This window comes from Pristiophorus japonicus, chromosome 2 (genome assembly GCF_044704955.1).
Source record: "Pristiophorus japonicus isolate sPriJap1 chromosome 2, sPriJap1.hap1, whole genome shotgun sequence".
NCBI lineage: Eukaryota > Metazoa > Chordata > Chondrichthyes > Pristiophoridae > Pristiophorus > Pristiophorus japonicus.
This window is the reverse complement of record NC_091978.1, coordinates 74,911,723-75,018,379: the sequence shown is the minus strand read 5'-3', so window position 1 is coordinate 75,018,379 and position 106,657 is coordinate 74,911,723. Positions and strand designations below refer to the sequence as shown.

Below are 106,657 nucleotides of genomic sequence, written 5' to 3'. Positions count from 1 at the left end.
GTCCAAATCATGCAATTTGTTGTACACATAGTATTATCACAGGGTTTAGTTTAAAGATGTGGACTGATGTATACGAATCTGAAGGAATGTGTTGGGGGCCTACAGTCCTTTATTGAATGTATTATATATTGGGATAATGTTTAAAAATGGGAAGAATTATAAAGTTTTTCTTTACATTGATCTTATTTGAAATGTTATATCTATAGTTGTGGGATGTGTTAAAGTAGAAGTAAAAGTCATAGAATTGTAAAGAATTCTTGGAGTGAAATAAAACTGTCCAAACTAAGGTTAGCAGTTAATATTCAAAATAATGCTTTAATAAGAACATAAGAACATAAGAATTAGGAACAGTAGTAGGCCATCTAGCCCCTCGAGCCTGCTCCGCCATTCAACAAGATCATGGCTGATCTGGCCGTGGACTCAGCTCCACTTACCCGCCTGGTCCCCATAACCCTTAATTCCCTTATTGGTTAAAGATCTATCTATCTGTGATTTGAATACATTCAATGAGCTAGCCTCAACTGCTCCCTTGGGCAGAGAATTCCACAGATTCACAACCCTCTGGGAGAAGAAATTCCTTCTCAACTCGGTTTTAAATTGGCTCCCCGTATTTTGAGGCTGTGCCCCCTAGTTCTAGTCTCCTCGACCAGTGGAAACAACCTCTCTGCCTCTATCTTGTCTATCCCTTTCATTATTTTAAATGTTTCTATAAGATCACCCCTCATCCTTCTGAACTCCAACGAGTAAAGACCCAGTCTACTCAATCTATCATCATAAGGTAACCCCCTCATCTCCGGAATCAGCCTAGTGAATCATCTCTGTACCCCCTCCAAAGTTAGTATATCCTTCCTTAAGTAAGGTGACCAAAACTGCACGCAGTACTCCAGGTGTGGCCTCACCAATACCCTGTACAGTTGCAGCAGGACCTCCCTGCTTTTGTACTCCATCCCTCTCGCAATGAAGGCCAACATTCCATTCGCCTTCCTGATTACCTGCTGCACCTGCAAACTAACTTTTTGGGATTCTCTAAAAGAGTTTCTTGCACAAGGACCCCCAGGTCCCTCTGCACTGCAGCATGTTGTAATTTCTCCCCATTCAAATAATATTCCCTTTTACTGTTTTTTTTTCCAAGGTGGATGACCTCACATTTTCCGACATTGTATTCCATCTGCCAAACCTTAGTCCATTCGCTTAACCTATCTAAATCTCTTTGCAGCCTCTCTGCGTCCTCTACACAACCCGCTTTCCCACTAATCTTTGTGTCATCTGCAAATTTTGTTACACTACACTCTGTCCCCTCTTCCAGGTCATCTATGTATAATGTAAACAGCTGTGGTCCCAGCACCGATCCCTGTGGCACACCACTAACCACCAATTTCCAATCCGAAAAGGACCCATTTATCCCGACTCTCTGCTTTCTGTTTGCCAGCCAATTCTCGATCCATGCTAATACATTTCCTCTGACTCCGCGTACCTTTATCTTCTGCAGTAACCTTTTGTGTGGCACCTTATCGAATGCCTTTTGGAAATCTAAATACACCACATCCATCGGTACACCTCTGTCCACCATGCTTGTTATATCCTCAAAGAATTCCAGTAAATTAGTTAAACATGATTTCCCCTTCATGAATCCATGTTGCGTAAGCTTGATTGCACTATTCCTGTCTAGATGTCCTGCTATTTCTTCCTTAATGATAGCTTCAAGCATTTTCCCCACTACAGATGTTAAACTAACCGGCCTATAGTTACCTGCCTTTTGTCTGCCCCCTTTTTTAAACAGAGGCGTTACATTAGCTGCCATGATCTTATTGAATGGCGGAGCAGGCTCGAGGGGCTAGATGGCCTACTCCTGTTCTTAATTCTTATGTTCTTATGTTCTTACGTTCTTATTTCCAATCCGCTGGTACCTCCCCAGAGTCCAGAGCATTTTGGTAGATTATAACGAATGCATCTGCTATAACTTCCGCCATCTCTTTTAATACCCTGGGATGCATTTCATCAGGACCAGGGGACTTGTCTACCTTGAATCCCATTAGCCTGTCCAGCACTACCCCCCTAGTGATAGTGATTATCTCAAGGTCCTCACTTCCCACATTCCCGTGACCGGCAATTTTTGGCATGGTTTTTATGTCTTCCGCTGTGAAGACCGAAGCAAAATGATTGTTTAAGGTCTCAGCCATTTCCACATTTCCCATTATTAAATCCCCCTTCTCATCTTCTAAGGGACCAACATTTACTTTAGTCACTCTTTTCCATTTTATATATCGGTAAAAGCTTTTACTATCTGTTTTTATGTTTTGCGCAAGTTTACTTTCGTAATCTATCTTTCCTTTCTTTATTGCTTTCTTAGTCATTCTTTGCTGTCATTTAAAATTTTCCCAATCTTCTAGTTTCCCACTAACCTTGGCCACCTTATACGCATTGATTTTTAATTTGATACTCTCCTTTATTTCCTTGGTTACCCACGGCTGGTTATCCCTTCTCTTACCGCCCTTCTTTTTCACTGGAATATATTTTTGTCGAGCACTATGAAAGAGTTCCTTAAAAGACCTCCACTGTTCCTCAATTGTGCCACCATTTAGTCTGTGTTCCCAGTCTACTTTAGCCAACTCTGCCCTCATCCTACTGTAGTCCCCTTTGTTTAAGCATAGTATGCTTGTTTGAGACACTACTTCCTCACCCTCAATCTGTATTACAAATTCAACCATACTGTGATCACTCATTCCGAGAGGATCTTTTACTAGGAGATCGTTTATTATTCCTGTCTCATTACACAGGACCAGATCTAAGATAGCTTGCTCCCTTGTAGGTTCTGTAGCATACTGTTCTAAGAAACAATCCCGTATGCATTCTATGAATTCCTCCTCAAGGCTACCCCGTGCGATTTGATTTGACCAAATGATATGTAGGTTTAACATATCCCATGATTACTGCCGTTCCTTTTTCACATGCCTCCATTATTCCCTTGATTATTGTCCGCCCCACCGTGAAGTTATTATTTGGGGGCCTATAAACTACGCCCACCAGTGACTTTTTCCCCTTACTATCTCTAATCTCCACCCACAATGATTCAACATTTTGTTCATTAGAGCCAATATCGTCTCTCACAACTGCCCTGATATCATCCTTTATTAACAGAGCTACCCCACCTCCTTTCCCTTCTTGTCTATCTTTCCGAATTGTCAGATACCCCTGTATGTTTAATTCCCAGTCTTGACCACCCTGCAACCACGTTTCTGTAATGGCCACCAAATCATACCCATTTATTTCGAATGCTGCGTGCGTTTAGGTAGAGTATTTTAATACTAGTTTTTAAACCATGATTTTTAGTTTTGACCCCTCCTGCAGCCCATTTATATTCATACATATTGTCCCTTCCTATCACCTTGTGGTTTACCTTTACCCCAGTGCTACTCTGCTCTGTTGCCCCCTGCCTTTTGCATTCTTTCTTGGGGTCCTGTTCATCTGAGCTCTCACCCACTCTAACTAGCTCAGAGCCCTCTCCTAGGTTCTGAATACTCCTCGCATTGAGGCACCGAACTTTCAGGCTTGCCTTTTTATTACACTTTGACCCTTTAGAATTTTGCTGTACAGTGGCCCTTTTTGTTTTTTTGCCTTGGGTTTCTCTGCTCTCCACTTTTACTCATCTCCTTTCTGTCTTTTGCTTCTGTCTCCATTTTGTTTCCCTCTGTCTCCCTGTATTGGTTCCCATCCCCCTGCCATATTAGTTTAACTCCTCCCCAACAGCACTAGCAAATGATAAACTGCCCCGTGTACACACACAGATAGAATTTATATTAAATTAATATTATATTAAAAAAGCCTTGTGAAGAAAAATTAAACTCAATGTTTTCCACTTTTTAAAAAAGGAGGGAGAGAGAAAACAGGGAATTATAGACCGGTCAGCCTGACATCGGTAGTGGGTAAAATGATGGAATCAATTATTAAGGATGTCATAGCAGTGCATTTGGAAAGAGGTGACATGATAGGTCCAAGTCAGCATGGATTTGTGAAAGGGAAATCATGCTTGACAAATCTTCTGGAATTTTTTGAGGATGTTTCCAGTAGAGTGGATAAGGGAGAACCAGTTGATGTGGTATATTTGGACTTTCAGAAGGCGTTCGACAAGGTCCCACACAAGAGATTGATGTGCAAAGTTAGAGCACATGGGATTGGGGGTAGTGTACTGACATGGATTGAGAACTGGTTGTCAGACAGGAAGCAAAGAGTAGGAGTAAATGGGTACTTTTCAGAATGGCAGGCAGTGACTAGTGGGGTACCGCAAGGTTCTGTGCTGGGGCCCCAGCTGTTTACACTGTACATTAATGATTTAGATGAGGGGATTAAATGTAGTATCTCCAAATTTGCGGATGACACTAAGTTGGGTGGCAGTGTGAGCTGCGAGGAGGATGCTGTGAGGCTGCAGAGCGACTTGGATAGGTTAGGTGAGTGGGCAAATGCATGGCAGATGAAGTATAATGTGGATAAATGTGAGGTTATCCACTTTGGTGGTAAAAACAGAGAGACAGACTATTATCTGAATGGTGACAGATTAGGAAAAGGGGAGGTGCAAAGAGACCTGGGTGTCATGGTACATCAGTCATTGAAGGTTGGCATGCAGGTGCAGCAGGCGGTTAAGAAAGCAAATGGCATGTTGGCCTTCATAGCAAGGGGATTTGAGTACAGGGGCAGGGAGGTGTTGCTACAGTTGTACAGGGCATTGGTGAGGCCACACCTGGAGTATTGTGTACAGTTTTGGTCTCCTAACCTGAGGAAGGACATTCTTGCTATTGAGGGAGTGCAGCGAAGGTTCACCAGACTGATTCCCGGGATGGCGGGACTGACCTATCAAGAAAGACTGGATCAACTGGGCTTGTATTCACTGGAGTTCAGAAGAATGAGAGGGGACCTCATAGAAACATATAAAATTCTGACGGGGTTAGACAGGTTAGATGCAGTAAGAATGTTCCCAATGTTGGGGAAGTCCAGAACCAGGGGTCACAGTCTAAGGATAAGGGGTAAGCCATTTAGGACCGAGATGCGGAGGAACTTCTTCACCCAGAGAGTGGTGAACCTGTGGAATTCTCTACCACAGAAAGTTGTTGAGGCCAATTCACTAAATATATTCAAAAAGGAGTTAGATGAGGTCCTTACTGCTAGGGGGATCAAGGGGTATGGCGAGAAAGCAGGAATGGGGTACTGAAGTTGAATGTTCAGCCATGAACTCATTGAATGGCGGTGCAGGCTAGAAGGGCCGAATGGCCTACTCCTGCACCTATTTTCTATGTTTCTATGTTTCTATGAAATATATCCTTTAATTTGATTAATTTAAACAAAGTTTTCTAATTATTTTTCTGATGATTATGAAACGTGTGTGTGGGGGGGAGGCGGGGGGTGGGGGGTATGAAGAAAGGGGATGGATGTAGTGGCTGGGCACAATAGAAAAGGAGGTGTCTTCGATTATTGAACATTCACATAACACTGACAGTTAATGTGAAGCAATTATCATCAAAGTTAACCAAATACTAGGATATGTCGTATGAAGGCAAGTGACTATGTTTCAATAATAAATTATTTTAATGTGTCTAGATCTCTGGTAAGATTACATTTGGAATGCTGTGTGCAGTTTTGAGCAAGACATTTTGCCATGGTTACACAGCTCCTTTAATTCACTTTCTCTTGTGAGGGTGAAACACTGAATTAAGCAAACTAATCTCTGATCGAGGTCAGTCAGTGCTAAGTAGTCAAGGGCATAGTTGGATATATGTTGGCAATATTTACTGCATTACAACAGTGAATACATATCAACAGTACTTCATTGTCTGTAGAGCGCTTTGAGATGTCCTGGTGTTGTGAAAAGTGCAATATAAATGCAAGTCTTTCTTTTTCTTTATAGGCGCTTCAGGACCAGGAGGTTTTAGCACCCTAGATTAGGGAGGAGAACATCAACCAGTTCCGGATTGCTATTTAGTGATCCTCCAAGTGAAACCCTGTGTGTAGATGTCAAATGAAGTTAGTTCAGGCTCAGAAGCTATACTTTCTGTGTGCAATAGTCTACCAACACTAAGCATCTGGACTCACGTGAATAATGGGCATTTGGGTGTGGAATTGGAGGGCAAGCACCACTTATGGAAACGCGTCCTGGCAAGGAACAGGAGTAGCCCATTCAGCCCCTCGAGCCTGTTCTGCCATTCAATGAGATCATGGCTGATCTGTACCTTAACTCCACCCACCTGTCTTGGTTCCATATCCGTTTATACCCTTTTTTGGCAAAAATCTATCAATCTAAGATTTTAAATTATGAATTGAGCTAGCATCTACTGCTTTTTGTGGTAAAGAGTTCCACACTTCTACCACCCTTTGTGTGAAGTAGTATTTATAACTTCTGAATGGCTTGGCTATGATTATAAGGTTATGTCACTTTGTCCTAGTCTCCCTCACCAGCTATCAATTCTACCCTATCAATTCCCTTCAAAAACCTAAAAAGCTCAATCAAATCACCCCTTAACCTGCTATATTTAAGGGAATACAAGCCTAGTTTATGTAATCTCTCCTCATAATCTAACCCTTCTAACCCTTGGAGTTCCAGGCCAATATATCCTTTCTAAGGTGCACTGCCCAGAACTCTACACAGTACTCCAGATGTTGTCTAACCATGGCTTTCTATATCTAAAACTATACAAAGGGGAGACTTGATTGAGGTGTATAAAATTATGAGGGGCCTAGATTGAGTGGATAGGAAGGACCTGTTTCCCCTAGCAGAGAGGTCAATAACCAGCGGACATAGATTTAAAGTAATGGTTAGAAGGATTAGAGGGGGTTCTGGAACTCACTGCCTGAAAAGGTGGTAAGAGGCAGAAACCTGCATCGCATTTAAAAAGTACTTGGATATGCACTTGAAGTGCCGTAACCTACAGGGCTACGTACCAAGAGCTGGAAAGTGGGATTAGGCTGGATAGCTCTTTTTTGGCAGGCACAGATATAATGGGTCGATTGGCCTCCTTTTGGGCCCACGTTTGCCCAGGATTTGCTCAGTTTTTTTTGGAGCAACTAGATTTTTTAGGAGTATCTTAAAAATTGCAATTCTGCACATTTAATTTGCTCTAGTGTAAGTTGGTTAGGTTTTTTTTTTAGATTTGTTTTTTTTTTCAAAAGGGGGCGTTACCAGCCACTTACGCCTGTTTTGGTCATTTAAGCAAGTTTAGACAGCTAAAAGTTACTCCAAACTAACTTAGGCCAGCGTATGTGGCCACTTGTGGCCGCACAGACAAACCTTGCAATGAGTTACGAAATCAGCGCAGGTAACCAGAGATGGCGGGTGTGAGGACCTTGCAAAGCACTAAACACCTTCACAACATTAAAGAAGCATAAGTACATTTAAAGCACCAAGCACTAAACAAAGCAGTACATTTAAAGCACCAAGCACTAAACAAAGTACAAAAATAAGCATTCAATAACAAATAAAAAATATAATGAAGCTGAGAGGACCTGCACCTAGCATCAAGACTTACAAAGCACTAAACAAAGCACAAAAAGTAATAAGCAATTAATTAACAAATAAAAAATAGAAGGAACCCTGCACCTAAAGCACCAAGACCAAAGTAATAAGCAATCGATCAATCAATAACAAATAAAAACAAAGTGACCATGTCCAAACTACTCCTACACAGTCCCATTCAGTACCTTCAATAGCATTCTTTTGCTGGCTCCTACTTTATTCTAACCAATGGCAGATAAATACTCAGCAGTGCACTTACTCCATCCATTGTGTGGCCTTGTGAACATTGCCAGCACGATTTATCTCAATGCTTCCCATTTGTTTCAGATATTGGACACCTAACCTAACCCAATCTACTTCTTCTAAACTGAAACATCAGCATACTAACCAGCTGCAGGGTTTCACTGACAACCTGCTGGGGTTCTGGTTGTCTCAGACCTCCTTTTGCTGGTGTGGCTGGATAAGGCAGCGGGCCGCCGATGAGGGAGCCCATTCAGCCAGGGCTAGGGGCGGCATGCTTCGGGCCCCTCCCACACAGCCTCCAGAGCACACGCAGAGATTGTAGGGGCAAAGCGAGCTGGCACGGCGCCTATCCTGGGCCGACGTCCGGCACGTGACCAATGCCATCGAGTCGCTAAAAACAGCGCTGGGCCCTGATTCCCCGTGTCGAGAAGGCACAAGCACGTGGGGCAATCCTGTCCGAACGGAATTCCTCATCAGCACCATGCCCCGAAACCTCCCTCGGGAGCTGGCGCCTCATAACTTGAGCCTCCTCGGGGAAATCCCCTCCGTGCCTTTCAGTTCTGCGCGGAGGGGATTCCAATATGGGCTGCTCTTGTACACTCTCCACATTGCCATCTTCGTCTGCCGTCTGGACACGCCATGGCGCACCATCTTGCCGTCCGGAGGAGACGGGGTTCCCCAATGGAGTGTGCTCTACGCGGGAGTCCTCCCTCTATTTATTGGGGACTTGGCCTGGAGGGTGTTGCACAGAGCAGTCCTGTGCAGTAAGTTTTTAAATCAGTTCACGGGCTCCCAGGATGTCTGCAATTTCTGAGGTCTGGAAGAGTAAGTGTTCCATGTTTTTATTGAATGTGCGAGGTTGCAGCCCCTCTTCCAATATTTGAAGGGTCTGCTCCTCAAATTCTGGTTGCACTTCAGTCCCACGCTCCTGATCTTTGGGCACCCTGTGTGGAGGGGAGCGGGTAGGTCAGAAGGGTTCCTCGTAGGACTGCTCCTGGGCATGGCCAAGGGAGCCATCAGCTGGTCCAGGCAGAAGGCGGTCGAGGGGGTCGTTCAGCCCGACTGCCTGCCTCTCTTCCGCGGTTACATCTGAGCCAGGGTGTCCCTGGAGATGGAGCACGCAGTATCCACCGGTACGCTCGCGGCCTTCCGCGAGAGGTGGACGCTGGAGGGACTGGAGTGCATCATCACCCCCGGCAAACCAAATTTTAATTTGAACCACGTCAAAAGTTTAATTTGTTTAAGTTTGTCGGTTTTAGTGCCCCCCCCCCTGCTCTTTTTAGCCAGGGGGCAGTTGTATAATTTGTATTTTGATACCTTCAGGAAAAAAAAAACAGGGGGTGTCATGTATTCAACTATCATTGTAACCCATGTATAAGCTCCATCCACCTTCATCACTTGAAGTCTTGGTAATAAAGGTAACTGGTCACAGAGTGACCCTCTCTCAAGTATGGGCCTCGTGTGCATTTATACTGTATAGTAAGGACATATCAGGGGGCACCGGAAACAGCTTTGGAGTGTGACCCCCCCACCTTTAATCAGGGGGCACGTGATTGTTTTCTACAAAAATAGTTGTGGGGGCGAGGAGCTACTGCACATGCGCGCATACTCTAGCGTGCATGTGCAGTGCGCCGGGACCTGGCTCCATCCCCCACTGCTTGTGCTGCGCCATGCCAAGGCCTGTGACCTTCCAAGGTGCGGGGAGAATACCGAGGTAAGTTTTCGGTGCCGTTTTTCGTCTGCAAAGTCGGCGCACTTGGGACCTTTGTCCTGTAAATTTCTATGATTCTATGATAAAAAATCCTCCCCTTTACATTCTAGCCCTCTAATTATAAAGGCTAATATTCCATTAGCTTTTTTTTTTACCCGACTACTACATTTTAGTGATCTGGGCAGATGGAAGAGTGGAAGAAAGGAGGAGTTAGGTCAGGAATATTAACTAATATTTAAGGGTTTAATTATGGTTGGCCTGGCCAGTTGGTGAAAAAGCAATCCTGAAAAGTGGATTTAAACAGTTTTTATGCCAAACACGGAGATTAGTTCCTTTGCATTGTTTTATAGGCAATTGTTGCCGTTATTTGCAATAAAAAAAATCTTAAAGTAAGCAAAAGGCAATATACAATGCGCAGTTCACAAGGTGCTCAGCTCTGCAGAAACTGAGCCCCGGAGAATCTGCAGGGGAGGAGCCGCGGGTAGGGGAAGTGACTGACTGACTGACACTCCGGGATCGGCATGGACCCGCAGGTCAGCACCGAGCAGCTCTTCGATCCCAGCGGTAACATTTACTCATTTTACCGGAAAAACAGTAATGTTGCAGAGAGAAGACATTCCTGTTTGATCTATTTATTTGGGGGTTGCTTTGTTTGTGTTAAATCCTGTTTAATCTACTTACTTCGGGTTGGAACTTTGTTTTCTGCTGACTGGGGCCATGTTTTGCTGTAGGACTCAATCGAACAGCACCTGCCGTTAGTTAGACTTGCACTTACACCTTTAGGTTGTTCCAATTTTTTTGCATGCTGAAAGCAGCGAGGGGAACCGAGTATCTCCTTAACCAATCAGATTGGAGGGTTGAGAAATAAATAGAGGAGGGACTGGAGAAGGAAATGTAAATTAGAGTGGGTGAATGCACTGCCAAATCAGGTACAGAAAGAAATAAAGACGGGGAAAGAAAGATTGGATTAAGAAAAAAAGTAAAATGAGACAGAAAGGAAAAGTAAATTAAAACATAATTTAAAAAATCTCCAACAGCAATTAAAACCTGATGGAATGAGACTCCACATTTGTAGCAGTTAATTTTCAATGCCAGAGAGTTTGTTTGGCAGTTATTAACATGCCGTTAAAAGGATTATCATCATCGGCAGTCCCTCGAAATCGAGAGAGACTTTCATTCCACTCTAAAAGTCAGTTCTCAGGTGACTGTACAGTCCAATACAGGAATTACAGTCTGTCACAGGTGGGACAGCCCGTCGTTGAAGGAAAGGGTGGGTGAGGAGTCTGGTTTTCCGCACGCTCCTTCCGCTGCCTGCGCTTGTTTTCTGAATGCCCTCGGCAACGAGACTCGAGGTGCTCAGCGCCCTCCTGGATGCTCTTCCTTCACTTAGGGCGGTCTTTGGCCAGGGACTCCCAGGTGTCAATGGGGATGATGCACTTTATCAAGGAGGCTTTGAGGGTGTCCTTGAAAAGTTTCCTCTGCCCACCTGGGATTCGCTTGCCGTGTAGGAGTTCTGAGTAGAGCACTTGCTTTGGGAGACTTGTGTCGGGCATGCGGACATTGTGGCCCGCCCAACGGAGCTGGTCGAGTGTGGTCAGCACTTCGATGCTGGGGATGTTGGCCTGATCGAGAACACTGACATTGGTGCGTCTATCCTCCCAGGGGAGTTGCAGGATCTTGTGGAGACATCGTTGGTGGTATTTCTCCAGCGATTTGAGGTGTCTGCAGTATATGGTCCACGAGTATATGGTCCACGTGTTAAAAGGATACTTAATCTGAAATGGACAAGCCTTAACTTTCTATGGCGAGTTCAGTCGTATCTACCATGAAAGTAAAGCAACTTCACCCTTGTTCAATGCATTTCAGTGGTGAAGCAGACAGGGCGACGCTATCTTTTGAGTATCAGACTGCAATTTTTCGATTTTCACATTTAATCATGCGTCTGCCCTCACTTGTAGCATTTGCGCATATGTAATGATGAGTGCCATTAGCCATTATTTTGACAGCAAATTATGGATATTGTATATTTTGTAACATTTTTGTTGTTAGTGTTGAATCCTGGAAGATAGTAAGGTCACAAGATGTTTTACTCGTCTACGATCTCTCTAATTCACTCTTTGAAAGTAGTCTGGCAATGTTTCTATTTAAGTAGAAGTACATATTTAGTTGTAATTTCTGAAGATAATACTTAATACTTTTTATTTTAAGCGTTAAGACTGATGTGTGGTAGTTGGTATGTGTGACCTTGCCTTAGGTCACTGATACTAAATTGCAGAACTATTGATCTAATGTATTTATTGATTGTTTATACCTTACAGATCTACAGAAATGGTAATTACTGCACATAAAAACTTTGAAAATTAGGTGCATTAAGTTATCAGTTAACCAAATTAGCTGACCCCATCATCATCATAGGCAGCCCCTCGAAATTGAGGAAGCCTTGCTTCCACTCTAAAAGCGAGTTCTCAGGTGGCTGTACAGTCCAATGCGGGAATTACAATCTCTAACAGGTGAGGCAGACAGTGGTTGAAGGAAAGAATGGGTGGGGAGCCTGGTTTGCCACACGCTCCTTCTGCCATCTGCGCTTGCTTTCTGCATGCCCTCGGCGACGAGACTCGAGGTGCTCAGTGCCCTCCCGGATGCTCTTCCTCCACTTTGGGTGGTCTTGGGCCAGGGATTCCCAGGTGCCGGTGGGGATGTTGTACTTTACCAAGGAGGCTTTTTGGGTGTCCTTGAAACGTTTCCTCTGCCCACCTGGGGCTCGCTTGCTGTGTAGGAGTTCTAAATAGAGCACTTTCTTAGGGAGTCTCGTATCGGTTATGCGGACGATGTGGCCCGCCCAACGTAGCTGGTCAAGTGTGGTCAGTGCTTCAATGCTGGGGCTGTTGGCCTAAGCGAGGACACTGATGTTGGTGTGTCCATCCTCCCAGTGAATTTGCAAGATCTTGCGGCGGCAGCGCTGGTGGTACTACTTCAGCGCTTTGAGGTGTCAGCTGTATATAGTCCACATCTCTGAGCCATACAGGAGGGTGGGTATCACTACTATCCTGTAGACCATAAGCTTGTTGCCAGATTTGAGGTCCTGCTCTTCAACCACTCTCTTCCGCTGGCACAATGGAGGCGGTGTTGGACCTCATCATCGATGTCTGCTCTTGCTGATAGTAGACTCCCGAGGTATGGAAAATAGTCCACCTTGTCCAAGGCCGAGCCGTGGATTTTGATGACCGGGAGGCAATGCTGTGTGGCGAGGTCAGGTTGGTGGAGGACCTTCGTCTTACGGATGTTTAGTGAAAAGCCCATGCTTTCGTACACCTCGGTGTTGACAATGTTTTGGAGTTTGGCCTCTGAGTGTAAGCAGACGCAAACGTCGTCCGCATATTGTAGTTCGATGATCGAGGATGGGACGACCTTGGGTCGAGCCTGGGGGCAACGTAGGTTGAACAGGTTCCCATTGGTTCTATAGTTTAGTTCCACTCCAGCGGGGAGCTTGTTTATAGGGAGATGGAGCATTGCAGCATGGAAGATCGAGAAGAGCGTTGGTGCGATGATGCAGCCCTGCTTGACCCGGTCCGGACGTGGATTGGATCTGTGGTGGATCCGTTGGTCAAGATCACGCTTGCATATCATCGTGGAGCAGGCGGAGGATGATGACAAACTTTTGGGGGCAACCGAAAAGGAGGAGGGCGCTTCATAGTCCCTCACGGTTGACTGTGTCAAAGGCCTTTGTGAGGTCTGTCGAAATCTCGACCTCCGAAAAGAATGACTTCGACACTTACAGCTCCGGTAGAAGTTTCTTTAATTTACTTGCTCGCAAGGGGTAGGTCACACTCAGTCAAGGGCGAAGTGAACACCTCCAAAATGGTTCAGTTTAACAAGATATTTATACAGTAAAACCAAAGTTCTGGCCTCTCCCTGTGTATTGCTCTGTCTCACAGTCAGTGAATACAGATAAAGAGTTAATTACTATATCCTGGTCCTGACATGGTATCCAGATATTTCCTTTTGTTAGGGTTATCAGAAAGCCAAACGGCTATTACTCCATGAGTCATAGGTAATGGGCTATCACCTGTCTTGTATTGTGTCAGGATTGTTCCAATTTCCTCATCATCACGCCCGGCAACCAAATTTTAATTTGATTTTACGTTTTAAAGTTTAATTTGTTTTAATTGCCGGTGCTTTTAGTGTCCCCCTTCCCTTTTATAGGGGGCACTGGGGAAAATTGTGATTTTAGTGCCCAAAAAAAACCCCAAAAAAAAAGAGAAAAAAAAAAAACCAAAAAAAAAAAGGGGGAAAAAAGGGCCTTGTAAATGTCTGGAGTGTCACCCAGGTTGGGTGGCACCGTGTAATGTTTTATGTTTTCACAGGTAGACTCTAAAAGAGTTTGTTCCAATTTCCTGGTCAGTTTATCTGTTTGCATCAAATGGATGAGGTCTCGGAAAGAGATAATGGCTAGAAGATAAGGGTGGGGTGACATGGAACTCTTGTAGTGTAGACAATAGGAGAGCACCATGGGGGGGTTACTTGTCTCAGCATGACTTGTCTCCTAGCTGTCTGATGGCCATCAGCCATCTCAAACCAGGTTTATGCAAGCTGACTGCTAAAATGCAGAAAGTTCTGGAAGGGCCAGGACTCCATTTTAATCAAAAGGCACACAAATACCGTATGGTATCAGCTTAGATAAAAATACATTTCCACATTCCCCCATTTTGTCCTTCACAAGGACAACTCAATCCATTCTGATCTTGTACAGTCTCTCCATTTCCATTTCCACACAAGAGCCCTCAACAGTTATTGCTACCATAACTCTAGCCGTGGTCTCGGTAGGTAACATAGTTTCTCCCACCCTGGCACAGCAACACTTAATGACGACAAATAATAGATACAGGGCGAAGACTATCAGCAGGAATATGATCAAACCCTGTACCACAGATTTCCCCAGGGCTCCCAACCATCCTGATGTTTTCAGCTAGACTGCCGATATCTTCTGATTTATCTGGGATATACGTACAGCATTCTTCACCTATTAATGCACATGTTCCTCCCTCCTTGGCTAGGAGATAATCTAAGGCCATACGATTTTGGAGAGCCACTGTTCGAATAGCTACCATTTCGTCATTTATCCCTTCAAAGGCTTGGGAAGTTGCGTTGGCTACTGATTCCACTAAGTTAGCCAGTTCCCGTAATTGCCATTCGGTCGATGCTATTCCATAGGGTGGCACCATTACCTTGAATATTCCGTTTAGCCACGTCAAATCCCGTTTAAATCTATGACTTCCATAGGCCTCCCTTAGAGTCCTTACTGATCTGATAAGAGGTACCACATATCCTAAGTAACAGGACCCTGTCCAGTTGGCTGGTAACCATGGGTAGGCTTTATGGCCACAAATACAGTAGGTGCAATTATAGGACGTCAGCTCCTGGTCCTTTTACACTATCCCTCCTTGAGTGGTCTCACCTTCCCACCCTTCACCTGGGGCTTTGTTATGGACTGTTGTCCAGCCAATGGTTGCTATCTTTCTCTCAGTGGGATTAGTTGTGGCTTGCCATTTAATCATTTGGGAACACTTGCTGCGTCCCATTTCTGGTCCTTTAGTCTCATTACTCACTAGGCATATTATACCTTCAGGATTTCCTATTCTGGGAGTAATGCTTAGGAAGGGAGGCTGATGGTTATTATCATAATTGGGCTGGTACCATCCCTGGAAGGCTGTATGTTTATACCCTGCCGACCTCCATTCTGTTTGCTCCTTCGTTTCTGGCCCCTTAGTTAGGTTTGTCCTGTTTTGCACTGTCAACCATTCTACCACCATTTCTGATTCGTTAAAGGGGACAGATCTCAGGGGAATACCCCCCCTGGAGTGGACAGGTACATGGGAACATATCCAACAACTCGACAAGTTTCTTTCTTGAGCATACCTACGACTCAGTGCCATAAATACGTTTACGTGCAATTCCCTTCGGTGGCGGGTCTGTACCCCTGGTGTAATCAATAATGTGAAGTAAAACCCTGTCAAGCCCAGCACCATCAGTCCCCATAGTCCATACAGTTCCTTATTCAGTCTTCCTTTTTCTGTTCCTCTGATTCCTTCTTCCCTTCCTCCTGGTCGGGTGCCCGTTTGCAATGGGATGCGTGGATCCATGTTGGTCTTTCCTTTACCTTGATTGCAGTATTGGTCGCCAGCAAGACCTGGTATGGTCCTTCGAATCTTGGCTGTAGACTGCTTTTTCTTTTAAAAATCTTGATGTAAACGAATTCCCCTGGCTCCAGGTTATGACACTTCCCTTCCGCTGGCTTGACTTGGGCTTCCTTTACCTGTGAATGAAAGCTGGAAATACATTTGGTTAGTGCAATACAATAATTCAACATATTTTCCTCCATTTTGTGGATGTCCATCTGTTTTGCAGTAAATGGTGCTGTAAAAGGTAGTCGTTGGGAACATCCCATAACTATCTCATGCGGTGACAGGCCTGTTGTTCTGTTGGTTGCAGATCGCATTACCATCAAGGCTAAGGGCAGCAGTTCTGTCCATTTCAGTCCAGTGTCATTGCATAGTTTTGCCAGCTTATTTTTAAGCATTCCATTATATCTTTCAACAAGTCCAGCTGATTGTGGATGATAACTGCAATGAAAACGTTGATTAATCTGTAAAGCTTTACACATTTCTCTTATAACAGTTCCCGTGAAATGTGACCTGTTATCACTAGAAAGCTTAGCAGGGATTCCGAAGCGCGGTACAATTTCTTTTAACAAACATTTAGCAACAGTAGTGGCATCGGCCTTTTTACATGGAAAGGCTTCAATCCATCGAGAGAACACATCTACAATAACTAATACATACTTGAATCCCATACACATAGGTAATTCAATAAAATCCATCTGTAAATGTACAAAAGGCCCGACTGGATTTGGGTGGGAGGCAGATTCTACTTTTTCCGTCTTACCCGGATTCATTGTCTGACAGGTAACACAATTTTCACAGATTTGTTTTGCAATTGCCGAAATACCTGGTGCATACCAAGTTGCCAAAATATAATCTGCCAATCCCCCTTTGCCAGCATGTGTGAATGTATGAACACATCGGGCAATCCATGGAAGTAAGGATTTGGGGGCCACCACGCGGCCGTCATGGTGAACCCATATTCCTTCTGGATTTTTATAACATTGATCCTTCGTCCAGGTCATCATCTCCTCCGTACTGGCCTGTGTCTGAAAGGCCAGCACGTCATTAATAGTGGGTGGTGGGTCTGAGCAATTATTTTTCCTTAGTGGGAACAATGACACCTGCATCCCCCCTTTAGACAGAGCTGCTGACTTAGCTGCATTATCAGCTCTGGCATTCCCAAGTGCCACTTCATTCGACTGGCCTGTATGTGCTTGGCATTTGATAATGGCAAGTTTCAAAGGGCATTGAATGGCTCGCAGGAGATTTTCCACTTGTTCTGCATTTTTTGATAGGGGTTCCTGAAGAAGTCAGGTACCCGCGAATCTTCCAAATTTGTCCATAGTCATGTGATACCCCAAATGCATACCTGGAGTCAGTGTAGATATTAACTGTGTGTCCTTCAGCCAGAATACAGGCTCGAGTTAACGCAAACAATTCGGCGTGTTGGGCTGAAAAGGAGTCTGGAAGAGAGGCTGTTTCGACAACATTAAACTGGGTTACAATTGCCTAAGCCGCTCTAGGTTGGCCCCTATCATTTCGTAAGGCTGATCCGTCAACATAGTACACTAGATCAGGGTTACACATTGGTACATCTGTTAGATTGATACGTGGTTTAGTCACTAATTCGGTTACCATTTCACATGAATGGGGTTCGCCGTCTTCTTCCGTGGGGAGTAGAGTGGCTGGATTTAAGGTAGTGCATCTTTTGATGATAAGGTTCGGATTTGATAACAGTTCGACCTCGTATTTAGTGGTTCTTGCGGAGGTTAGGTGTTGGGTGGCACATTTAGTAAGTAAAATCTCGACAGAGTGTGGGATATACAAAATGGTCTGATGATTTAGAGTTATTGTCTGAGCCTGTTGCATAGCATAATAAGCTGCTGCCAACAAAGGAAGACATCCTGGTAGTCCGCGTGCCACTGGGTCTAGGTGGGTACTGAAATATGCTACCGGTCGCTGCCTGTCCCCATGTAACTGAGTCAAAACAGATTGTGCAAAACCCGACTTGTGATGCACAAATAAGTTGAATACCTTAGTGTAATCTGGTAATCCCAAGGCTGGTGCTGAAGTGAGGGACTGCTTAAGACTCTGGAAAGCATTCCGGGATACTTCATTCCACATCCTTTAAGCCTTGTGAGAATATAGTAGATTCATTCACAGCTCATAGGTCTTGGACACACCTCCATTTGTGTGGGCTTCTGAACTGGACGAATCTGTGTGTTACACGGACTTCTCATTTATGCTTATAGTGATTCACAGATCACAGAATGTAAAGTACTTGTTTTCTAATTTTATTAAAAGGCTTCCAAACCCAAGATTTTTCCAATACACCCAAAATGTTGATCAAGAGATCACCTGAAATATCTCAAAATCCCAATTCAACTATTGTACTGTCACTCTTTATCAAAAAAAATCCTCTTACTGAGCTAGAAGCTTTTGTACCAAGAATTTACACCAAGGACAATGAGAGTGTACTCCCCCAGCCTGCACCTCGAGAGACCCACAAAGGCTTTTTTTTTTTAAAAAAAGGCATTACAACTTTCAACCACCGGGACCATGTCTCAACAAACCTATCCTTTGTGCATTTCCTAGCTCTGTAACCTCTCATCCGAATAAATCCACACCTGCGCTTCTAACTTAAAATGTCTTAAACTTCCCACATACAGGACAACACTATGAAGGGTTAAAAAACTTCACTTTGTTTGAAAAAGTGGGTGGAGCTAAAACAAACAGGCAGTTCCATAACCTTTCCAAACAGGTTTCCAGACACAAGGAAAAAAGACAGAAGCACTCTCATTCAAAGACAAGACATTCACGCACTCTCATTCAAAGACAAGACATTCACAAGTCTCTCTCCATTCAATAAAGCTTTTTCTTTTGCTAGCTTCATTTTTTTTTAATCCATAAGTCACTTATCAGGTTCTCTTTTTTTTTTACATTTGATTTACTTCCTCTGTTAATTTTACATGGGCTTGAAGAATCGGAACCCAGGCCTTTTCTATTACTTTCCTTTTTTTTTACCTGGATCTCTGTTTATAAGACACTCCTCTAGACATGTTGTTCTCTCTAAATTAAATGAACCATCGGGTGGAAATGGCCTGTTTTCACCCGTAGTCCACTTTACCGGTTTTTGTTTCTTTGGTCAATTGAAGACTGACCACAATTCTGGAGCATGACATAGGCTGGTGTGCCTTTTGTGGTGTTTTAACTTGCTCCGGCACCCATTCTGGATGATTAAGATTTTCCACAGTTTCTGATCTCACAATTCTTTCGGCCAACTGAGTTCTCTACGCCCACTTCTCCTGGCCGTTACGTGGCCTGAAAAGGGTCTTAATTCGGGCTCAGTCTGGGTGTGTGAGATATGTTGGCACGAACCAACCGTAGTTGATCAATCAGTCACTGTTTCTTTTCTTAATCAATCCTTGTGTTTTTTTTTCGAATCACAACTTTCCCTAGTGACTCTTCCCGTTTCTCTAATGGCAATGACTCACAAAGGTATTGCACACAACAGTAATACAAGGACAACAAACAATATTCCCAGTCTGCGTTGTACGCCACTACAGACCGAGTCCTTAACTTATCCTAATAAAAAAACTGATAAAACTTATGGTTCCGTACCCAAACTCTTTGATCGATTGCGCTTTCTTTTTTTTTCTGTACTCTTATCACATAAGAACCCCTTCTGAATTAAAAACAATAAAAATCTTATCACATAAGAACCTTCGATCGATTAGCGCTTTCTTTTTTCTTTTTTTTTAATAGTCTTATCACATAAGAACCCCTTCCGAATTAAAAACAATAAAAATCTTATCACATAAGAACCTGGAACCCTTTTCGATCGACTAGCACCTACTGAAACCTTCCCCGGGCTGTTTCGAGATTTTTCCAGAACCTGTTCTCTTCTGCTGGCGAGCTGAGAAAGAAATGGTTATAAAAAATACCTTTAGCTTTTAAATGCCGAGTCTTGTAGATGCAGTACCTCCGCTGTGGACAACAGATTACATATGCGATTCAACAGTGAAGAAACCTCTTGTGAGCAAAAGGCTCACCTTGTTTGGCCACTGAAGCCTTTCACTGGAGAGGCACTATGCCTGTATCCGTTTTACTCACAGAACAGAGAGTATGCATCTCGGTGGGACCTCCAATAACTGTCGAAATCTCGACCTCCGAAAAGAATGACTCCGACACTTACAGCTCCGGTAGAAGTTTCTTTAATTTACTTGCTCGCAAGGGGTAGGTCACACTCAGTCAAGGGCTAAGTGAACACCTCCAAAATGGTTCAGTTTAACAAGATATTTATACAGTAAAACCAAAGTTCTGGCCTCTCCCTGTGTATTGCTCTGTCTCACAGTCAGTGAATACAGATAAAGAGTTAATTACTATATCCTGGTCCTGACATGGTATCCAGATATTTCCTTTTGTTAGGGTTATCAGAAAGCCAAACGGCCATTACTCCATGAGTCATAGGTAATGGGCTATCACCTGTCTTGTATTGTGTCAGGATTGTTCCAATTTCCTGGTCAGTTTATCTGTTTGCATCAAATGGATGAGGTCTCGGAAAGAGATAATGGCTAGAAGATAAGGGTGGGGTGACATGGAACTCCTGTAGTGTAGACAATAGGAGAGCACCATGGGGGGGTTACTTGTCTCAGCATGACTTGTCTCCTAGCTGTCTGATGGCCATCAGCCATCTCAAACCAGGTTTATGCAAGCTGACTGCTAAAATGCAGAAAGTTCTGGAAGGGCCAGGACTCCATTTTAATCAAAAGGCACACAAATACCGTATGGTATCAGCTTAGATAAAAATACATTTCCACAGGTCTTTGTACGAGTTGGTGCTGTTCCATGTATTTCTCTTGTAGTTGTTGTGCAATGGAAATCATGTCTGTTGTATCCCTTAGACGGAATTCTCATTGTGACTCTGGGAGGAATTCTTCAGCCACAGGGAGAAGACGGTTGAGGAGGATTCTTGCGATGACTTTCCCAGTGGCCGACAGCAGGGAGATTCCTCTGAAGTTGCCGCAGTCAGACTTGTCCTCTTTTTTGAAGATGGTCACGATTACGGCATCTCTTGCCAATAGTGCTTCTCCGCCATCCTTTCGTGCCTCAGCGGGGATTCCATCTGCTTCTGATGCTTTGTTGTTCCTGAGCTGATGGATGGCCTTTTCTCCTTCGTGCAGTTCTGGGGTTTTGCTGAGATGGTGGTGGCTAGCATGCCTCAGGATGGATCCCTGGGTCAGGAAGAAACTACAGCCACTCATGGACCTCTCAGGTTTGAACTTGGAGTCCCTTCGGCCTGCTCGGCGTCCCTTGGGCCCGCTTGGAACTCGTGGCACGTAGTGCAGGTAATGGCGGCGGCCTTCCCTTGCCAATATATTAAGCAACAACCCCAGTATAACTATTTGATTGAACTCTGCATTAGTTTTGTTGGCTAATCCTTTAGATGTGTTGCTTTTCATTTGCTTGAATACTTAGCACTCTTGGAGAAGTTAACAATCAATGCACTAACCCTTTTTCTTTTATTTCCTCTCTCCCTTTTCCACTTGAGTATCTTTTTTGAAAGGGAATCTAGCAGGAAAGGGAGTAATAGAAAGAAATCACCAATATTTTAAATGAATCCATCCCTCCCCCGTCTCAATCATATGAGTAATATGCTCTGTACTGAAAGAAATCTTGCAAGTGGCTGGTATGTGATTTTGTTGCACATTGGCTCAGGAATGTTGATAATTTGTCCTTGACACATCTTCATGTTCTGTGTAATGTGTCTCTTGCACCCCCTCCTCCCACCCACCCCCCCGCCCCAGTTAATTTATGTCAATCTGCAAATGTCCTTGCCAATCTTTGAGATGTGACACCCTAGTTTCACTACTTTTAAATTTATTTTTCACATTAAAAATCAATATGACAAGGGATGTAATGCTAGTTTTAAAGTAACTTTGTCTAGTTTATAACCCATCCCCTACCGCTGCTGTTAACTGTTGAATTTATGGCAGTTCTACTGGTTTTTCTGATTTATTTGCTACAGTGAGGGTCCTGCCCTTGATTTCACTCTCCTGTGCCGCTGTCCATTACTCCGCCACTTCTGGATCTTACAGTGAATTCCAACTTTGCCACCAATTTTTTTTTTTGCCTCTTGATCGATTCTGTGCACCTCCCGGCTTTTCATTTCCACGGAAATACCTCCAGCAGTGCGTCCTCTGATAATCTACTCTTCAAATACCTTTTGGACTCCCTTGGCCTCCATACCTGTCTCTGAACGTGGGCATCATTTTGCCCCAAGCTGACTCCATCCTATCTATGTCAACTTTATTCCACCATGGGACCTCAGACCTTAACTTTTGGACTCCCTCCTATTGTCTCCTCTTGCTATGTAACCATGCCTATTTAACTTGAGTTTCCGTGTGTCCATTCGCATGCGTGTTTTGGCTGTCGCTCCAGGCCTGAACTCATCACTTCTATTCCCTCCTTTTTTTTCTCTTTTTTTTCTCTTTTTTTTTTACTCCGCCTAGGTTCCTGTCTCCTGTCATCAAGCCACCTTTCATTTGTCCCTTCTCGGCTACTCTGCCCTCCCCCACCAAATCCCTACTGCAGCCCTTCACCACTACTCAACCTTCCTACTCTCCTGCCGCCTTCCCTCTTGGATAAGTCCACAGCTTCCCTCTATGCCTCTTCTTGACATCCTCCCAAGGGTCCATCGCAGCACTCCTTGCGGTTGCTACTAAGGAGGCAATAACTAGCCCATCGTACTCTCTCTCCGACCTTCACATCCAACGCACCCACTGCGGGTTGTTTTAGCCAACTCTTTCCCTACTCATTCACCCCTCCCAGTGCTGACCCTGTGGACTCTGCCAATGGATCAGCTATCACCGACCCTCTCCTTATCTCTCTCCAGAATGTCTGTTCACTTGCGAACCAGGCCTTTGCCATCCATGAGCTTATTGTGGATGATTGCATCGACATGGCCTTATCTTCCATTTGAGCATCTCATCCTGTTCCACCCTTGTCCCCTCGCCTTTAAGATTCTTGTTCATTACCGCCCACCCAAATACCACACCAAGGGCTAGAACCTCCACTTTTGAGCTTATCGCCCAAAAATGGGCGTTATTTCTGGTGTAGGCATTAAAAAAGGGTTTTCAGATCGCCGGCTTCTCGTTCATTCTCAAAACACCTAATTTACATTTTTGAAAATGGGCATTAACGCGAGCGATATCAAATGGGCGGTAGCGTTAAATTTTTCTGGCCTTCTGCCATAAAGTGTGGCCGTCCTTAGCAACAGCATGGCAACGCTTGATTCCCGTGATTCAGGAGGTCAAGGGTCATCATGACATGCGCAGAAGAGGGGACAGAGAGGGAGTTCAGAGGGACTGAAAGTGTGTGTGGCTGTAGTGTGTGCTTGTTTGGCTGTTGTGGGACGATCGATGGCGATTCACCAGCAGCAAAAAGCCTACTAAGCACCAAGAACATAGTTGGCACCAAGTTTTTGTCCAACAAATAAGATATAACATGGAAGGAGGCCCTGGAACTGGTAGCCAGAAACACTGATGGCAGAGGGCTCCCAGTGATCCCAGAGCGCCACACTGCACCCCAAGGTGACACACCCCCATTGCCAACCTCACGAGAGCCAGCAGCAACATCTTGCTTATGGCTCGGGACCGTCCTCTCCCGTATCCATCCAAGCAGCGCTTCGGCTGTCACCCCCCCACTGCCTCCTGCCAATGAAGCATCGCCTGAGGACCTCCTCGGCCGGTCGGCTTAGAGTCAGGAGGGTAAGGGGTCGAGGTGGGGAGAAGAAGCGGGGATGGGGAAGAAGGGTTGGTTTGTACAGAAATACTGATGATTTCAGAATAATGTTCGGTTTAAATGTTTTTTATTTAACAAAACCTTGCAGCACATTGGCTCAGATAGCTGCACCATTACATGCTGGTGATTCCTTAACATCAAAGGGTATAATCACACTTAACTTCAATCAACTTAAACTTCAACTATCACCAACGTGATGCCCGCCATTAATGTATGACCTGCACACCCAGCAGTGTGTCAGCCTTGTAAATAACACCAATGTTCTTTCAGGCAAAGCGATCATTGATGAGCTCCTGACGTAAGGCTCTTGCAGCTATCATGCCACCATGAGCCCTTTCATGCAGTCTACAGGGGGGTGTGGGCATGGCTTCAGCGTCAGCCTGATTGTCTGGCCCGATGTCAGCATCCGTCTCCTCGTCCTCCTCTTTCTCTCTCTGGTGAGGTGGATTGTCAGACTCATCTCCTCCTGATAGCCAAGTTGTGTAGCATGGGGCACACCACCACAAATTGAGCTACCTGCTCAGGGTGGTATTGGAGCTCCTCCTGAGTGGTCCAGGCATCTAAAGTGCTGCTTCAGCACGCCAATGGTTTTCTCCACGATATTGCGAGTTGCTCTGTGGCCCTCGTTGTATTGCCTCTCTGTCTCGGTGTGGGTGTATGCAGGGGATCATCAGCCAAGTGGCGAGGTCATATCCTTTGTCCCCAAGCATTTAGCATTGACCTTGTGACTCATTGTTAAACAAGTCAGATACAGTGCTCGCAAGCAGGATGCGAGCATCATGGATGCTGCCCGGAAATTGAGCATTCACTTCCAGTATAATTTGTTGGTGGTCGACAACCAGCTGGACATTCAGGGAGTGGAATCCCTTGCAGTTCCTGAAAACCTCAGCATCCTGAAAAGGTGCCCGCATCGCGATGTGCGTACAGTCTATTGCTCTGTGCACCTTGAGGAAGTTTGTAATTCTAGAGAATCCTAGAGCCCTCTCACTTTGTGCCTCCCTGGTCATAGGGAAGCTGATCAAGTCCCTCCCTCATGCGTACAGGGCTTCAGTGACCTGTCTAATGCAGCGATGTGTGGCATGCTGAGAAAGTCCTCAAATGTCGGCAGCTGTAGCCCGAAAAGAACCCGAGGTGTAGAACTACAGTGCCGTGGTGACTTTGACCTTGACGGACATGCCCCCTTTGAGCTCATCTTGCCCATGAGGCCCTATTCCCATCAAACTGCTAACCACAAAACTTCCCTTCCTGGCCCCCATGTTAGCTGATATTGTTAATGGTTCCGTCTCTTCAGGTACTGGCTCCCTCCCCTTTAAATCTGCTGTCTTCAAAAAAAATCACCTTTGATCCCTTTGTCCTTGCAAACTACCGCCCCATCTCCAACCTCCCTTTCCTCTCTCAAGTCCTTGAATGTGTTGTCCCCTCCCAAATCCGTGTCCATCTTTCCTGCAACTCCATGTTTGAACCTCCCAAATCAGGTTTCTGCCTTGCTGCAGTACTACAATGGCCCTTATCAAAGTCACAAATTGACTGTGACCGTGGTAAACTACACTTCCTCTTGACCTACCTGCAGCTTTGACACGGTTGACCACACCATTCTCTTCCAACGCCTCTCCTCTGTTGTCCAGCTGGATGGGACTGTTCTCACTTAGTTCCATTCCTAACTATCCAGTCATAGCCACCTATAATGGCTTCTTTTCCCACTCCCACACCGTTACCTCGGAAGTCCCCCAAAGATCTATCCTTGGCCTTCTCCTTTTTCTCATCTACATGATATGTAGCTGACCTTGGTGACATCATCTGAAAACACAACATCAGATACTCACCATAGGCAATTATTATCATAGGCAGTCCCTCGTGGTTGAGGATGACTTTCTTCCACACTAAAAACGAGTACTCAGATGACTGATGAACTCATTTTAAATGGTGAAAGATGCCTGTGCATGAATTCTTTTAACGTGGGGTGGCTGTTGCACGCCAGGCATGACGGAGCAAGGTCTTGGTCCAGTGGCAAGGGATCCAAGACGACTGGAGAGTTGCTCCGGCACATGTGCCAATACATACATACATACACTCTCACTCACCTCATACACACACCCTTTCAAAGACACGCACCCTCTCAAAGACACACACCCATCATAGGCAGTCCCTCAGAATCGAGGAAGACTTGCTTCCACTACTAAAGTGAGTTCTTTGGTGGCTGAACAGTCCAACACGAGAGCCACAGACCCTGTCACAGGTGGGTCAGACATTCGTCGGGGGGAAGGTGGGGGGTGGGACTGATTTGCCGCACGCTCCTTCCGCTGCCTGCGCCTGACCTCTTCACGCTCGCAGCATTGAGATTCGAAGAGCTCAATGCCCTCCCGGATGCACTTTCTCCACCTAGGGCAGTCTTCGGCCAGGTGTCAGTGGTGATGCCGCACTTCTCCAGGGAGGCTTTGCGGAGACATCGTTGGTGATATATCTCCAGCGACTTGATGTACATCGTCCATGCCTCTGATCCATACAGGAGGGTGTGTATTATTACAGCCCTGTAGACCATGAGCTTGGTGGTAGGTTTGAGGGCTTGGTCTTCGAACACTCTTTTCCTCAGGCGGCCGAAGGTTGCGCTGGTGCACTGGAGGCGATGTTGAATCTCCGCATCAATGTCTGCCTTTGTTGACAAGAGGCTCCCGAGGAAGTGGTCCACGTTGTCGAGGGCCACGCCGTGAATCTTGATGACTGGGGGGCAGTGCTGTGCAGTGCGATATGCCGAAATTACCGTTTTTGCTGCGTTACCATTTTTCGGCTGAGCTTTCGGCCTTTACGTCATCAGTAAAGACGGCGTTGCACGATGATTCGCGGCGCAAACCGCGAGTTTTGACAACTTTAGTCCAGGGCTGGGAGTGCTGCGAGAGAAGCCTCGCTGCGAGAGGGGGAAAAAATAAAAAATAACATTTTAAAAACCATTCACAAAACCCTTACTACTAAATCGCTGATAAATAATTAACTAAAATCTTTAACTTACTATTTTTGCAGGTTTTCATACTTAGCGCTGCTGTCGGTTTTCTGGGTGCGCTGTACGGGTCGGGAGAGAGCCGAAAGTACGACGCAAACGCAATCTGCGTCGTTGCACGTCGGCGCACCTCTCCTCAGCAGTATGTGGAAGCGCTGCCACAAACAGGTATCCGAGGATCACACCGACCGGGTTTTCGCAGCGGAGGGTCAAATCGCAGCAAAAACCTGGCTCAAATCCGGCCCTGTAGGTTAGAACTGAGGCAAAGATCAACTATCAGGTGAGGTATTGCTTGTGTCCTGTACGAGGTGCTAGAGTATCAGATACTGCATGTACGCTGATGACACCTAGCTCTTACCTCACCACCACCTCTCTTGACCATTCACTAACTCTGATTTGTCACACTACTTGTTCAACATCAGCAGAAATTTCCTCTAACTAGATATTGGGAAGATTGAAGCCATTGTTTTCGGTCCCTGCCATAAACTCTGTTCCCTAACCACTGACTTCATCACTCTCTCGCTGGCCACTGTCTGAGGTTGAACCAGATTATTTGCAAAAGCATAATACTGCGGATGCTGGAGACTGTTTTCAGCCTTGGCGTCCTATTTGACACTCAGCTCAACTTCCTTCCCATATCCTCTTCATCACCAATACAACTTCCTTCCCATATCCTCTTCATCACCAGTACCACCTACTTCCACCTCCGTAACATCATTCGACTCTGCCCTTGTCTCAGCTCATCTGCTGCTGAATCCCTCATCCATGCTGTTGTTACCTCTAGCCATGATTATTTCAATGCTCTCCAGGCTGGCTTTCCACCTTGCACCCTCCATAAACTTCAGCTCACCCAAAACTCTGCTGCCCATATCCTAACTCGCACCAAGTCCCGTTCACACATCACCCCTGTGCTCGCTGGCCTACATTGGCTCCCAGTCTGGCAATGCCTCGATTTAAAAATTATTCTCCTTGCTTTCAAATCCCTCCATGGCCTTGGCGCCCCTTATCTCTGTAACCCCCTCCGGGCCTACAACCCTTCGAGATCTCTGCGCTCCTCCAATTCTTGTGCGAGGCCCCTTGGGGAAGAGTGACCATAATATGGTGGAATTCTACATTAGGATGGAGAATGAAACAGTTAGTTCAGAGACCATGGTCCAGAACTTAAAGAAGGGTAACTTTTTGAAGGTATGAGGTGTGAATTGGCTAGGATAGATTGGCGAATGGTACTTAAGGGGTTGATAGTGGATGGGCAATGGCAGACATTTAGAGACCGCATGGATGAACTACAACAATTGTACATTCCTGTCTGGCGTAAAAATAAAAAAGGGAAGGTGGCTCAACTGTGGCTATCAAGGGAAATCGGGGATAGTATTAAAGCCAAGGAAGTGGCATAAAAATTGGCCAGGAATAGCAACGAACCCGGGGACTGGGAGAAATTTAGAACTCCGCAGAGGAGGACAAAGGGTTTGATTGGGCAGGGAAAATAGAGTACGAGAGGAAGCTTGCAGGCAACATTAAGACGGACTGTAAAAGCTTCTATAGATATGTAAAGAAAAAAAGGTTAGGAAAGACAAACATAGGTCCCCTGCAGTCAGAATCAGGGGAAGTCATAACGGGGAACAAAGAAATGGCAGACTAATTGAATGAGTACTTTGGTTCGGTATTCACTAAGAAGGACACAAACAACCTTCCGGATATAAAAGGGGTCAGAGGGTCTAGTAGGAAGGAGGAACTGAGGGAAATCTTATTAGTTGGGAAATTGTGTTGGGGAAATTGATGGGATTGAAGGCTGATAAATCCCCAGGGCCTGATGGACTGCATCCCAGAGTACTTAAGGAGGTGGCCTTGGAAATAGCTGATGCATTGACAGTCATTTTCCAACATTCCATAGACTCTGGATCAGTTCCTATGGAGTGGAGGGTAGCCAATGTAACCCCACTTTTTAAAAAAAAAAAGGAGGGAGAGAGAAAACAGGGAATTATAGACCGGTCAGCCTGACATCGGTAGTGGGTAAAATGATGGAATCAATTATAAGGATGTCATAGCAGCGCATTTGGAAAGAGGTGACATGGTAGGTCCAAGTCAGCATGGATTTGTGAAAGGGAAATCATGCTTGACAAATCTTCTGGAATTTTTTGAGGATGTTTCCAGTAAAGTGGACAAGGGAGAACCAGTTGACGTGGTATATTTGGACTTTCAGAAGGCTTTCGACAAGGTCCCACACAAGAGATTAATGTGCAAAGTTAAAGCACATGGGATTGGGGGTAGTGTGCTGACGTGGATTGAAAACTGGTTGGCAGACAGGAAGCAAAGAGTAGGAGTAAATGGGTACTTTTCAGAATGGCAGGCAGTGACTAGTGGGGTACGCAAGGTTCTGTGCTGGGGCCCCAGCTGTTTACATTGTACATTAATGATTTAGACGAGGGGATTAAATGTAGTATCTCCAAATTTGCGGATGACACTAAGTTGGGTGGCAGTGTGAGCTGCGAGGAAGGTTGTTATGAGGCTGCAGATTGACTTGGATAGGTTAGGTGAGTGGGCAAATGCATGGCAGATGAAGTATAATGTGGATAAATGTGAGGTTATCCAGTTTGGTTGTAAAAACTGAGAGACAGACTATTATTTGAATGGTGACAGATTAGGAAAAGGGAAGGTGCAACGAGACCTGGGTGTCATGGTACATCAGTCACTGAAAGTTGGCATGCAGGTACATACAGCAGGCGGTTAAGAAAGCAAATGGCATGTTGGTTTTCATAGCGAGGGGATTTGAGTACAGGGGCAGGGAGGTGTTACAACAGTTGTACAGGGCCTTGGTGAGGCCACACCTGGAGTATTGTGTACAGTTTTGTTTCCTAACTTGAGGAAGGACATTCTTGCTATTGAGGGAGTGCAGCGAAGGTTCACCAGACTGATCGGGATGGTGGGACTGACATATCAAGAAAGACTGGATCAACTGGGCTTGTATTCACTGGAGTTCAGAAGAATGAGAGGGGACCTCATAGAAACGTTTAAAATTCTGACGGGTTTAGACAGGTTAGATGCAGGAAGAATGTTCCCAATGTTGGGGAAGTGCAGAACCAGGGGACACATTCTAAGGATAAGGGGTAAGTCATTTAGGACCGAGATGAGGAGAAATTTCTTCGCCCAGAGAGTGGTGAACCTGTGGAATTCTCTACCACAGAAAATTGTTGAGGCCAATTCACTAAATATATTCAAAAAGGACTTAGTCATTACTACTAGAGGGATCAAGGGGTATGGCGAGAAAGCAGGAATGGGGTACTGAAGTCGCATGTTCAGCCATGATCTCATTGAATAGCGGTGCCGGCTCGAATGGCCGACTCCTGCACCTATTTTCTATGTTTCTACGTTTCTGGTCTCTTGCACATTCCCAAATTTAATCGCTCCACCATTGGCGCTTGTGTCTTCAGCTGCCTAGGCCCTAAGCTCTGGAATTTCCTTCCTAACTCTTTCCGCTTCCCTACCAATGTTCTTTTTAAGCGTTCTGGAGGTCCTGCGCAGCGGGCTTGCCGGCTTTTAAATGGAAAAAACGCGTGTGCGTGGAATTTTGAATGTGCTGAGCAGCCACGTGACTCAAAAAAAGTTAGAGGGCACATTTGTCTTTACCTCTCACTCCTTCTTCAAGGCGCTCCTTAAAACCTACCTCTTTTTGACAAAGCTTTTGGCCTCCTTTTGTGGCTCGGTGTCAGATTTTGTTTGGTATTCGCTGCCCTGAAGTGTCTTGTAGCATTTTACTATGCTAAAGGTGCTGTATAAAGCTGGAGGGAGATTTAAACAACAGCGTCTCCCTGACAGCGGAGGCAGCTGGAGCCTGGAGCTATTGCAGGTCCTATGAAGTGGCCAAAGTGAGAAATAAAAAGTAATAAAATTATGACATCACAAGGAAGGGGGACACTGATTGGTTCTTCCAGATTAATTGAGTCACTGGACAGGGAATGAATCTTAAAGACAGCTAATAACTGATTTAATTTGCTTCAATTGCTGATTTTTTAATTTTAGCTTAATTTATAATTTATAATTATGGTATATATTAATTTTGTTTAGTTATAATTAATCTTTATTATACTGATTTTACTGAATAGCGGCAGATTAGGAAAAGAGGAGGTGCAAAGAGACCTGGGTGTCATGGTACATCAGTCATTGAAAGTTGGCATGCAGGTACAGCAGGCGGTGAAGGAGGCAAATGGTATGTTGGCCTTCATAGCTGGGGGATTTGACTATAGGAGCAGGGAGGTCTTACTGCAATTGTACAGGACCTTGGTGAGGCCTCAACTGGAATATTGTGTTCAGTTTTGGTCTCCTAATCTGAGGAAGGACGTTCTTGCTATTGAGGGAGTGCAGCGATGGTTCACCAGACTGATTCCCGGGATGGCAGGACTGACATATGAGGAGAAACTGGATCGACTGTGCCTGTATTCACAGGTGTTAAAAAGGATGAGAGGGGATCTCATAGAAACATATAAAATTCTGACGGGACTGAACAGGTTAGATGTAGGAAGAATGTTCCCGATGTTGGGGAAGTCCAGAACCAGGGGACACATTCTAAGGATAAGGGGTAAGTCATTTAGGACTGAGATGAGAAACTTCTTCACGCAGAGAGTTGTTAACCTGTGGAATTCCCTGCCGCAGAGAGTTGTTGATGCCAGTTCATTGGTTATATTCAAGAGGGAGTTAGATGTGGCCCTTACAGCTAAAGGGATCAAGGGGTATGGAGAGAAAGCAGGAAAGGGGTACTGAGGTGAATGATCAGCCATGATATTGAATGGTGGTGCAGGCTCGAAGGGCTGAATGGCCTACTCCTGCACCTATTTTCTATATTTCTATGTTACTATTGTATACTTTTTTAATTGTATTATTTACAATGTAATTTGAATTTTTTTTTTGCATTTTTTTCGCCTGTGTCTATCTGCGTGCGCATTTTGGCTACTGCTTCGGAACCGAGCCTTTAACATCTTTTTACAATTCCTTCTCATGCTTTTTCTCTTTTCCTCAATGGTCAACATCTAACGTGTTCTAAAATTGTTGTGAAGCACCTTGGAACGTTTTACTATGTTAAAGACGCGATATAAATAAAAATTATTATATAAATGTGATTTCTGTAAGTGCTGTAAGCTTGTAATGCTTGTAGCTCCATACTGTGGATGTGGACGTATTGTGTACTGCAGCTGCAGAGTTATAATAAACAGACAGGCAGTTTCCGGGAGCTTCCGGACCAAGCAGCCTCCATGTTAGGAGCTGTGTGTGTGTGCTCTGTGAAGATATCACAATAAATACAAGTTGTTGTCGTAACTAACAGGAGTTTTGCTCTTATTATAATATATTCTAAATGTAACAGCTCTCTAATGTTGTACAATACTAGCGAGCTGTTCTCAAGTTCACCCAGTTTTGATGTAAATCTTTTACCAAATTGCTACTACAGGTGCAGCGTCCCGAATCCAGAACCCTCGGGACCGAGGCTGTTCCGGATTTTGCGATTTGCCGGACTTTGGAATGTCTTTCTGACGTGTCAAATTTGGAAACACCCGAGCCCAGGTTCAGGTATTTCCGGATTTCCGAACGTCAGAAAGCTGGCGGGGGGTTGCGCATCGAAGAGCTGTTCGGGTCGACGGGCGATGAGGTTTTTTGGGAGTGGTCACAAACGGCATCCTAGGAAAAATGTAAGTTGGCCAAAGTTGCATAAATGTGAAAAACTGGCACAGACCTCTGGTTACGCCCTCTAAAACGCAAAAAAAAGTAACCTAAAAAAATCCTAACTAACTGTGTTTCGCTGGCGCACAATCTTTGGGGAAACTTGGATATTTTAATTTAGGTCAGAAAAAGTGGCACACGCCAAAAAAATGGCACAGATAACTGGGGAAAATTGAGCCCTAAAATTTGTGAACAACAGACTGGAATAATACTATTCAATTTCAATTTCTGATGATGACCATCAGTAAAGTTCTAACTATGTAGTCAATATTAAAATTAAAATTATTGTCAGCACTGAAGAAGCACTGGTAATGTAAATAATGAGCAGTCAGTAGGGAGAAAAATGTACGTGAGATTAGTTGCTGTCGTTCTCACCATTTTGTTTCTAAAACTAGAACACCAACATGTCCGCTATAACCCTCTCCGTGATGAGTGGATCCTGGTCTCTGCTCACCGGATGAAACGTCCTTGGAAGGGACAGGTGGAGAAATCAGCAGAGGTGAACATTCCACGTCATGATCCAACTAATCCTCTCTGTCCTGGAGCAACGAGGACAAATGGAAAGGTAATGTATAGACATCTACGATGGCAAGCATATGTTAAAGTTAGTGTTGGTAGTTAACAAACTTCATTCAGTTGACCACTGGTACCAAACATGTTTTTAACATTTGACATGTTGAGGTTCCAGTTGTAATGCAGAGTTGTTTTTCTTTCATGTGGTAGTAGCAAATCAAATCAAATGCAGTTTGTTCTTGTATTAGTTCCTTGGTCACTATGACTACAGTCCTGGCCCCCTGAAATTAGTTTACATAGGGCTATTGTTTCAACAGTGAGTCTGGAAGCTAGTATATTTTTTTCTCTGATCGAATTAAATCTACTGTGGTCAAGTCAGGTGTTAAAACCTGCTATCATAATGACCGTAGACGGTATAACCTGTGACTAGCCAACCACCAGGTAATGGTTAAGTAACCTGGTCACCTCCAGAAAGCACCAATGGCTTCTAGCAGTAGGCTAGTGGGGCCCTTGATGGAGGAAATGCCATTAAAAGACGAATGAGCTAATCCTTGAATTTGCCAAAGGCATCCATCACCTGCAAGCCGTGATGCAGCTGCAGTCCATAATAAGTCAATGAAAGAGCAATCATGGACAGTCCGAAACACAGGGCAGCCACAGGAGTGCCGGCGACAGTCGACCAATGATGATGAAGTAGTCTAGTAGGCTATAGTTTAGTGCTGCTCTTCAGCTGTAAAGTCAGCAGAGCTACAATTCTTGGCATCAACAGGTGTTTCTCTTCTCTGCCGCAAGTTTAGGTGCAGTTCTCAAAGCATGCTGGGAATACTGCCTCACAGTATCCTTTGGACAAAAACCTTGAGATACAAGTTAAAAATAAGGAAGTTGGAGCAAGAAGGATGTTGGCTATTTTAGCCCAAATGGATAAAATATAGAAAGTACACACAATTACTATTAGGCTTTACTGAAACACAATGACTATTCTATTTTACTGATATCACAGTGCCAGCACTGTACATAATTGCAAATAATTTTAATAATTGGCAAATCAAGGGTCAGTAGTACCAAATTTCCTGATAACATAATTCTGTGCAACAAGATGACCACTGCAGGGAAATCAAAAACATGCAAATTGAACTGGCCAAACTAAATGGGAGCAATTCATGGCCAAGACAATTATATATGTAGAATAGAAGATAATGCCATTTGTGTTAGGAAAGGTCTACATCGTGGATGCTTTTCCTCATAAAAATTGAAGGTTGCTGCATGGTTATCAGCCTTTTTCTGATGTGAGGTTTTTATTAGTAAAACTAATCTAATACAAGGATGCATCACAAGCATGTTAATAGATCATAATGTTTTAGTTTAACCTTATAATAACTCATTCATAAGATCATACTTAGAATATCATGTACAAATTTAGCAATCTTGCCTTCAAAGGGATCTTGATGCTTTGACAAGGAATCAGAAGAAGCCGAGAGGATGATTTGTGAACCACAAATGCAAAGTTAGGAGGATAAACTCTTTAAAATTGAAATTGTTTCCATTGGAGAGCAATAGATTGGAAAGTACTTAGAAATTTAATAGATTGAAAGATAATGTGTGTTTGAGAGATTTATGAAATCCCTTTCTGTACTTTCAGAATTGGGGAGAGGAGGGAAGAAGGAGATTTAAAAAAAATATATTTATTGTTCGGATGTAGTGTTGCTTTCAAGGCAGCATTTATTATCCATTCCTAGTTACCATGTTCGCTTTAAGAGTTAATTACCAGTGTGGGATTGGAGTCATATGCAGGCCAGATTAAGTAGGGGTTACTAGATTCCCTTGTCTGAAGGACAATAATGAACCAACCTCCGGTTGTTTACAACAATCTGGCGTTGTGCTTTTTAATGACCAAACGTGGAAAAAAAATCTGGTGAATAATAAAATCCGTGTCTGGAAAATAGTGTATACCCTGTATTCTAAGTATTACTTGCATGATACGGTTTCTGATTTAACAACTAGCGATGTAGAAATCCGCTCCCTCCATCCATCATCCTTTTCACTTCCTGCTGGCAGCCAAAGTTAAGATAAAAAGGCTTTGTGGAGCAGGGAGGTTGTGGCATAAACAATGGAAATGTTTGGAATGCTATAATTACTGTATTGGTATTTGCAACATTTGAAGTAGCTGTATAATCATGCAGGATAAACATCATGCCAAATCTGAGAGGGATTGGTAAATTTGGTTCATTTGTTTTGTTTGATTATAAGATTTTTTTTTCAAAACTGTAACACGTTTAAAAATGAAAATTTTGGTAATTTCCGTAACTGCTACCATTCTTGACCCCGTGGTCAAACATTTCATGTTGCATAATGATACAGCTTCTTTAAACCATATCAACTGAAAGAATAGGAGTTTTGCCTTTAACCTTCGAAAACAAGCATGCATTTTAAAGTTGACTATTTGAATGATACTTGTCATAGATATGTCAGAGGATTGTTTCTTGTTTCATTTCACATGGTAAAGGTGAACCCAGTGTATGAAAGTACGTACGTGTTTGATAATGACTTCCCGAGCATGCAACCAGACGCTCCAGACCCAGGTACTTCAAACTCCATGTTGTCCAGTTAGTCTGGAATTCTCATCTAATATAAATATTGTTTTCCAAAATCTTTCTACAGTTTAAATTATTTTATATTTGGATCTGGAATCTTTGTTAGTCAGCTGCAGATGTTTTCTCACCCAACCACATATCCTTAGTGTTGCTATGTAGATCCCATTTCTCCCAGCATTAACCACGAGCCCTGACTTCCCAGTACCAGACCAAACCGTGGTTTTCAACTCCTTCCTAGTCGCAGCTGTGGAACACAGTGCTAGCCCCAGGGCATGGATTCCATGTCTGCAGTGACAGAATCCACGCCTTGGCCTCCATCCTCCTTCCTAACCCAGGTCATGAACTCTTCCAACCCCATTCCTAAGTGTCATGCCAGTTGCAGCAGTTCCCTGATGTACCAGTAGTGGTAGGCATTGCAGCTCAGTATTCAGTATGAAAGTGATGGGAAGACCATTCAGCATTGGGTCAAGGCCTCAGCCCGTCCTTCCTGCACTACCCATTGGGTCCTAGATCCAAGATCCTCATCTCAAATTCTTTCCCTCGCAATCTCAGATTCTGGCTACCTGCCATCTTGCATAATCAATAACAAATGAAATCATTTCTGCAGAGCTGAGTCTGGCTTCAAGTCTTTGAAGGAGATGAGAGGAAAGAGAGCATAGAGAGAACTGGAGAGAAAGAAAGGAAGAACTTGCATTTATATCGCATCTTCCTGACCTCATGAAGTCCCAAAGTGCTTTACAACCAATTAACTGCTTTTTTTAATGCAGTTGCTATTGTAAAGTAAGAAACACAGCAGCCAAATTTCATACAGCAAGGTCTTACAAACAGTAATGCAATAATGACTAGATTTTTTTTTTAGTGATATTGGTTGAAGAATAAAAGATGCTTCCTTCAGGTAACTTTCATTGCAGTCCTCAGGACTTTGCAAGACATAACACTTATTACAAAACAGTCAAACAAGGTGACCAACTAACTTTCTGCCAGATTCAAAAGGTACATAACTGAATAAAAGTGTTCTGATGCGATATTGATACTAACAACTTTGCATTTAAAAACAAGTATATTAAAGACACTTTGGGTGCATTCATGCTCTACAAGTTTAAGATCGGTGCAAAGGTGAACTTGGCGTGTAATTTGGGTGGCAAGGCCTGAACTGACTTTGAGGCGAAGCGGAGTGAGAGTTCCACCTACTGGAAGTGTCATTCAGTACAGTTCTGGTGTCAGTGAAGAATGATGATAGATTTACACTTTAACAGCCGAACTTTTTCACATCGATGTAGTGAGAGTGCATCTTTTGTTTCGTCAAATAATTTTGTAGCTGGCTTGACCCTTGAGTTAAATATGTTGGCTTTTTTATGTGCATGCTCTATTTTGAGGGTTTTCTTTTTAAAAGAACCTATTTTAAACTGACCATAATAAAGAGGTAAAAAGTAAACCGTGGAAAAAATACTTTACTTTTGTCAGAATGGTATTATGGGTTCAATTTTCCCCAGTTATTTGCGCTGTTTTTTTTGGCACACGTTGCTTTTTTTGGCCTAAATTTAAAATATCCAAGTTTACCCAAAGATTGTGCGCCGGTGTAACTCAGTTACGATTTTTTTAGGTTGGTTTTTTAACCTCCATTGGGGACGTAACCTGCCACACGCGCCAATTCTGGCCATTTAAGCAAATTTGGCGAGCTCTGATTTACTCCAATTTTTCTTAGGATGGCGTATGTGACCACTGTGGAAAAACCTTCCGGCCATCGGGAGGCCTTTCAGCCAGGGCTAGTAGCGGGTACCGGCACCGGGAGGCCTTTCGGCCAAGGTTAGGAGCGGCTCTGGGCACGTGGAGGGTGGCGGGGGGATAGACTTTTGGCATAAACACTCTAATAATTTAATGCTGGTAAGTTGCTGCAATGTGTAAGGTGCTTGTGCAGGTTGCTGTAAGCTGGCCAAAATCTGTTGTATGTGTCACTTTCCAGCCTCAGCCCGCAGTGTGGTTATCCTGGCAACCCGATCTTTTTGGCGAAGATCTTAGGCTCCACCCCAAAGCTAAAAGACAGGCTTGGCAGCGCCAAAATGAAAAATTCAAACAGGGAAAGTTTGAATTTTTTTTGGTGTAGTTACGCCCAAATAAATGGGCGTAGCTCTTCAAGTACGCCAAAAAACAACTTTGGGGAAAATTGAGCCCTATAAATACTGAGTTAAAATGCATTCCTTAGATCCTACTCTCCTTTTCTTTAAACATAACACTAACTACTTTCTTTTACACTCTAGGTCTCAGTGAACACCCGCTGTTTAAAGCAAAAGCTGCTGGAGGAGTTTGGTAAATATCTATTCTGTGAAGATCTATAAAGTGGCGTTGCTGTGACTATATAAAGCTGCACTGTTTACAAAAAGCACTTTTTTTTTAGTGACCATTGGGTTTGTTGCTTTTAAGGGAAGTGATTGTCTTTTGACGTAGTGGAACAAGAGAAAACTTGCACAACAAAGAATTATCCAGATAATTCCCGCTACATATCATGGAATGTAGTTAACAACCAATATTTATCAGCCAATATTTAAATCTCATTATCATCATCATCATCATAGGCAGTCCCTCAGAATCGAGGAAGACTTGCTTCCACTCTAAAAATGAGTCCTTAGGTAGCTGAACAGTCCAATACGAGAACCACAGTCCCTGTCACAGGTCGGACAGATAGTCGTTGAGGGAAAGGGTGGGTGGGACTGGTCTGCCACACGCTCTTTCCGCTGCCTGCGCTTGATTTCTGCATGCTCTCGGCGATGAGACTCGAGGTGCTCAGCGCCCTCCTGAATGCACTTCCTCCACTTAGGGCGGTCTTTGGCCAGGGACACGCAGGTGTCGGTGGGGATTTTGCACTTTATCAGGGGGGCTTTGAGGGTGTCCTTGTAACGTTTCCTCTGCCCACCTTTGGCTCGCTTGCCGTGAGGGAGTTCCAAGTAGGACGCTTGCTTTGGGAGCCTCGTGTCTGGCATGCGAATAGTGTGGCCTGCCCAGCGGAGCTGATGAAGTGTGGTCAATGCTTCAATGCTGGGGATGTTGGCCTGGTCGAGGACGCTAACGTTGGCGCATCTGTCCTTCCAGGGGATTTGTAGGATCTTGCAGAGACATCGTTGGTGGTATTTCTCCAGCGACTTGAGGTGTCTACCGTACATGGTCCATGTCTCTGAGCCATACAGGAGGGTGGGTATAACTATAGCCCTGTAAACCATGAGCTTGGTAGCGGATTTGAGGGCCTGGTCTTCAAACACTTTTCCTCAGGCGGCTGAAGGCTGCGCTGGCGCATTGTAGGTGGTGTTGAATCTTGTCGTCAATGTCTGTTCTTGTTATCCCTCAATCAACAGCATGAAAACCAATTAACTGGTTATCACGTTGAGGTTTATGGAAGTGTGCTGTGCGCAAATTGGCTGCCGCGTTTCCTACATTAAAACAATGACTACACTATCAAAAAGTACTTAATTGACTGTAAAGCCCTTTGGGAAGTCTTAAGGTCATAAAAGGCGCTATATAAATGCAAGTCTTTTTTCTTTTATATCCACTCCTGGTGGGAGAATCTCTGTAAAGGGAGCATCAGTTTGTAAAGTTGTTCCTTTGTTGTCATGTTTACATTTAATAAATTTCTGGACAGCCCAAAAGTGAACTGTTCAAGTCAATACTGCCCAGGTGGCAGTTTTATCTGTGGTACACTAGGTCTAGTATTGCAATATGTTTTTGTGGGAATTAAGTGCTCAATGTTGTGGGAATGGTGCAGTTCTTCAATTACAAGTCTGTGTTTTATACTCAGTTGGATATTCTCTTTCAGTAAGGTCATGTGCTTCCATCCTCATTCCGACATCACCCTGCCGTTGATGTCCATTCTAGAAATCAGAGCCGTGATTGACAAGTGGGTGGAGCTCATGGTAGAACTAGAATCAACATATCAATGGGTGCAGGTAACTGGAGGCGGAAAGCCATTAATTTTATTGTTTAACTGGATGTGCCAATTTCTTTCTCTATTCCTAGCATGCAAAGCCACGTGTATCCATTTTAACTGCTTTTCCGATCCCTGTTTCATGTGCTATTTCTCCTTGGCAGGCTCTGGAAATCTGTCTCTAAGCCTTTCTACCTCTCTCTCCTTTAAGGCGGTCCTTAAAACCTACCTCTTTGACAACACCTGTCCTAATATCTCCTTAGGTGGCTCAGTGTCAAATTTTGTTTGATAACCCTCCTGTAAAGCGTCTGGGATGTTTAAGACGCTATATAAATGCAAGTTGTTTTTGTTCAAAGTTGCTATTCTATTAAAAAAAACATATATAATGAGAAGCAAGTATTCAGCAAAACTGCGCAATCAGTCACTATTATATTTCATAGCTGTTGTTCATAAACCAGCTAGTACCACAATACTAACTAAATAATTTTGTTAAACTTACTCTGCTTTCATTTTACTGCTTCACTTAGGTTGGTGTATATAGGAATATAGGAACAGGAGTAGTCATTGAGCCCCTTGAGCTAGTTCCGCCATTCAATGAGATCATGGCTGCTCTGTGACCTAACTGCATATACTTGCCTTTGGCCCATATCCCTTAATACCTTTGCTTAACAAAAGGCTATCCATCTCAGATTTAAAATTAACAATTGACCTAGCATCAATTGCAGTTTGTGGAAGAGAATTCCAAATTTCTACCACCCCTTGTGTGTAGACGTGTTTCCTAATTTCGCTCCTGAAATGTCTGGCTCTAATTTTTAGACTATGCCCCCGAGTCCTAGAATCCCTAACCAGCGGAAAGAGTTTCTCTCTATATATCCGTTTCCCTTAATATGTTGAAAACTTCGATCAGATCACCCCTTAACCTTCTAAATTCTCGGGCATACAACCCTAATTTGTGTAATCTTTCCTTGTAACTTAATCCTTGAAGTCCGGGTATCATTCTGGTAAACCTACGCTGCACTCCCTCCAAGGCCTTCCTAAGCTGTGGTGCCCAGAACTGCTCACAGTACTCCAGGTGTGGTCTAACCAGGGTTTTGTATAGCTGCAGCATAACTTCGACCCCCTAGTCCTCGAGATATAAAGGGCAGCATTCCATTAACCTTTTTAATCATTTACTCTACCTGTTCATGGCATTTTAATGATCTATGTACCTGGACCCCGCAAGTCGCTTTGGGCTTCCACTGTGCTTAGCTTTTCACCATTTAGAAAGTACCCTGTTCTATCCTTTTGGGGTCCAAAGTGGATGACCTCACATTTGCCTACATTGATCCATTTGCCACAGTTTTGCCCATTTACACAATCCCTTTGTAATTTTATGCTTTCATCTACACTGCCTACAATGCTGCCTATCTTTGTGTTATCAGCAAACTTGGATATATAACTTCCTATGCCATCATCTAAGTCATTAATAAATACTGTGAGTAGTTGAGGCCCCAATCCCTGTGGGGCATCACTAGTCACATCCTGCCAATTTGAGTACCTACTCATTACCCTACTGCCTTTCTCCTGCGCTTCCTAACAGGTCAATAATCTGCTGTCAGTTCCGTGGGATTCTACCTTAATTAGCAATCTCTTATGTGAGACTTTCTCAAATGCCTTCTGGAAGTCCATATAAATAACATTCATAGGCATTCCCCTGTCCACTACTTTAGTCACCTCCTCAAAAAATTCAATCAGATTTGTCAGGCATGACCTTCCTTTCAAGAATCCATTCTGGCTCTCTCTGATCAACTGAAAATGTTCAAGGTGTTGGGTCACCCTATCCTTAATTATAGACTCTAGCAATTTTCCGACAACAGATGTTCGGCTAAATGGTCTATAATTCCCTGGTTTCGTTCTCTCGCCCTTCTTAAATAACGAAGTGACATGTGTAATTTTCCAATCTAAAGGCATGGTTCTTGAATCGAGAGAACTTTGGAAGATTATAGTTGGGGCATCTGCAATGTGGTCAGCCATTTCCTTTAAAACCCTGGGATGGAAACTATCTGGTCCTGGGGATTTGTCACTCTTTAATGCCATTATTTTCTTCATTACTGTTATTTTACTTATGTTAATTTTATTGAATCCCTGTTCCTGATTTAATATTAGTTTCCTTGAATTTTCTGGCATGCTATCCTCTTCCTCTACTGTAAATACCGATGCAAAGTAATTATTCAACATGTCTGCCATTTCCTTATTATCATTGACAATGTTACCGCTTTCAGTTTTTAAGGGCTGATTTTTAACATTGCTCCTGACCCCCCTCTTTCTCCTAATATAATTGTAAAAATTCTTTGTGTTGAATTTGATATCCCTTGCAAGTTTCTTTTCATACTCCTTTTTTGTAGCTCTCACTGTTTGTTTTGTGACCCTTTGCTATTCTTTGTAACTTTCCCATTTGCCAAGATCTGTGCTATTTTTTGCATTTTTTTATGCTTTTTCTTTTATTTTTATGCTGTCCCTTAGCTCTTTAGTCATCTGTGGCTGTTTTCTTGGCAAGTAGAGCTCTTGCCCCTCGGGTATAAACTGGTTCTGTATCCCCGTAAATTCTTTTTTGAACATCTCCCACTGATCTTCTGTCATTTTACCCAATAACAGATTTGCCCCAGTTTACTGTGGTCAGTCTCTGTCTCATCCTGTTGAAGTCAGCCTTACCCAAATTTAGAACCTTAGTAGCTATTTTGCGTTTCTCCCTTTCAACCATTACATTGTATGCGATCATCTTATGATCACTATTGAATAAATGTTCACACACAGTTAGGCTGTTAACTAAATCTGTCTCATTACACATTACTAAATCTAATATGGCATGCCCCCTTATTGCCTCTGGGACATACTGTTGCAGAAAACCAGTCCAGATACACTCAAGCAATTCATTATCTTTCTGACAGGTGCTAGTCTGCTTATCCCAATTTATATGAAAGTGAAAATCTTCCATTAAAACCACTCAGCCTTTGTTACACGTTTGTCTAATCTCTGCATTTATACAATCTAGCACTTCACAGCTGCTACCAGGCGACCTATATACAACTTCCACGACAGTCCTAAATCCTTTCCTGTTTCTTAATTCTACCCATAAAGTCTCCACTGCCTGCTTGCCTCTCGTTATATCCTCTCGTCATAGAAACATAGAAACATAGAAAATAGGTGCAGGAGCAGGCCATTCAGCCCTTCTAGCCTGCACCGCCATTCAATGAGTTCATGGCTGAACATGAAACTTCAGTACCCCCTTCCTGCTTTCTCGCCATACCCCTTGATCCCCCGAGTAGTAAGGACTTCATCTAACTCCCTTTTGAATATATTTAGTGAATTGGCCTCAACTACTTTTTGTGGTAGAGAATTCCACAGGTTCACCACTCTCTGGGTGAAGAAGTTTCTCCTCATCTCAGTCCTAAATGGCTTACCCCTTATCCTTAGACTGTGACCCCTGGTTCTGGACTTCCCCAACATTGGGAACATTCTTCCTGCATCTAACCTGTCTAAACCCGTCATAATTTTAAACGTTTCTATGAGGTCCCCTCTCATTCTTCTGAACTCCAGTGAATACAAGCCCAGTTGATCCAGTCTTTCTTGATAGGTCAGTCCCACCATCCCGGGAATCAGTCTGGTGAATCTTCGCTGCACTCCCTCAATAGCAAGAATGTCCTTCCTCAAGTTAGGAGACCAAAACTGTACAGAATACTCCAGGTGTGGCCATCGAAGTAATTTAATCTTTGAGCACTAAGGCTACTCCTCCCCCTCTGCCATTTTCCCTATCTTTCCTATAGACCTTATAACCTGGTATATTTATTTCCCAGTCTTGCAGCCATGTCTCAGCAGTGGCTACAATGTCATACCCTCCACTTTGAATTTGTACCTGCAGTTCATTCATTTTATTCCTTACTCTCTGCATTTGTATAAAGAACCCTTATTTGAACCACACACCCTAGCCTGTCCTTCAGCTCTAAAGTTTTACTCACTTGTTTCTTATTTCTCTCTCCTGGTTTAATCACTTTACATTTTTGTTTCCCCTTTACATGTAGTGTCTAAAGCACGATTTCTGACTTGTTACTCTGCTCTCTTGGTTTTGGTTTTGAACTATGATTTGTATTACAATTTCCACCTGAGCTCCTGCTTCCCATTGACGAGTTTAAAGTCCTTGTGACCACCCTATTTATCTTTTCCGCTAGAACCCTGGTCCCAGACCAGATGGAGCCCATCCCAAAAGTTCCTTCCTTCCTTCCTGTCCCAGTACTGGTGCCAGTGCCCCATGAAATGGAACCCCTCTTTCCCACACCACTCCTTTAACCACGTGTTCACTTCCCTAATCAGCTTATTCCTACACCAATTTGCACGTGGATCAGGTAATATTCCAGAGATTATAACCCTTGAGGTCCTGTTCTTCAATTTAGCTCCTAGTTCCTGGTACTCGCCAAACAGGACCTCTTGCTTACTCTTCCCTATGTCATTGGTCCCAACATGGACCACAACGACTGAATCTTCCTCCCTCTCCAATATCCTTTCAAGCCGGTTCAAGATGTCACTCACCCTGGCGCCAGGTGGGCAACATACCATGTGGGACTCTCGATCTTGCTTACAAAGGATGCTATCTGTTCCTCTAATTATAGAATCCCCTACAATTACCACATTACGCTTCCTCCCCTCCCTCCAGCCCCCAACCCCCCCCCCCCCCCTCACCTTAGGACAGCCTCCTGTTCCAGTACCATGGTCCACATTTTGGCTGTCCTGTCCTTCTGACAGTCATTATCCTTATCCTCACAGACAGTAAGTACATTGTACCTGTTGGATAGGATCAGTTTCTGTGGATCCTCTCTGTGTTTCTTATCTGGGTTTCTCTTACTCTGCACACTCACGGTCACACCAACCCCGTTCTGAACCTGCACCTCTGCAAGAAGTGACCGAAGTCTGGAGCAAACTGTCCAGATACTCTTTCCCCCTCCCTTATGTGTCATAGTGTCTCGAACTCGCTCTCCAGCTCAATGACTCTGAGCCGACACAGAGACTCCTTCTGCAGACGTATTTGCTCAGGACAGTCTCGCTGTCCACATACTGCAGTCCAGATACATACAGCCACAAAAAATTACACAATCCTGAAAGAAAATTCACTAATCTATCCATGAAATTGTTTGTTTCATGATGAAAGTGCTTGCAAAAAGTGTTCCTCCACATGCTCTGGAGCATGGGCCTTGATTTGGGAAATTTAATCTGGCTGTTGGGGCTTTTCATCTTGTGTGTTAGCGATGCACCATGAGAGTTGTAGTCATACTCCAGGAGAACTACAATAGTAGACTACAATACCCAGGATGCATTATGACAACATGTCACATGATGATGATGACACATTACAGCAGTGACTGCACTTGAAAAGTATTTAATTGGTTGTAAAGCACTTTGGCACATCCTGAGGTCATGAAAGCTGCTATATAAATGCAAGTTATTTTTCTTTTATAACCAGACGCAAGTTACAAACAGCCATGAAGTGGATGAGTGGCAAAAAAAAATTGATTTTCAAAGTTTTGTATGTTAAATATAAAATCTGGGCTAATATTATTTGGAATGTTTTTTTCTGTTACCGAGAGACACTGATGTTTGCACTGGGACTGGAGGGCGATGGCTATGATTTTTTTGGGATGCTGACCTTGCACATTGTGCCTGGAATCATCCAGTCAGTGAGGTCCAGAACTATGGGGCCAAGTTTCGGCCTGAGTTGCTCCTGTTCTTTTGGAGCAACTGGTTTAGAATGGAGTATCTTAGAAATTGCAATTCTCGGCATTTAGTTTGCTCCAGTTCTAGTCAGTTAGAACAGTTTCAGTTTGGAACAGATTTTTTTTTTCAAAAGGGGACGTGTCCGGCCACTTATGCTCGTTTTGAAAGTTTAGGCAGTGAAAACATACGCCAAACTAACTTAGAATGGAGTAAGTGTAGATTTTTGTACGCTCAGAAAAACCTTGTCTACACTTAGAAAATCAGGCATAGGTTACAAATCAGGTGTAGGGAATGGGGGTTTGGGGGTTTAAAGGGAAGTTTACAAACATTAAACACTTCAGTTTTACAAATAAAGAGCCATCATCAATAATAAATGATAAATACATCAATAAATCAACCAATAAATCAATCAAAAAAATTAATAAAAAATCAATAAATAAAACATTTTCTACTTACCGACTGCAGCACCGGGAGTCCTCCAACAGCGTGCTGGGACGGCCCCCCCAGTGTGTCTCTGTCAGTGTCTCTATCTCTCTCTCTGTCTGTGTGTGTGTGTGTGTCTCTCACTCTCTGTCTGTTAGTGTCTGTGTTTCTGACAGCGAGGGGAGGGAGAGAGGAGGGGGGGGTGGAGGGGAGCGAGGAGAGGGGGGGGTGGAGGGGAGGGAGAGAGGAGAGGGGGGGTGGAGGGGAGCGAGGAGAGGGGGGGTGGAGGGGAGGGGGAGAGGGAAAGGAAGAGGGAGGGAGGGAGGGAGGGAGAGGAGGGAGGGAAGGAAGGAGAGAGGTGAGGAGAGGGGAGAGGGATGGAGGGAAGGAGGAGGGGAAGGAGGAGGGGAGGGAGGGGAGGGAAGGAGAGGGGAGGGGAGGGAAGGGAAGGAGAGGGGGAGGCTGAACAGCCGGGCCCAAGACTTCGGGCTGGATTTACAGGTAGGTGGCGTCGGGTCTTGGGTCCCGGGTCCAGTGGGGGCGGGGGAGAGGAGATCGGGGGGGGGGGGGGGAGGGGTCGCGGAGATCGGGGGGAGGAAGAAGAGTCGTAGAGGTCGGGGGGGGGGGAGTGAGTCGCGGGGGGGGAGAGAGTCGCGGGGGGGGGGAGCGCGGAGGTCGGGTGGCCGGGAAGGGGGGCGGGGGGAAGTGGAGGTCAGGTCGGTGGGGAGTTGGGGGAGCGGAGGTCGGGTCGCCGGGGCGGGGTGGGGAGAGCGGGGGTCCGGTCCGGTCCGGGAAGTCGGGTCGGATCCGGTCGGGTGGGAGGTGAGCCTTATCCACGAAGCCCCAGTGAGGCCATTCGGCCAGGGTTAGGGGCTGCGTGCTTCGGGCCCCTCCCACATTTTTGGGCACCTGGAACTACTGCACATGCGCGCCCACTGTAGCGCGCATGTGCAAAGCTCCCGGCACTGTTTTCATCGCAGGGACCTGGCTCCGTCCCCCACAGCTCATGCTGCGCTGTGCCCAGCTCCAGAGGACCTGCAGGGAGCTGGAGAATAGGTGAGTTTTTTTAGGCGCACTTTGTGGCGCGAAAAACGGGCGTCCAGGTCCAAGGCGCGGCCAGAAACTTGGGCCCATGGTAAATAACCACAGCTTGAGCAAATGATGGAGTGGAGGAGATCCTCCCTGGGCAGTGCTAGAAATCCACCATGAGAAGGAATCGTAGCAGAAAAAATATCCTTTTTATAATTGTATAAATAGTTGAGAAAAGGGGAAGTGGAGAAGAGCGAAAAATAAACATGAAAGTCTTGCATCGTGACCAAATACTGCCAATCCACTGTGGAAAGTTAAACAAATAACTAGGATTAAGAGGTTTTGGTGAGGGAAGAACAAAAAAGTTGCGTGGTGGGTACATTGTATTACACACATAATCTGAAGCATGCATGGTTCTCTTCTATTCAGATACTTAATATTTTTAACAATTCGCTTGTGATGCTTTGCTTTCAACAAATATTCTGGCATACACTGATGGAAGAGCTGTTGTTGTGTTTAGGCTACAGCAACATTGTGGTAAACGTCAGAAAACACACTGCAGGATCCAGACTAGCCTTTAACAACACCAAAGGGGATTTACTATTAGATATTTTTTTCCTGATCCAATCTCTCAAAAGTCTGAAAAAAATAATCGAGCTGAAAAGAATATTTGTATCCATTGCAGATATAATTTGAATTAAATGGTGACTGATTTGTTGTCACTGTTTTTCACAGAATTGGTTCATTCTTTGATTTCAGATTTTTGAAAATAAAGGTGCTATGATGGGATGTTCAAACCCACACCCACACTGTCAGGTAAGACTTATTACACAACGGAATGTGTGGATACAAGATGCACAGTGGCAGATTGGGATATGCTCCATGCATTAGGGTCATGGAGTGAGTTAATCCTGGTCAAATCCACAAGTTGTGAGAAGACCAATGTTCAACATTCTGTTTTAATACAAAGAAATATAGACTGAAGCCAGTTTTTCTTTTAAAAGTAGGAAAGTGATTTGTGTGGGATTTTAGTGCTCTAATTTATTGTGTTGCAATTCAGTAGTTTGCCGACAGCAATGTTCCCTGTAAGCCGCACTTTGTTCTGCATGGCTTGTTTCTTTTCATGCGTGGTCCCTTTAAATTTCTGTGCATGCGTGATAATTTACAATGTAAAAGCCGCTGAGTGGCCTGCGTGGGACCTTGAAAGATACTGTGTGGCCATGTGCGCACAGCATAGAAGGAACATTGGCCTACAGTGTGTAAAACTGTCACATTTTTAGGTTTCTTTTTGTTCCTGGGATGTGGGCGATGCTGGAAAGGCTGCATATATTGCCAGTTGCCTGAGATGGTGTTGGGTGGTGGACCTTCTCCTTGAACCGCGGTAGTCCTTGTGGCGATAGTGCTCCCACAATGGTGTTGAGTAGGGAATTCCAGGATTCTGACCCAGTGGTAATGAAGGAACAATGATATATGTTCAAATTAGGAGACATAAGAACATAAGAATTAGGAGCAGGAGTAGGCCATTCGGCCCCTCGAGCCTGCTCTGCCATTCAATAAGATCATGGCTGATCTTTTACCTCAACTCCACTTTCCTGCATTATCCCCATGGCAGCTGGGGAGGTGGGGGGCGGGGATTTAAATTCAGTTAATAAATCTGGAATTAAAAAGCTAGTATCCGTAATGGTGACCATGAAACTACTGGATTGCCGTAAAAGCCCAACTAGTTCCCTAATGTCCTTTAGGGAAGGAAACCTGCCGTCCTTAGCTGGTCTGGCCTATTTGTGACTCCAGACTCTCAGTAATGTGGTTGACTCTTAACTGTCCTCTGAAATGGCCTAGCAAGCCATTCAGTTGTACCAAACCGCTACAACAAAGTCACTGTGGGACTACCTTCACCACACAGACTGCAGCCAGATCAAGGGGTGGCTCACCACCACCCTCACAACGCAAATAGGGATGGGCAATAAATGCTAGCCTTGCCAACGATGCTCACATCCCAGGAACAAATAAATAAAAACATAAGTTAGGATGGTGTGTAACTTGAAGATGAACGTGGAGGTGGACAGTGTTCCCACAATATTGCCACTCTTCATTTTGATTGATGATTGTGATTTATCTTTTTTTATCTCCAGCAATAGGAGCATGAGCGTGAGATTAATCTTTCTATTTATATTCTTGTATATGTGGTGTAAATTATATGTAATTCAAGTGTTCTGTTACTGCTCATATCCATTCAGAAACTAATACTTGTATTCTAATTTACTGCTGTTAGAGTAGATATTTTTGGGATTTATCACAGGACGTTGTAAGGTGAGCAATGATTTGCCCTAATTTTGTGGACACTTTCAAATGAAAGTACTTGCTTTTCTTCAGCTGAACTGATCAGTGGGACAGGAGATCACTTTAGTAGGTAAGCATAAGGTGCTTTCATCTATGGAATCCATCCCAGACTGATGGAATGAAACTCACCCCCCTTTGTCGGTGTAGGAATCCTACTTGAAATGGATTTGGTAGTTTTAATTCAGTTAAAAGGGGCTGTTGGTCCATAACTTAAAACTTAACCAAAATAGGTTGCTTTATTTATAGAGGCTGCAAAGATAGCTGACTATTCAAATGTCTGGTTCAAAGTACATTTTTCAAGTGGCTATTCTTCATGTGTACACCTTAGCTTGAGTGCATTCCATGTGTACACCTTACGTGTGAGTGTTGAGAGGCTATTTCTGATCCCTGCCTAACCTGGGGCACTGAGGGTGATTGTAGTGCCCCGGCTGAGATGAAGACTTGCTGATCTAAACCAGGCAGCACCTTTAATCACTCGGCCTTAGGGGAAACAGTGACCCTGTGTTAAATTGATTCCTGACCTGGAAGTGCTTGACATTGACTGATGCAAATTGTTGACATCTTTTTGAGTAAAGCAGATGTAAATTAATTTTTCCCTTTCAGGATAATTGTAAGCAGCTTTTTATAATTTAAAGAAAAATTAGATCCAATGGGCCCGAGTTTGATCAAGCCTAAGTTCCGGCCATGTACCATCGAAAGGACCGCTAAGATCCTGACGGTACTTTAGGCGGAAGTTTGGTGAAAAAATTTGGAAAAAACCGTCCAGTGGAAATTATGGGCCTTACATGCCGATCCTGGGCGGCAAATGCGATCCTCAGCAAAGTAACGGCGATGATAGAGTCGGGCCCAGGGAGGAGGGAACGGGGGAAAAAAATGTTTTTCAACAAATGGGGGAAAAAAAACTTCAAAATCCTTCAGAGGACTCTATCCACCAAGATCGCTGCAAAAGAAATGAAGAAAACAAGTGCACTAACCTTTTCTTGCAGGTCTTCACACTTACCGTTCAGGTAAGACCTGCCTCCGTGCAGTGGTCTCTTATGCTGCTGGAGCGGAGGATCGCCCGGACCAATCTGGGGAGGGAGCGGGTGGGAGGACTTTTGTCAGCGTTGCACTCCAGCAGGCGCTTCCCAGCGGTTCTTCTCTCCCCAACGGCGTGAGGACCTAACCAAATTCACTCGGAGGGGAGAGCGCCCAGAAACCAGGGCCGCAGCCAGTGGTAAGTCCACCAAATTCGGGCCCAGTAAGTTTTGACTTTTAAAGTTGCTGAAGCAATAAATTGCCGCAAGTTTTGGTTTTCTACATTTCTATGATCTGATGAGTACAAAGATGTTGAAATTCAGTTTATACCGCCACCCATTGCCGCGCGCGGGAGGGGGCTAATGGGTGGCAAAGGCCTAGTGCCGTCCACGCCTGCGCAGAAATTCACTTGGCTCTTTGGCAGAGGCACCAAGAGCTAACGCTGCACCGGCTAATGCTACTCGCATGGTGATGTCATCCAGCGTGCAGCGCCTTGGTCGCGATATTTAGGTTGAACGTTGGCCTTCCCGGCAGGCATTCTTACAGCCTGGAAAAAATGGGGCGTGAACAGCAGAACCCGGGTGGAATCGGACAGAGAGCATGGTAAGTTTTTTTTCTTTCTTCATTTTTTCTTTCTTTGTAACTGTGTGGGTTGGAGAAGTTTGAGTTTTTTTTTCTTTTGTCCCTTTTCTTCCCGTTTTCCAGCTAGCATGACGGCAGCCTCCTGGGGTGATGCCGGATGATATGGAAGTCTTGGTGATTGAGTATATGGGGTTAGAAGCTCTGCTCAGGGTCAAAGAGGACCCTATTAAAAACTTGAGAGCTTTGCTAACCTGTGCAAAACCCCGTGCACTTCAGTATTACAGATGCAGTAATGCGAGATCCAAAGGGGGTGAACTTCATTCTTGCCCCGTTTTGTGATATACTCTATCACCAAGACCTCCTATTTCCACCTCTGTAATATCATCCGGCATCACCCGTTACAGCCCATTTGCTTCTCGTCCTGGTGTTCAAATACCCTCCATGGCCTCGCCCCTTCCTATCTTTGTAACCTCCTCCAGACCTTCATCCCTCCAAGAACTCTGCATTCGTTCAATTCTGGTCTCTTGCGCATTCCCGATTTCCTTTTGTCCCGATATTAGTGAACGTGTCTTCAGCTGTCCAGGCCCCAAGCTCTGGAATTTGTTCCCTAAACCTTTGAGTCTTTGCATTTCTCTTCCTTAACACCTGTCTCTTTGGACAAGCTTTTGGTCACAGGTACTAATATCTCCTTATGTGGCTTGGAGTCAAATGTCATCTGATGTCGCTTCTGTGAAGCGCCTTGGTACGTTTTAAGGTGCTATATAAATTGCTATAAATATATTGAGAGTGCGATAAAAGGGAATGTGGGTGCATTAAGGATGGATGGGCGACACTATAATGGATAAGAAATGGAAGACATGTTAAAGACGTGAAACGTAGCACCAGGCGCAGAAGTGCCGCCCCGCTCAATAAATTGGGGTTACCGACCTGGAAAGAAGTGAAGCGCTCTATTTCCTTCGTGGGACGATAACAGGGCGGACGCCTCAGCAGCGCTACGCACTTGGCCGCGTAGCGCTGCCACGTCTGAGGAGCTCTTCCCTCAATTAAAGGGAAGGGCCCACACTGCCGACTCTGCAAAACAAAAGGCACCTACCTGGACTACCGGGGAGCAGGGGTGCTGCGCAACCAGCCCGGAACTCAAACAGAGTGCTGGGCTGAGCAATCTCAGCCACTACCTCGTGAAGAAACTGCATGAGGAGCGGCAACAAAAAGGTAACACTTTTTTTCTGCACTCGGCCACCTCCCCTTTAATTTTTGCCCTGGTAGTGGCCGGTCACCTGATCTGCATCCCCTGAAGCTGTCGATGTTATTGCCCTGCACTGCTTCAGGGGACGAAAGCCAATTTTGGGGCCGGGGCGCTAATGGGATGATGCACAAGGACGATGACGTCACGATCTCCAGGCTCAGAAGATCGGGCACAACGTTGTAACGCAGCCGCTAAACTCTGAATATGGCGGGAGTCGCTGCCTGCATTGCGCCCGGGCAGTAAGGCGTTTTGTGCCCCGTTAGCGCCCCTGGGGGTTTTAATGAGAGGCGCAAATGCATTGAATTTCTAGCCCACAGCTCCTCCTGCCAGCACCTGTGGTCATATCTCCACCAACATCCCCAGATATTACCTCAGGAAGTGTGGCACCTCAATCTATTGATTTACCAGAGATGATTGTCCTCTCTCTCAAATGTTCTTTTACCAAGACTGCTTTCATTTATATTTGCGATATTGCCCAACTCTGTCCCTACCTCTCCTCACTGCTGTCACAATCCTTGTCTACACCTTTATCACCTTGAGCCTCAGGTTCTCGAATGTTTACCTTGCCTGCCTCGCTGTCTCAGCCATCCACAAATAACAACTCATTCAAGAGACTACAGGCCACATCCTCATCCACCCAATTCCCCATCCTCCCATCACCCCATGCTCTCCAGGTGTCACTGACTTCCCCCCGCCCCCCCCCCCCCGATTCCCCAGCAAATAACTTCAGCATGCTCTTGATCACTTTCAGTTCCCTCCATGGTCTCACCCCATTCTAGTATTTCGTGCCTACACGCAGACTCTGCTCTTGTAACATCAAGTTGTTCCTTGTCCCCTGCTTCACATTGGTTTCAGCTCTTTCAGTCCTCTGGACTTCCCTCCCTGGATCCCACTGCTTTATCATCTTCCCTCCTTTCAAAAATCCTGACCTTTCTCTTCGACTGTGTGTCTGGCCCCACCTTAACCTCTTCTTTTTCCTTTCTCCCTCCTGCTCACTGCCCACTATTTTATCCTCCTCAAAATTGGCTTTCGACCCTGAAGCTGCGCAGGGCGATAATATGTTGATTAACCATAAAGCTAACTAATTGAGTCGGTTTTCAGAATTTGACAAATTTCCAGGTATTAATATCTAAGGAATCCTGTTCTCTCATTGCATTGTCCAATGAACAAACCATGGATTAACGCTGATTTGTGGTTTTCATGGAACCATGGAAGGAGATCTCTAACACACCGGTAAATATCGCAGAATCCTATGTAATGAGAACAGAATTTGACTGGAGCCCCGATCATGGTGTGTTATTAACATTTCTCATGGTGTTTTATTAACATTTCTCTTGTAATTCATAGATTAAACACCAGGTGGCAATATAGTCTCATTGTTGGCAGGCAGACCAGCAGGGGGAAAGCGAGAATTTCCATTTAATAAGTTACTCTTTTGTGTAAATGTCCTCTCGTTGATGTTGAATGATGGCTTTAGAGTTGGAAATAACAGCAGTAGAACAAGCAGAAAGTTGTTGTTTTCCAAAACACAAGATTAAAAAATAATGTTTATTTGGTGATTCCATAGAATTTCCAAGGAATTTCTCTGTTTAGAAATTTCTGAACAGAAATTGAGAAAATCATGCAAATGTTTCCACTTTGTGTGAATGTGCTACTAAAAGTGAGCAAAAAAATTTAACCAGTTGTCTCAGTAGTATTTTATAAACCGCCTCTTTTAAAAGACACGCTGAAAATATATTTTGTTATTAAATAGATTGCCATACCAAGAACACAGTGAATGTTTTTGTTTAAAATATTGTAGAGCAGTTTGCTACATAATGAGACTATATCATGGGTCGTTACAAAAATGTGGGGCTTTACTTCTGTAACAACAACTTCATTTAAACAGCACTTTTAAGGTAGTAAAATGTCCCAAGGCACTTCCAGGGAGCGTTATCAAACAAAATTTGACATCAAGCCACATAAGGAGATAGTAGGACAGGTGACCAAAAGTTTGGTCAAAGAGGTAGGTTTTAAGGAGGAAAGAGAGGTGGAGAGGTTGAGGCAGCGAATTCTAGAACTTGGGGCCGAGGCAACAGAAGGCACATCCACCAATGTTTGAGCGATTATAATCAGGGATGCTCAAGAGGGCAGAATTAGAGGAGCGCAGATATCTCAGTGGAATTGTGGGGCTGGAGGAGATTAGAGAGATAGGGAGGGGCGAGGCCATGGAGGGATTTGTAAACAAGGATGAGAATTTTGGAATCGAGGTGTTGCTTAATTGGGAGCCAATGTAGTTCAGAGAGCACAGGGGTGATGGGTGAATGGGACTTGGTGTGAGTTAGGTCACGGGCAGTCCAGTTTTAGATGACCTTAAGTTTACATAGGGTAGAATGTGGAAAGAAAATATTTGTGGGAAATCACTTTAAAATCGTTTAACCATTTCTAATCACTTGTCTGAAGTGGTTATCAGTAATTCAAGGGGATGAATGAACAAAATAGTTTGTATTCTGCTTCGTACCTGTCTTTTTATTATTGGGGGGGAAAATTGTGGTCGGAGGCTTCCTTCGTACGAACGCCTCCGACCCAAAGTAAATCTACGAAAGTACCTGGTGGTCCCGGAGGAACGTAGGATTCCGGTCGGAGGCCTAGATTCGTTGCGCGTGCATAGAAAGATGCCTTATCACGTACAAGCTGAAATCACGTGGGACTGGAACAACAATCACTATGCAGTATTCTCATTGATAGAAATGGGAGCTTTGTTTGTACGTTACTCATTACTATCAATGACATAAACCCCTAAAACACCGAAACACAGCATAATAAATAAATAAAACACTTCACATATTTAAAATTAATTGAAATTAAATGTTTTCAAAAATATATATAATTTTTTTTAATGTGCTTTAATAGTGTTAAAAATAAGCACCTTAATGGACAAGGTTTTTAAATATAAAAATGAGTGTTTAAATGTAATTTTTATATGATTTTAAAACTTACCCTGGTAAAAGTAAGCTATGCGCCTGCTTTTACCAGGAGTAAAAGTTTGAAGGACATTCGCTGGGCATTAATTGGGCAAAAAGCCCAAACTCTCCTGTGCGGAAGTCTTTCTCCCGGGTATGCGAAGGATCTGCAAAGAGAAATCTTGACAGATTGGAAAAGCTGGTTTTTGATGCATGCGCACAGCACCTTGAAAACTGGCTTTTGCAAGGCCTCGCCGGGTCTGTGCACATTTAGTACGGACCTGGTGAATCCGGAATTTTTGGCCCATTACGTTTGTCAAACATATTTGTTATCAGTACAAGGACTGCAGCAGTTCAAGAGAAAGGTCTTGGGGCAACTAGGGATTGACAATAAATATGCCTTTGCCAGTGTTGTCTGCACCCTGATACACAGAAAAATCTGTTGCATTGGCTATCAATGAAGCATTGGTTGGATACTGTGTCTTTAAAAGCAGAATCATATTGGAATAATATTTTTGGAATAAGTTGTCATGAGTCAAGACAGAATACATTCTGGGAAGGAAACCTGACGTCCTCACCTGGTCTGGTCTATAGGTGACTCCAGTTCCATACCAATGTGCTTGACACTTGACTGCCCTCTGAAATGGCCTCGCAACCCATTCGATTGTATTAAACCGCTACAAAAGAGGATTAGAAGAATAAAACTGGACAGGCCACTCGGCTTCAACCTCGGCATTGGATTTTGACACAACAAAGGCACACCCAACGCAGTCAACCATGTAAAGACCTCCTTGTGAACTTCTGGGAACTGGTGTCATAGATGGGAGAGCTGTCTCTCAGATTAGTCAAACAATAGCCTGACAGTCACACTCACAGTATCATACCTATCAGCCAACATCTCTGGGTATGTCCTCCATCACCATCCCTGGGTATGTCCAGTCCCACCAGAGGTGAGGGCACAGTGGTATATATATGGGTGGGAGTGGGCCGAGTGGCACTAGGAGTCCTCAATATTGACTCCAGACCCCATGATATCTCATGGCTTTAAGTCAAATATGAGCAAGGAAACCTCCTGCTGATTACCACATACCACCATCCCTCAGCTGATAGAAACATAGAAATTTACAGCACAGAAGGAGGCCATTTCAGCCTATTGTGTATGCGCGGCCGACAAAGAGCCAAACAGCCCTTGGTCAGCAGCCCTGAAGGTTACATATAAACCTATGAACAATGTAGAATAGCGGACAGGTAAAGAGCATCCGGCCCAACCAGTCTGACCCTACACAACTGCGACACCCCTTGCATCGCAACATTTTACATCCCTCCCCCCCCCCCCCCCCCCCCCACCCGGAGCCATGCGATCTCCTGGGAGAGGCTAAAAACCCAGGCCAATTGGGGGAAAAAAATCTGAGAAAATTCTTCTCCAACCCATACAGGCGATTGAAACTACTGTAGGAGATCACTCTGGCTGTATTAGATTCCCTGAAGTACTTACCATTGTATCTGCTGCAGCCAACAAGAGGTTATCCAGTCACATGGCTCCGGTTGGGATGGAATGTAGAATGTTTCAGTGTAAAGGGTGTCGCAGTTGTGTGGGGCAGACTGGTTGGGCTGGGTGCTCTTTACCTTTCCGCCATTGTTCATTGTTCATAGGTTTATATGTAACCTTCAGGGCTGCTGAGCGAGGGCCATGCGGCTCTTTGACGGCCGGCGTGGACATGATGGGCTGAAATGGCCTCCTTCTGCCCTGTAAATTTCATTGGTGCTCGTTTGCCGTGAAGGAGTTCCGAGTAGAGCGCTTGCTTTGGGAGTCTCGTGTCTAGCATGCGAACAATGTGGCCTGCCCAGCGGAGCTGATCAAGTGTGGTCAGTGCTTCAATGCTGGGGATGTTGGCCTGGTCGAGGATGCTAATGTTGGTGCGTCTGTCCTCCCAGGGGTTTTAGAATCTTGCGGAGACATCGTTGGTGATATTTCTCCAGCGACTTGGTGTCTATTGTACATGGTCCATGTCTCTGAGCCATACAGGAGGGCGGGTATTACTACAGCCCTGTAGACCATGAGCTTGGTGGCAGATTTGAGGGCCTGGTCTTCAAACACTCTTTTCCGCAGGCGGTCGAAGGCTGCACTAGCGCACTGGAGGCAGTGTTGAATCTTGTCGTCAATGTCTGCTCTTGTTGATAAGAGGCTCCCGAGGTATGGGAAATGATCCACATTGCCCAGGGCCCGCCATGAATCTTGATGACTAGGGGGCAGAGCTGTGCGGCGAGGACAGGCTGATGTAGGACCTTTGTCTTATGGATGTTTAGCATAAGGCCAATGCTTTCGTATGCCTCATTAAATACGTTGACTATGACTTGGAGTTCAGCCTCTGTATGTGCGCAGACGCAGGCCTCGTCCGCATACTGTAGCTCGACGACAGAGGTTGGGGTGGTCTTGGACCTGGCCTGGTGACGACGAAGGTTGAACAGCTTCCCACTGGTTCTGTAGTTTAGTTCCACTCCAGCGGGGAGCTTGTTGACTGAGGTGGAGCATGTCGGTGAGGAAGGTTGAGAAGAGGTTTGTAGCGATGACTCAGCCCTGTTTGACCCCGGTCCAGATGTGGATTGGGTCTGTAATGGATCCATTGGTAAGGATCACAGCTTGCATGTCGTCGTGGAACAGGCGGAGGATGGTGACGAACTTTTGGGGGCATCCGAAACGGAGGAGGACGTTCCATAGACTCCATAGTTAGTGTTTTTACAAGTATATTAAAAGGAAGAGCGCAGCTAAAGTAAATGTTGGTCCCTTAGAGGATGAGACTGGGGACTTACTAATGGGAAACAACAAAATGGCAGAGACTTTGAACAAATATTTTGTATCTGTTGTCACGATAGAAGACACTAAAAGCATCCCAATAATAGTAGAAAATCAGGGGGCAAAAGGGAGCGAGGAAAATAAAACAATCATCACTAGAGAAAAGCAAACTAATGGGACTAAAGACCTGATGGGCTGCATCCTAGGGTCTTAAAAGAAATAGCTGCAGAAATAGTAGCTGCATTGTTTGTAATCTTCCAAAATTCCCTAGATTCTGGAAAACGCCCAGCGGATTGGAAAACAGCAAATATAACGCCCCTATTCAAGAAAGTAGACAAAAAGCAGGAAACTATAGGCCAGTTAGCCTAACATCTGTCATTGGAAAATGCTGGAAATCAATTATTAAGGAAGTAGTAGCAGGATATTTATAAAATCATAATACAATCCAGCAAAGTCAGCATGATTTTATGAAAGGGAAATCGTGTTTGACAAATTTATTAGAGTTCTTTGAGGATGTAATGAGCAGGGTGGATAAAGGGGAACCAGTAGATGTAGTGTATTTGGATTTCCAAAAGGCACTCAATAAGGTGCCACATAAAAGGTTACTAACTAACGGTAAACAGAGAGTCGGGATAAATGGGTAATTTTCAGGTTGGCAAACTGTAACTAGTGGGATGCCACAGGGATCAGTGCTGGGGCCACACTAGTTACAATCTATATTAATGACTTGGATGAAGGGACCGAGTGTATTGTAGCCAACTTTGCTGACAATACAAAGATAGGTATGAAAGCAAGTTGTGAGGAGGACCAAAGAGTCTGCAAAGTGATATAGACAGGCTAAGTGAGTGGGCAAAAATTTGACATATGGAGTATAATGTGGCAAAATGTGAGGTTATCCACTTTGGTAGAAAGAATAGAAAAGTAAAATATGATTTAAATGGAGAGAGACTACAGAATGCTGCAGTACAGAGGGATCTGGATGTCCTGGTACATGAAACACAAAGAGTTATTAACATGTAGGTACAGCAAGTAATTAGGAAGACAAATGGAATGTTGGCCTTTATTGCAGGTGGTATGGAGTATAAAAGTAGGGAAGTCTTGCTACAACTGTTGGTGAGACCTAGAGTGCTGCGTACAGTTTTGGTCTTCTCATTTAAGGAGGGATATACTTGCATTGGAGGCAATTCAGAGAAGGTTCACTAGGTTGATTCCTGGGATGAAGGAGTTGTCTTATGAGGAAAGGTTGAGCAGATTTGAGTTCAGAAAAATGTGAGGTGATCTTATCGAAACGTATAAGATTCTGAGGAGGCTTAAAAGGGAAGATGCTGAGAGGATGTTTCCCCTCATGGGGGAATCTAGAACGAGCACATTGTTTCAGAATAAGGGGCCGTCCATTTAAGACAGAGTTGAGGAGAAAGAAATATCTTCTCTGAGGGTTGTGAATCTTTGGAACTCTCTACCCCAGAGTGATGTGAAGGCTGGATCATTGAATATATTTAAGGTTGAGAGAGACCGATTCTTGAATTTTATAGGGGAGTCGAGGGTTATGGGGAACAGGCAGGAAAGTGGAGTTGAGGCCAAGATCGCATCAGCCATGATCTTATTGAATGGCGGAGCAGGCTCGAGGGGTCATATGACCTGCTCCTGCTCCTATTTCTTAGGCCTTACTCTTTTAGTTAAGAACATATTAGGAACCATAAAGGTAACCTATGTATGGAGGCTGAAGACCTGGGTATGAATACCTTGTGTCTATTTTCACAAAAGAGAGGGACGATGCAGACATTGCAATCAAGGAGGAGTAAAGTGAAATATTAGATGAAATAAACATAGTGAGAGAGGAAGTAACAAGGATTTAGCATCTTTGAAAGTGTATAAACCCCCAGGCATGGATGAAATATATCCCAGGCTGTTAAGAGAAGCAAGAGAGGAAATAGCAGAGGCTCTGACCATCATTTTCCAATTCTCTCTGGCTACAGGTGTGGTGCTGGAAGACTGCTAATGTTGTACCTTTGTTTAAAAAGGGAGAACGAGATAGACCGAGTAATTACAGGCCAGTCAGCCTAACCTCCGTGGAGGGAAAATTATTGAAAAAAATTTTGAGGGACAGGATAAATATTTGGAAAGACACTGATTAATCAAGGATAGTCGGCATGGATTTGTTAAGGGAAGGTCGTGTCTGATTAACTTGATTGAATTTTTTGAGGAGGTAACCAGGACGGTTGATAAGGGTAGTGCGTTTGATGTTCTGTGTATGGATTTTAGCAAGGCTTTTGATAATGTCCCACATGGCAGACTGGTCACAAAAGTAAAATCCCATGGTATCCAAGGCAAGTTGGATTCAAAATTGGTTCAGAGGCAGGAAACTAAGAGTCATGGTCAATGGGTTTTTTTGTGACTGGAAGGCTGTTTCCAATCGGGTTCTGCAGGGCTCAGTACTAGATCCCTTACTTTTTGTGGTATATATCAATAATTTGGACTTAATCATACCCTCTCCATTTAAGAAGTTTGCAGATGATACAAAAATTGGTTGTGTGGTTGATAATGAAGAAGAAAGCTGTAGACTGCAGAAAGATATCAAGGTGGACAGAACAGTGGCAAATGAAATACAATCTGGTGAAATGTGAGGTAATGCTTTTGGGGTGGCAAGGGAATAAATGGTGGGACACTGAGAAATGTAGAGGAATAAAGGGACTTTGGAGCGCATGTCCACAGATCCCTGAAGGTAGCAGGAGAGGACGTTAAGGTGGTTAAGAAGGCATACGGGATACTTGCCTTTATTAGCCGAGACATAGAATATAAGAGCAGGGAGGTTATGCTTGAACTGTATAAAATACTAGTTAGGCCACAGCTAGAGTACTGCGTGCAGTTCCAGTCACCACATTACAGGAAAGATGTGATTGCATTAGAGAGGGTACAGAGGAGATCTACGAGGATGTTGCCTGGACTGGAGAATGTTAGCTATGAGGAAAGATTGGATAGGCTGGGGTTGTTTTCCTTAGAACAGAGGAGGCTGAGGGGAGACCTAATTGAGGTGTATAAAATTATGAGGGGCCGAGATAGAATGGATAGGAAGGACCTATTCCCCTTAGCAGGAGGGATCAATAACCAGGGGGCATAGATTTTAATAAGTTGTAGAAGGGGATTTGAGGAGAAACGTTTTCACCCAGAGGGTGATGGGGGTCTGGAACTCACTGCATGAAAGGCTGGTAGAGGCAGAAACCCTCATAGCATTTCAAGCGTACTTGGATGTGCACTAACAAAACATTAGTATGCTGGTACAGCAAGTAATCAAGAAGGCAAATGGAATGTTAACCATAGAGTATAAAAGCAGAGAAGTCCTGCTACAACTGTACAGGGTATTGGTGAGGCCACACCTGGAGTACTGCATGCAGTTTTGGTCTCCGTATTTAAGATAGGATATAGTTGTATTGGAGGCATTGAAGGCTGTTCAGAGAAGGTTCACGAGGTTGATTCCAGAGATGAAGGGGTTGACATGAAGAAAGGTTGGGTCTATACTCATTGGAGTTCAGAAGAAATGAGAGGTGATCTTATCGAAACATACAAGTTAGATGCAGAGAATATATTTCTGCTCATTGGGGAAACTAAAACTAGGGGGCATAGTCTCAGAATAAGGGGGCGCCCATTTAAAACTGAGATAAGGAGGAATTTCTTCTGAGGGTTTGAGGGTTGTAAATTTGTGAAATTCTCTGCCCCAGAGAGCTGTGGAGGCTGGGTCATTGAATATATTTAAGGCGGAGATAGACAGATTTTTGAGTGATAAGGGAATAAAATGTCATGGGGAGTGGGCAGGGAAGTGGAACTGAGTCCATGATCAGATCAGCCATGATCTTATTGAATGGTGGAGCAGGCTCGAGGGGTCAAATGGCCTGCTCCTATTTCTTGTGTTCTTGAAGTAGCCTACAAGGCTACAGACCAAGAGCTGGAAAGTGGAATTAGGCTGAATAGTTCTTTGTCGGTCATCACAGACACGATGGGCCAAATGGCCTCCTTCAGGTGCATAATTTCTATGATTCTATGACTTCCTGACTCCCCAGAGTCCACCACCTACAAGGCATAAGTCAGGAGTGTGATGGAATACTCTCCACTTGCCTAGATGGGTGCAGCTGCAACGACACTAAGGAAGCTTGACACCATCTAGGACAAGGCAGCCCGCTTGATCAGTACCCCGTCCACCACCATAAGTATCCACTCCCTCTACCAGCACATTGTGGCTGCAATCTCTGCTCTCCACAGGTGTATGACAGCAACTTGCCAAGTCTTCGACAACACCTCCCAAATCCATGACTGCAATCACCTAGAAGAGCAAGGGCAGCAGATGCATGGCAATGCCATCACTTTCAAGTTCCTCTCCAAGTCCGACACCATCCTGACAAGGAAATATATCGCTGTACCTTCACCATCACTGGGTCAAAATGCTGGAACTCCCTACCTAACAGCACTGTGGGAGTCCCTACACCACATGGACTCCAGCGGTTCAAGAAGAAAGCTCACCACCAGAGATGGGCAATAAATGCTGTCTTGCTAGCGATGTCCATATCCCTCGAATTAATTTTGAAAAGTTAAAAATGTGAATTTCTTTCATATTTTACAAGTAATGCGCATTAATTGATTCACACACCAGAGGGAGCCTGTGAACTATTCCTCCATTAAATTCTGTTACTAGAATTAACGGACAGCTGTTTGGAAACTACTTGCTTAAGTGACGGAGAAAAACTGCACTCTAACTTCTATTGAAATTCCCAGATTCTGTGGCTACATACAGATACAAGAAAGAATTCCTATAAGCTTCCATTTCTGTGGTCATTGCAGGTAGGGACGGAATAACTCATCCCTCTGGTAAGGGAACCCACAACCTACTGGTAGGGTAACCCACGGAGACATAGGCCCCAAGTTTCGTCCCGCGGTGAAAATGGCGCACCTCCGAGCTGGGCGCCTGTTTTTCGCACCGAAAACTGCGCCTAAAAAAAAGTCCTATATTCTCGAGCTCCTTGGAGCTCTTCGCAGCAGGGGGCGGAGCCTAACACTCGCGCCGATTTTCTAAGTAGCAGGGGGCGGGTACAATTTAAATCAGCCTTCATGGTGCCGGCAACCCCGCGCGCATGCGTTGGAGTGTGCGCGCACGCGCAGTCTCACACAAATATTGGCACTCGGCCATTTTTAAAAATACTGCAGAAAAAGTGAAGATTTGTTTCTTGGACCCCTGCAAAGGCTTGTAATTTATTTTTTTATATATTTCTGTGTGTGAGGGAGTGCTTTTAGCAGCACTGCTGAATAAATCACCTGCTGAAATCAGTGAGTTCAGCTTTTCACTGCTAAACTTGCAGAACCGGTGCTGCATTGGTGCATGCAAATTAAGGACTGTGTGTTTGGAGAAATAAGAGTGCCAATTCAACTTTGCAATGGATCAACGTCCACCAAGAACAAAGATGGCAAACCATTGCATAATACGTGGTGTTGACAATGCAGCACCCATTCTGCAAATTTAAATATAAAACTGTCGATGTGGCTGCCTCTCCCTGTCCAAATGGCCTCAGTCCCCCTCACAGCTCAAAGACTGCTGCTGTATCTTCGGCTGCCGTCGAGCCACTGATGCCGCCCCTAAAGCGTGGCCGAATGGCCTCAAGCACCATAAAGAGTTGCGTGTGTCAGGTGTTGATTCTTCGGCTGCCGGCCAGCCACTGACGCCGCTGATATCCTATGGCCGAATGGCCTCACGTCGGTCCACTGCTGATTCTTCGGCTGCCGGCCAGCCACTGACGCCGCTGATATCTCATGGCCGAATGGCCTCGGGTCCGTCCGGTGCTATTTCTTCGCGGCCAGCTACGAAGAGAATGAAGGCCTGCCTCAAGCACTGCAGCTCAGCTCGAAGCTTGCTGCCGCTGCCGTCGAAACACTGACGCCACACCCTTGCCTGTCTCCAACATGAAAGGCCTGCCTGAAGCACAGCAGCTCGAAGGCTGATGCTATTTCACACAGGTAGGAACATGGTTTATTTAATCTTTTCTTTGCTTATAAATTTTTATTCAGGTTGGATTTATTTGTATAAGTATAACTAAGGATTGATTGTAGAATTTAATGACTTCCCTTCCCCCCCCCCACCTCGTTCCCTCCGCCTAATTTGTAACCTACGCCTGATTTTCTAAAGTGTAGACAAGGTTTTTTCGAGCGTACAAAAATCTTCACTTACTCCATTCTAAGTTAGTTTGGAGTAAGTTTTCACTTACGAAACTTTGAAATCAGGCGTAAGTGGCCGGACACGCCCCCTTTTGAAAAAAAATTCTGTTCCAAAGTGAAACTGTTCTAACTGACTAGAACTGGAGCAAACTAAATGTCGAGAATTCCGATTTCTAAGATACTCCGTTCTACACCAGTTGCTCCTAAAAATCAGGAGCAAATCATGTCAAAACTTGGGGCCATAAACCTTAACTTTAGAACCAAGTGGATTAAAAGCAAATACAAAAAAGTTTTCACATTAAGGGTTCTGAGTGTGGAATATACTGTAGCAGAAGACCAAAGATGCAGAATCAATTTCAGGTGGTTTGAAGGGGAGATAATGCCCTTACGACACTGATATATTGCATTTATATAGCACCTGGAACATCGAAAAAGACTCTAGGCACTTCAGAGATGTGGTAAAAATGGAACTCAAGCCAAAGAATGAAAAATTAGATGGGGTAACCAAAGACTTTGTCAGAGGTTAAGGAGGAAAGGGAAGTAGAAGGTTTTAGAGCACAGGACTTATGTGGCTAATGGCATGTTTACCAGTGGTGAGGTGAGGGGGAGGAGCTGCACAAGAAGTTTGAATCAAATGGTTGGGCAAGAGGTGGATTGAGAGGAGCAAGGCGATGGAGAGATTAGATCTGGGACCTGTGTAGCTCTCCCAGGTTGTGGATGATGGGCAAATGGGACTTAGTGCAGATACGAGCTCCATAGTTTTGGAGAGTGATTAGACAGCAAGGCGAACGCTGGAGTAATTGAATCTCTACGTGACAAAGGCATGTGTGGTGGTTTCAGCATTGGATGGCCTGCGGTAAGGTGGAGACAGGCAAAATTGTGGAAGTATGGGTCTTTGGGATGGATAGGATATTGGGTCAGAAACTGAACTCGAGGCCACACGGGATGCTGAGGCTGCAAACAATCTGGTTCAGTCTGAGAGGAGGTTGGCAAGGGGATGGAATTGGCGGTAAGCGTATGAAGTTAGTAGAGAGGGCAGAAGATGATGGTTTTGTTTTTTTCTCTGTTTAGCTGGAGGATGTTCAGACTTGTCTCGATAGACCTGCGCCTGTGTTCCACCAAAGTGCTCCAATGGCTGTGTTGATTATTAGGTGTAATTTCCTTGAAAATTGGAGAATCTTGGAGGTCATTTTCAGTACTTGCAGTGGTCAGGCCTGGGGCATCATTTGGAGAGTTGGACTGAGAATAAAAGAAGGGGAAAATGGAATGGACCAAAAAAAACACATGCAAAAATCAATAAATAGCAAAAAATAATAACTAAAATGTAGAGGAAATTAGGCAAAGGAATTACACAGCACTGTGCAGAAGGAAAGATTGAAGAGAAGCAGGAACAGCAGTAAAATGAGAAAAATGATTAATTATAAATAGTTGAGAACAAACAAAAAAGTGTTCAAAGCAATGAAAATAAAGACAGCTGGAAATAAGCAGTAAATCAGCTTCTGGAAGATTGAGATGTGTTCATGTTTGATGTTGCACTTCACCAGAGCCATCAAAATGGATTTAATTCTTTTGGAAACAATTAAGCAGTTTTTCTTGTGTTGTTTCTACCTGTGTATAAACACACAGAGAAACAACGAAAATGCAGAGGGAACAGCATGCGTACGAGAAAGCTCCAAACAAGATGTGGAACCATGGTTTATGTTGGCTGTGGGGGCTACTCTGTAAAGAGACTTTAACCAACTTTTTTAAATACTCCCCTGAATGAACATATTTTTGTGAACTATTTACAGAATCTCTGTAAATCTAATTTTGGAGGAGTACTTTCTGTTCAAAGTATTTCCCCAATGTTCATCTGACTGTTGAAACAAAGATTAATTACAATGTTGTTTTTGTTGCTTCACAGAAACCTGCCATTGTTGGTTCATAGTCTCTGACGTCCACTGATGCCAGCTACTGGAGCGACTCCATTGATTTCAGTGGAGCCACTGCTTTGGACCAGTCTACCACTGATCTGGGGCCGCTCAATGCTGGAAATGACTTTACTATCTCAGCATGCAGTAGAACTCAGCTGATATTTTTTTCCCCTGGGTTTGGGTGGCTCCAAATTTGGCTCTCGGGCAAGCCTGAAATGCTATCTCCCATTAAAATGCATAAAGGAAAATAAATTGTCCTGTATAGACTAGTAAATAGAAATGTATCCCATTCTTGCTAAGAAACCGAGTAAATCTCCCCACCCCACAAGTTACAGTTCTTCACTGTGATAATGTATATATTTCTCTCCACATAAGAAAGCGAGTGATAATTTGACTCTTTCTGCTGGTTTGAAAAACCTCGGGTAACTCTGTTGCAGGAATGTAAGGGGGCACATACTCTGTCTTCTAAAATAAAATGCAGATCTCCCCCCGTGTGTGTGTGTGTGTGTGTGTGTGTGTGTGTGTGTGTGTAATGCACCTGGATATATTCATGTCGGCACAGACTTCGAGTGCACCTGGATATCATCATACATAGGAAATTACTGACTTCAAAGTCTCTAATTTAATTTAACAGATCCACGTGTAACTTTTTGGGGTTAGTGTTAAGTTTCTGAGGATAGAAGCTACAGAACAGAAACTGAATTCATCAAAGGAAATTCTAACATGATATTGAAAGAAAATACAAAAAGGACCAAATTAATAAAGGATTTTGTTTTCTAAATATATTTTCTTAAAGGGGATGTTCTAGTCTTTCTTAATTCTAAGATTTGTTTTACTTTCCTCCATGCCATTTTAATGCGCCTTTGTTTTATAAACTTATACCATACATCTTTCCATAGCCAAATGGATTGGCAGTCAATGTGGTGCCAGTTCTTTGCCAATGTAGCTGGTTCACAAGAGGGTGGTAGTGACTTATTAGTCTCTCTGATGTCCTAATATGATGGGAATTTACTATTTAGAAACTCGCCAACATGAGCCCGAGTCCTTACATTGTTGTGGCACAGCCAATCAGTTCTTGTTTCTCTTCAGAATGCTCAAATCCTGCCCTAGTACGTGAATAGAAAAAACATTTCAGTAGTGTACTTTTATGAAAGATTAAAATTATACTGGTGACACTATTAGATCTTCATATCTCTTCACTGTAAGCTAACCTATTTAAAGCTTGTTGTTTGGTTTATATGGGCTGTTTTTTCACAAGGGAGTTATTTTTACATATTTCAGGTGTGGGCCAGTACCTTTCTTCCCAATGAGCCAAGAATTGCCAACCGGACACAACGGGACCATTACAACAGCCACAGAGTGCCAATGCTGGTGGAGTATGCCAAGTTGGAGTCTCAAAAAAAGGTTCTTTTTAATTTTTTGATAGATTCTATGAATGAATAGCATTTTGTCATGTTATTTTAAATGTGACTTTACATGCACATTCCCTTCACTTTAATGGTTATATAGTGTAATGAGGCTGATGGAGTCCTGTAAAGTAGCAGCTTTCATCCCAGGAAAATGGGCATTATGCTCCGTAATTTAACTGTGCTTGTAAATTGTTGTACGCACCATGCCATTAGCGTTTGCAAGCTAATGTCATGGTTTACTTCAGATGTTGCCTTCCTCCATGTGTTCTTTTAGACCAAATGTGAAATGATGTAATCCTCTGTAGCAGGCCTTTTGTCTGTATTGCATTCTCTTTATATTTTTTTAAATCCAATTGTCCATGCTCAAAAAATCCTGAAGATTTATTTGCCCACTGTATATGAATACATTTTTTATTTCTCCCAAACTGCTCGGAGTCACCATGTAGGTGACTTGTTTTTTGCATCTTCTGTCAACTTTATTGTATAACTGGCTATGAGGAAGCGCCCAATAAAATACTTGCCATCTAGATTGTGTGGGACTCTGTTTCCCAATTCTCCTCTGTGAAAGCCAGAATTCCCTTTCAGCTCTTCATGGTCAGTGATATGACTGGGACGAAGAGGTGGCTCTGAGGGGACTTCGTTCTATTTTTTTTCCCTCCCCTCTCTGCTGATTTTTATTCTGGGTTACGGGTCTGCGGATCCTAGATGATTTCTGTTAATTTGGGCATTCGAGTGTGAGCGTAGCCAGTGCCCTTTTTTTAAAAAAAGAGATACTGGTTCTAAACCATTGCTATGTTGATAAATTATTTGGCACTAATTTGACCCCAACTTCCTTCACAATAAATTAGTCACTAACTGATGCGAAGTCCAGATTTACTACCCAAAGTGCTGGTCTATTACAGGCCTGTGCTCAATCAGAAATCAATTACTAATTGGAACGGACAGATTACTAGTGTAATTGGATAATGGTCTTCACTCCGAACCAGCTGGCATGGATGTAATGCATTCCTCCGATCCACTCATTTAGATCATTTTCTGCAGAAGAAATAACAATTATAGAGACTTTGTGCATGTTGTTCATGGCAGTGGCCCAGTTAGTATGGACAGTGTGAAAAATGTATGAAGGAAATGATGGATCATTCAGCACCATCTCCTCTTCTGACCGCAAGATGCTGAAGGCACATGAATGGGGCTGCCTTTAGGATATTTTATTTCCTTTTGAAAAGAGCTCTAGTATTTCAGCAACAAAGTCAAACGTTAAGCGAGGTTGCAATTTATTTAAGAAAATTTAATTTTTAGGTGGAAAATATTCATTTGTCATTGGTCTTTGAAAGTGTATACCTTTTTCTACTTCAGCTATTTATCATTCAGAAAGGTGCAGAAAATGTTAGTGTTCAAAGAGCTTATGCCCTGCATCTGTTCAAGAAACTAGTTTGAATTTTTGGTCAGCTGGTTAACTCCAAACCAAGCTGTTGAAATTCACACAAATAGAATGGCCTGGAATTTCCTGGTGCCTAAACAATGGAGAGTATGGTGAAATGCCGATTTTTGACACACAGCACCAAGGAAATTTGGGTGTAAATGACTTGTGTCTGATTTTTACACTACGGCTTAAAGTTCCTCGATGTTTTACCTCCGCTGAAACCCTCAGCTGCTCATTAACGTTGCCCCTCCCCCATGCAAAAGTCATCATCATAGTCAGTCCCTCGGAATCGAGGAAGATTTGCTTCCATTCTTAGCATGAGTTCTTAGGTGGCTGTACAGTCCAATATGAGAACCACAGTCTCTGTCACAGGTGAGACAGACAGTGGTTGAAGGAAAGGGTGGGCGGGGAGTCTGGTTTGCTGCATGTTCCTTCCGCTGCCTACGCTTGATTTCTGCATGCTCTCGACGATGAGACTCGAGGAGCTCAGGGCCCTCCCGGATGCACTTCCTCTACTAAGGGCGGTCTTTGGCCAGGGACTCCCAAGTGTCAGTGGGGATGCCCCACTTTAGCAGGGAGGGTTTGAGGGTGTCCTTGTAACGTTTACACTGCCCACCTTTGGCTCGTTTGCCATGGACGAGTTCCGAGTAGAGCACTTGCTTTGGGAGTCTCGTGTCTGGCATGCAAACTATGTGGCCTGCCCAGCGGAGTGTGATCAGTGCTTCAATGCTGAGGATGTTGGCCTGGACGAGGACGCTAATGTTGGTGCGTCTGTCCTCCCAGGGGATTTGCAGGATATTGCGGTGACATCGTTGGTATTTCTCCAGTGACTTGAGGTGTCTACTGTACATGGTCCACGCCTCTGAGCCATACAGGAGGGCGGGTATTACTACAGCCCTGTAGACATTGAGCTTGGATACAGTTTTGAGGGCCTGGTCTTCAAACACACATTTCCTCAGGCGGCCGAAGGCTGCACTAGCGCACTGAAGGCGGTCTTGGATCTCGTCGGCAATGCCTGCTCTTGTCAATAGGAGACTCCCGAGATAAGGGAAGTGGTCCACGTTGTCCAGGGCCGCGCTGTGGATCTTGATGTTTGAGGGGCAGTGCTGTGCGGCGAGGACAGGCTGGTGGAGGACCTTTGTCTTACTGATGTTTAGTGTAATGCCCATGTTTTCATACGCCTCGGTAAATACGTCGACTATGTCCTGGAGTTTAGCCTCCGTGTGTGCAGAGTTGCAGGCATTGTCCGTGTACTGTAGCTCGACGACAGAGGTTGGGGTGGTCTTGGACCTGGCCTGGAGACGGCGAAAGTTGAACAGCTTCCCACTGGTTCTGTAGTTTAGTTCCACTCCAGCGGGGAGCTAGTCAACGGTGAGGTGGAGCATGGCAGCGAGGAAGATTGAGAAGAGGTTTGGGGCGATGACGCAGTTGGTAACGATTACGGCCTGCATGTCTTCGTGGAGCAGGCGGAGGATGGTGACTTACTTTTGGGGGCATCCGAAACGGAGGAGGATGCTCCATAGATCCTCGCGGTTGACCGTGTCAAAGGCCTTTGTCAGGTCGAAGAAGGCCATGTATAAGGACTGGCGCTGTTCCCTGCATTTTTCCTGCAGCTGTCGCGCTGCAAAAATCATGTCCGTTGTGCCCCGGAAGGGACGAAATCCGCACTGGACTCCGGGAGGAGCTCCTCGGCCAAGGGCAGAAGACGGTTGAGGAGGACTCTAGCGACGACTTTCCCAGTGGCTGATGGCAGGGAGATTCCTCTGTAGTTGCCGCAGTCAGACTTGTCCCCTTTTTTAAAGATGGTCACGATCACTGCATCTTTAAGGTCTCCCGGCAGGCTCTCCTCCCTCCAGATGAGAGAGATGAGGTGCCTCTCCGCCATATTTCAGTGCCTCATCAGGGATTCCATCCGCTCCCGTAACCTTGTTGTTTTTTAGCTGTCTTATGGCTTTTTCACCTCGTGCAGTGTTGGGGCCTCACTGAGGTGGTGGCGGGTAGCATGCTGCGGAATGGAATCAAGAACACTCGAGTCAAAGGCAGAGCCTCGATTGAGGAGATCTTCGAAGTGCTCCTTCCAGCGGGCCCTGACTGCCTCGGTGTCCTTGATGAGTGTTTCCCTGTTCTTGGCCAGCAGCGGGGTGGGGCCTTGGGTGTTTGGACCGTAGGTGGCCTTGTCTGCGATGAAGAATCCTCGCACATCATGGCTGTCAGCCAGCTGCTGGATCTCCTGTGCTTTCTCCATCCACCACCTGTTCTTTAGCTCCCGGGTCTTTTTGTTGGACCTTAACCTTGAGCTGTCTGTAATTGCTGCTTTGCTGCTCCCGAGTTGGGTGGTTGTTTAAGGCTCAGAAATGCTCTGCGCTTGCAATCTGTTAGCTCTTGAATCTCCTGCCGATTCTCATCAAACCAGTCCTGGTGTTTCCTGGTTGAGTGACCGAGTGTCTCTTTGCAGGCACTGGTTATAGAGGCCTGGAGGCATTCTGTGTCTCGGGATCATCAAGGCATGCCAGGTTAGCTGTGAGGTACTGACTGTAAAGGGTTCTCTTAGCTGGGTCCTTAAGTGCCCTGACATTGACTTTTTTGCGACACTGCTTCTGCTACCCCCTACAGCTCAAACAAATATTCTATATTTACACCAGTTCTCATTATACAAATTTGGATTACACAAATTAGGGTTGCATTCCCTAGAATTTAGAAGGTTAAGGGATGATTTGATCAAAGCTTTCAAGATATTAAGGGGAACGGATAGGGTAGATGGGAAGAAACTATTTCTGCAGGTTAGGAGATTGTAGGACCAGAGGGCATAATCTAAAAATTAGAGCCAGACCTTACAGGAGTGAAATTAGGAAACATTTCAACACACAAAGGGTGATGGAAGTTTGGAACTCACTTCTGTAAACTACAATTGTGCTAGATCAATTGTTAATTTTAAATCTGAGATTAAACGACTTTTGTTAACAAAAGGTATTAAGGGATATGGGCCATATGGAGTTCGGTCACTGATCAGCCATGATCTCATTGAATGGTGGAACAAGCTCGAGGTGCTAAATGATCTATTTCTGTTCCAATCGCCTCAATTTTGGCCGAGCCCGTTTTTCGCCGCACTTATCGGAGTTGCGCCGCTTATTTACGTTCTGAGAGGTGGTGCGCCGAAAAATGTTGTTGCCAATTTGGCCGCTTTCCGGCCTCTTCACTGCAGTCGCGCAGCGTGGCCAGTCGAGTCGAGGGTGGAGCCAGCGTTCTGCGCCGAAAATCATGCCAAGACATCTGCACATGCGCAATGGAGTCCGCTGGTGATGTCCGCGCATGCGCAGTAGCGCTGCGAGTCTGCAATAACAGTGGGTCTCTGTGTGGCGATGGGATCCTTCAGATAAAGTTCTCTGCATTTATTCTGCCTCCTTTGATGGGCTACGGGCGGGCAGAGAAGAGATATGAGGTTGATCTTTAGTGTTAGGAGTCTGAGTTGTGAGGAAACACTTGAGAACAGGCTTTTCATGAGTTCAAACTGGTAAAAGATAACTTTTTGTCTCCTATCAAAGTTCTTCGCACAGTGCTTGATCAACACTTGGAACTGGACTCCCAGGCATAGTGGTGGAGGTGAAAAGTCTGGTGGCAGGCAGGAGCACCATTAGTTCTCCTGCCTGTCCCTAGCCCTGGCCAAGTGACCTCCCGCACCGGCCGGCCCGCTGCCTTCCTAGGCTGAGTTTGAAGATGAAGGTAGGACTTACTTCAATTTTTTATTTTTTATTGAATTCTTAGTACTTTTTGTTTGCAAGGTTTGGTGGTTTGTAAGGCTTGGTGATTTAGGTGCAGGCAGGTCCTCTCTGCTTCTGGCCTCTATCCCAGGCCGAATGGCCTCAGATATACCTACCTGCGCCGATTTCTTTAACTCTCTGCAAGAGTTTTCTGAAGTGGCCACATAAGCTGGCCTAAGTAGATTTGGAGTAACTATTAGCTGGCCAAAGTTGCCTAAATGGGCAGAACTGGCGTAGGTGGCTGGTAATGCCCCCTTTTGAGAAAAAAAAAACTAACCTAAAAAAATTGTAATTAACTCAGTTACGTTGGTGCAACTTGATTGGGGAAAATAGGGATTTTTAAGTTATGCCAGAAAAACTAAGTTACTCCCAAAAAAATGGAGCAACTCCTGGCCAAAATTGAGCCCTATGGGGCCAAGTTTCGGCCTGAGTTGCTCCTGTTCTTTTGGAGCAACTGGTTTAGAATGGAGTATCTTAGAAATTGCAATTCTTGGCATTTAGTTTGCTCCAGTTCTAGTCAGTTAGAACAGTTTCAGTTTGGAACAGATTTTTTTTTTTCAAAAGGGGGCGTGTCCGGCCACTTACGCGCGTTTTGAAAGTTTAGGCAGTGAAAACATACTCCAAACTAACTTAGAATGGAGTAAGTGTAGATTTTTGTATGCTCAGAAAAACCTTGCCTACACTTTGAAATTCAGGCGTAGGTTACAAATCAGGCGTAGGGAATGGGGGGTTTGGGGGTTTAAAGGGAAGTTTACAAACATTAAACACTTCAGTTTTACAAATAAAGAGCCATCATCAATAATAAATGATAAATACATCAATAAATCAACCAATGAATCAATCTCTCACTCTCTATCTGTCAGTGTCTGTGTTTCTGACAGCGAGGGGAGGGGGGGGGTGAGGTGAGGGGGGGTGAGGGTGAGTGAGGGAGGGAGGGGGGTTGAGGGGGGTGAGGGTGAGTGAGGGGGAGGAAGGGAGGGGGGAGAGGAGAGGAGAGGGAGGCTGAACCGGCATGGCCCAAGACTTCGGGCAGGGTACGCCCCCAGCACCGGAGTTAAAGGTAAGTGGCCGGGGGTCGGGTCCTGGGGTGGGGGGTGGGGGGCGGTGGGTCCGGGGTGAGGGGGGGCGGTGGGTCCAGTGATGGGTGGGGGAGTGGGGGTCTGGTCTGGGGGAGGGGGGGGCGGGGGTCGTGTCCGGTCCGGAGGGGAGGGGGGAGGGAGCGGGGGTCGGGTCCGGGGGTGAGCGGGAGTCGGGTCAGAGTGGGAGCTGGGGGTTGTGGGGTGGGTGGGGTGGGGTGTTTGAGAGAGCCAGTTGAAGGGAGGAAGCAGGAGCTGGGCGTGGGAGGTGCAGCCTGATCCACGCAGCCCCAGTGAGGCCATTCGGCCAGGGCTAGCGGCTGCGTGCTTCGGGCCCCTCCCACACAGTTTTGGGCGCCTGGAGCTACTGCACATGCGCACCCACTGTAGCGCATTTATTTTGTCAGCAAATTCTGGCCCATCAGTTCAACGGTAGGAAGTATATTCCACTTTGGTAGAAAAAATAGAAAAGCAGACTATTTTTTAAATGGTGAGAGATTGGGAAATGTTGGTGTTCAGAGGGGCCTGGGTGCCCTTGTACACGAATCACTGAAAGTTAACATGCAGGTACAGCAAGCAATTAAGAAAGCAAATTGTTTGTTGGCCGTTATTACAAGACGATTTAAGTATAAAAGTAAAGACGTCCTGCTGCAATTATATAGGGCCCTGGTGAGACCGCACCTGGAGTATTGTGTACAGTTTTGGTTTCCTTACCTCAGGAGGAATATACTTTCCATAGAAGAAGAGGAACGAAGGTTCACCAGACTGATTCCTTGGATAGGGGTATTGTCCTATGAGGAGAGATTGAGTAGACTAGGCCTGTATTCTGTAGAGTTTAGAAGAATGAGAGGTGATGTCATTGAAATGTATAAAATTCTTAGAGGGCTTGCCCAGGTCGATGGAGGGAGGATGTTTCCTCTGGCTGGGGAATCTAGAACCAGAGATCACAGTCTCAGAATGAGGGGTCAGCCATTTAGCACTGAGATGAGGAGAAACTTCTTCACTCAGAGGGTGATGAATCTTTGGAATTCCCCACCCCAGAGGGCTGTGGCGGCTCAGTCTTTGAGTATATTCAAGACAGAGATCGATAGATTTTTGGATATTAAGGGAATCAAGGGATATGGAGATAGTGCAGGAAAGTGAAGTTGAGGTAGACGATCAACCATGATCTTATTGAATGGTGGAGCAGGCTCGAGGGGCCGAATGGCCTACTTCTCCTAATTCTTATGTTCTTATGTTGTTATCCTGTGTCACCTAATTGTATGGCGCATATAAAATTATATGTGCAACTGAAACTCTACAGTTCAGTTTGTTTAGCATCTGATAGAGATGTTTCAGGTGGGATCTATGAGCAGAAGTTTCAGTTGGCTTCAGAACAATCGCTACATTGCAAAAGTCATCATCATCATCATAGGCAGTCCTCGGAATCAAGGAAGACTTTCTTCCATTCTAAAAATGAGTTCTTAGGTGACTGAACAGTCCCTGTCACAGGTAGAACAGTCGTTGAGGGAAAGGGTGGGTGGGACTGGTTTGCTGCACGCTCTTTCCGCTGCCTGCGGTTTCTGCATGCTCTCGGCGATGAGGCTCGAGTGTTCAGCGCCCTCCCGGATGCACTTTCACCACTCAGGGCGGACTTTGGCTAGGGACTCCCAGGTGTCGGTGGGGATGTTGCACTTTATCAAGGAGGCTTTGAGGGTGTCCTTGAAATGTTTCCTCTGCCCACCTTTGGCTCATTTGCCGTGAAGGAGCTCCAAGTAGAGCGCTTGCTTTGGGAGTCTCCTTTCAGGCATGCCAAAAGTAGTTAATTGTGTAAAGCACTTTAATGTGCTTTGACGTGAAAAGAGCTGGATAAGCACAAGTGGTGATGGATGCCAATTGACCAGATTTGCATTTCCAGCATTTTCTGTTTTTATTTTACAAGTTAATATTTCTTCACAGAATTCTCTGCCCAAGGAAGCAGTTGAGGCTAGCTCATTGAATGTATTCCAATCACAGATAGATAGATTTTTAACCAATAAGGGAATTAAGGGTTATGGGGAGTGGGCGGGTAAGTGGAGCTGAGTCCATGGCCAGATCAGCCATGATCTTGTTGAATGGCGGAGCAGGCTCGAGGTGTTAGATGGCCTACTCCTGTTCCTAATTCTTATGTTCTTATATTCACAGTACCGCTCAGCGAGCTTAAGAATGATTTGGGTAGTGAGGTCATCCTCTGTAGTGAGTGGTGAAGTTGTACTGTTGAGGAAGGGAAGTGTAAAAGAGAGTTTCATATTGTCTCTTTCAGATGTTGACCAATCTAAGGGAGTGTAGTAATTTGAAAAATCCTGCAGCTAACTGCGTCCATAATATACCTAGCCTGGGATTGCTTGGTGCTGACATTGGCCATCATAAGTCAATAAATATCCACCAGCACTGGTATGCCTCATCTCAGTAGGCACTGACAGAGTAAAGTTAATCTTCAGAACAGGAGAATTTGTGTTTTATCTCATTTCTATGAAATGTGCAGTGGTCTTTAGGTTGTCAGAAGCTACCAAAGAATGTGCATCGAGATGAGAAACAAAAGCCATTGCAAGTCAATACTTGTAACCTGCTTGACCCTAAGAAGCTGGAAAATACCAAATCTACTGACAAAGAATGCATGCAGACTGCTTTCTACTTGTGCTCTTTTATCTTACTGAGTTGTATTTCGGTTCTTGACTTTAAACTGTGGGAACCATCATCAATGGTTCTGTTTGAAATAATACAGCTGATGCCTTCCTTCCACCATTTTAATGATGTTGACAGATTTCTTTCCAGCAGTGACGTAACGCACTGTTTGGGCTGGATTTTAGGCTTTTCTGTTTTCAGGGCAATAATGGCAGGGAAAGTTAGCGGCCGGGAATAGTTTGCATCTTCGTTGTAAAGTTTGGGCATCTGTGCCCTGCGTCAAGGGGTGCAGTGCTAATGGAGGCGTGGGGAAACTCCCGAGCTAAACAGCCAGCCAAGGAGCACTCTAAGAGAGGCCTGGCATGGTGGGGGGGAAATCTAAAATAAAAAACACAAACATTCCAAAACATTGCCCATGCCACCACAATATAAATTGCATAAAAATTAAACGAAAAAGCAATCGCACTTACTTTTGGAGTACTTTACCTTCCTCTCTGCCGACGGGATCGGTGGACCGCTCTGATTTCTCAGGCGGTCATTGCGGGTGCACTTCCGGGCGGATGGGACAGGCAAGATTCAAAACTCGTGCTGGTGTCACAACCAGAGGCGTTGCAGACCGGGCGAAGTTCTTCGCCGTCGCAATACCCAACCGCAGGTTCGCTACGGGGCACTGGAGACCTCGCCGCCGTCTTGCATGCCGTTGCGGGGAAAAACTCGGGAGTGCAAAGTTCCGGAAAATCCAGCTCCGTGTTTTTCTTGTCTTTGTAAGGAAGATTGACAATCTTCCCGCCCCCCCCCCCCCCCCCCCCCCCCGCCTCAACTTACCATCATCTTGTTTAATTGGCAAACCTTCAAAGCCAACTTGTGTTCATCAGCTATTTTTATACCTGATCATCATGTGGTGAAGATTTGTTGTTGCATCTCCATAGCTCGTAGTTTATTGGTGTAGGTAGTCCACATTCTGGGTCCAGACATGTTTTAATAGTTTTTCTGGGCTTGCTACAGTGATTTAAAATGGAATTTTGTAAAAAAAAAAATCTGTTGTGTACTAAAAGCACCTGGATGTCTGTTAAATTGGCCTATTTGCAGGATACTGCAACCCTTTTCCCCCACACACGAACATCAGTTGTTGTGAATTTAGAGATGTTTGATTAATGTGGTTCTTTAATTATATATATCTTTATAATTCTGAGCACTAGAAACTTGCTGAAATATAAATATGGTTTACTGTTTTTTTTTGTTGGCCGGATGTCTTTTTAAGGCCCTAATGATGATTAGAAAGACTTGGATTTATATAGCACCTTTCATGATCACCAGATGCCGCAAAGCATTTTGCAGCCAATGAAGTACTTTTGGAATGTAGTCACTGTTGCAATGTAGGAAATGTGGCAGCAAACAGCAATGTGATGATGACCAGATAATCTGTTTTTTGAGGGATAAGTATTGGCCAGGACACCAGGGATAACTCCCCTGCATTTCTTTGAAAATAGTGCCACAGGATCTGTTTATGTCTACTTGAGAGAGCAGACAGGGCCTCTGTTTCACGTATCATCCGAAAGACAGCATCTCCAACAGTGCAGCACTCCCTCAGCACTGCACTGGAGTTTCAGCCTAGAGTTTTGTGCTCATGTCCCTGGAGTGGTACTTGAACCCACAACCTTCTGACTCAGAGGCGAGAGTGCCACCCACTGAGCTATAGCACATATTTAGCTATACATATTAGCTATAGCAGCATGGTCTTGTTACATTATGGGACTGTTGGCTGTCTTTTTCACCATATCTTAAATGTTTTGAGTGAGGGCACAGAGGATGAATGATGCTTTTTGTTGTGCTCTGAAACCAAAATTAATCATTTTATCCATGATTTTTATGTAGAATTTTTACTGTTCATGCATATGTACTGTGAGTAGTTACTTAAAAAAAATTGCACTGATGCCTGGGAAGCAGTCATAAAGTATGTATGTGTATATTACATGGAAGAAAGTGTGTATATTTTTTGACCAATTTATTTTATTCAAATAGATGCTTTTAATAGTCCTCTTTATTAATTGAGCTGGGTTCCCAAAATTGATTATCGTTGTCAAGCTCTCTTAAAGCACCAACGAGTCCAGGGATAAAGTGACCTTGTTGAGCTGATGTAACTGTCTTTGCCACTGAGAATGCCAACCACTGCTCGAGTTCCAGGTTTCAATCTAGTCCAGAACAAGCAACTGAAAAATTGCCTGGAGCCAAAATTGCCCCCCTCCTTGAAGGCCCATTATCACTTCTAAGAGGAGGTAGACAGATGGGCCGACCTATCCAAAATTGCTCCCTGGGCCGGGAGCGGCAGGAACAGGTTTCCGTGCCATCTGTGTTGCTGCTCCGTCGGGCATGTGCCGACCCCACATCGACCAGTGGCAACCCCCTTTCCGCCCTGCGTGGGAAATTGTCCCATGGGAGCGGAGCGGCCACCGGTCGGTGCCACTGACAGGTTTCCCCTGCGGGAAGCTGTGTATGTCTGGGTGGCGTGTCCGCCCTTAAAGGGGAGGGCACACTGCCGCAGACGTCATTTTACTTTATCTGTCGGCCGACTCCGAGGTCAGCCCGACAATGGTGGCCCCCGGCACCTCCTCTTGGGCGCCAGGCCGCTGGCCCAGCCGAAACCCTTCCTGGTGACCCATTGAGACAAACTAAACTCAATGCAGAGTTTGCAGCGGCCCTCCCTTTTAACTGAATGGGAGGGACCTTGTGACGCGCTGATGTCATCATCACGGCGCTGATGACTCTGAACAGCCGGCCGGAACACTGCCCCGACCCCCCAAAAAAAAGATTCAAGAGCTGAATATCGCTTGAATCTTCACCTTATGGATTGCGGCGGAGAAAAAAAAACGTAGGTGACCAACTTTTTAGTCGGGCAATTTTGGCCCCAGGTCTCTTGAGTCCCAAGTGCAATAAGTTCTCCCTGCTGCAAAGACAATCTGCGAATTCTATTGCAAATGTGTGTCTCTTTTGAGATCTATCGAAACGTTTTCAACTCTTGGAATTTTTCATCAATATTGTAAGTCTGATGAAGCAGCGCCTTGATTTTAAAATTCTTATCTATCATCCAGCTGGTTGAGACTGCACTCGCCTGGTTCCATTCTTATCTATCCAGTTGTAGCCAGAGAATCACCTGCAATGACTTCTCTTCCCACTCCCATACCGTTACCTCTGGTGTCCCCCCAAGGATCTGCCTTGTTCCCCTGTTATTTCTCATCTAAATGCTTCCCCTCAGCGACATCATCTGAAAATATAGCGTCTGTTTCCACATGTGTGCAAACAACACCCAGTTTTACCTCTCTAGCACCTCTCTTGACCTCTCCACTGCCTCTACATTGTTAGACTGCTTGTCCCATATCCGGTACCGGATAAGCAGAAATTTCCTCTTAACTAAATATTAGGAAGTCCGAAGCCATTGTCTTTGGTCCCCGCCACAAACTCCATTCCCTAGCCAACGACTCCATCCTTCTCTCTGTCAACTGTCTGAGGCTGAACCAGACTGTTCGCAGTCTTGGTGTCATATTTGACCCTGAAATGAGCTCACGACCACATATCCGTGCCATCAGTAAGACCACCTATTTCCATCTCTATAACATCGCCCGAATCCGCCCCTGCCTCAGCTGTTGCTTCATTAGCTCTAGACTTGACTAAACCAACACACTCCTGGCCGGCCTCTCAGGTTCTACCTTCCGTAAACTCCAAATCTCTGCTGCCCACATCCTAACTCGCACCAAGTCCCATTCATCCATCACCTCTGTGCTCACTGACCTACATTGGCTCCCGGTTAAGCAACACCTCGATTTTAAAATTCTCATCCTTGTTTTCAAATCCTTCCATGTCCTATCTCTGTATTCTCAAATAAGCCCTACAACCCTCCGAGATATCTGTGCCTCTGCAATTCTGGCCTCTTGAGCGTTCCCGATTTTTGGCGGCCGTGCGCTCAGCTGCCAAGACCTTAGGCCTTAAGCTCTGGAATTCACTCCCTAAACTTCTCCGCCTATCCACCTCTCTTTTCCTCTTTTAAGACACTCCTTAAAACCGACTGGCCTAATAGCTCCTTATAGGGCTCGGTGTCAACTTTTGTTTGATAACGATCCTGTTAAGCAGAATCTGTCATAAGAACATAAGAAATAGGAGCAGGAGGAGGCCATTTGGCCTCTCGAGCCTGCTCCGCCATTTAATAAGATCATGGTTGATGTGATCATGGACTCAGCTCCACTTCCCTGCCCGCTCCCCATAACCCTTTACTCCCTTATTGCTCAAAAATCTATCTATCTCCGCCTTAAATATATTCAGTGACCCAGCCTCCACAGCTCTCTGGGAGAGAGAATTCCACAGATTTACAACCCTCTGAGAGAAGAAATTCCTCCTCATCTCAATTTTAAATGAGCGGCCCCTTATTCTGAGACTATGTCCCCGAGTTTTAGTTTCCCCTATGAGTGGAAATATCCTCTGCTTCCACCTTGTCGAGCCCCTTCGTTATCTTATGTTTCGATAAGATCCTTCTGAACAATTTGTATAGACCCAACCTACTCAACCTATCCTTATAAGTCAACCCCCTCATCTCTGGAATCAACCTAGTGAACCTTCTCTGAACAGTCTCCAATGCAAGTATATCCTTCCTTAAATACAGAGACCAAAGCTGTACGCAGTACTCTAGGTGTGGCCTCACCACTACCCTGTACAGTTGTAGCAGGACTTCTCTGCTTTTATACTCCATCAGAAGAGTGATGGCTGTGAAGAGGGCGACTGGATTGGACATCAGCATAACCCAGGTCGGTGATTGGAGCAGGAGAGGCGTGAGTTCGAGGCCCAGAAGACGTGAGGGCCCTGGGGCAGCACGGGCCAGCCCACACTGATATGTGTGCACAGTAGGTCAGTGCAGCAGAGCTGGTCTCCAGTTGTCTTGGTTAATCCTTGCCACTGGACCAAGACCTAACTCTGTCAAGCCCATGTGGTGGCTGGTGTGCAACGACCACCACACGTTAAAAAAAATCCACGCACAGGCATCTTCCACCCATCAAAATGTCGTTTGGGATCTGGAATATTCGATCCTTCATTAAAATACCTGTGAACTCATCCTTTTTTGGCGTGGAAGCAAGTCATCCTCGCTTCGAGGGACAGCCTATGATGATGATGATGATGATGAAGTGCCTTAGGACATTTTACTGCGTTAAAAGCGCTATATAAATAAAAGTTGATGCTGTTGAGTCAAATCGCAGTTTGCTGATTTAAGAACAAAATTAAAATGGGAATGTTAAACAGTTAAGTGTCATTAGATAGGAACATGTTATTTTCCTGGATTGGGTTGACCCCCCGGGCTCTCTGGCTCGCGCTCTCTCTCTCCCTCTCTAGAGAGTTTTGTACTTTAGAGTAGCACTGCAGTCCACTTCACTAATTTATCTGGAATGTCAGATTTGGGTAACATGGAATGTGTTGACTTGTACACCTGTAAACAACTTGAGAGGCCACATTACAAAAAATAATCCTCCTGAGAGCTTGTTATAGAGCTTGGATCGTGCTTCAAGATGTTTCTCCCCCCTCCGTTTACAAAATTAAAACCATTTTAAGCTGTTTGTGGCTTTTTACCCACCCAGAGGAATTTCATAATTTATTTCTCAAGGTTCCAGTATTAGAAGAGGGAACGAGGAGGAATGGCATTCATTATTTGTATTTAGATGCTTTTCCCAATTCTGTTGTTTGCAGGATGTTCTACTTATCTCTGTACACATGCTGAAGGAGAAAGGGAAAATACACCATTTTGTCTGAACAACAACAACTTGAATTTATATATGAGCTTAATGCATTACCAAAGCCTATCATCTTCAGGGATCGTTTAGGTCTAGACTAAAGGCCAAAATCTTGGACAGTAATTAATAGACTTGTTTAGGGGAAATCTAGACCCGACTTGCTTTTGCCTGGGATGCGATGCATCATATACGATAAACCTAAAGGAGAGCAAATGACTTGTTGCTTTTTTAAAAAAAAACAGTCCTGTTTACTTCTTTTTTCTTTATACACAACCATAGCCAAATATAATGCATATGATGCAAGGGTTACTGACACCACAATCAAAGCTGAATCGCCTTTAAATTTGAAAACTGGATGGATGTAATTTTGCCTCTTTAATGTCCCCAGTGAAAGTAAGTAAGCTATGATGGGCCTATAACTGCCCAATTGTAATTAATGTGATTTGAACGCAGTAAATAGTCCTTAATGCCTTTTTAATGTTTTTTTTGGTTTTGAAGGAACGCATAGTGGTTGAAAATGAAGATTGGTTGGTCGTCGTGCCATACTGGGCTATGTGGCCTTTTCAGACTTTACTTCTTCCAAGAAGACACATACTTCGTTTGCAAGACTTGTCTGATAAAGAAAGGAACAGTAAGAAAATATTTCTATTATTTGTATATAAAGCATCTCATCACTCTTAAATAAGAGTTTCTCATAAGACAAGAGAGCGTTAAAGCAGTTTATCATATAACTAGTACCTTTCCTGTGATGCTTGGAGCTAAAATGTCTTTCTTTAACTTAGTTTGGAACGTTTTGTAATGTATGGTCTTATCATGGGGAGCAAAATAGATATGAAGCTAATTAAGTCACAAAGGCATGGGTGACCAAAGTATATAACTTCATTAATTCCTTCATAGTATAAAACATTTGGGGGCCGGAATTGACGCGGATGGGCTGCCATTTTGAACATTGCCCTCCTTTACTTTTGGAGCGGTGTAGGGGACCTCTCTGCCCGTTTTCCTGCCGTTTCATGCACGCGCCGACCCCTTCCCGACCGTCGGCAACCACTTCCCAAAATTGCCCCTTTCCGGAATTGCCCTGCGCGAGCTTTTGCTGTGGGTACCCTTTTTGTGGCTTGGTGGCGCGGCCGCTCTTAAAGGGGATGTGGCGCTGCTGGCGACTCTCTTTTTTGTCACAATTATGGTCATGGGTTCAGCCGGGCTGCCAACAGGCAATTTCGGTCCTTTGTTGTGTAATTCCGATCCTGGCATAGTGGCGCCCAGCTCTTCTTGGGTGCCATGCCAAAACTCTCCCTGGTGGCCCAGTGTTTGCCACTAAAGTGGCTGCACAGTTCGCCCCACTTCAAAAAAAAAAGCACGGTGCTGAATTGGGGCTTTCCTTCTGTAACAGCAACTTTCATTTAAGCAGCGTCTTTAAGGTAGTAAAATGTTCTAAGGCGTTTCATGGGAGCGTTATCAAACAAAATTTGACATCGAGCCACATAGAGATATTAGGACAGGTGACCAAAAGCTTGGTCAAAGAGGTAGGTTTTACAGAGCGTCTTAAAGGAGGAGAGAGAGGTAGAGAAGAGGAGAGGTTAAGGGAGAGAATTCCACAGCTTCGGGCCGAGGCAGCTGAAGGCATGGCTGCCAATAATGGAGTGATTAAAATTGGGAATGTGCAAAAGGTTGAAATTTGAGGAGTACAGATATCTTGGAGGGTTGTAGGGCTGGAGGAGGTTACAGAGATAGGAAGAGTTGGAACCATGGAAGGATTTGAAAACAAGTTGAGAATTTTAAAATCCAGGCGTTGCTTCATCAGACTCTCAATTCTTATGGAAAGCTCCAAGAGTTGGATATGTTTCTGGTAGATCTCAGACAGAGATACACATTGGTAGCAGAATTCACAAATTGAGGCGTTGCCAGACTGGGAGAGAATGTAGGTCAGCGAGCACACAGATGATGGGAATTTATGGCATATTATCTGTTTTGCAATGGGGGCAATAAATTAGATCTAATTTATCCTCTGATGCTGGGGTTATTTTTGGTATAACTAATATGTTTCTCTAGTTTCTTTCCGATCTCCCCTCTTGACCTCTCCAAGCTCATCTTGTCCATGAGACCCACTTCCTGTTCACTTGACCATATTCCCACTAAACTGCTGGTCACCCAACTTCCTTTTCTGTACCCTTGCCTTCAAATCTGCGGTCATTACCTCTCAAAAAAAAAACAACCCTTGACCCCAATGTGCTTGCTAGCTACCGTCCCATCTCCAACCTCCCTTTCCTTACCAAAGTCCTTACAAATCCGTGCCCATCTTTCCCGGAACTCCATGTCTGAATCCCTTCAATCTGGTTTCCACCCCTGCCGTCGGTGGCCGTGCCTTCAGCTACCTGGGCCCTAAGCGCAGGAACTCCCTCCCTAAACCTCTCCGTCTCTCTACCTCTCTTTTTCCTCCTTTTAAGATGCTCCTTAAAATCTACCTCTTTGACCAAGCATCTGCCGTAATTTCTTCTTATGTGGCTCGGTGTCAGATTTATTTGTTTTGTCTTCTAACACTCCTGTGAAGCGTCTTGGGATGTTTTACGATGTTAAAAGCGCTATATAAATAAAAGTTGTTATTTAGATAGAATGTTTGGTTTTTGGAGTTTTAAGCTAAAGCTTACTTAAAGCTTGCATATACAAATATAAATAACATTTAACATCCCTATTAGTGGTTATCTGGGTATACTGGCTATTGATCGCCGGGGCATGCCTTCTTTCATACAATGCCAATGAAAGCATGATGTACTATGATTGTGTCACACACTATTTGAAGATGGGCAGAGGAATTCTGTGTTCTGGCCAACTTTCCTTTCTCAACCGACACCGTGAGAAAACCGATAATCTGGTCAATTTTTTTATTATTCATTCATGGGATGTGGGTGTTGTGGGTAAGGCCAGCATTTATTGCCCATCCTTAATTGCCCTTGAGAAGGGGATAGTGAACCACCACCTTGAACCGCTGCAATCAATGTGGTGAAGGTATTCACACAGTGCTGTTGGTTAGGGAGTTCCAGGATTTTGACCCAGTGACACTGAAGGACCAGCGATATATTTCCAAGGTAGGATGGTGCATGACTTGGAGGGGAACTTGGAGGTGGTGGTGGGCCCAGTTGTCTGCTGCCCTTGTACTTCTAGGTGCTAGAGGTCATGGGATTGGGAGATGCTATCAAAGAAGCAGCAAGTTGCTGCAGTGCATCTTGTAGCCACGTTGTCCCGATGGTGGAGGGAGTGAATGTTTAAGGTGGTGGATGGGGTGCTGATCAAGCGGGCTGCTTTGTCCTGGATGGTGTCGAGCTTCTTGAGTGTTGTTGGAGCAGCACCCATCCAGGCAAGTGGAGAGTATTCCATAACACTCCTGACTTGTGCCTTGTCGATGGTGGAAAGGCTCTGGGGAGTCAGGAGGTGAGACACTCGCCGCAGAATTCAGCAATGGTAATGCCGAGGGGCAGTGGTTAAACTCTCGCTTGTTGTAGATAGTCATTACCTGGCATTTTAGCGTGAATGTTACTTACCACTTATCAGCCCAAGCCTGAATGTCATCTAGATCTTGCTACATTCGGGCATGGACTGCTTCGTTATGTGAGGAGTTGCGAATGGAACTGTACACTGTGCAATCATCAGTGAACATCCCCACTTCTGACCTTATGATGGAGGGAAGGTGATTGATGAAGTAGCTGAAGATGGTTGGGTCTTGGTCACTGCCCTGAAGAACTCCTGCAGTGATGACCACGGGCTGAGATGATTGGCCTCCAGCAACCACAACCATCTTCCTTTGTGCTAGGTATGACTCCAGCTCTTTGCTGTTTGTGGAACCTACCTTTAAGCAAATTGGCTGTCCAGTTTGCCTACAGTGCAATACTGACTACACTTCAAAAGTAATTCATTGTCTGTGGAGTGCTTTGAGATGTTCTGAGGACATGAAAGATGCTATATTGTTCTTCTACCCCTCATGAGAACTTAAGACTGAAAGATAAACAGGCATTTCAGTAAGGTTGGAAAAATGTAGAGAAGAATAGTTGGGTAAGGAGGAGGGGGAGATGATCAATTGATCATGGACAGGAGAATATACAGCCAAAGGTCAGATGTTAACTGACCTCTTTATTTCCTGCATTTTCTGTTTTTACTTCTGATGAGCCTTAGATTTGAAAAGGAGCAAAGCTGATCAGCTAGTAACCAGAGCCATGCAGAATTTATATAACACTGTTCAATTCAACAATCATATACATAACCGAATAAATTTGTTTGTGTTTGAATTGTATAGCTTGACTGCTTTCTCAAGCAACTGTGCAGTGATAACCAACTAATCATTATAACATTGCATAGTTCGGCTGAGCATGATTTGTGTGAATGCAGCTGGCTTTTAACTCCTTATACTCAGTAACTCAATTAAAGGAACTGATACCCAGCTAAAATTGGATGTCTCAAATCTAACTCTTTGATTTGTTGAGATAGACAAACAATCCAGTCAGATTTTTCCTTTCCCTTTGTCACGTTAAGATGTTGCAGATACAGCTGTATTATTAAACTAATTTATTTCATTTGACACTTTTTTTAGGCCTTGCTTCAATTATGAAAAGACTCTTGACGAAATATGACAATCTATTTGAGGTCTCTTTTCCCTACTCTATGGGATGGCATGGTAAGGTTAAAGAAGTCTTGCAACAGTGTGTGAGAACAGACTGCCATTATATTACTATTCATAATAAAGCAGATGCTTCAAACACTACATTAACTACGGAAATCTGTGATCCAAATATGTTTAAAGGATGTCCATTTTCATTGGATAATAAAGGAATCTTAATGTCCTAATCTAGGATTACACATCTGCTTGAGGAGAGAGTGGAAAAAAGATTGAAAATACTCGAGCTGAAGTTAAAACTTACTTTATTTAAATTCGGGCTTGTCTTCTGGTCAGCATTTAAGATTTTAAAATGGTTAGATTTCTTGATGCAGATGTCAGTTCGAGGACTGCATCAGGTTTTTTTTTCTTGGAAGGAATTGGCTCCTGGGGGCTCTGGTACTGTTCAAGATCGATTTAGGAAATGTGGTTCTATTCTGAATCGGAAATGGACATAGCGATCATTCTGGTAAAATTATATATTAACTACTTCAATTAGCGCAGCCTATTCTGCTGATCAGGGAGTTGAGTGTTTAAACAAACGTTTCCCTTTTTAATTTATTACAGTGTTCTTCCGTTAATTTGGCCTGTGGCTATTCAGTTCCGCAGAGGCAGTATAGTTTGAAAGATTAGATGAATCTTTTCTTAATGTTTGCTCTCTCTGGGCCCAAATTTGGCCCACCTGTTTTTTCGGCGCACTCACGTGAGATGCACCAACTTCCTAGGCTCAAAACAGCACCGAAAAGATGTCCCCGGATTCTGGCCGTTCTGTCGACTCTCCCGGAACTTGGCACGGCGTGGTGATTCCATTGGGGGGCGGAGTTAGGGCCTTGCCCGTGAAAGAATGCTGGCAGCTGTCCGCATGCGCATTAGAGCGTTTGCGCATGTGCAGTAGCTCCTCCGATGATGATGATGCGTGCTGCAGCATGGGACCCGATGCGTCCCGCCCCTATCCCAGGCCGAGTGGCCTCTCACACTGGCCGCCCGGCCCACTGTCCATTGATTCATGCAGCCTGTATGTTGTGCGAGCCCAACCCAGCCTGTGTGGCCAGTTCCCTGTGCTCTCCCGCCTGGTCGTGCCGCCTGCACCTATCCCCGGCCGAGTGGCCTCTCGCACCGGCCGGCCCGCTGACTTCCTGGGCCGAGTTAGGAAGGTAGGACTTGAGTTTTATTTATTTATTTATTTATTATTGATGGTTTTTATGCTTGAATGTTGTTGTGAAGGTGTTTAGTGCTTTGCAAGGTCCTCTCAGCTTCCCTTCCCCCCCCCCCCCCCCGCAATCTCTGGCTACCTGTGCTGATTTCTTAACTCTCCGCAAGGATTTTCTGTGTGACCACATATGCTGGCCTAAGTTAGTTTCGAGCAACTATTAGCTGTCCATAGTGGCTTAAATGGCCAAAACGGGCATAGGTGGCTGGTAATACCCCCCTTTGAACAAAACTAAACTAAACTTAAAAAAAAACCTAACTAACTCACTTACACTGGCGCAAATTGAACGTGCAAAATGAGGATTTTTAAGATACTCCAGAAAAATCAAGTTGCTCCAAAAAAAACAGCAATTCCTAGACAATTTTGGGCCCTGTAATGTAGCAAAAAGTACTAAAACCCCGCGAACCCTATGAGAATTGGTTAAGCGTAGGGTTAAAATAAGGGATGAGTACTCCCCTCCCTGTTTGTGCCACACTCTTGCCCATCACCAGTTTAACTTCTGGGTTTCTGCAGCAGCTTGAGGCGCTCCCCACAAACAAATTGGGGTCTGTTGACTTCATTCGGATTCTGGCATGATTTTAGTGTGCTGAATGTGCCAGGGAAATCTGCTGCCAGCTGGATCCAGACCTAGAAGAATCCCAGCAAGGTAAGTGTTTCCCCTGCCGCATGCTTTTCCGCCGCCCTCCCCCCACCTACCGATTCCTTACCTTCGAGCCGGAGAGCCAAAAGAATAGTTCCCAGCAACAGACGCGGAAAGTCCCACTCCAGCACCCTTCTTCCCGTTTCGGACAGGAGTCAGTCCTTTTAAAGATATTAATGAGGCCCGGGGGTTAACTGGCCCGGGCCTCACCTTAGCTGTCCCGTGCAGGTATGTCAGTCGACCTTCCCTACTCTGCACCCGGCCAAAGTTTAAATTGAGGCCATAACTTCTAAATGGAACAGAAGAGGTGAATTTCTTGGATTCTAGATGAACAAGTAGATGAACATATAAAAAGCTGTCCAACCACTGAGAGAACTTCAATACTCACCGACTTTAAAAAGCAGTCTGGTGGTGGCTGTTATGCTCCCATATGAAATAAGTTTGTGCAGTTCAGTTCTGAATGTTCATGGGTGCACAGCATAAAACATTAATTTGATAACCTCACTCAGTTTGGTATTTTGGGATGTGGCAATGTCACAGGGTACACTTCTGAGATTGAAACTGAGGTACAATGTTGGGACAAAATTAGAGGGAAATTTACTTTGGATTTAACCAATCTATGCAAGACACTGGGTAGTCGCCTGAAACGTGAAAATGTTTTATCTCTGAATGCTAATATATTTGCACCTTCAGAAAAAAAATTATAAAAGTAATTGGAAATATATAATCAAAAAATAGATTATATCAAGGGATTGCTTATGTGTGCAATTTTGCTTTTGTTTCTCTCTCTCAGGTGACCAGCCTTACTGATTATGGAATGCTAAAATACAAGTAAACTAGGGTGTCTACAAAAATGGCACGTTATACTTGATCTTGCATTGATATAATTGCCATTGTTGTCCAATTTTATTTCAACAGGCGCCCCCACAGGGCAGTTCTTGTGTGACGACAACTCTCATTGGCAGCTTCATGCTCACTACTACCCACCGTTGTTACGGTCTGCTACAATCAGGAAATTCATGGTGGGGTACGAGCTGCTGGCTCAGGCCCAAAGAGATCTCACTCCTGAACAGGTGAGGTTGAGCACAGAGGTCACTTTGTATACATTCATAGTCACATCGCAGAATATACACTGAAGCAATCGTAACTATCCAATAGGGGAGTTGAGGATTATGGTGAACAGGCAGGAAAGTGGAGTTGAGGCCGAGATCAGATCAGCCCAGCCATGATCTTATTGAATGGCAGAGCAGGCTCGAGCGGCCAAATGGCCTACTCATGCTCCTATTTCTTATGTTCTTATGTAATAGAAAAATTGCTCATTTTCTCGCTCCATGGAGAGATGTCTAACTCTTAACAGTAAGGGGCAGTCAATGATGATGCAAGAACCATAAAAGATGCAAATTGGCTAGTAGCAGTATGAGCACAAGATTGTAAAAATTCTGAATGTTTGCTCCAAGTATTCACAAGGGAAGATATGAGCAATATGCCCTCGCGTCCTGTCTCCCCAAAGCTTTTCCACCACCTACAAAGCACAAGTCAGGAGTGTGAGGGAATACTCTCCACTTACCTGGATGTGTGCAGCTCCAACAACTCTCAAGAAGCTTGAAACCATCCAAAACAAAGCAGTCCACTTGATGGGCACCCCATCAACCACCTTAAAACATTCACTCCCTCCACCACCGGCACAACATGGCTATAGTGTGCACCATCTACAAGATGCACCACAGCAACTTGACAAGGTTTCTTCGACAGCACCTTCCAAACCCATGACCTCTACTACCGAGAAGAACAAGGGGAACAGGTGCATGGGAACACCACCATCTCCAAGTTCTACGCCCTCCTGACTTGGAAATATATCGCCATTCCTTCATCACCGCTGGGTCAAAATCCTGGAACTCGCTATCTAACAGCACTGTGGGAGTACCATCACCACTCAGACTGCAGCTGTTCAAGAGGTCGGCTCACCACCACCTTCTATGGGGCAATTAGGGATGGGAAATAAATGCCAGCATCGCCCACATCCCATGAATGAAAAAAAAATCGCAGTAACAGGTTCAAATATATGCCTTTCATATAAATTAGATGAAGCTCATAGACAGGATAAAAGGGCTCAAAACCAATATAACCTATGGGCAGTATTTATCCCAGAGTGATGAGGGGGAGAGATTTATGAGGCATTGACAATCATGAAGGAGTTATTGGACACTGGGGAAGTATCGTAGATTAGAAACATAGACATGGGTAACTACAGACTCATTAATCTTACTTCAATCCCATGTAAAATAATGGAATTGATTGTCAGGAGTAAATTTGAGTATCTGTGTAATAATAACCTAGTAAACAGTAACATGGATTTGGAAGAGGGAGATCCTACCTGACCAGTTTCTTTGACTTCTCTGAGGAAGTGACATCCCAAATAGTAAACCATGCAACATATTGCACCTAGACCTCCCAAAGACATTTGACAAAGTTCTATATAAAAGTCTGTTAGTTAAGCTTGAAGCTGTAGGCATTCAGGGTAAATCTTGGATATTGATAACAGATTGGCTGAGGGGTGAAAACCACAAATATTTGTTACAGGAGTTGTAATGAGAATGGGGAGAGTAAAGTGGTAAACCCTAAGGATCAGTGCTGGGACCACTCCTGTTTCTAATTTACTTCAATGACTTGGACTCAAACCCATTACAAATTGATCGAATTTGCAGATGGTACCAAACTAGGTAGGCCAGTGGAATCAAAGGAGGCAGCTTAGAAATTGGGTGTGGTGTTGCTTTCCATTTTCATTGCTACAGTCAAGAAGTGTGGAAGCAGATTCTGTGACAATGTAGCAAGTGCTGCATGCGCCCTCCAGCTTTAGCCACTCGTCCTGAGATATATATATATAGTACATGTCTCATCCACCTGGATAGGTGAACGGCTGAGTAGATCAGTCATAGATCTGAAAAGGTTACAGCATTAGATTCACAAATTCCTTACCTGGACAAAATCTGCACTTGACAGATGTTACAGGAACAGGTGGCAGAAGGATCTTGCGCACTCTGTTATGCTCATAATCTCCTGTCAGTTCCTAAATTGCACTTTAACTAATCTATTGTGTCAGTTCATCTATTACCTGCCGTGACTAAATCATCATTTAACCTGCAGGCTGCTGAACGCTTGCGGAATCTACCAGAAGTTCACTACAAGCTGAAGCAGAGTCAACCAGAATAATGAACAGACTCGAGTAAACTGCAGCAGACACACATCATATTTTGTTGCTTATATTGATTACTGCTTTGCATTTTTTTAGGATGTGGTACTTTAAAACATACAATTAAAAAGCATTAATGTCTACACTAACCTTACTGGAGTCACCTGTTCTCTATTAATATTTGTTCTCAAAAATGCTCATCTCCCTTTAATGACTGTTTAGCCCCAAACAGAAGTGGGTCCTGTGTGGCCCTGCACCTGTATAAAATACACTTTTATTCCCCCTAGTGTGCTTCTTGGTAACCAGAGGGCCCGTACTTGAAATTTGGAAAGGATTGTTTCTGTGATTTGCCTGAGAGAAGTTACTTTCAGAGCAATTCTATATTCTATGTGCATTCGAATTTTTAAAAAATCTGCAAATGCTGGAAATCAGAAATAAAAATGCTGGAAATATGCAGCTGGTCCATCAGCATCGGAAAAGAGAAAAGATGGCCTAAGGAGATGGCTGTCATCAGAACTGGGAGATATGCAAACTCTGTTATAGAACTAAAATAAAGAAAAGAAAGATAGACTTGGATTTAAATAGCAACCACCGGATGTCTCAAAGCGCTTTACAGCTAATGAAGTACAAATATTAAAGAAGGCAAGGATGCGAACAACTGGGAAAAGTGAGGAATTGGGAAGCCGAAGGAATTGAGTGTAATATCTCTTAAGTTTGCAGATGACACTAAGCCGGGTGGCAGTGTGAGCTCTGAGGAGGATGCTAAGAGACTGCAGGGTGATTTGGACAGGTTAGGTGAGTGGGCAAATGCATGACAGTTGCAGTATAATGTGGATAAGTGTGAGGTTATCCACTTGGGTGGTAAAAACAGGAGGGCTGATTATTATCTGAATGGTCACAGATTGATAAAGGGGAGAGGTGCAACGAGACTGGGTGTCATGGTACATCAGTCATTGAAAGTTGGCATACAGGTACAGCAGGCGGTGAAGAAGGCAAATAGTATGTTGGCCTTCATAGCGAGAGGATTCGAGTATAGGAGCAGGGAGGTCTTACTACAGTTGTACAGAGCCTTGGTAAGGCCACACTTTGAATATTGTGTACAGTTTTGGTCTCCTAGTCTGAGAAAGGACATTCTTGCTGTTGAGGGAGTGCAGCAAAGGTTCACCAGGCTGATTCCCGGGATGACAGGACTGATATATGAAGAAAGACTGGATCAACTGGGCTTGTATTCAATGGAATTTAGAAGAATGAGAGAGGAGCTCATAGAAACATACAAAATTCTGACGGGATTGGACAGGTTAGTTGCAGGAAGAATGTTCCCGATGTTGGGGAAGTCCAGAACCAGGGGTCACAGTCTAAGGATAAGGGGTAAGACATTTAGGACCGAGATGAGGAGGAACTTCTTCACTCAGTTGTGGACATATGGAATTCTCTACCACAGAAAGTTGTTGGGGCCAGTTTGTTAGATATATTCAAAAGGGAGTTAGATGTGGTCCTCACGGCTAAAGGGACCAAGGGGTATGGAGCGAAAGCAGGATTGGGGTAATGAAATGCATGATCAGCCATGATCATATTGAATGGTGGTGCAGGCTCGAAGGGCCAAATGGCCTACCCCTGCATCTATTTTCTATGTTTCTAAGCCTTGCCCCTGTTAGAAAGACAGTAAAATAGGTTTGTAAGTGGAAAAAAATGTTTTAAAGCTGGAAAGGTGAAAAGCAAGTGAATGTTGTACAAAAAAAAGTGAAAAAAGGTGTGAAAAAGAATGTGTAAATAGTTGAGCAAAGTGGTGAATAGGCAAGGGGGCCGAAATTGCCCACCGCCTGAAAGGAGGTGCACCTACTGGTTTTGAGGTGTTCTGACCACCCTATGCATTGGGGCAGCCTAACCTTCGAAATTCAGCACTTTGGAGATTTTTTTGGAGTGGGCAGAAGTGGCCTTATCATAAGAACATAAAAAATAACAGCAGGAGTAGGCCATTTTGCCCCTCGAGTCTGCTCTGCTGTTCAATAAGATCATGGCTGATCATGGGGATGGAGCGGAGTTGCCGTCACTAGCGGGGCGGAATTGGGGGTGGGGTGGGGTGGAGTAGCCGAGGCTGTCAGTCATCAGCGTCGTGCTGCTGACAACATCACGCTAGTGCGTCACAACGTCTCTCACCTTCAGTTAAAGGGGAGGGCTGCTGCGAACTCTGCAACCACTTTAGTGGCAAACACTGGGTTACCAGGGAGGGTTTCTGCTGAGCCAGCGGCCTGGCACCCTGTTACGCGGCCATAATTGTTGAATCGACCTGGCAGTCGGTCGACAAAAAAATAACATGGCAGCCGCGGCAGTGCACCCTCCCCTTTAAGGGCATCCGCGCTGCCATGCTACAGAGAGTGTATCGACAGCAAAAGCTGTCGGGGGCATCAACCATCGGCGGGGCCGCTCCCGCGGGGCAGTACCAGGAAAGGGGCAATTTCCTGAGGGGCAATTTCATGAGGGGGTCCCCGCCAGTCGCTAAGGGGTCGGTGCATGCACACCGTAGTGGAAAAACTGGTAGAGCGGTCCTGAGGAAGGGCAATTTCCAAAATGGCAGCCCCTCCATGGAGACTCGGCGGCCATTCCGTGTCGCCCCATGGCTGCTGCTTTCAGGCGGCCAGAGGCCATATCGGAAGGGGCAATTTTGGCCCCAAGAAGTGGAAAGTGAATGGGTGAAACGCGCTAGAAGAGGGGTGGAGAGCAACGTTCCCTTTAAGCTGCGTGGCCGCTCATGACTCGAGGGAGCCCGCGCAGCCGGTGAGCCGCCTTTTAACTGTGTGGCCCCCCAAAAATTAGATCATTGAGGTTTTACATTGCTCAAGACTATGGACCCTGAAATACGCAGGTCAGATGTGCCGGCTGGGCACCTCTGCCACTGATCCTGGTGGCCTCAATTAGTCTGTCATTGATATTCTCTGGGGTCACTAGAAATGCTCTTCAGCCATCCAACATGCTGGACACTCCAGATCTGGGGAGTGGGGGGAAGTTGGGTACCCATATAGGGTAGGTATTGGGTCTTACCGCACCCGCTCTCCCACAGCCTTCCGAGAAACAACTTTACGGTGCCCACCGCATTCTCTTGGTAAGGGGCCGTGTTTTTGTAGCACCTCTTCAGGGGTCCAGGCTCAATCTCTGCTCGGTAGACACCACTTACTCCCCTGTTAATGAGGTATCCTTACCTAAGAAAAGATATATTTGCCTTAGCGGGGATGCAACAAAGGTTCACTAGACTGGATCCTAAGCTGAGGGAATTGCCCTCTGTGGAGAAATTGAGTAGACTAGGCCTATATTCCCTAGAGTTTAGAAGAATATGAGATGATCTCGTTGAAACATCTAAAATTCTTAAGGAGCTTGACCGGGTTAATGCTTTGAAAATGTTTTCCCTGGCTGGGGAATCTAGACCACCGGATCAGAGTCTCAGAATAAGGGGTCGGCCATTTAGGACTGAGATGAGGAGTGATTTTTCATTCAAAGGGTTGTGAATCTTTGAAACTCTCTACCCCAGAGAGCTGTGGATGCTCAGTCATTGAGTATATTCAACAGAGGTCAGTAAATTTTGGGGAACTAAAGGAATTAAATTATATGGGGATAGTGCGGGAAGGTGGAGTGGAGGTAGAAGATCAGCCACAATCTTATTGAATGGCGATGTAGGCTCGAAGAGCCAAATGGCCTACTCCTGCTCCTATTTCTTATGTTCTTATGTATGCATGTGCTGACCAGGCGTACTACTTCCCACCATATACTGAATCCCACTGAAGACTTGAGAACTCAGTTCAGAGTCTGTGGCCCTGCATTTGCTCCCCCCGCTCCCTTAAAATAATAGCTATATTTTACGGCTATTGCAGCAGATGACATTGAGGTTCGATGCTGTTCATTGGAATGGCAGTGAGTTTTTGGAGACAATATTTAGACCAAAAGGTTACAGAGAAAAACATGAGATGATTCCTGAAATTTGCTTCAACCTTTGCTGGAACAGTATAGCAGCCCGAAGATAGGAAAATCTGAGTGTAAATGGAAAGGGGAGTTGAAGTGATGAGGCACAAAAAGGTCAGGATTACTCTTTGCTGACTGAAGATGTTCAGCATTTGATCGCCTGGTGTAGAGGAGATTGTATCATGAGCAGTGAAGACAGTATACTAGGTTGGAAGAAGTACATGTAAATTGTTGACTCTAGTGGAAGAAGTGTTTGGGTCTTTGTATGTTAGTCTGGGTAAAGGTAATTGGACAGGTGTTGCATCTGTTATGGGTGTAACTGGGAAGTGCCAGGGGCAAAGGCAGCTGAAAGGGCGATGGAAGAATAAACAATGATAAACAATGACAGAATAGTCTCTGGAAAGCAGATGCAAAATGTTCTTGCTGAAGGGATCATGCAGATGATGTGGAAAAAGAAAGACTTGCATTTATATAGCACCTTTCACAACCATCTGACATCCCAAAGTGCTTTACAGTCAGTGTAGTCACTATTGTAATGTAGGAAATGTGACAGCAATTTGTGCACAAACAGCAATGTGATAATGAACCAGATAATCTGTTTTAGTGATGCTGATCGAGGGATAAACATTGGCTGGGACACCAGGGATAACACCCCTGTTCTCCTTTGAAATAGTGCCAAAGGAACTTTTATGTCCACCTGTGAGGCAGATAGGGCCTTGGTTTAATGTCTCATCTACGCACTCGCTCAGTATTGCACTGGAGTGTCAGCCTAGATTTTTGTGCTCAAGTATCTGGAGTGGGAATTGAATCCAGAACCTTCTAACTCAGAGGCGAGGGTGCTACCAACTGAGCCATGGCTGACTTGTAGAATGGAAGGTGAAGAAAAGGATGTAGTCGTGGAAAATTAGACAGATACGTCAAAGCTCTCGTGGCTACAGATGAGTAAAAATCTGGCTGAGCAAGCTGAAGGGCATTTCAGAAGCTCCAGTGAAGTCGTCAGAACAAGTATGATTGGATACTGCGAAACTGGGAGAAAGGAATAGGTTTATATTAAATGGCTGAGGAAAGCCCATTTCCACAAATAGGGGGCAGTTCAGAAAGGGAAGAAAGGAGTCGGAGATCTAAAGATGAGCGATGAGTGGAAATGGGAAGCTTGGGTGATTTTTCAAATTGATTTAAGCACAGGAAGCAGCACCAACAGATCAGATGTAATAGAGGAAGAGGTCATGTCAGGTCCTGAGAAGGATTGGAACAGTGTCCCACATATTCTACAAAAAAGACAGAAATAGCTAGTACCCATGTGAGTTCCCATACCAACACCTTTTATCTGACAGAAATGAGTAACGTTCAAAAAAAACACATTTTTAGTGGGTGTACAGAACATCAGAGGCCCTATCTGGAAAAGTGAAGTGTTTGTCCTTCAAAACACAACTTTCCATAAGGAACTTTGATCAGTTGAATTTTTGTAATTGAATGTTATTGGCAGTCTAACTAGTAAAACATTCACATTCAATTTTTATTTGCTACATATTAATAACTAGAGACTAGTTTGGTATCTATAGAGTTAAACCTGTGGTTGCATGCTCCCAGTACGAAAGCTGCACTCGAAAGGACTGAATTAGAAATCGGGCAATGACATTGTAGCCCTGATTCTTCAACCTGTACAGCTCCCCACTGGGAATATGAAGTTAGCCCTTGCATGTTCTCCAGGCTTTGGATATTAATCCTCTCCATAGTTGACACTCAAGCATGAGGAATGGCCACTATGGAGATATTCAGGAAGCCTGCTAGTACTCAGTGAACCATATGGGAGCAAGACCCATTGCTTTCAGCAGAGGAGAGAAGAAAAATGTAAATAACTTTGATCCATTAAAGAGGTACTGTAAACTAAGAGCAAAATAGGAAAAAACAGGATTTTCTGACCACATTCTCAGCAAGTTAACTGTGACTGAGAAATATAAGCAATATTGGCATTAACCTGATCACATTTCTTAATGTATCCTACATGTCACTGACATAGGGTTGAACCCCACCCCAGCTCTTTCAGGTAGATGTGTATTCGTCAGAGATTGCAAAAAAGCAATGACACCTTTGTGAATTTTTTTTGGGAGGGATGGAAAATCTTTTACTTGTATATTTTAGTGGCTAGTATTAAAAAAAACTTACCATTGGAAAGACTGTACCATTTCTGTGATGTAGCAAATATTTAAATATGCGAGCCTATAAATAAGCTACATATTGTGTGTATTCCAGCTGGGCTTTATTCAGTGCTGCAGAATATTCCAAATAGAAATATCGCTTCCCATCAGTTTACTTTCTGCAGTACTGAGTGGATTAGTTCTTTCCCCATGTGACCAGGAAAGTGCAGGGGCAAGTTGTGATCCAGCTTAGCTGCCTATGGGGTGAAGGAAGCAACAGCTAATTTTTGAGAGGCAACTTCTGGAATGCTAGTAAGTACAGTAAAGAACTAGGGAGGCTTTCTCCAGTTAATGGTTTCTTGATGTTTACTTGTGGTTACTATATGACTGATTTGAAAAGCTTATTTTACATTAAGTTAAATGGTGGGTATTTGAAAAAGGGTATCATTCAGCTGTGGTTTTGTGGGTTTTATAATGAAAAGATGAAATATGGGATTTATGTTCATGGGACAGGAACAGCATGTCCATTCACAAGTATTACATGCTGCCAAGTTAAAGAATTTCTCTCTTGTTCAGGTTGGCAGTTTAACAAGTATGTGTTAGGCCCATCCTTCTCGCCATCAGTATTTGGAGTTTTTTAAATAAACAGCTGCAAGTGACCCATAATTCTAGTCCTTTACTTTCCCAAAAGAAAAACTGAAGTTGACAATTGGTCATTTCCCAGAACCTGAAGTCAGGCTGCAAGGGGTCTTTCTTAAATAAAAACAGAAAATGCTGTAAATACTTAGCAGGTCAGGCAGCATCTGTGGAGAGAGAACTTAGCTTGGAATTGATATCTGTAAATGCAATTTCAGCAGACGATCCACAGAAACACTGGAAAAATGTCATAAACGCCATTTCTCTGAGGTTTTGGCAGATCTTCTGGCAAACTTATGGTGGTCAATTGGGAGAGCCCTGTGGAAATTCAACCCCATAGCTTTTATCTCTTTATAAACGTGTCTCCTGAAAGATACTGTTAGCGTGAATGTTTTCTCAGAAGAATCACTCAACACTCAGAGTCGGTTCCAATGCCAATGCGACCTTTATTTTCTCTGGCGGGGAGGAAGCCTCAGGACAGGATCCAGGCACTTCTCCGACGAACAAAGAAACTCAGCGATATTTATATGTTTTACAATAGTTCTTTACAGTTACTCAGCCCACTTCGGCTGGACACAATACAATCATACCGATTATAGATTACATATAGGTTTCTTTAACCCAATAGAATTCTCCTGATATCTCGGGCTGTATGTTCGTTTTTTGTCAGCTCGGGCTGATTAATGACCTCGTTATGTGAGGTGGGCCCCCCCCCCCCCTTATCTCTGTTCCTCGGGCTCTGCTTAGTCAAAGGACATTCCACATCAGGTATTATAATGGTTCGTTTATAGTTATCTTGTCTCAAGTGAGTGAGCTAAGGCATTCCCGGTAGTGGGCCTCACAGGGTCATTGCTCGGTCATGGCTCGGTCAGCCCCAACTGACTAACTGAGTACCCATCATGCTTGGGCAGCCATTTTATATGTGGCCACTTTAAACCTATATGAATTTAGATATATTCAGCAGGTGCCTAACGCCTAGTGTTTTGATATATTCAGCAGGTGCCTAATGCCTACAACAATACCAATGCTACAGTGAATATAAATGAAGTGCAAACACTCAAAAGGTTAAACTGCATTCTGCTCATAGATGCTGTTTATTTCCAATATTTTCTGTTTTTCTACTGCAGTGAGAGTTTAGTCTAACCAGGGTTGGAATCCTTTTCAGCCAGATTCACAGATCCAGGTAGCCCGCTCGGCCGGTGGAAGTCCAGTGGAGTAGAACGTGTCACTCATGGATCTGGTCATAGACACCAGCCCAAATTGTGTAGGCAGGGTTATTAACGTACTTGGGGTGGGCAGCTGGCAACTCTAAGGGTGCATTAGCAGTGCTTGTCCTGACAAAGGCCTGGGAAGTTGCAGTGAGCCATGCCATTCCGCGTGACGTCTGAGTTCTGAGAACGACTTCTGCAGATACAAAACAGTCCAATTCTGCAGCTTCCAAAGGAGTTATTGGGCAGACATAGATTCTGTTGGACCTATCGGGAGGTGGACTGAGTGAGATTTGCCAAGAAAGCACAGAAATTTCCCCCGGCCACAACCTCTTGACATAGGGGAGGCAGGAGGAAGTTTCAACTGTGCACCCGAACCCTACCGAAATTTCCAGGACTCCATTGAACAGGGTGGAATTCAAGTAGAACTGGTTTTCACCCCATTTACTAGCCTTTCTCCAGCATGTACAGCTGAAGTGTGTCCAGTGCCAGATCGGAATTTCAGAACTCATATAGTTTATTAAATCCGAGGTTATCATTTAGACACGAGATTTGAAATTATATATACTTTTAATAATTATTTAAGTACAGTTGGCCAGCCTATTTGAAGCCTGTGTTTCTCTTCCATCTCTTTCTTTAAACCTGGCATCAAAATGCAAGTCAAAATAGAAAATATTGGGAATGTGCAACAGAGATCAAAAGAAAAAAGACTTTCATTTATAGAACATCTTATTGTGTCTCTCAGAAACATCTTACTACATTTTGTGTATAGTAACATCGTTCAAAGTGTAGCATTTCAAGTGAGACCTTGAAATATTGCTCTCTAAATCACTGCTGTGAGCATCATTCCCTCTTAAAAATATATAGAACTCTAAATGCAGATCAGATGCATGGATAACTTGAAACTTAACAGTAAGTGAGTTGTTGTGATCTGGAATACACTGTGTGAAAGGATGGTGGAAGCAGATTCAATAATAACGTTCAAAAGGGAATTGGATATATACTAGAAAAGGGAAAAAAAATTGCAGGGTTATGGGGAAAGACCAGGGGAGTGAGACTAATTAGTTAGCTCTTTGAAAAAGCCGGCATAGGCACGATGGACCAAATGCCCTCCTTCTGTGCTGTATGATTCTATGACCCTGCGTTTAATGTTTTCTTGGCTACAAGCAACAACATAGTAAACAGTCTGAGATTTATGTAGTTACTGGGCAATGTGTGTTTATACTTGTCTACTGTGCTTCACACAAACACAAACAACGTGTTGCTTTGAAAATATCTTGAGATATTCCAGGCTATGCCTATAGCAGTGCAAATACCCCCAAAGCTATTGAGAGATGAGGCTTATTAACCAGTGCTTTATAAGGCAAGACAATTGGAAATCTTTCTTTAGGATAGGTGAGGTGGAGTAAGTCAGTTCTGAAAGAGGGAATCTGAGATTTAATGTATTCAATTACACACCACTGATTTCCAAATAGTTGCAATTTCCTTAATTGCCTCCCTTTTTCCCAACTCTCCAACCCAAGAGTGTACTGGTATTCTAAGTATAGAAAGTTCAAACTATATAATTAAAACTATAATTATTCATATTCTAGACTAATTAGACCCTATGATCATTCATTTGAGCTCATTAAAGATAATTAGTCAAAAAAATTAATTGATATATAAATAGCTCTGTCTCCATAGTAGAAGTTTCACAATCCAATGAGAAGGAAAGACTGTAAGAGAAGGGATAACCATCCATGGCTAACTAAGGAAATAAGGGAGGGTATCAAACTGAAAACGAAGGCATACAATGTAGCCAAGACATATGGGAGGCTAGAGGATTGGGAATTTTTTAAAAGCCAGCAGAAAACGACTAAAACAATGATTAAGAGAGGGAAGATAGATTATGAAAGTAAACGAGCACAAAATATAAAAAAAGATAGGAAGAGTTTCTACAGGTACATAAAAAGGGAAAGAGTGGCTAAAGTAAATGTTGATCCCCTGGAGGATGAGACTGGGGAATTAATAATGGAGAACAGGGAAATGGCAGCGACGTTGAACAAATATTTTGTATCGGTCTTCACAGTAGAAGACACTAAAAACATCCCAATAATGGATAATCAAGGGGTTATAGGTAGGGAGTAATTTAATACAATGACTATCACGAATGAAGTAGTACTGGATAAAATAATAGGACTAAAGGCAGACGAGTCCCCTGGATAGAAACAGAGAAAATAGGTGCAGGAGGATGCCATTCGGACCTTCGAGCCTGCACCGCCATTCAATGAGTTCATGGCTGAACATGCAACTTCAGTACCCCATTCCTGCTTTCTCGCCATATCCCTTGATCCCCCTAGTAGTAAGGACTACATCTAACTCCTTTTTGAATATATTTAGTGAATTGGCTTCAACAACTTTCTGTGGTAGAGAATTCCACAGGTTCACCACTCTCTGGGTGAAGAAGTTTCTCCTCATCTCAGTCCTAAATGTCTTACCCCTTATCCTTAGACTGTGACCCCTGGTTCTGGACTTCCCCAACATTGGGAACATTCTTCCTGCATCTAACCTGTCTAAAACCATCAGAATTTTAAAAGTTTCTATGAGATCCCCTCTCATTCTTCTGAACTCCAGTGAATACAAGCCCAGTTGATCCAGTCTTTCTTGATATGTCAGCCCCGCCATCCCGGGAATCAGTCTGGTGAACCTTCGCTGCACTCCCTCAACAGCAAGAATGTCCTTCCTCAAGTTAGGAGACCAAAACTGTACAGAATACTCCAGGTGTGGCCTCTCCAAGGCCCTGTACAACTGTAGTAACACCTCCCTGCCCCTGTACTCAAATCCCCTCGCTATGAAGGCCAACATGCCATTTGTTTTCTTAACCGCCTGCTGTACCTGCATGCCAACCTTCAATGACTGATGCACCATGACACCCAGGTCTCGTTGCACCTCCCCTTTTCCTAATCTGTCACCATTCAGATAATAGTCTGTCTCTCTGTTTTTACCACCAAAGTGAATAACCTCACATTTATTCACATTATACTTCATCTGCCATGCATTTGCAAACTCACCTAACCTATCTAAGTCACTCTGCAGCCTCATAGCATCCTCCTCGCAGCTCACACTGCCACCCAACGTAGTGTCATCCGCAAATTTGGAGATACTACATTTAATCCCCTCGTCGAAATCATTAATGTACAGAACCTGCAGTACCCCACTAGTCACTGCCTGCCATTCTGAAAAGTACCCATTTACTCCTACTCTTTGCTTCCTGTCTGACAACCAGTTCTCAATCCACGTCAGCACACTACCCCCAATCCCATGTGCTTTAACTTTGCACATTAATCATTTGTGTGGGATCTTGTCGAAAGCCTTCTGAAAGTCCAAATACACCACATCAACTGGTTCTCCCTTATCCACTCTACTGGAAACATCCTCAAAAAATTCCAGAAGATTTGTCAAGCATGATTTCGCTTTCACAAATCCATGCTGACTTGGACCTATCATGTCACCTCTTTCCAAATGCGCTGATATGACATCCTAAGTAATTGATTCCATCATTTTACCCACTACTGATGTCAGGCTAACCGGTCTATAATTCCCTATTTTCTCTCCTTTTTTAAAAAGTGGGGTTACATTGGCTACCCTCCACTCCATAGGAACTGATCCAGAGTCTATTGAATGTTGGAAAATGACTGTCAATGCATCCGCTATTTCCAAGGCCACCTCCTTAAGTACTCTGGGATGCAGTCCATCAGGCCCTGGGGATTTATTGGCCTTCAATCCCATCAATTTCCCCAACACAATTTCCCAACTAATAAGGATTTCCCTCAGTTCCTCCTTCTTACTAGACTCTCTGACCCCTTTTATATCCGGAAGGTTGTTTGTGTCCTCCTTAGTGAATACCGAACCAAAGTACTTGTTCAATTGGTCTGCCATTTCTTTGTTCCCCGTTATGACTTCCCCTGATTCTGACTGCAGGGACCTATGTTTGTCTTTACTAACCTTTTTCTCTTTACATATCTATAGAAACTTTTTCAGTCCGTCTTAATGTTCCCTGCAAGCTTCCTCTCGTACTCTATTTTCCCTGCCCTAATCAAACCCTTTGTCCTCCTCTGCTGAGTTCTAAATTTCTCTCAGTCCCTGGGTTCACTGCTATTTCTGGCCAATTTGTATGCCACTTCCTTGGCTTTAATACTATCCCTGATTTCCCTTGATAGCCACGGTTGAGCCACCTTCCCTTTTTTATTTTTACACCAGACAGGGATGTACAATTGTTGTAGTTCATCCATGCGGTCTCTAAATGTCTGCCATTGCCCATCCACAGTCAACCCCTTAAGTATCATTCGCCAATCTATCCTAGCCAATTCACGCCTCATACCTTCAAAGTTACCCTTCTTTAAGTTCTGGACCATGGTCTCTGAATTAACTGTTTCATTCTCCACCCTAATGTAGAATTCCACCATAGTATGGTCACTCTTACCCAAAGGGCCTAGCACAACGAGATTGCTAATTAATCCTCTCTCATTACACAACACCCAGTCTAAGATGGCCTCCCCCTTAGTTGGTTCCTCGACATATTGGTCTAGAAAACCATCCCTTATGCACTCCAGGAATTCCTCCTCCACCGTATTGCTTCCAGTTTGGTTAGCCCAATCTATATGCAAAGTCACCCATGATAACTGCTGCACCTTTATTGCATGCACCCCTAATTTCCTGTTTGATGCCCTCCCCAACATCACTACGACTGCTTGGAGGTCTGTACACAACTCCCACTAACGATTTTTGCCCTTTGGTGTTCTGCAGCTCTACCCATATAGATTCCACATCATCCAAGCTAATGTCCTTCTTAACTATTGCATTAATCTCCTCTTTAACCAGCAATGCTACCCCACCTCCTTTTCCTTTTATTCTATCCTTCCTGAATGTTGAAGACCCCTGGATGTTGAGTTCCCAGCCCTGATCATCCTGGAGCCACGTCTCTGTAATCCCAATCACATCATATCTGTTAACATCTATTTGCACAGTTAATTCATCCACCTTATTATGGATACTTCTTACATTAAGACACAAAGCCTTTAGGCTTGTTTTTTTAACACCCTTTGTCCTTTTAGAATTATGATGTAGTGTGGCCCTTTTTGTTTCTTGCCTTTGTTTACTCGCCCTTCCACTATTGCTTTTTATCTTTCTACCATCTGTTTCTGACTCCATATTATTTCGCCCTATCTTGCTGCCATATTAGTTTAAACACTCCCGAACTGCATTGTCAAATGTTACCCCTAGGACATCAGTTCCAGTCCTGCCCAAGTGCAGACCGTCCCTTTTGTACAGGTCCCACTTCCCCCAGAACTGGTTCCAATGTCCCAGGAATTTGAATCCCTCCCTCTTGCACCACTGCTCAAGCCATGTAAATTTTTTAACTATCCTGCTCCCTGTACTCTGATTAGCACGTGGCACTGGTAGCAATCCAGAGATTACTACTTTTGAGGTCCTACTTTTTAATTTAACTCCTAGCTCCCTAAATTCAGCTTGTAGGACCTCTTCCCGCTTCTTACCTATATCATTGGTACCTACATGTACCACGACAACTGGCTGTTCACCCTCCCTCTCCAGAATGCTATGCAGCCGCTCTGAGACATCCTTGACCCTTGCACCAGGGAGGCAACATACCATCCTGGAGTCTCGGTTGCAGCCGCAGAAACTGCTATCTATTCCCCTTACAATAGAGTCCCCTATCACTATAGCTCTCCCGCTCTTTTTCCCACTCTTCTGTGCAGCAGAGCCACCCACGGTGCCATGAACCTGGCTGCTGGTGCCTTCCCCTGGTAAGTCATCTCCCCCAACAGTATCCAAAATGGTATATCTGTTTTGGAGGGAGATGACCGCAGCGGACTCCTGCACTACCTTCCTGTTCTTGCCTTGTCTCTTGGTCACCCATTCACTATCTGTCCTAACCCTTACCTGTGGTGTGACCAACTCACTAAATGCGCTATCCACAACATTCTCAGCATCGCGCATGCTCCAGAGTGAGTCCATCTACAGCTCCAGTGCCATCATGCGGTCTGTCAGGAGCTGCAGCTGGACACACTTCCCGCACACTGGAAGCATCCCTGACTTCCCACTTGGCACAAGAGGAGCATGACACGGGTCCGAGCTCTCCTGCCATGACTTAACCCTTAAATTAATATACTTACTAAAATTTACTTAAATACCAAACAGCTACTTATTGGTTGGCTGCCAATTATACCAATCTAAAAGTCAGTCTAAAAGAGAGTTATACTTACCAGTCGAACAGCCAACCACTTACCAGCTTGGCTGTGACGTCACCTCTTGATTTCGCACCCCTCTATCTTTGTCTGCAACTGGTTGGGCTGGTCTCTGGGCCTCCGTCTCCTACTCTCGCACTCCTTATCAGCTGCTCTATTGTCAGCACTGGTAGGAAAAGCAAGACAAAACAGCACCTGCCGCCCCCGCTTGCCCGAACTCACCCATTTACCAAACGCACAAATGCCACTCTATGCTGTTGCACTCTGTGCTCTGCATGAGCTGCCTCTTTTTAAACTGTATCTAGGTCAGATGACTCACTACTGGTCAGTCGTTTATAGAATTGGTTTTAACTAGCTGCTAATTACCTTCTACTGGAGAGTTACTTTGTTTTTCTCTGCCTAAACCTGAAAGATTCCCAACTATTTAATTTTTCCCCTTTAAATTAAACTGCTACTTACTTAGAAGCTACTGGCAATTGCCACTAACAATTTACTCCAGCCTCCAAATGGTTTAAAGAGAATAACCCTTAGAACTCACCCACTTACCAAACTCACAAATGCCACTCTATGCTGTTGCACTCCGTGCTCTGCATGAGCTGCCTCTTTTGATGGCTTACATCCTAGGGTCTTAAGAGAAGTGACTGCAGAGATAGTGGATACATTGGTTGCAATCTACCAAAATTGCCTGGATTCTGGGGCGGTCCCAGCAGATTGGAAAACTGCAAAGGTAACACCCCCATTTAAAAAAGGAGGCAGACAGAAAGCAGGAAACTATAGACCAGTTAGCCTAACATCTGTCGTTGGGAAAATGCTGGAGTGCATTATTAAGGAAGCAGTAGCAAGGAAAAGCATGATTCAATCAAGCAAAGTCAGCATGGTTTTATGAAAGAGAAATCATGTTTAACAAATTTGCTGGAGTTCTTTGAGGATGTAACGAGCAGGGTGAATAAGGGCGAACCAATGGATGTGGTGGATTTGGATTTCCAGAAGGCATTTGATACGGTGCCACATAGAGGTTACTGCACAAGATAAAAGCTCACGGGGTTGGGGGTAATATATTAGCATGGATAGAGGATTGGTTAACTAACAGAAAACAGAAAGTCGGGATAAATGGGTCATTTTCCGGTTGGCAAACCGTGACTAGTGGGGTGCCGCAGGGATTGGTGCTGAGTCCTCAACTATTTACAATCTATATTAATGACTTGGATGAAGAGACCAAGTGTAATGTAGCCAAGTTTGCTGATGATACAAATATGGGTTGGAAAGCAAATTGTGAGGAGGACACAAAAAATCTGCAAAGGGATATAGACAGGCTAGGTGAGTGAGCAAAAAATTGGCAGATGGAGTATAATGTGGGAAAATGTGA

The 106,657-nt window shown here is 44.4% G+C and overlaps 1 protein-coding gene across 4 annotated transcripts; it reads left to right on the top strand.

Annotated features, from left to right (window-relative positions):
• Positions 1 to 9,968: 9,968 nt before the first annotated feature.
• galt (galactose-1-phosphate uridylyltransferase) lies at positions 9,969 to 91,262 on the top strand. 4 transcript variants are annotated; one of them, XM_070867978.1, is made up of 12 exons: positions 9,971 to 10,016; positions 20,518 to 20,961; positions 32,510 to 32,679; positions 35,131 to 35,206; positions 37,477 to 37,525; positions 39,024 to 39,153; positions 47,085 to 47,141; positions 66,636 to 66,758; positions 81,930 to 82,062; positions 86,011 to 86,094; positions 88,842 to 88,996; positions 91,068 to 91,262. In XM_070867978.1, the coding sequence occupies exons 3-12, from the start codon at positions 32,572 to 32,574 to the stop codon at positions 91,131 to 91,133; spliced, it is 981 nt and encodes a 326-aa protein (XP_070724079.1). In that variant the 5' UTR covers positions 9,971 to 10,016; positions 20,518 to 20,961; positions 32,510 to 32,571; the 3' UTR covers positions 91,134 to 91,262. The 4 variants fall into 4 exon arrangements, with proteins under 4 accessions (XP_070724075.1, XP_070724079.1, XP_070724086.1 ...); XM_070867974.1 differs by lacking the exon at positions 20,518 to 20,961 and having other exon boundaries at positions 9,969 to 10,016; XM_070867985.1 differs by lacking the exon at positions 20,518 to 20,961 and having other exon boundaries at positions 9,975 to 9,985.
• The last annotated feature ends 15,395 nt before the right edge of the window (positions 91,263 to 106,657 follow it).

Coding starts and splice junctions, on each gene's coding strand:
- galt (XM_070867974.1), top strand. CDS start 9,974: ATGGACCCGCAGGTCAGCACCGAGCAGCTCTTCGATCCCAGCG. Junction 32,680..35,130: donor CAACGAGGACAAATGGAAAG/GTAATGTATAGA, acceptor CACATGGTAAAG/GTGAACCCAGTGTATGAAAG. Junction 47,142..66,635: donor ACCCACACCCACACTGTCAG/GTAAGACTTATT, acceptor TACATATTTCAG/GTGTGGGCCAGTACCTTTCT.